Below are 144,179 nucleotides of genomic sequence, written 5' to 3'. Positions count from 1 at the left end.
TTCTATATCAGGAAGGTCACCATTTCTTATCTTTGACAATGATAGAGCTGTTCTGCACACCAGAGCCGCTGTCTAGTGCAAGGTAGTGTCAAAATTACATATCAACCAGGATATTATTATCCTGGCATTAGGCCAGGACTTGGCATCTAAAGGGGAAGAATCACATTAGGGCCTTGAGGATCTGTGTGGACCAACAGATAACAGATAGTCTGCTTGCCCGTTAAGATGCACACAAGAAAGGATGGTCGGCCATGAACAGACCATTGTGAGGTGGGTCAAGGCTACAAACCGTCAGGCTTATATCTTAAAGGGAACATTATACTCTTCCAGAACTGGGAGCCTTGGTTGAACAATTGTGATGTGCAGTAACCTGGTCCTCTGTACACTCTTTCTCTAGATTCTACAGTTTTGTTTCAAAGAACGCCAGTTTTGGCTGAAAGATTTTGCGTGCAGCAGTGTCTGAGTACACCCATCCTTAGGGGCAGCTTTGGAACATCCCCAAAGTGAGCAGTGTTCCCCAAATGGAATGAATGAGAAAAGAATATTTTTTTGTATTCACCATAAAGTCCATTTCTCTGAATCCATTTGTGGGACACTGGGCTCCCACTCTTATGTTCTTTTTTTTGGTTGCATGGTTCTTGTTTGAGTGTTGCTTTAGTCCTATCCTACTGGCTTTGTTAGTTAAAAACTGAAGGAGGCATAGAGGACAGGGAGCAGGCCAGACAAGTTGTTATTTTTCTGGTGTCTTACTCCCAGCACAGCGCCCTCTTTATCCCAAGGTGAGCAGTGTCTCCCAAATGATTTTAGAGAAGTGGATTTTACGGTGAGTACAAAAAAACCTTCTTTTTAACTTCCTCCTGGTACAGCTAAATGTCTTCTGAGAAAATATTGGACAGCTGCTCTGACAGCATAAATGAAGCCTCTCAAACAGTTGCTCATTTCCACAATGATGGCTGCCATCAGGGGGATACAGAAGTATGGGGTTCAACAGCAGTATGGGGCCCCTCTAGCCCTGGGTTTAAAAAATGTATTACGGGTGGGTGTTTTTGCAGTGAATTAAGGGACGTAGCAGGTTCAATTTCTAGGCAGCAGTTGCTCCTGAGAAGTGAGGGGTGGGGAGAGATCTCTGTACTGAATTAATTGATGTGGCAGGGGGAACCCTTGTAGGCAGCACATCTACCTCCACCCCCAAAATGTGTGGACTCCACGGCTGCCGCCAATTGCTCTTTGGTCAGACCCTTAGTTACCTGTGCCCAGGAGGTCCAGTGGTGACCAGGGGGTCGCGCAGAGTGGTTTGCAGTGACTGCTGGAGGGGTTTGCAGAGCAGCTTCCTGGATTCAAATGAATCCAGGTGATGCAGCTCCTCCTGGGAGAGGACCCAGCAGGTTGAGCTGCATAATGCGGCCCAGAGAGAGAGCATGAGACTGCTGCCCTGGGATCTGGCTGACTTCCCCCTGGTACTATTTTCGGTCAGGAGGGAGATTCCGATGCAGAGTCACTGGAAGTATTTTGTTATCTTTTTACTCTCCTGCTGTAGACTCTCTGTCACCAGGGGAGGAGAGAAGGCTGAGCTCTCCCTGGCAGCTCTTGACGGAGGAAAGTACACACCCCCCCTGCAACTAGCAACAATGTAAAAAGGTGTTAACCTCTCCAGGCTGATTCATGTGCAGGCTGCATGAATCAGCCTGGATTGGTTAAAGGGCAGGAGGTAATCCAGCCTCCTGCCCCTTTAACCAATCCATACTGGTTCATACAGCCTGCATGTAAATCAGCCAGGTTAGGGCTGTAAAATCGTATAAAAAGTGCCCTGTTGCCCATGTAAAATGCATTATTATCATCATCATTTATTTATATATATACTAATTCCGTACAGAGAACTCATTCACATCATTCACATCAGTCCCTGCCCCATTGGAGCTTACAATCTAGATTCCCTAAAATACACACACACACACACACAGAGGTGAGGGTCAATTTAGATAGCAGCAAATTAACCTACCAGTATGTATTTGGAGTGTGGGAGGAAACCGAAGCACCCAGAGTAAAGCCACACAAACACGGGGAGAACATACAAAACTCCACACAGGCCATGGTCGGGAATTGAACTCATGACCCCAGTGCTGTGAGGCAGAAGTGCCAACCACTAGGCCACTGTGCTGCCCTATTATACCATCTGTACTTCTGGATGATCACTTGTAGCTCGAATTAATGTGTAATGGTCCTTGCAAGGACCCCTTAAGCAAATAAACATCACTGCTTGAAGATTCTGCCTGATGCCTATTGCCTGCTGTATCCTGTGACCAACAGATAAGAACTTACACTCTAATCTTTTCCCCGACTGTCCTGCGTTGAACCCATTGTCTCTGTGTCAATTCTCTTTCCGCTACCCAGCAATCCGGAACCATAGTAAACGGTCAGGAGGTATCAGCCAACCCACAGCAAAGAGGCGTAGTAACAGCTATACCAGCTACCCCAGAAGTAAGCGGTTCTAGGTGCTGCGAAGGAGCCTACTGGTGGCAGCGAGATTCTCCTACAACTATTACGCAGTGGGCGTCTAAGGATGGCGAGTGTCTAGTGACACCAGTAGGAGTGGTCAGTAACAGTCGGTTACTGACGTTGAAAAAGAATCCCAGATAAACTAGAAGTAAACCCATCTGGTCACATATATTAAAGATATTTATTACTACTCTTAAATTCTCCTGCAGACTAGTTTTCTTTCAAAATGACTCCCACATTGTACATTTTAAAAATTGATCACCGAATATTAACACACATATTCCTTTCGGGATTTGCACTAACTCCTTCTACTTATACACCTGCCAAACATGCCCACATAACACACTTAAAAACAATGGGGCCATTATGGGCACAATCAAAATGGTCCCAACTCTGCCCCTAGAGTTTTAAGGCTAATTCTAATATTTATCAACTTTTACTTTAGCACTCCCCCAAACTAACAATTATTCTAACATAACCCCATCCCATACCTTTAACTCTTATAGGTATCCATCATTTTTGGAACTCCCTACCCCATCTCACTCGACTGTCCCCCAACCTTCAGTCCTTTATATGCTCACTCAAAACTCACCTTTTCAAGCACGCCTATCCTACCGCCTACTAATCATTCTATCCATCACCTCCTCTTCCTCATCTGCCATCTAAATTTTTATCCCAGTTGGTCCTACTGTCTCCTACAACCCCTCCCTTTAAAATGTAAGTCCTTGCTGGTGGGGTCCTCTCTACCTATTGTCCCACGTCTGTCTCCTGTCTTTCATACTATTATAAATTTGAGTTATTCTTTAATATTTACCTATTACTTATTGACTTTTATGGCGTTATGATCATGATCATGGAATTGTTCATATAATATGAATCATCATAAGTATTTAGATTTAATGTTAACATCTCTACATTATCATTGATATCTAATATTATCATCTTAGTGTAGTCTATTTATCACCATCATCAGCTATTTATAGAGCGCCACTAATTCTGCAGTGCTGTACAGTTATTTATTTATTAACTATGAACACTGTGAAGTAATATCGGTGGTAGTTATTTTTTCGGCTCAGACAAACTCAACACAGTAGAGGGCGACGAAAATATACTGGTTTTAAAGCGGCAATGGCTGGACCCACAGCCTGGATTACATTATACACGCTGTGGGTCCAGCCATTGCCGCTTTTAAATCGCAGTTTGCATTCGGAACATTACAAATTACATGATTTGTTAGCGTCCAGCTTTTGTAAATTCGTTTTTTACAGTGGGAGGGAATTCAAGCTGCCGCAAACACCACTTGTCATTAACTTGGTAAGTCGCAATTTGTACATGTCCAGTGTTGTTGTCATCAGTATATTTTCGTCGCTCTCTACTGTGTTGGGTTTGTCTGAGCCGGAAAACCCTACCACACCCAGTAATATATCATATGGCAATTTACTGTTGTCATTACAATTCTGTTGTGCTCCTTTCTGTCTTCTCTTATATTTGACTATACATCCGCATTTTTACTTATAGTTTAAACTGTCCTTGTGATTCATGTGTTTACTCTCTTTAATGTTCCCTTTGTAAATTAATATTTATTTTAAATCATTTGTAAAGGTTGTGCTCTTTTTTTGTAGTTTTCCTTGTAGATGTAGGGCCTGAGTCATTAAGGCAAGCAAAGGAGTAAATGTTCTCTGGGACAAACCATGTTACAATGCAAGGGGTGCAAATCAGTTTATTATTTTGTACATAAGTTAAATACCGGCTGTTTTTTCATCTAGCACACAAATACTTGCTAACTTTATTATTACATTGAAATATAAAGATGATCTAGGACATGCCCTATCCAACTATAAATCTGCCTCACATTTTAAATTTACCTCCCCCTCCAATACAACATGGTTTAGCCCAGGTGCAAATGTTACTCCTTTTTTATGCTTTACTCTCCTTAATGACTCAGGCCCGTAATATTTACTTACCACTATGCGCCCCCTAGTGACATTTATGCTACATTTTGTTATTTACAATAGGTATACACAACCATTCTACAGGTAACTGTGTAAATAAGGTGAAACTGTCCCATAGCAATCAATCAGACATTTGCTTTCGTTTTCTAAACTGTAATAAAAAAATTAAGAGTTCTGATTGGTTGTTACAGGCAACACTTTTTACTACACAGTTACCAGAAAACAGTTTTCATAAATGTCCTTTATTATGTTTTACACTGCCAAAGGTAAAGTATGTGACAGGTTACTGAATTTAAAACTATTAACTGACGTTTAATATCAGGAGACGTGTTTTCTTCTTACTAACAGAGAATACTTCCCAGCATAACACATTTCACCTTGTACACACATTTCCTAACTTAGTTAACCATTTCACAACTGTCAGGCAACTAGCTACGTCTAGCCAGGCTGCGGTGTAGCTTAAATAGATAAATATCTAAACAAAATGCAAGTCAGATGCTTAGAACACAAGGACATGCAAATGAAAGTCGAGGGAAGTAGGTTCAGAGGAAATTTGAGGAAAAATTACTTTATAGAAAGGATACTGGATTAATGGAATAGCTACCAATCAGAAGTGGTAGAGGCTAATACAGTAGAGCAATTTAAACATGCTTCAGATAGACATAAGGATATCCTTACAAAGGATCAAAGGTTAAAATATGGGCAGACTAGATGGGCCAAATGGTTCTTATCTGCCATTATATTCTATGTTTCACCATTTTGCAAAACAGGTGTGAGTGGTAAGTAATCAGCCAATGTTTGAATAGGGATAATTATAAAAGATGAATTTACTCTCAAGGACGTCTGGAATAAAGGATCTGTTTGACTTTGAATTCATTCCCTTGCTGAGTGCTGATTACAGATGGAGGAGAGGATGAAGAAGACAAATGATTGATAATGTGTGACTTCAATAAAGAGATATGAAGGGTATTGGAAATGCGAAGTGAAGGTTGTAATTTCAACTTGAATGCCACTGGGTTAATTACCCTGAGAATTTTAAGGGGTCCAATGTACTTTGGTGCAAATTTCATACATTTAAACATATGTGGGTCCATGGTCTCACAAGAATGGGCAGAGGAAGAAGAGGACCTAAGGGAGCTTAACGAGGGATCTTGTGTAGAGCACAAAGAAGAAGCCCACCCTGGCTGGTGAAGATGAAGGCCTAATGAATCCCTGCTGCAAGTTTTCTTTGATATACTCAGCCATGCTTGTGTCTCCGTTACGGAGAGCGGACAAACACGTCCTTGATGCGATCCGACAACCCCTGCCAAAAGGCTGCCTCAAAACGTCATTATTCCACTGTAATGCAGATTAAAATTATGGAATTGGATCACGTATTGACCCACAGAACATGATCCCTGGTGAAGCTGTAATATTCTGGAGGTAGCAGAGGAGGTATGACCGGGTTCATCAAATATTCTGTGAAAGGAAGCAATGAAGGAGGCACAGTCTTGGAGCAATGGGTCGTTTTGTTCCAACAGAGGGGGGGGGGCCAGGCTAGAGCTTGGCCTGGGAACAGAGAAGACAATATATGTGACCTTCACTCTTTCAGTAGGAAAATTATGAGGACCAGTTCAAATTGATTAAAGCATTGATTTAAAAAACTTAGCAGGGTTTAGGGTCTCCGTCGTACTTAGCGGGGGCAGGAAGCCGCAAGGTGGTGGTAGGTGTGGGAGCAATCGCAGGAGCAGTAGGTTTAGCTACAGCTGGAGGAGGAGAAGAATTACCCAAAAATATTTTGAAGTGCATCTAATCGGTCTGACAGGCCTTGAAAGCATTGCACCGGTTGAACTTGAATAGCATCTTGTTGGTCCACTCTACCCAAGAGATATTGGAGCATTTCCTTGGGCAATGGGTCTCCTGTAGTATACATGTTGGCCAGATCTTACTGTCACAGAGTTCACATGAGATACCAGGACTAGCTGAGAAGCAAGTAGTGCTGGATACCAGGATCTGTAGAATAGGTCCGGATACAAGATATCGGGATTATCTGAGAAGCATATGGCGCTGGACACCAGGACCTGATGAATAGACACAGGTACAGGATACAGAGGAGACAAATAATTCAGCAGTTTAGCAGGCTACAGGACTTGAAGGTCTGGCACCATATTGCCAAAACAGGTGCCTTAAATAGTTAATAGGGGAAGTGCCAAGTAATCAGCCAACAGCTGCACAGACCCGAATCCAAGACGGCAGCTGCCATTAGACGCTGGCAGACCCGTCAGTGGTTGGAGGAGGCCCGATGGTGGAGACAAGGTCTACGCACCGGACCCACGGTAAGTGAGCCAGAGGGTTCAGTGCATGACAACACCACAACATTTTCATTTTGTTTAAGGGCAACTGATCACTACACAGTGTCTATCATAATAGTACCTGAGAGGAGGGCCTCTTCTTGTTTCATGAGAGACTGGTCTGTAAGGTACGAAAATGACAGACTGCAGGAAAAGTGAGACACACACGAAAACCTAACATGGCTTGTAGACTGTACAGAAGGATAGCTAGCATATACATTACCCTGTAATAAACACACCTTTCAAGTGACCACATGAGACTATAACATTGCCACATGGGTGTAATTAGTTTGTTAATTTCTTAACTGATTTATTAGTGCTTGCAGGAGAATAAAAGACTGTTTGTATGTTGTGGTAGGGGGCGACCAAAGCCAGTTAATTGGTCGGTGACCAGACAGAAGATGTATGTCTACACAGAGCACTGTTACAGGTGTCATTATATGTTGAACAAACTCCTATCCTTACCATCCTGACAATAAAATTGAACATTTGATTCAGCTATACTGGAGTGAAGTGCCGTGAATCTCCCTCCTGTGCTCGCACTGAATGTTGGGCGTGACGACAATTTCAGTCAGCAGCGCACTGAGAGGAGCCATGACGTGACAGACAAGCGAGGAAGAAAGAAAACAAAAAAGAAGAAAAAGGAAGAGAAAAAGGTGATATAATGGTAAGTAAAGGGGGGCACATAGGAGAATAATGGGGGGCACAGTGTCTGATACAGGGGGAGACCAGAACCAGGATGAAGGGGGGCAAACAGAAAAAAATGTTTATGTGGATTTATCTCTGTAGTATGGCATGTTTTTTTAATGTTTAAACACTGACCTTTTAAGCAGGTAACAATAAATATAAACTTAATTTACATTTTTATCACTGTGAGTGGTTGTGTTGGTAGGGGCCCCAGTGCACTGCTTTGCCCGGGGGCCCATAATGTTGTTAAGATGGCCCTGGCAGGAGGGCACCCCCATGATGAGCTTAAGTGCAGTGACTGTGTGTTAAGTGTGACTCTGCAGAGCTGGTGTGTGTATGGGATGTAATCATGTAATGTGGGTGTGGGCATTGATATGGGAAGTCTGCTCATGTTACATGGGCTGGTGTACTGATGTAATGTTGGGTTTGTGGGGATTAATAATGCAGTGTGGAGACACTGTATTAAATGTGGGTTTATTAATTAGATGTGAATGCTATTAATTTAAAGTTGGGGTGGATCTAGATATTCACTCATTAGTCAGATATCCAGGATGAGCTTAATACACCAGCAGCAGCACTATGAAGTCGGCAGAATGCGGGAGAATTGCCTGCTCTCCTGGGAGTCCAGGAGGCCTACTCAGGATTTGGGAGTCTCCCACACATCCTGGGAGAGTTGGCAAGTACGGATATTGGTCAATAGATGCACTTCCGCAAATTGACAGGCACAGAAGAACTAAAGCGGATTTTACACTATGCATGAGACATTTTGTGCGAGATCCTGGAGGGATGGTCATGTGACAAGTGCAGAAGGGGAGCACATCACTATGGCCTTGCACCCTGCTTTGAAATCCGAAATTTCACAGCATTGCATAGCTGGGGGGAGGAGCTTAATGGTGCGATAGTGTCATTAAGCCCCACCTCCACAAGATTCCGGGAGGTTGCCTACTCTTCCAGGAGGACTCCTGAAATTCGTGAGCCTCTGGGAGAGTAGAGAAGTATGATATAAATTATAACTCTAACGTGTGGGTTTGTCAAACTTTCTAAAAAGGAAAAGTGGAGGTTGCCCATATCATCATCACCATTTATTTATATAGCGCCACTTATTCTGCAGTGCTGTACAGAGAACTCATTCACATCAGTCCCTGCCCAATTGGAGCTTACAGTCTAAATTCCCTAATATACACACAGAGAGAAACAGAGCGAGACTAGAGTCAATTTTTGATAGCAGCCAATTAACCTACCAGTATGTTTTTGGAGTGTGGGAGGAAACTGGAGCACCTGGAGGAAACCCACACAAACACAGGGAGAACATACAAACTCCACACAGATAAGGCCATGGTCGGGAATTGAACTCATGACCCCAGCGCTGTGAGGCAGAAGTGCTATCCACTTAGCCACCGTTCTGCCCATAGCATCCAAACAGATTATAGCTATCATTTATATAGTACTAATAAGTAATCTCCCTCCTGCTTTCTACACATTTAGGGTGGTCCAGGATGGAGCTCTCTTTTGTCATTTCTGCAATACTGACAGTATTCAAACTTTCACTTTCTATTTAACATCTCCAGTAAATTACATTATCAGCCCACACTACATTGCAACATTTCCCCTAATCATATCCCAGGCAGAACAATCATTAACTCTTAGTTGTAAATTACAGGTCAAATCTCATTAAACATGTATATTGCACTCCTGTGCAAATATCACATATGTCAATCAAATCAAAGCTTTTTGACCTGTATCAGATCCCATCAAGACACTGGTCTAAATATGTGGCAGCGGATAGAATACATACCTCCCAATTTGACACATTTCAAAAATGCTTCTACTTTGTTTCCCCACTTAATCAAAAATGAATCAAAATGGGCTGATTTCAGTCACTTATGGCAAAGTTATCAACTATTCCTAATTTCTAGGCACCGTCCCAGGTATTAGAGGCATGTTCCTGTTTTTCAATATTGACCACCTGCACAGTACAATTCCTTGCATTGTGTATATTTAATGCATCTTTAAATAGTTATTCTTATTCTATTAGAATTATAAATGAATGTTTATTGAAGAGTATATAAAATCACAAAAGCTACAATCCCAACAAGGTTCAGTAACCATACTACGATTGGAATTGTAGTACACTAATATCTATTGAGACTTCTTTATGCTTTACATTCCTGAGCAACTATGTTATGGTAACAGTGTTTTCATGACAAATGTTAAATTAGTAACAAATAGGGGAACAGAGCTATGTGGCTGAGGGGAAATAGGTCATGTTGGGGTATGCAAACATGTTAGATGAGGCAATAAAACAAGTTATAAAATGTGATAACATGAATAGTGCACTTATCTTTATTGCTTTTACAGTAAGACTCTGCTGTTAATTATACTTGATGGTAAATGTGAACCTTCAGTTAAATAATAATATGTGAGGCTGATGTAACATACCCAGCTGTCAATTAGAATGTGTCATAATAGCAATTTCATACTTTCCATCATACACTATTTCACTGAGACAATGGTTTGCTCCTATTTTCACTTATCTCCTAAACAGAGATGAATGAAATAGAAACATGTAAAAAAATACCATATGGTTAGTGTCTAAGGTTGCTAGATCTTCCATGGTATACTATGGAATACAATATATTTGTGCTCATTACATACACTTTTCATTGGTGTTGGCACTTATTATATTTAAACTCATAACAAAGTTTTAGCAGAGGGAGAAAATGAGACTATAGATACCAACTGAAGTTACAAAATCTGCACTTTTTTCATAAAATAAAAAAATAATATATAGGCTGTTTCTCTAGGCAATTATCTGTTTTTAAAAGCGTTTGCATACACCTATACAATTCCTTTTGTCTTAACTCCTTTCAACACCTAGGTACCCAAAATTTAGCAGAGGGTGACAATGGAGCGTGAACAGAGATCAGTAGCAGACATGACATGTACTTTCCCAGCAGCAGTGGGTCCCTAGATATTGCTAGTTAGGGGGGCCTATTTACCATGCATTATAACCATGCAGAAAAGGATATTCCCGCATGGTTTAGGCATATTTTAGTATCGGGCTATTTAACAAAAGCCTAACGCAGGAGATATATCTTAAAGTAGACTAACTTTGCAGAGTACCTCAATTCCCATAATTCTCAAGGGGAAGGAGGTCAAGACTAATTTATCGAGCTTGACTCCAATAGTAACACCATCTTATAGCTTATGGGAAGAAGAGCACCGTAGGGGAGGGAACTTATGATCCCTCCCCTGAAGGCTTTATGCTCCACTCCTCACTCCTATCACTGTTTTCTGATGGCCACACATGCACAGTGCATAAGCCAGGTCAGAATCTGGTGATCGAGATTGTTCATTATCACTGCAATAAGAAATTATGCTTAACGCAGACAAAATGCAAAGGGTCATAATGGACCCCAATGTCTTTTAGTAAATTAGACCCTGTATTGGTATAAATTGGACATACCTTCCAATATGACCTTTTTCATCCAGTACATAACTCTCTCCTCTCACTTCTTTTAAAACGGCGTAGGCACACATATGTGCTATCTTTTGCATTTTTATTGGCTACTCTTTATTTTATTTATTTTGGGGGACTGTGTGCTGCACCTTTCTTAACTTATTAACATGCACAGCACTTATGAGCCCTAGAGCAAAGGAAAAAGATATTTGACATTAGACCATAGCAGCCTGTAAGATTAAAACAATCACGTCTCTAGTGCAATTTAGAACACTAATACATGTGACTGGTTGCTAGGGGCTACACTACCTTTTCGGATTTCACAAATCTCTCCATTCTGATTTTTTTTCCTGAGCTACAACCCCATCCCCCTACACACCAAAAAAAACTAAACAATTGAAATCTGATCAAAAAAGTGCTTGTGTATCCAGAGCCAGGCTTTTTTTGCACTGAAATGATGTAAACAGTCGTCGAAGTGGAAATTTAGTGACGTCATGGAAAATGTAATGAGAATATAAGTGAATGACATTTTACTGTTTTACAATGAAGGCAGGAGGAGAAGTGGCAGTATGGCATACCACCGTATACACCCCACTTCCACCACTGGATGTAAATAAATACACCTTTCACATATATTAATTTCAGTCATGGTAACTGTAATTGGGGAAACAAGATGGAAAATAAGCATATTGTGGTACATTTATGAAAACTGGTGGATGCTGTTATACATACCAACCAATCCAATTAAAAATTTTGTTTTTTCCAGCAGTGTTTAGAAAATGAATTCAAATGTCTTGTTAGTCAGTATGAGCAACAACTAATTTTAACCAGATTTCAAAAACACCCTCATGTGCATCTTATGAATGGCTCCTGGCTTTTTTTATACATTAAAAAAAAACACCATCACATCGTTTTGCAATTTGTTGCAGAAACAGACTTTCATGCACCATCAGAACGAGGGAACAGCAAACTGTATGACTAATTATTTCCCGTTTGCAGAGATCCAATTAATTTATGTTTTATCTGTAGTAAATAATGCTTTCAAAAATAGGAAAAAACGGTCTTAGGTGACGTTGATTCCTGTAGCGTGTTACTGACCCACCGACCTCAATGAAACATACCCTCTATGGGCACTGACTCATTAGTTAATGACCGTCAGATTGATACTTTAGTAGTGGACTTTGCTCCTGTGTGGGGGTGACCCTTTAATCCCATTCATTAAAACTGCCACTAGCTATAGATGTGCGTGATCTTATCTGTACAAACATACACGCATTCCCGCATACATACATTCCCGGTAACAATTGTCTTGATGTTGCTTCATATGTCAGCAATACATTTTTCCTTCTCTTTGCATTCCATACCTGTAATCAGCCAATCAGAAGGCAGGGAGCTTCTGTGGGGGCGTGAGAACACACTGGCCCATGTGACTTCCTACTGGAGATATTTAGAGTAAAGCGAAACTACCTGGAGAGAAACAGCAATTGGAGCTGGTCTGTCATCACTATATCAGCACATGATATAAACCGACAGGATCTCTTTATTAGAAGGACATAGGAAACAGTTGACAGCTACTTCCCGAAAGACATACCTAAATTAAAGCCTTATGAAAATGAACACTCACTACTGAACTGGCTTTTTAGATGATCTGCTCCATATATTGATTGTGATATTGACCACATGCAAAATCATAATATTGTTTATTCAATGTGGGGATGTTTTGCAACATGTACTGAACATATTTTTAATTCATAAGGCTGCAATTCTACATATTTTACAATAGACTGAGTTTATAGCAATGTTAATTTTATATATACTATATTTATTGTAGCAAATCACATAGCTGTGTTCAATGGGCTCTAGTTTAAGAAATAATTTTAGAAAAAAGAAAATATTAATTTATTTTTAAAGAACTTAAATATATTTTTATAGCTCAAGTGTAACACTATTTTTATTGGAAATATGAAAATCAAGTTGGACGATTTCTGTGAAGCGAAGGAAATGACAGCATGTGAGACACTGGATAATGTAAGTATTAGTCTATGCTATATTACATATTGATTGTACTGTCTAGTCCTTTGTGCACATTTTTAGACTAAATCTTAAGTCATTGCAAACAACTGAGGCTCATAATGGATGCTAAATATATCCATTCAATAAATATTTTTGTTCATATAACCCCAAAAATTGTTTACAGCCACTAGCTTCCATTTGCAACATAGTACTCCTCTAGATTCTCTTAATGTTGATTACGGAGTGAATGTCGGTCAGAACAATGAAGTGGATGGATCACAAACTTCCAACGCGTTTCGACCTGCTGGTGGTCTTAATCAAGGCATACATCTAACATAGTTCTCGTCCATCTTTTATAGTGTTATCAAGTACTATGTATGTTAAATTTAACATGTATTCTTCCAGCAGGATTACAAAAGTGAAATTGGTTCACTGAAAAAAAAAGAGAAAAATCGAGCTGCAGCTTACAAGATCCGACAAAGGCACACACAGCGTGCAGACTGCCTACACCAGGTACAAGTCATAGGCCACAGCATTTACAAGCTAATATGTGTAATGGGCATATCAATCTGTTTAATGTACAGTGTACAATATCATGTGTTTTATAACGTGAAAAATGTGTTCAGTGACATCTTAATGCTACTATCTGTAACACATCACTTGTGAAAAGTATGATTTTAAGCCATCTAGTGGCCTCCAGAGAATATGGGTTGCAGTGCAAAAACAGTAGTGAAAATTAATACTCTGCTAAACTAATATGGGTAAGAAAATAGTCCATAGACATGCACATTCCATTAGGGTGTGCGTCCATATGTTTTTTCTTTAAAGGCGAACATTCACCATGAACCCCTTAGCAGTCATTAACACCCTCTCATCATCATTCTCCATTAATATTTAATCCTCCGTTGTTAACCCCATTTCATCATCATCATTCTTCATTATCCCCCTTCATTATTATCATAATTTTCCATAAACCACCTCATTGACACGTGTTTTCTTGTGTGTCAGACACGCAGTTCTGTACTGCACATGTGCAAAAAAACGCATACGATGCATCTATGTGCAGATTTTATTAAGCATCTTACACTTATGACTCCTTACATTTGGCCAGGCGGAGTGGGAGAGGGAAGGTGCGGGAAAATCTAGCCCGACTACCAGGGGCGGGCTGGGCCGGGGGGCAGGGGGGCATCGCCCCTCCCCCGGGCCGCTCACAATCACGGCTGTTAGGGCCGGCCGCCACCCCCAGAAGTAATATAAATGTGATGCGGCCGCGTGTGCCCCCCGGGCTGACGTCCGTCAGCCCGCGCCTGCCGACTACAGTAAACACATGTTCATGTAATTGTGACTCAAGTAGGCCTGGGCGCAGATTCACGTGTCAGGTAGCGTATCTCTATGGGTGCTGGAGGACTGGTGCAACAAGGTTCGATGATGACTATCAACAACACCTAGCTAGCTTCCGATTGGCTGATTTCGGATTGACCCCTCTAGCTGGATGTATCTCGAAGCGCATGAGACTGAACATGTGCACATAAATGCACTTTTTCATCCGTGCCTCTTTTCCTGTTTCCTGCAGATGTGTCCCAACTCTGAATGAGCTACAATATCATCCTTCCGACCACCCTCCCCTCTACCCTCATTCACGTGGGCCACCTCGCTACTGCAGAAGGGAACTGATCATACTTCTGTACTATTTGCTTAAAGAGGAACTGATCAATTAAATTCAAGTGTAAATGAGAAGCTCTGGAATTCTGTGCAACATGCGCAACATTCTGGGTCGTCCGATGCCAATGTCGACATACTGAGCAGAGAGCTTATTACAGAGCTCTTTGCTCTGCCTCTCTGCTTAATTTTGTGGAAAAATGTTAGGGTGTTCCTGGTCACACACTGCGCACTCCTATGAATTAACCATACTAAGCTAATAGCCAGATTTTTTGAGAATATAGAACTTATACAGCCTTTGTGAAATAAAGGAAAGTATTTTCATACAGTGAACCAGCTCAGAGGATTAAGTTTTCAACTATAAATGAAAACTATGGTGTTTGCCATGCAGCACAATCTCCAAGGCACAAAAAATGATATTTATGTTTCTCTGGGCCTGATTCACTAAGGATCTTAAATGAAGAGGATCCTTATTTCAGTCTCCTGGACAAAACCATGTTACAATGGAAGGGGTGCAAATGTGTGTTCAGTTTTGCACAAGGGTTAAACACTAACTGTGTTTTCATGTAACACAAAAACTTGATAGCTTATTTGTACACTGAAATTGAAAGTTGATATGTGTGTGTCTTACATGAAAAAACAGTCAGTATTTAACTTATGTGCAAAACAGAACACACATTTCCACCCCTTCCATGGTAACATGGTTTTGTCCAGGAGACTGAAATAAGGATCCTCTTCATTTAAGATCCTTAATAAATCAGGCCCTCTATTATCATAGGCAAACCAAGGGTGTGGGGGGGGTTTCCTAGTACCTGGTACCCCCCCCCCCCCTCCAAGCCTGGGGCACTGTACAATTGAGGTGTCTGGACCCTGCACCCACTTCACACGGCTCTGCTTGAAAAGAGAGAGCTGCATGCACCTAACAGTAGTGCACGCAGCATTGCCCATGTATATTATGGGGATAGGAAGAGTTGGAGAGCAGCCAAGCACTCTCTAAAATTATGGACATGCCCCCATGCATACTGGTCAGGTCCACTGGCGGCGTGGTGTGGAATCCCCTCTCTACAAATCCTGCGTTTGCCCCTAATTATGTCTGTATAATGTCCACTTAACATTAGCAGGAAATACATTTATTTACCCTTGGAACTAATATTGTTTTTAATATGCTTTGTAACACCTGCATTCCCAGGTAGGGTGGAGCCTGCTCCATGTAGACCTTTTTCCTGTTGATCGTATCACAGCCCAGGCTAAAAGACTCTTATTGGTCCACCTGCCCACAATCCCCACGGCATCCTTTTTAATGTGGGGGTCAAAAATGATTTGCAGGTGCTATAGTACCTTAAATGGAGGCGCTCCAAGAAAAACTGTTTCGGCATGCAGTCAGTGGCGGATCCAGGGAGGGGGGCGATCGGGGCGATCGCCCCCCCTAGCAGGGGCTTGCTGCCGACAGCTGCACACTGTGCAGGTCCGTTCAGCAGTGACAGTGTGCTTACTCCACAGGAATCTATAGATTCCTCTGAAGATAATTCCTATATACAGTATTTTCCCATTCTAAGCCCATGTGGGATCTTGTCCCTTTAACCCCTTGAGTTGCCTGAAGGTCTTCTTTAGATATCTTCAGCTGGTCTTAAGGTTTTACCATACTTTTTTCCTTAATGATTTATTCTACACATCCACCATATTATGTGGACTCCATCTAATCTTTGGATCTCAGCAAACACAATTATGTAATTTTCCGGGTTTATTTCTTCACAGGCTCTGTAAGACTACAGATAAGAAAATGGATAATGATCTAAAGTAGCTAAAAACCTAAACAAACTTCCAACACCCCTTACCACGGCTTACCTAGAACGAGTGTTGTTCTGCTTTTTGGGGGCAGATTCTGGCTCCATACAGCAGGCTATATCTAGGACTCGGACATGCAGAAGAGTGCAGACTCCTTCTTCCTTGAGCGTTGGCCTGATTATGATGTCAGCCGCTCGGTCCACAATTGAAAATGTGCACTACTCTCCTTATTCAACAGGCAGCCTAAGCAATTAACAATTGTTTTACATTTATTAAAAAAGAAAAAAAAAATCACTGTAACTTGCTTTGTTGGTGTTCTGTGTGAGGTGTTTATTCATTTTTTTTTATTGTTTGTTTTTTAATTATACTGTCCATGAGTGGCTGGTGCAGGGTTGTGTATCCTTAATACTTATCAAACAAAGTACATTTGCTGAATTTCTGTGCCAACTGGCTATCTGATCTTTATTTGAATGCAATCAATAAATTAATATACAATATAAATTTTCAAGGGACAGTTCAAATTTTCATAATCTAAAATGTATAACCTACCTGAAAGCACTGTCTTGCACAAAATGGGCATATGTAGGCATGGTTTGGGTGTTTGGGGGTTTGATCGAATTTGTTCCAATTTTCCAGGTCTGGATTGAAGTGACCTAGAGTAATTTACAGTGCATATATATTTTGTAAGTAGTTCTAAGAAAAATCATCAAGGATGCATATTTCTGGGGTGAACAATCTAACACATCCCCTGCTTTATGACCTATACTTGTTCAAAAATGTACAACTGTTCAAAGCATTTAGGAGTAGCTTTACATAAGGATGAGAACATGGTGTATTTGGTCTTAAACATCAAAGTGAGTGGCATTTTCCTGTTATCGCTTCACCTTAACCTATTGTTAGCACAAAAATGAGGACCATATCGACATACAGGTGGAGCAGAGCTCAGTGCAGCATGAATAATGATTTACTGGACAGGCCATGCTACTTTGTGACAACTCTATGAGTTTAGCTGTACATAGCTGATGATGTTTTATGGGGCTGTACTATTTCTCATCACTGTGAGAGGATTTGAAAACTAAATTTCAAATTAAATGTTAAGAGGGCAAATAGACAACATCGAATGTAAGACGGAGAGAGGGGGACTGTCCTTCCTCCACTCTCATTCTCTGTCTCATGTTATTCCATGGTTTGTACTTTCTTCACATGATCCTGCATCTACTTTGGTCTGAGTCAAATTGGAATTTTGGATTTTAGGATTTGATTTGTAAGAATCAACTTGATTTAAATGATGTTTTATTGCTGATTTCCTGACTTCGGTACCCTCCTTCCCTTCCCTCTTCTTCTCCTCTTCCTTCCCCACACACCTCTATTTCTTTGTAAAGGTTGAAAAGTCTTATTTGGACAATTGATGGTCATGTTTTAAATGTATGTTATCTTGCAAATTCTTTTCATTTGTACAATAATAAGTATTATATAAAAAAAAAGGTTAAGAGGGCAGAAATCAGAAAGGGTACAATACTCGGGAATGGAATCTTAACCAGGCTCTGCCATTAACCAATATACAGTATTAAGATATAGAGACAAGGGAGTGTTGGGGCATTGAACAAAAACTGTCAGTCATATTCAGGGCCGCCATCAGAATTCTGACACTTCTCTGGTGACTATTCTAAAAACAGTGACCATTCAAGTGCAGCTATACAAACTTGAGTCCATCTTGTTGGCTGGTATTATAATTCTATATTTCTATAGTGCAAACATTTTGGCCTGCACAATCAGATAATGCACCTATTCATACCAGGCCCTGCCACAGAGGAGATTCAATACATGTAGCTATAATTATCACTCAAACATTCCTACATCAGGTCTAATTTAATTAGAAGCCAGTTAACATATCAGTATGTTTTTGGACGGTGGGAGAAACCAAATAATCTAGAGGAAACCCAAGGGAACTCTGGGAGAATATACAAACTGCATACATATAGCACAAATTCAACCCTAAGAATTAGCATTGTGAGGATCAGTGCTAACCACTGTACCACTAGTATACAAAGCAGAACCCATTTAGTTTGCAGTTGTGCAACACTGAGCCCATTCTGGTGGCTAGTCTATAAAGTAGACACCTAATCTCGTGTTTAGGATATGAAGAAGACCTCTAATCTGATGGCTAATGTATGAAGCAAATAGCCAATATAAAGCCATGTATGTAAAGCAGTCTAGAGATTAGTGCAGGGCAGACGTCCCAATCTGTTTTGTTAGTGTAGCATGTATTTTCCTATTGGAGACTAGACCTGGTCCCATTGCTCAACCTCAATAATGTAATCCGTTTACTGCAGCTTCCGATAACTCTTTCCCCTAACAATGAGGGCCTGCACTATAAACCTTGAGAGCATAGGGCTCCCTCTTACTGATGATCTCCTGGAGACCCTGTGCTACTCCTCCCTGTACTAACCTGGTGGCAGCTCTGGTCATGTTAGGTTGGCTTACTTGGATTTAGGATCCAGCACTAGATCCTCATCTAAGTTATACTGCCAGTCCCAGCATTTTGGTCATACAGCTAGTACTACAAATAACATATATGTGCTACTGTACGTCTTTCATTGACTGCGATAAGTCATTACTTACCCGTAGGGCTGGTTGTGGGCGATTATTCTGTAGCTTATGCCATGGCTGTATATTTAAATTTATATGGCAACAAAACAACACCATTTATTTGAATGAGAAAAAACATTGTGAGATGGATTAGCGGTACTCTTTTAAAATATACCATTACTTAGCAACATGGAGAAACACTGTGGGTGGATATAGCTTGAGCAATGTTTGCTGTCCCATCTTGTTCTGATTTTACAGCTATATAACCATCCACTCCCATGGAAACACTAGAACTATTGATGTCATGGAAACTTTCTCAGGTTTATGATCTGACAGCTCCCAGTGCCATAGTCTGCAAAGGATGGTCCCATTCTGCCATAGATTAAGTCATATCATGTCAGGAAAGAACATGCTCCATCGAAGCTCCATAGAACTTATATCTCCTACTTACAACCAGCCTGAAGTTTTTATTCTTAGAGGTGTCTCACCGAAACATATTTTCCAGACCCCTATACAGATTCGCAAGTCAAACAATAAGATACTTTATAAAAAAAAAACATTAATTGTTGCACATGTTCCTGATATAAAAAATTGAAAAAATGCAAACAATGAAAAGCACTGGTCCGAAAAGACTATTTTGGGTTACTTAGCTTAACTAAATTCTTATTTTTCCTCTGCAGGAATTCGAGAAACTAGAGAAGGATAATGCTGCGCTGCGCAAAGAGATTCAGAAACTACAACAAGAACAAGTGTACTGGGCACAAGTCTTACAGCAACATGAAGAGACCTGCTTACTGCTCTCTCCTGATATCATTATGGAACTCCTACATCCAGAACCATTATTGTGCCCAAAGGAGAGAGCCCAAATGATTGACATTTAAATATAATTTCCTGTTTTCTAAACCCATCTATAGAAATGTATAGAATTCACAATGGGTAAAACTGATATTTTTATTCTCTATAAAAGCCTAAAGTTACACTATGAAGCTGAAAAAAAGTTGTATGACCTAAGTTTCATATAGAAGTGTGTATGACATCACAATCTTACTGTATCCGTTTTATAGGAGCCTCACATCACTACTCTGTGCTCTTTAACTTTTTAATTCTCAATGTGTGGGTTACATCTTGTCACTTATCCCTTCAGTATAACAACGCCCTTGTCACATGCTGCCATCACTAACTCCCATAAGATTAGCATATATTAGCCCACTTCAAAACAGGATATATAAGGATCAACGAGAAACGAAGAATGATAATAAAAAGGATCTCTGACCCTAGTCCTATGCTCCCTAACAAGACACAAACACATTGAATTCCGAATTTTCTGAAAACTATCAGACAGATGTTAAGCTGTCATCTTAACCACTAAGTGGCAATCTAATGTAGCACCTGGTTTAATTAGCTCAATTAGGTATAGCTAGATCTTTGCAAGAAAGGCATCCTATTCAATTGTAAACCAAATTAGTAAATCAGCCATTGCCATCAAACTTAGTCCTGACTACCCATTAGTTACACTAAGGGGTAAATGTATCATAGTTCGTTTTTTTCATCTCGCGCGAGATCGGCGAGTTGACAGCTAAAATTTAAAGCGGCGCTGGCTTGTAAAGACAAACTTGCCTTTACAAGCCAGCGCCTCTTTAAATTTTAGCTGTCAACTCGCCGATCTCGCGCGAGATGAAAAAAACAGACTATGATACATTTACCCCTAAATGTCAATTTAAAACTTTTACAGTCCTGGGTATAAAATGTTTGTTAGACAATAGATATATGAATGTATGTGTGTGTGTGTATATATGTATATAATATAATTTGTTTATTTTTTAAAGTGTAAAGTGCTTTAATCATGCACATACAATACCAATGTAATTGTCCCAAGTGTTCTCCCACAAGGGAATCCTAAAAACATGACTTGTTGGGGGTGCTGTTATGTTTTTATAATGGGGAAAGCTAAAGCTATACAAATACCTGTCTTCCTCAGCAAGAATGAGCATGATTTAAAGACCCAATAGGCAAAAAAATAAAATAAAGGTGGGATAATAAACTTATCCATGTAGCAAATTAGTCTTTGTAAATAAGTCTTCACCTGGATCTTGGACAAACATGTTGCCAGTGACCTATCTAAAGATTTGATTCTAAATGAATAAAATATGTGAATAAACTACATCTCACCCAAAAGAAATGGGCAGTAATTTTAGAAACATGGAGTAAACGTTGCTGACATTTCTGAACATGAAAGTACTGGACTGGACCAAGTTGCTAAAACTGCAACTATGACTTCAAATCCAATTGTGATGGATTTTATGGCTAAACAATTGGGATGTGTATATTACATGTTTTTCTCTGTAGTAGATAGACATTTTCCCTTTAAGTATCTTAAGGAGGTTGATGCTTATTTCTAGAGATGAGCGGGCTCGGATATCTGAAATCCGAGCCCACCCGAACGTTGCCGATCCAGGACAGATCCGGGTATTCCCGCCAATTGCAAAACTGAAACCGAGGCTCTGAGTCATAATCCCGCTGTCGGATCTCGCGATACTCGTATTCTATAAATTCCCCGCTAGCCGCCGCCATCTTCACTCGGGCATTGATCAGGGTAGAGGGAGGTTGTGTTAGGTGGTCCTCTGTCCTGCTATATCTCGTGCTGTGCTGTGCTGTTCAGTTCTGTGCTGTGCTGTGCTGTGTTCTGCTCAGTCCAGTGGTGCTGTGTCCTGTGCTCTGTCCTTCTGAGTTCAGTGGTGCTGCTGTGTCCTGTGCTGTGTCCTGTTCAGTCCAGTGGTGCTGTGTCCTGTGCTCTGTCCTTCTAAGGGCATTGTTATTTCCCCATTATTCCCAAGTTATAAAATTTTTTAAAAAAAGTTATAAAAAAAATAAAAAAAAAATAATTATAAAAAAAATAAATTAAAAAAAATTATCCAAGAACAATCCTGCAGTATAAGTCCATTGGTACTGCAATATTACAAAGTTCACAGATTCTGCAGTATAAGTCCATTGGTACTGCTATATTACAAAGTTCACTGATTCTGCAGTATAAGTCCATTGGTACTGCTATATTACAAAGTTCACTGATTCAGCAGTATAAGTCCATTGGTACTGCTATATTACAAAGTTCACTGATTCAGCAGTATAAGTCCAGTGGTACTGCAATATTACAAAGTTCACTGATTCAGCAGTATAAGTCCAGTGGTACTGCTATATTACAAAGTTCACTGATTCAGCAGTATAAGTCCAGTGGTACTGCTATATTACAAAGTTCACTGATTCTGCAGTATAAGTCCATTGGTACTGCTATATTACAAAGTTCACTGATTCAGCAGTATAATTCCAGTGGTACTGCTATATTACAAAGTTCAATGATTCAGCAGTATAAGTACAGTGGAACTCTCCTGTGCCGCATATCATTTTTAAAGGCTTTGCCGAGTGTGTGTGGCTTAGGGGTACGCTCTCTTGTGCTACATATAATGGAAAACAAAAATTTGGAGGATAAAGTAGGGAAAAATCAAGACCCACTTCCTCCTAATGCTGAAGCTGCTGCCACTAGTCATGACATAGACGATGAAATGCCATCAACGTTGCCTGGCAAGCCCGATGCCCAATCTCCTAGTACAGGGCATGTAAAATCCAAAAAGCCCAAGTTCTCAAAAAGTAGCAAAAAGAGAAACTTAAAATCATCTTAGGAGAAATGTAAAGTTGGCAATATGCCATTTACGACACGTAGTGGCAAGGAACGGCTTAGGCCCTGGCCCGTGTTCATGACCAGTGGTCCAGCTTCACCCAAGGATCTAAGCCCTCCTCCCCCCCCCCTACAAAAAATTTAAGAGAGTTATGCTGTCAGCAACAACAACAAAACAGCAAAGAACTCTGCCTTCTAAACAGATGACATAACAAATCCCCAAGGCGAGTCCAAGGGTGTTGGTGGTTGTGAAGCCTGACCTTCCCATCACTGTGCGGGAAGAGGTGACTCCATCCAGCATTTGCAGCACACCCTCTGCATATGTTGGGAGGATCACCCACAGTGTAAATCTAGATTTGGATAATCAAGGTGTCAATGTTGTACACCGGGAGGAGGCTATTGATGTAGCTGGCGCTGTGGAGGAACTTGATGATGAGGATGGTGATGTGGTTATTGTAAATGAGGCACCAGGGGGGGAAACAGCTGTGTATTACATTGAAACAGCTGTGTATTACATTCTTTAATAAGAGGCACAACGCTGACAACCTATTAGAGAAAATGAGGGAAATTATTTCGCAGTGGCTTACCCTACTTAGACTGTCCTGGGGATTTGTGGTGTCAGACAACGCCAGTAACATTGTGCGGGCATTGCATATGGGCAATTTCCAGCACGTCCCATGTTTTGCCCACACCGTTAATTTGGTGGTGCAGCATTACCTCAAGAGTGACAGGGGTGTGCAGGAGATGCTTGCGGTGGCCCGCAAAATTGCTGGACACTTTCGGCATTCTGCCAGTGCCTACCGCAGGCTCGAGGCACATCAAAAAAGCCTGAACCTGCCCTGCCATCACCTCAAACAAGAGGTTGTGACGCGTTGGAACTCCACCCTCTATATGCTGCAGAGGATGGAGGAGCAGCAAAAGGCCATTCAGGCCTACACCGCCACCTACGACATAGGCAAAGGAGTGGGGATGCGCCTCAGTCAAGCGCAGTGGAGACTGATTTCCGTGTTGTGCAAGGTTCTCCAGCCGTTTGAACTTGCCACAGGAGAAGTCAGTTCCGACACTGCCAGCTTGAGTCAGGTGATTCCCCTGATCAGGCTGTTGCAGAAGCAGCTGGAAAAAGTGAGGGAGGAGCTGGTAAACCATTGCGATTCCACCAAGCATGTAGCTCTTGTGGATGAAGCCCTTCGTACGCTTTGCCAGGATCTGAGGGTGGTCACTATTTTAAAGTCAGAGGAATACATTCTGGCCACCGTTCTCGATCCTCTGTTTAAACCATATGTTTTGTCTCTGTTTCCGGCGGACACAAGTCTGCGGCGGTGCAAAGACCTGCTGGTCAGGAGATTGTCCTCTGAAGAGGACCGTAACATGCCAACAGCTCCACCCTCATTTTCTTCCACATCTGTGGCTGCGAGGAAAAAGCTTAGTTTTCCTAAAAGAGCCGCTGGCGGGGATGCTGATAACATCTGGTCCGGACTGAAGGACCTGCCAACCATTGCAGACATGTCTACTGTTGCTGCATTGGATGCTGTCACAATAGAAAAAATGGTGGAGGATTATTTTGCTGACACCATCCAAATAGACATGTCAGACAGTCCATATTGTTACTGGCAGGAAAAAAAGGCAGTTTGGAAGCCCCTGTACAAACTGGCTCTATTTTACCTGAGTTGTCCCCCCTCCAGTGTGTACTCGGAAAGAGTTTTTAGTGCAGCGGGGAACCTGGTCAGTGAGCGGCGAGGGAGGTTGCTTCCTCAGAACGTTGAAAAAATGATGTTCATAAAAATGAATTATCAATTCCTCAATCAAGTACAGCACTGCCCTCCAGATAGTACAGAGGGACCTATGGTAGTGGAGTCCAGCGGGGACGAATTGATAATGTGTGAGGAGGTGGAAGTACACACTGTAGGGGGAGAGGAATCAGAGGTTGAGGATGAGGACGACATCTTGCCTCAGTAGAGCCTGTTTAGTTTGTACAGGGAGAGATGAATAGCTTTTTTGGTGTGGGGGCCCAAACAAACCAATCATTTCAGCCACAGTTGTTTGGTAGGCCCTGTCGCTGAAATGATTGGTTTGTTAAAGTGTGCATGTCCTATTTCAACAACATAAGGGTGGGTGGGAGGGCCCAAGGACAATTCCATCTTGCAACTCTTTTTTTGCCATTATGTGACCATTCAACAGTTGTTTGCCATGAGCACAAAGTAAAACAAAATTAAAACAAATTAAACCAAAAGTAAAATGCCCTGTCATAATCAAAAACAAGAGGTATTGATGTGCTAGAACTATTGTAGTGTTTATAAGTTATAAACACTACACTTGAAAGCTTGAGCCTTTAAATGAAAAAGTCACTCTTCATTGCACGAATATTTGCAACAGCGACAATTTTTTGGTTAACAAAGTCAACAAATAACACTTCGACGCTGGCTGTCTTTCACATACTTGATGGGATCTCAATGATGAATGCTCTGTACCATGGTCGTCTAAAACAAGAGTTATTGACGTGCTATAACTACTGTAGTTTTTATAAATTATAAACACTACACTTGAAAGTTGGAGGAGGTATTGTGGCCCCGGTACCAAATTGGGTACCGGGGCCACTCCACTATGCAGTCCAGATAGAGGCGTATCAGATATTAAACAACGTTGACTGTTGCTGCCAAATCATAAATTAATGAAAATGACCTGTCATCGTCAAAAACAAGAGGTATTGACACACTCGAACTACACCATGTATATGCTGCAGAGGATGTAGGAGCAGGCAGCTGTGCAGTGGAATTCAGACCATTTGAAGGCGGAGGTATTGTGGCCCCGGTACCAAATTGTGTACCGGGACCACTGCACTATGCAGTCCAGAAAGCTACCTCGGTGAAACGTTTTGGACTAAAAACAATATTGTGAGGTGTGAGGTGTTCAGAATAGACTGGGAATTAGTGGAAATGATTGTTATTGAATGTTATTGAGGTTAATAATAGCGTAGGAGTGAAAATAAACCCAAAAACTTGTTTTTAACACTTTTTATGTTTTTTTCAAAATAAATCCGAATCCAAAACCTTAAATCCGAACCAAAACCTTTCGTCAGGTGTTTTGTGAAACAAATCCGAACCCAAAACCTCAAGCAAATCCGAATCCAAAACACAAAACACGAGACACCAAAAGTGGCCGGTGCACATCCCTACTTATTTCTGATATTAAGTATAATGACCACGTCCTCCCAAAGCAGTACAACACTGTATTAATTAGTGAATGTCCCAGGACTTCAGCTACACCTTAACCAAAGTTATTTTCCAATTACAGTAGCCTAGGCTGAATTATTGATGTTAACTTTGTTATTTTAACATCACTTAATGTGTTATGGCCCACTGCAGTTCACTTGTACAGTAAGTATACGTGTAGACTTCTTAGGGGGTTATTATATATTGCCCCTCTATTGATTATGGCAAATAGTGATTTAGGAATTTCAGTGGTCACTGAAATTAGGGGCCTATTTATCAAGCCTTAAACCATGTGGAAATGGCTGTTTCTACATGGTTTAGGCATATTCTAATATCCTTACAATGGATTCACATCTATAGGCAATACAATATATAAACACCGAAAACAACAGCAAAATATATGTCCAGATAACAAGGCACCCAATGGGTGCTAAAGTCCCAAAAGCCAATAATTCCTCAAATAAATATAAATGTGAATTTACAATATAAACAGAACAAAACATATATAGTGTAATATGTTTAAAACATTTTCTTTCTGTATTCTGAAATGACAACACTAATTATGTTATTTAAATATTTGTGCAAAAGTGTTTTGAAAATTCTAAATAATTTATTCTGCTATTCCAAAATATTTAGAGTTTGATACATTTTGCATCCAAATTTACACTTAAAACTACTTTTGCAAGATCTGCAATCTTAACTGTGCATTTCGCAGCTTGCGTATAATCATGTAGCATAGAGGTGCGTCTTGATAGTGCTAGTTATAAATGTGAAAGTTGCATTACCCTATACATACACAATATCATGTAATGAAATGTCATATACACAAGAGAGAATTGTGTCTTCACAGTGTTATTAATAAAAGTAAAAGTCACATTTTCCATATAAAATGTAATGAAATACAAACACCCCAACATCTGTATTGTACTGCCTTATAAATCTATTGTGAATCTTCTTTGCTGCCGTAGTCTAAATGGAAATGGCAAATAAGAAATCCGAATAGATGGCTGCAATTTGTCATAATACAGTTGTGATGCTAATGAATGAAGTACTATCAGCTGGAAGTGTCGGTGCACAAATGGCCTTTTAGAAGTGACTATATAGGGCTGTTGGTGTCATTATCACGACGTTTGTTTACACCAGGCCTCTAGTGCACTCTAAAGATACACCTAATAAGTGTATCTGGGGATGTGTCCAGGGGCTCAATTTACTAAACTGCGGTTTGAAAAAGTGGGGATGTTGCTTATAGAAACCAATCAAATTCTAGCTGTCATTTTGTAGAATGTACTAAATAAATGATAGCTAAAAGCTGATTGGTTGCTATAGGCAACATCTCCACTTTTTCAAACCCGCAGTTTAGTAAATCTAGCCCCAAGTCTCATTAGGTCGTATCTCCAGGGTACGTGTTACACTTACATGTACCAGTCATTACTGTGCTCAACTGACGTGCTCCCTTTGCTAGGTCTACAATAAACTAAATGTTGGTATGCATGCGCAGTATGGCAATGGATATATTTACACTACAAAAATGGACTTAAGTCCAACTCTATAGGGCATATTCAATTAGGATGGCAGATCGCATCTGCGCAGTTAAAATGCCAATACGATACCGCAACATTGTGTATTTCCCTTCACATCCCTATGGGGTGCAAAGGGAAATCCGCGATGTTGCGTTAACGGGAAGTGTGCAGTCGTGCGTAACTGTGATCTGCCATCTTTTTTTTAATATACCCCTAAGGGTGTAATAGCATTATATAACAAAATATAGCATTTTATGTTGGTGTGTAGTATTGAATGTGTGGTGCACAGAAGAGGTAAAAAGTGCCAAATATTGTACATTTTGGAACATGTAGGGTATGTCCTTGTATTATTAACCCTACCAGAGCCTTACCAGCATGTGAAGTATTCAATAGAAAACCTGTCTGTAACTCATCAGGAACAAAAGCAGCAATACTTTTACACATGAAGTGCAAAAAGTAGAAGACCTGCATCGGGCCACTTAAACTAAATGTTTATAGTCTAAAAAGAAAAGAAAACCCCCGCTCTAGAAATTAATAATCTGTTAATTACCTTCAAGAGAAAATTATTTGTATACCCTTAAATTGATGTCATTTATCTATCTCTGGGTGAATGAACTTAGACACTCTAGAAAAAGAAGAGAAAAAACTACTTTTCTAGGAGGCACTCCTAGGGTTTAAACTGTGTTACCTACTACCGCTTTCATACTGCCGCCCCGGCAATATCCCGGGTTTTTCAAGCCGGGTTTTTGCCGGGGCTCGGAGCGTCCCAGCTCAGAAACACCATTCATACTGCACCTCGGACCCGGGAATTTCCTGGGTTGACCCCATTCATACTGCACAAGTCTGTGCCCTGGCAATTTGTGGGAGTCATCACCAGAGCAGTTTTCATTGGCTGAAAAATGGTGATGTCATTGAAAGGTGACTGTTTTTTTTCTCTTCCACGGGCTCCCACCGATGGCATCATACTCCAGAGACAGGCAGACAGCCAATCAGCTTGTTTTCTGTGCAACCCGGGTTGAAAAACCCGGGTTGCACCATTCATAGTGCAGGCAACCTGGGTCCGACCCCGGGAATTACCCCTCGATAAATCCCGGGTTGAAGACCCGGGTTTTTAGACCCGGGATTTTTGACTTGTACCATTCATACTGCACCAAGACCCGGGTCGTTTGAGCTCGCCCCGGCAAAAACCTGGAATTTTGGTGCAGTATGAATGGGGTATTAGAAGGATTTGTAGCTTAATCCACTATCGATCAATCATTGCACATTTATAAAAAATAACTTATTTAAAAATATTTTTTTCAAAAGATTAAAATGTGAAATATGAAATTAACAGAGCTTTTAAGGGTATATTTAGTTATCAATATTTTGTAAACTGATAATGCACTGGGCTAAAGTATTATATGATGTATACATCCTACACCATGGGGTAAATGTATCAAGCTGAGAGTTTTCCGGCGGGTTTGAAAAGTGGAGATGTTGCCTATAGCAACCAATCAGATTCTAGCTGTCATTTTGTAGAATGTACTAAATAAATGATAGCTAGAATCTGATTGGTTTTTCAAATTAGCCAAAAAACTCTCAGCCTGATACATTTACCCCCATATGTTATTTAGACAGTTCTCCTATCTTCAGTTGCTAATATTGGAATGCCATAAGCAGTCAATAACTTAATTATTGAAAAACATGTTTGGCTGAGGCGTCATACACTTTATTAGGGTGTGCAACTAATGTTGCTATAACAATGCTCTTACCGCCAATTACCAGTATTCAAGCAGCGGAATTAGTGGTGCTATATAAATAAATGATGATGATGATTGACTTTAGATTTTTTTTTTTTTCAATATTTTGAAATAAAAGTAATTTTTTCTATAAATGTGCAGTGATTGATCTCTAGTGTGTTAAGCTACAAATCCTTCTTAGTAGGTAACAGTTAAAGCCTAAGGAGTGTGTCATGAACATAGAGAACTTAGGTATTTATAAGGGTTAACCAATCACATAGTTGTGGGGAATAAGGCCTAAATCATAACTGCAGTGTAATGATGGTATTTCAAATTAATCCATTGATATATTGAGCGTAAAATGTGAAGTCAGAGAGTCTATTGTGTGTGTGTTTGGTGGCTCTGCACATCCCAGTGTTAGAAGATAGCAGTATCACCTGTGGCAGCTTCAAAGGCCCCTGCGGTGAATTATATCCTGGCCTAGGATGGAGTTTTGACACCTGAATAGACTTTTAGGAACTGCTCAGCATGGTGTCTGACTCAAGGAGACCATGTGCTGACTTGGCTATATTTTATATAGACAAAAGTAATTCAGTTTTAAAATATGCCACTTAAACTCAATAAAAGTAGTGATCAACCACATATTCCTCAATAGCGTGTTGAAGGGCAGCTCATATGTCAAATTACAAATTCTGCCACACAGAGAAGTTGAGGAGTATAAGCTCAGCTGATACTGTGTACCTAGGCCTGTTTGGGTCTGTGTGACACTGCACAGAAAAGTTAGGTCACATAGTAGAATTGGGTAGTAAATCAGGCAACAGGCAAAGGGTGATTGTAAAAAGTTTCACAGACCACAACCCCCTTGGAGGTGGGGAAAGGTGTAAAGGTGTCTTTAAAAGTTGAGACCAGTTACAACAAATTGTCAGATTCTTGGGGATCAATCTAATTGAAGGACTGTCCATCTTTTCTGCCTACCCCCAGGCATATAGATTATTATACGTAATTTATGCTCTGTACTTTCATCCCATTTGTTTTTATAACTGTTTGCAACTTTTTATTTGTATGTCAAATCTTTATCTGATTGTTTTTTATTATCTGTAAACATTGTACCTCTTGTATATTAAAGCTAACAATTTAATAGTTCTGTCCTTATTGCTCTAAACCAATCCATTGCCTGTTTGCAAGAGAGAGATTGCTTGGCTGGGGTTAACTCTTTAGAAACCAGAATGTGAAGGGTTAACTGCTTAGCTACCAGAGCACTGAGTGTGCGAAAATGGATAATTAAGCCCTAGGTTTGCTACGGGCCTTATACGTAGCTGGTGGCAGTTGGCGGAGAGGTGTGGAAGCGGGTGTCTGTGTAGGGAAAGGGACCAGTAAATCTGTAGCCTTAGAGAATGATGTGAGTGTGAGATTTGGGCTGGAATCCTGTGTGTTCCCTTACAGTAAGCTTCCAAGTCACGATTGCGCAGATGGCGGTTTGTGACAGATAAAGGGGTTCAGGAGCAGTTTCCTGACAAAATAGAGGTGATATATTGTATGACTGCTGGAATATATGATAAGATATTAAATCAGGGAGTAGTCAGAGGGGGCTTATCTCTGACAGAGTGCCTTCTAGAAAAGTCGTTTTTTTCCTCAGTTTTCTATAGCCAATTAAAGTCATCTCTGGTCAGAACTAAGAGACTCCTGGAGCTACTATATTAGTGTATTTGTGAAGTGAGGGTATGTAGGGAGATGGAAGGTGCAGGACATTGGAGAGATTGAGGATGTTGTTACAGTCGGTCATAATCATAAGGAGATAGGGAGGTATTGCATTACTGTAGAGCAGGCTTGGGCAACATGTGGATCCCAGTGGTTATCTAAATGCAAGTTCCAGCAAGTCTCAACATGCCTTGACAATATAGGAAAGATATGAATGGAAACCTTGTTTAGCACTAAGGGCTATTCAAACTTTAAACCTGTACCTACATTTATTTATTTTTATAACATCCAGTTACAGAAAGACACAGAAACATAAAGCATAGTCTCCTAATTTATATTTATACATGTATATATTTAGGATTTATTGTATATTTTTTCCCTTAGAAATATGCTTTAGAAAAGACTGATAAAACACAGCATTCACACTTGTCCCACAACTATTTGGTTTTTTTGCAAAGTGAAGAATTTTGAAGAAGTATAAGTGTTTTGCTCTATTTTGCATATTTTACAAAGCTTATTACTTTTCTTTGTGGATACTGTATGCATCTTTTATGTGCTGTGGTTTAAATATGAGTGCTGGGTTGTTAATCTTCACATTTCAATGATTTGAACCTGAATTAAAGGATATAAGATCTGTCGTGAATAAAGATTTACAGGTGTTAAAGGAGTATTATCCTCATCTCGTGGATCATCTAAATTTTTATCTGCTATTAAATGTGTTATTCTGCATGAAGGTGGTGTGCAATCCTATAAAATATTCCTTACTTTTCAAAAACATCTAGTTAAAAATAAACAATATATATTGGGCAAGATTTTACATGACAGTTGTTTTATTTGTTTTCATTTTTACTGTATTTTATTTTGCACATCCTCCTTTAGAATACAATCTCTATTTGAAATACCTGAGAATCTTTTCCCAAGGTCTCCATCTTCATAGCTTTCTTACTTAACTACTCCTGTTTCTTTGTTGCCTGCATTTAACAAACATCTCTCTTCCCCTCCCTTACTTCCCATGAAAGATTTTTGGAACATTCTTAATCTTTTTGGAACTTTCATAATCTTAATAATCCTCTCTCCAGCTTTCCATTAGCACATACTTTCCAAGGACTTTAGCACGAAGCCTTCTTCAAAACCATAGCATGTCGCAAACGTCATCCATCTGCCACCATACACACCCCACATCATGAGCAGGAATTTCCAAACAACCCCAGCTGCTACAGAAAATTGTTGGGGAAAGAAATAGGTTTATGAAACATGGATTAGAAGTTTATTTCTGCATGTAATTTGGGCAAATAAGGAGACAGATTGAACAAGATGGTTGTATGAGGATATCCTTGGATCTAAGAGTATTTTGCTTTCTGTGACTTGGGCATTCCATCTTGAGTCACTATGACAATAAGGCATGTGAAACTATAAAAATACGAATATATAGGAGTATCCGCAATATTATTGAGTATGAACATTGATTACAGTATGGCTATAATCATCCTTACACACATCACTAAACCTCACACATTCAAGGATATCCTATACTGGCAACATTTACCCTCATAATTAAACCATTCACATTTTGCAATGTCCTCCTGCTGTTTACAATAATACAACTCCACTCCACTAAAACACACATATGATAATTTCCTGCTCCCTTCACAGAAAACCTCTACACAAACTAATACGTTAGACTGTAACTCACTGCATGTGATAACATTGCTCATATCATCATCATCATTTATTTATATAGCACCTCCCTTTTATAACACCCCCAAAACGGTATTTTATTTACAAACCTACATATCTAATTAATGTCTGCACCACCTCAAACATTAAACAGAAACCCTTTCACGGTCAGTGAAAACTATTTAAATAGCCTAGTTTGTCACTGACCTAATCTAAGCTACTTACCAGCTGCGCAATATGCAAAGTAACATCCACTTAAAACTACCCTCAACTACTTATTCTACAGGCAATAACAGTACATTGACTTGTTCTATTTGCAGTCCATTAATTGATAAAATACATTGCTACTCCTAACAGTTAAGAATGTCGAAACTGTCCACAAGAGCAGGTCTACAATGTTTGCAAGTATGAATATCCTAATAGTAGAAACATTGGTTTCTAGTGCTAGACATGTTTACATGGGTTTAAAATATATGTAAAACACATTTAAAAATCAACAGTGTCTATATAATTATACAATACATGAGCTTATATATACAGTGCCTATTAAAAGTATTCACATTTTATTCTCTTACATCATTGAATCAAAATGCAGTTATTTTGGAACTCTTATCAATTGCCAACACGAAATACTCTATAATCATCATCATCATTTATTTATATAGCGCCAACATATTGGCGCCAACATATTCCGTAGCGCTTTACAGTTGGGGACAAATAATGTCAAATAAAAAACAACTCTAAAGCTTTCTCTTAATTCTAAATAAAAAAAACAGAAAATGATTAATTACATAAGTATTCGCCTCCCTTGTTTTAACACCTTAAGCTGCAAAAACAGACTGCAACTCTGTCAGAGTTGTCATAAGACTCTTAGCATTCTGCCTAAGAAGTGGCTTTTTCATACAAATACTATGGGGGTAGCTTGTTGTAGACAAATTCACAGTGATGTTACATTTTCTCCATCTCTTTATGATGGATTTGTGACACAATCACACTGGGGAACATGGACGTATAACTGCTAGTAGATGATGCTATTGAGGAAAGAGGTGTGGAGTCTAACATACCCTGGTGATCACCAGGGACCCCCACAAGGAAGGTAACTCTTTGCTGGGTGGGATGCTCAGGTCATGGCCCTCAGTGCCAGTGGCTAGCCAGGTAGCAGGAATCACAGTTAGAGCATAGTGGACAAGCCAGGTCAGAACCAGGAGATCCAAATGAGACAAATACATGAAGCAGAAGGGTAGTCAGGGTGGCCAAGGTCAAACCAGGAGATCCAAACGGAACCAGACCGTGGAGCAAAAGAATTATCAGGGTAACCAAGGTCAAACAAAGAGATCCGAATGGAACCAGAACATGAGGCAAAAGATTGGTCAGGAACAAGGAAGTCAGCAAAATAAAGTCCAATACAGAAAGTTTTCTTTGGAATGCCAGGATTTATTTAGGTATATCTTAGAAACATTTTTAAAACTATTATTAATCTAATAAATGACTCTGTTTTTTTTTCAAAAAGTAATTAATAAGAAGATTTAGGGAGTATATTTACTAAACTGAGGGTTTGAAAAAGTGGATATGTTGCCTTTAGCAACCATTCAGATTCTATCTGTCATTTTGTAGAATGTACTAAATAAATAACTAGAAGCTGACTGGTTGCTATAGGCTGCATGGGAGAGAGAGAGAGAAAGATTGTACCTACACACAGATTGTCATCTATGTTGAATTAATATAGGTACTGTGTTTATGTTGTTGAAATTATATTATCACATGATTGTGCACGTAGAGATTGTATTTCATATCTATATATATATATATATATATATATATATATATATATATATATATATATATATATATCTATCTATATATCTGCGTTGTATTATGAATTTTATACTGTCGATACAGGAGATATTTTGTATAGAACTCCGTGAGATACATTAAATTTAGTTTAAAGGACTGAAGTAGGCATGTCATAAGAGGGAAAATGTAAAAGTGTGCAGTTATGTCAAGAGCTTATCCAGGAACAGAATATGAAGATAGCGGGCCTGAGTCATTAAGGAGAGCAAAGCATAAAAAAAGGAGTATCATTTGCACCTGGGCAAAACCATGTTGCATTGGAGGGGGAGGTAAATTTAAAATGTGGGGACAGATTTATAGTTGGGGTATGGCATTTCCTAGATCAACATTAAATTTCAGTGTAATAATAAAGTTATTAAGTACTTGTATGGTAGATGAAAAAACAGCCAGTATTTAACTTATGTGCAAAATAATAAACAAATTTGCACCCCTTGCATTGAAACATGGTTTGTCCCAGAGAACATTTACTCCTTTTTTGCCCTAATGACTCAGGCCCAGCATGCGCACGTAAGACGTAACTGCAGGATCTTTAACAACTCTGCATCATACTATTTCTCCCTCTCATATTATTATTTCCCCTTCACTACTTCCCTCCGCGCTACTCTGCACACATGAACTGTTTTGTCCCCTGCACCCACCACACTTATCAACCTACATGAACATAAATAAACCTCACATCTCTCCCTCACTACTGCCCTGGACGCTGTCGCCCCGGCCTCTACCGTCAGCAGACGCCACATCCTTCCCCAGCCCTGGCACTCAAAACTCACCCGCTTCCTTCAAAAGTGCTCTCGCACTGCTGAACGCCTCTGGAGGAAATCTCGTTCCCTGGCCGACTTCCTTCACTTTAAATTCATCCTCTCTTCTTTCTGTTCCGCCCTCTCCCTTGCCAAACAATCCTTCTTTAAGTCCCTCATTTCTTCTCAGTCCTCCAATCCCCGCCGCCTCTTTGCCATCTTCAGCTCCCTACTCTCCCCCCCACCCCCTTCTGTCCCGTCTTCCCTCTCCGCTTCTGACTTTGCCACCTTTTTCTCTTCCAAAATTGAGGCCATCAGACTGAATATCTGCTCTTCCCCTTCTCCCGCCTCCCTCTTTGCTTCACCTCCCATTAACACCCAACTCTGGTGCTCCTTCTGCCCTACAACAGGTGAAGAAGTTCACTCTCTCATTCAGTCCTCTCCACCCTCTACCTGCCCTCTCGATCCCATCCCCTCTCACCTCCTTCGCTCTCTTTCTCCCACTGCCTGCTCCTACCTCGCACACCTTTTCAACCTATCACTCTCCTCTGGGGTAGTACCCTTCTCATTTAAACATGCTCTCATCTCTCCTATCCCCAAGAAACCCAATCTCGACCCCACATCTCTTGCCAATTATCGCCCTATCTCTCTTCTCCCCTATGCCTCTAAATTACTTGAGCGGATTGTCTGTAGCCGCCTAACCAGGCACCTCTCGGACAATTCCCTCCTTGACCCTCTCCAATCCGGCTACCGCCCCCTCCACTCTACCGAAACGGCCCTGGCCAAGGTTACTAATGATCTCCTATTGGCCAAATCCAAGGGTCACTTTTCCCTACTCATCCTCCTTGACCTCTCCGCAGCCTTCGACACCGTGGACCACCCCCTCCTGCTGCAAACTCTTCTTTCTCTCGGCCTCTCTGGTTCTGTCCACGCCTGGTTCACCTCTTACCTCGCTAACCGCTCCTTCTCTGTATCCACGTCTGGTTCTTCCTCCTCCCCCTACCCTCTCGCAGTAGGAGTCCCGCAGGGCTCCGTTCTTGGCCCTCTACTCTTTTCCCTCTATACTTCCTCCCTTGGTGCTCTCATCTCCTCCTTTGGCCTTCAGTATCACCTTTATGCTGACGACATTCAACTCTACATCTCTTCACCTGATCTTTCCCCCACCCTCCTCGCTCAGGTATCTAACTGCCTCTCCGCCATCTCCTCCTGGATGTCGGAGCGCTTTCTCAAAATCAACATTTCCAAAACTGAACTCATTGTCTTTCCTCCTCCCAACCACCCATCCCACCATGACCTCTCCATTGTCGTTAACAACACTACCATCTCCTCTGTCACCCAACTCTGCTGCTTGGGTGTCACCCTTGACTCCTCTCTCTCTTTTGCCCCCCACATTCATTCCCTTGCCCAAGCCTGTCGCTTCCAACTACGCAACATCGCCCGCATCCTTCCCTTTCTCTCTCAGGAGGCCACCAAAACTATCATACACGCACTCATAATCTCCCGCCTGAATTACTGCAACCTCCTCCTCACCGGCCTCCCCCACTCTCGTCTCTCCCCCCTCCGCTCTATACTCAACGCGGCCGCAAGACTCATCTACCTCTCACGCTGCTCCTCCTCTGCCTCCCCTCTCTGCCTTGCCCTTCACTGGCTCCCCTTCCCTTACAGAATTCTTTTCAAACTCCTCACCACCACTTACAAGGCTCTCTCCCACTCTACTGCCCCTTATATCTCCAACCTCCTCTCCATTCACACTCCCGCCCGCTCCCTGCGCTCGGCCAATGACCGTCGCCTCTCCTCCACTCTGATCACCTCTTCCCATTCCAGAATCCAGGACTTTTCCCGTGCAGCCCCCCTTCACTGGAATGACCTCCTCGCTCCATCCGCCTCTCTCCAACTCTGTGCTCCTTCAATTGTGCACTCAAAACTCACCTCTTTCTCAAAGCCTACCACCCGTCCACTTAACCCCTATCTCCTCCGCTCATTCTCCCCTCTCTCCCATTGCCTCAACCGGCTCCTCTTGTGCCTGGTCTGTCAACCCTCCCTTAGGATGTAAGCTCGAATGAGCAGGGCCCTCTTCCCTCCTGTCTCCTTACCCGTTCTTCTGCTCCGTGTCTATTGCATCTGCCTGCCTGGAGTTTCTGAAGTATTGGTACTTTTTGTTTATTGTTCTGTACTGTTATACACTGTATAGTCTACTGTTTGTACTATGTGCGGCGCTGCGGAAACCTTGTGGCGCCTAACAAATAAATGATAATAATAATAATAATAATTGATTCCAGTGAGTGCTTCTTTTGCATCACCTTAACAGGGCTACCATTTTTGGGCAACTGATATCATTATAACCTGTCACCGCCTTGCAGGAAATAGGGGGATGACAGATCCCCCTCATTATCTATATGGAAAAGGATGTCCAAAAGGCCAAGGATGTCCAAAATGTCATTTTAAGTCTACTCCAACTGTATATTTAAACTACTGTACAGTGACAGCCCACTTCTGCTCTTATGTATGCTGACTGTAAGTCTCAGCATCTCTTCTTATTGTGGGTCTGCCACATCTCTTTGTAAGTATGTAACTCTTCTGTATGAGTTAATGATGTAACAAGTATTTTAAAATAAAAAAACAAACAGTATAATTGTGTACGTAAGTCTATTCATGTGTTTGTCATGAGCAAGGCTGGACAACTCACATGAGTCAGGTAGTCAGCGCACGTAAAACAAATATTGCTGGCACACAATTTGTCTTGCAAGTGTCTCTAGTTCAGTGGGCTTTCTTTTTTGGGGAGGGTACTTTTTTAAGATTTGCCCTGAGGGCTAGCTTGTCTAGGAACTACCATGTTAAGAACAGGGGCTAGTCCCATAGATTTACTACAGGCAAGCGTTAACAGGTTAATATCTGCTTCTTATGATTCATTTTTATATAGATCTTTAGAAAAGATGTCTACAGCATGATGTACTATAATTCCAACACCTGTATGTTTGATTGAAGCCTACTCTGTCACAAAGAAATAAGAAGAATGATTTGGTTTCATCTCTTGTTTTGCCTGGAAACTGGGCTAGTAAGATAACCTGCTGTTACTAAGGGACCCATATTTTATTATGCCTCCAAGGCATGAACAGAATATTCTTTTGTTTTAAATCTTAAAGTGGCGATGCACTGTAATTATACATGTATAATATTGTGAACCGTTGTAGTTGAAACAAAAGTGTCCCTAGCCATATACTGGTAGGCAAACAAAAGCTTGTGGTGGCCTCAAGCAGACAACTGTGGAACGATATAAAAAGGACCTATGCATGATATACCACATTTTGGACTAAAGACAAATAATGCTGTATGGGCAGCACGATGGCTTAGTGGTTAGCACTTCTGCCTCTCAGCACTGGGGTCATGAGTTTGATTCCTGACCATGGCCTTATCTGTATGGAATTTGTATATTCTCCCTGTGTTTGTGTTGGTTTCCTCTGGGTGCTTTGGTTTCGTCCCACACTACAAAGACATACTAGTAGGTTAATTGGCTGCTATTAAATTGACCCTAGTCTGTGTGTGTGTGTGTTAGGGAATTAAGACTGTAAGCTCCAATGGGGCAGGGACTGATGTGAGTGAGTTCTCTGTACAGCACTGCAGTATTAGCGGTGCAATATAAATAAATGATGATGCCGTCTTTGTTTTGAAGAAAATTGGGTTGTTCGCTGTTTGGTAAAAGAGTCTACTTAACGTGTGTGTACTTTTAGGCACAGTGACAAGAGTTATCAGTGTCATTTCAATTTAATAAGCAGTAAGGGGCCTATTTCTTAAGTCACAAACCATGTGGAAACTGCTTTTTCTGCATGGTTTAATCATCAATATCTAATAAAAGCCTAATGCAGGATACATCATACATATTTCCTGCATTAGGCTAAGTTTTGCATTAAACCACAGTCTGCATAATTTTCAATGGGGACTAAGGTATGGGCCAATTTAACAAGCTCCAAAAAGCCTAGCTTTTCAGAGCCTGACTCTGATCTTCAGATGGCGTTGGCCATTCTACCCTATGGGGAGAGCATCACAATAGAGGGATCATGGATCCCTCTTGGCAGTCTTCCTTCTCTCCCCTCCGGTAGCTACCGCAAAATGGCTTTGCGCGACCCACAGATTCGCATGTGCAGCAAAGACTCCTGGTAAGTCTTTAGGTAAGGAGAGTAAGGATGTCTTTTTTATAAATGCCCACAAAATATCATTCCTTATTGCGATAACGGATGATATTCAATGGAGGGAGGCATATGCGGACATTAAAAATAGGCCTCTACGACTCTTGTCTTTAACAGTGCCTAGATATATTATATCTATTATATGGATGCTGGTTCTCAAGAGATGCCCATTAATGTGTTTTCTGAATAAACAGACTAACATTGAAAGACACAGAGCCAGTTATACAGATGTATGTTGTGAAATGCCTTTGTATTCCAACTGATTTGTGATGTCACATATGAATGTTCTATGTTCTTTCTCCACCAGGGGCCATGTAAACTACAGAGTGGTTTAGATATACCAGTCTGTATGCCCTCATTCTGCACTTTGTGTTTCCTACTCTGTCTGGTTTTGAGTAGTGCTTGCCTCATCAGAACTAACAGGGCTCGCAAATCTGTGACCTGCCAAGCATGCTTAGCCCAAGGAGACAAATCATGCCAAAGTTGTCCATATATTCGAAAAAGAGAAGGAGATGTGAAAACATGGAAGAAGGAAGAGCTCTTACATTTGATCATGGCAATGGGATTGTTCATCTGTGTCTTCGAAACTATAAAGGAGTGGAATGAGGTAAGAACATGTAAACAGGCGTTTGTACAGAATTAGTTCAAATATATTAGTAGGAGCAGCATAGATTGATGGCCCTTGTCAGATTCAGGAGTCTGAGACAAACTGAACATATCGTAAAAGAAGAGAAACGATCGTACCAGGTTAATTTTCACAAATGATCCCCAGATCGTTCCTAATCAATAAGGATTAATAGGACATATATACAGTCTGAATGGGTGATCGTAGCAGGTTAATTTTCACAAATGATCCCCAGATCGTTCCTAATCAATAAGGATTAATAGGACATGTATACAGTCTGAATGGGTGTAATCAGATCCAGATATATAGTATTAAAAAAAAAAATAAGAAAAAAAGAAGAGTACACTGGGGCACTCCAGGACATGTTTGTAATTAAAACATAAAATTGTATTAGGTATACATTAAATTCAAAGAATGGTTCAATTCCCAGAAAGCAGCAAAATATAACTTAAAATCAGGATGTGATTATAGGGAATTCACGTGCTTAAGGTGAATTAAAATTGCAGAAAAAACTGCACGCGCTTTGCCAGCTCTTTATACATAAATTATATGCACTTTTATTTGTGTGTTGTTGCTCTGCTAGCTAAATTGGATGACTACATCACAATGGTGAAGCCATGAGTATCAGTTGTAGGATCTGCAGTGAGTAACTCTATGTATTGTCAGAGCTCAGTTGTAGGATCTGCACTGAGTAGCACTATGTATTATTATTATTATTATTATTATCATTTATTTGTAAGGCGCCACAAGGTTTCCGCAGCGCCGTACATGGTACAGTACTTCAGAAAATTCAGGCAGGCAAATACAGTAGAGCCGGAGCGGAAGAGCAGGTATGGAGACAAGAGGGAAGATGAGCCCTGCTCATACGAGCTTACATCCTAAAGGAGGGTAAACAAAATCAGGCACAGAAGGGAGCCAGTGAAGCAACGGGGAGAGAGAAAGGGGCCAGGGGAGAAACAGAAGAGGTGAGAGGTTAAGTGGATGGTTGGTAGGCCTTAAGGAACAGGTGAGTTTTAAGTGCCCGCTTGAAGGAGCACAGATTGGGTGAGAGACGGATGGAGCGAGGGAGGACGTTCCAGTGAAGGGGGGCAGCGTGGGAGAAGTCTTGGATTCTAGAGTGGGAAGAGGTGATCAGTACAGTCAGAGCTCAGTTGTAGGATCTGCACTGAGTAACTTTATGTACTTTGTATGTCTAATTTACTTACATAAGTAGATAGATAGATAGATAGATAGATAGATAGATAGATAGATAGATAGATAGATACGTAGAAAGCTGATTGAATATATTAAAGGTAAGTTCCTGCTACATATCTGGGGTATCTAGTACAGGTACCATGGAAGATTCTGTTTGTTTATATACAGGGTATCACATGCAGATACCACAAAGGTTCCAATAGTATAATACAATAGTATTGCTAAATTCCAATACCTCTATCCCCTTAACCGCAGGTATATGTGATAGTTCTCTACCTATAACTAAACTGGGGATGGTCAGGGGATATGCCTATTAAGCAGGAAAGTGGTGGCCGAGCAAAAACACTAACGCGCATTTCGCTTCTATAGCTTTCTCAGTGCAAAAGTGAAATGAGGTAAGAACATGTAACCAGGCGTTTGTATAGAATAAGTACAAATATATTAGTAGGAGCAGCATAGATTGATTAAATGCATTTTATGGAAGAGTTGGGATTTTCAAAATAGCCTTCGTCAGATTCAGGGGTCTGAGACAAACGGAACATACCATGAAAACAACACCTTGATTACGATATATAAGGGAAGATGTGAAATGAAACACTAGGTAAAAGTACTGGTTCTGTTTTTTTCTATAAATGCACATTATTCTATAAAATAGTCTCCTGTGGAAGATTAATTGGCAGTTCAAATAGTGGAAAAAGGATAATAAAGCACAACATGGAAAATCAAGTGAATAAAAGCTCTTTAATAGGGAGTTACATTATTCTGATTTTCCTTTCCCTGCTATTATGTTTACCTTTAATCTGAGTCTGAATGGCAGGCCATGGAGGTTAGGGGGCCTGTCAATGTCGGACCACCCTCACCAAAAGAGCAGAGAGAGGGGACGCAGGAGGCTAGAGTGGCATCTCCATCAACAGCGACGCACTGTTCCATCCCTGGTCCAGGAGGTGCATATTAGTGCCCTTTAGCTAGGTCTGCTGCTAACTGTAAATGAAGCCCTTTCTGATGTGTTCTCTGTTTATCTGATAAACTGTGAGAAATAAGTAATATGTTAAAGCGTAAATCATTACTGTACTACAGTCTCATCCTTTTCTGATAGGGAGCTGTTACACTAATCTCTCTCAATGCGCGTGATTCTATAAAGTATGTATGCTGAGGAGAAAGTGATATAATAGTATAAATATAATGCTCTCAATGTTTATTTTTCTGATATATAATGATAAATAGAGATGTGAAAAACGTGCGCCACAACATACATTGCAGATAACCAGTCAATCGGTTTATTGTTTACCCCATTCATGAGCAGCTCATTTTCAAATGATTTATTTTAAAGGGGGGGGGGGGGGGGGTCTTATGGAAGCCTATTGAAATACATTTTATTTTATAGGTACTAGTTACAAACAGACAAAAATTACCACAAAAATACTCTTTCCCTTAATACCATATGTGAATGTGCATGGGTTTAGGATCACAGGTCACAGGAAGAAAAGAGAAGTGCAGATACTGGAAGGGGTGTGATAATATCTCATAACAGCTAACTTTGTCCTTGACCCCTTTATGACCACATTGAGGGATAGATTTACTAACAATCATTTCTGATGGTGGTTTTAAACTGCCTCACATCTCCAGTGGATTAACGTTCTAAACCGTCGCTTTTACTATAGGGCAGTTTGAGACTGGGATGTTAAATGACTGGCAATGTGTGGCAGATTGAAAACAGGTAAACTGCCGATGGTTTGGCCAAAACCAACATTAAAAATAACAGAAAAAAGTCAGTTTTTTTTTAAAACTGCTTCTGATTGGCTTGATAGCTGAAACATCATTGGTTTATAAATTTTGGGGGCAATCATTATTTATTAAGGGGCAAAATAATATAATTAATCTACTATATGGGCATTATGTAGTGCCACTTGAGTGCATCATAAATAATTATTGCCCCGATTAGCGATCAAATAGTATTACCCACTTAATATAATTATATATTAATATTTTCCCCATAAATAATACAATAATATTGCCCTTGTAATATAATAAAAAATAAAATTTGTTCTCATAAGTTAATTATAAATTACTTTTGCCCCTTAATCAATAAATAATGATTGCCTCCATATATTGCCACTTTCTTTTTGTTTCTTACATGTGAAGTGTACAGGCAGTCTGACAAAGAGGCAAGAGAGTGGTTACACTTTAACAGTGATAAATTTAACCAGGTGAAATAACGTGGAGTTTGAAATAACCTCTTGAGGGTCACATTTCTTGCAGTTTATAAAATACTTGCCAACTCTCCCGGAATGTCCGGGAGACTCCTGAATTTCGGGTTGGTCTCACGGACTCCCGGGAGAGCAGGGAAGTCTCCCACATCCTGCAATTGCGTAGCCTAAATGACGCAATTTGCGGGGAATCGCGTCATTTTGGCCCCGCCGGAATCGCGTCATTTTGGCCCCGCCCCCGCAACAAAACTTTTCGTTGTGGGGGGGGGGGGGTGTCAAAATGACACGTTTGGCTGCGCCCCGCACCCTCCCGCCCTCTAGTCACACCCCTCTCCTGGACTACACTTGCCGAAAGTAGGAAAGTATGGTTTATGATCATATGGAACCAACACAATTGTTGTGTACACCCAGTTATTCTCCCATATGGGGTGTGTTGTGCCCACGTTACATTGACCACAAGATCACTTGAAGAACCAAAAACAGATCAGGCTGTATTCCAGGTCCATCAGATGTTTCATAGAAGTGTTATATGTATGTTTATCTCGCGCTAAGTTCTAGTTCTTGGGTACGTATTAACGATATGTCGGAATTGTCATTATCGTTAATACGGTTACCACCGCTAAATAGTCTTATAGAGCATAAATGAAGATATAGCAATGTCACTGGAATTTAATTACGTGTCTCATAATATCAATTTATTTCTTACTTTTGCCCACAGTCACCATCTCTGCACAGTTTTTATGCCGACATCTGTATAGTAAGTGAGAAAAGTCTGCATGAAGACACCGTGACACCTGGGCCTAGTCCAAGAAGGAATCAATCCAATACACGCAGAGGAATGCCTGACAGACTTAGTCTCTGGGATACATTACATGAAGAAACATAATTATCTGTATTTTATATGTGAAAGGTTTTGTTCTTTCACTCATGCAGATTGCATGTAATAAAGAAGCAAACTGTCACTGTTGTTGTGTGGTGTGAAGCAGAACTAGAAATACAAATGTGTAAAGTATGTGAGGAGGTGTAATGTAGTTATTGTAGGCATACTTGCATTACTGTGGTGTAGATGGTGCATTAATGACCTTCGTCCATTATCACTTATTTTGCATATTTAATAACCTGTTAAATATTTGTAACATTAGTTATTTGGTTCAGTGATTTTCCATTTGTAAAATGTAATGCTAAATACAGGTGCTTCAAATGACTACTGAAGATGTTATAGGGTTAAGCATGCACCCAGGATGTACTGTATTAAGTAGAGATGGGCGGGCTCGGTTCCCCAAGAACCGAACCCACCCAAACTTTGGGTATCCGAGTAACGATAAACACCCCGCTTAGGGGCTGGAAAGAAAAGTGCATTTACTAATGAGAATATGGGTATCACTTGACACTGGTGTCATCTTTCATGTGTCACTGAATAAATCTATTTGTGTCATTTGTCCTCACTGCTCATTGTCACTCACAAGCTGAACTGCATTGATTACATCTGTGGCACAAAGCTAGTTACTAGTGTGTCTCCCAACACCCAGGGCTTGTAGCGCCACAGAAGTTGTAGTACACAGACTGGCTATAGTACCTGTTGTAGGGTCATCCTACTGCACAGAGAAAAATGCTTTCAGGACATTTAAAACCAGAGCTGTAACTAGGCAGGTGCGGACGGTGCCATCGCCCAGGGCGCAAAGCCAAGGGGGCACAACTGCCCGATACCTGCCTCTGTGCCCAGGCTCAATCACTCCACACAGTTCCCTACATGAACCACAAATCTAATCTCACCAGCTATATTGCCAGCTTCCCCCACAAGCAAAAACTCATTCCTGGCATCAGAAGCAGTGGAACGTATGTGCGTTTCACTGAAAGCAGGAAGTTCGGCATTTTGCGTTCCAAATGCCGAACTTCCTGCTTTCGGTGAAATGCACATGCGTTCCACTGCTTCTGATGCCGGGAATGAGTTGTAACCTCCCGGAATCAACTTTCTGACCCCGATCACTTAGTAAAGAGCATTACTCTAAGCTAACTCACTGATGTGATCGCATTCAGCTGTGTGATAGGCGTGCTCTGATTGGTCAGCGCTGTAGCCTTTCACATCTCTCCATTTAAGTTTGCGGTTACATCCTCTTAGTCCGGGCACAGAGGGGCCAGGGCTGTCTGTGCGCCAAAGACCTGTCCTCCATGTTCCCCGTCTTGCACTTTTGTTCAACGCCCAGCATTTGTTGGAAAGCAGGCCACGTCTCGTTTCAAATAAGCAAATTGAGGATTTTGATAGGTAAATTATGATGTATGTATCAATAAATCTGAGAGGGAGATGTGTTTTACAAGGGAGAATAGTTTAGTTAGCCCTCTTACAGTCCACAAGCCTATTGTAGGTATACTATTACAACCTATCTAAAAAAATAGTGAGTTAGGCATTTAATACAAGTGTATTTAATAAAAGGTAAGTACAAATACAGACAGCATTTGATCTATATATTATTATCTATACTATATAGATTTATATATATATATATATATATATAGATATATATATCTATATATATATATATATATATATATACAGAGAGAGAGAGAGAGAGATACACACACACACACATATATATATATATATATATATAGATAGATATACACATATATATATATAATATATTTAAATATAAATAAATATATATATATATATATATATATATATATATATATATATATATATATATATATATATAATTATGCATTTGGCTTATCATGCATTTGCAAATATGTGTAACAGAATTCTTTCAGTAAGGTGCCAACCACACCCCACATTAGGTTGGTCACACCCTCTCGACAAATGTCACTCCCACTTGTCTGGTTACGACACTGTTTAAAACTAAAAAGATAAAAGAGAAATGTGATTTTTATGAATTATGTTACTGTAATATTGCAACTGAGCTGATATCAGGCAATTAGGCCATAACAGTGTGGAGTGAAAATCCGTGCAAAGCCTTATAATCAATGAATGAATCAGTTTTTAGGCATGTTGGTAAATGTCGTTGCTAAATGACCTGTATTAGTCAGTCTGTTTCCGCCATATTCTGGATGTACAAACAGGCCCCAGTCACATACCTCCAAACTCCCCATTTACACCTCTGCCTCACAGCGCTGGGGTCATGATTCCCGACCATGGCCTTATCTGTGTGGAGTTTGTATGTTCTCCCCGTGTTTGCTGGGGTTGCGTCGGTTTTAGCAGAGAGCGCCGCCATCCCCATGCCCCCCACCATATCTAGGAAGGTACCAAGTTCCCCAGTAATGAGAGGGAGGCTTGGACCACACACTGTCACGGATGGGCTAAAGGGCGCTGCTGGCTTATACTGTATGTAGAAGCCAGCACATTCTCCAGAGCCAGAGAGACAAGCGGGGCTGATGGGATGCTTGATAACAAGACAAACATGCCATAACGGATATTGGAGGAACAAGGAGCAGAATAAAGAGAGGACACCCCTACAGAAAGAGGCAACTTGATGTGTCCCTGAAAAGAGCGGGAAGACGGCAGCTGCAATGTTATCAGCTGCTGAGAGGAGCTGTACACAGACCTCTGCTGCTCAGAGGCCATCCAGGGTGCTAAGTACCTTTCTCATCCTAAAAGTTTGTTTGTTTTATTTTTTTGACAGCCATGTATATAAGTTTTTAGAGATGTACGTGCTGCTAGATTACATGGGTTTATAAACACTATATACAAATCGCGCACATACTGTATCCTAAGGTTACTTACTGAGAGCTTACATTGGGACTTTCCATATATATGTGTGTATATATATATATATATATATATATATGTATGTGTGCAGTGTCGGACTGGGGCATGAAGGGCCCACCGGGGGACTGGAACGCTAGGGGCCCACCAGAGGGGGTGGGGCCAGCCATCATAGAGGCGAGACTAGACGCAAGAGGGGGAGGGGTCAGCCCACGAAGGACAGCTAGCACCATAGTGTAGTATATAAAGAATGCAGTGTGTATATAAAGATAACACAGTCTTGACCTGCCCGTTAGATTGGGCAGAACAGTCACCAAAAATCGGGATTGTCCCACTAGACCAGGCTTGGCTAACCTGTGGCACTCCAGGTGTTGTGAAACTACAAGCCCCAGCATGCTTTGCCAATATATAGCAGCTTATTGCTGGAAGGGTATGCTGGGACTTGTAGTTTAACAATATCTGGAGTACCACAGGTTAGCCAAGCCTGCACTAGACTCAGAACATTTGACAGACTGTCCTACCTGTTCTTGTCACTTTTAACACCTGTGGCTGCTGATTGTTGAGGGCCCTATTTGGAAAAAATAATGGGTACATTTAGAAAATTCCAACTAGCCCCAGCATTAAATCAGTAGGGCACACAATCAATACTTAGGCCTTCCTCCAGCTCCAACATTAAAGTAATAGAATTCCCATTTAATAATCCTATTTCCCTCCCTCCAGACAGTCCCTGCAATAAATTAATCGCATTTACATATAATAAATATACCTATTTCCCGCAACCGTCACTGCCATTAAATAATTCATATTCACATTTAATAGACATCATGCTCCTCAAACTCAGCCCCACATTCAATTAATAGCCCCCAAACCACCCTATCTTAAATTAATAGTCCCCACTATAAAATGAAATTGCCCCACCATCACCCCACAAACAAAATAGCACCCATTATTTAGCCACCACCTACCACACACACATTACATTGCCACAAGCCCGCTGTGCCATCACACACACATTACTGTGCCCCTTCATCACCATGCTGTGCCTCCTTATGATCACATTGCGCCCTCCATGCTGCTTTTGTCCCCCCCTTCTCCTGGCCCCCCTTCATCACTCTCTGCAATGCTGCTTTGGCTCCCCTTCACCCTGTGCCATGCTGCTTTGGCTCCCCTTCACCCTGTGCCATGCTGCTTTGGCTCCCCTTCACCCTGTGCCATGCTGCTTTGGCTCCCCTTCACCCTGTGCCATGCTGCTTTGGCTCCCCTTCACCCTGTGCCATGCTGCTTTGGCTCCCCTTCACCCTGTGCCATGCTGCTTTGGCTCCCCTTCACCCTGTGCCATGCTGCTTTGGCTCCCCTTCACACTCTGCGTCATGCCCGTCATTCAGAGTGAACGGAGCAGAGAGGAGTCGGGGAGTGCCGCAGTCACGTTATTATTCCTATTTTAAAATTTTACGCTCCACCTACCAACGAAGAGGGGAGTGATCAGGGTCGGGGCCTACCAGGGGATTAGACTGTAGTATGTCAGTTGAGGACAATAGTATGCCATAAAACAGCATTAGGACATACATGTACTTATTTTTGGCTTTTGTTTTATTATATTTCTTCTCAGTTAAGGGAAGTGTACTATTCTGGTGGCTAGAATGTTTATAAACATTTATTTTGAAGAGATAGAAATGTAATATACCTACACATACAGTAGAATGTAAATATTTGCCAATGAAGAATAATATATGTTTTTTTTATCTACAGGAACTTTTTGTGTATTTAAGAAATACAATGCCCATAAAGCCTTTCTCATTCCCTATCCCTGAAACACGATTCTTGCATACCACAAAGTATGTGTATAAGTTCAAAATCCGATATGGAGTCCTTATTAAGTAAGTTTGTGCTGCATGTAAATTATGACTCAATGAGTTCAAATAAAAAGGTCATTTATTTGTAAGGTGCAGCTGACAAGAGTCAAAGTACCCTTTGAGCACATTTTTGTTATAATTTTTCATCTGCTTGGTTGTGTGCCTCCAGTTTTGAAGTGGCCACAGATAAAACAGTTTGTTGCAAATCAGTGTTCACTGCAGTACAAATAATTTCAGGCTACGAGTGTGCTGAACTAGGGAAAGGCTGTGACTTGTCATCTGTCATCTGATTACCAACCCTCTACACAGTTGAAACAAAGATTACTTTTATTCTCTCTCTATATTTAAATAACCTACTGACCAAAACCAGCATTGATGTGTGGTTATATCATATAGTACTTTTTCCAGTTGCAATCTGGCTGGACTAATATTCAACATGTGACATTTAACCAATTGCACTAAGCTCCCATTTTCTTATTGATGGTAAGCTTGCCAGCAAGACATTCTAACCTCATTGTCTGCTAATTGAAAAGTACTACAGAATATGCTGGTGCTATTTAAATACATGTTAACAAATAATAATAAAATAATTGGAAAAACACAGAGTTAAACTTAGCTATACACGTGCTGGATAATGTCAGTGATATTGGATTAGTCCAATATCACAGCACAAACTGAATACAATCAAAACCCATCACATCATTACTGACCATGTTGAAAAGTACACTCGGAAAAATAACCAATATTCACCTGTATGTACGGTCAGGGCTGCCAAGAGGAATTCAGGGCCCTGGTACAGCAAATCCATGGGGCCCCCCTTATAGTTGAGTATGCTAAAAAAAATTGTGCTGCCTCATGGCGGCGCAAATTTTTTCTGAGGTGTGGTCCTGCATTTGGGAGCGTGGCAAATGCACCATTGGGGCGTGGCTAACACATCAAAATCACTAGGCTCTCAATTCGCCCGAGCGTCACATATGTCCAAGCACTCCTGACTTTCAGGACATCTAGCACCACAGTGTAGTATAGAAAAAATGCAGTGTGTACACAAAGAGTTCAGTCTTGGCCTGCACCTTACATTGGGCACAACACTCACCAAAAATTGACATTGTCCCTACTAGAATCACAACATTTCACATACTGTCCTGCTCTCTGCTACCTGTTCTTCTCACTTTCACCACCTGTGGCTGCATGTTTCTTTAGTTGCAGCTTGTCTGGATCCTGGAATGCTGGGGGCCCTATTTGGAAAAAAATAGTTACATTTAGATAATTCCAAACAACCCTGGCGTTAAATCAATACCATCCACGATTAATAATTAGGCCTTCCTCCAGCTCCAATATTACAATAATGTGCCCCTTCATCATCGCCATGCCTTATGATCACACTGCGCCCTCCATGCTGCTTTTGTCCCCTTCACCTGGCCCCCCTTCATCACACTATACTATGCTGCTCCCCCCGCTTTTTCAATCCCACTGTGCCATGCCTGCCCCCCTTTTTAACTCCACTGTGCCATGCTGCCCCTCGTTTTTAACCCCACTGTGCCATGCCCCCCCGTTTTTTAACCCCACTGTGTCATGCCGCCCCCCCGTTTTTTAACCCAACTGTGCCATGCTGCCCCGTTTTTTAACCCCATTGTGCCATGCCTCCCCCCTTTTTAACCCCACTGTGCCATGCTGCCCACCATTTTTTAACCCCACTGTGCCATGCTGACCCCTGTTTTTTAACCCCACTGTGCCATGCTGCCCCATTTTTAACCCCTCTGTGCCTCCCCACTTCTTTTTTTACCCCTCTGTCATTCTGCCCCCCTGTTTTTTAACCCCTCTATGTCCCCCTCGTTTTTTAACCCCTCTGTCATGCTGCCCCCCCCCCCCCCGTTTTTAACCCCTCTGTCATGCTGCCCCCCGTTTTTTAACCCCTCTGTGCCCCCCCACATTTTTTTTAACCCCTGTCATGCTGCCCCCTCATTTTTAACCCCTCTGTGCCCCCCTCATTTTTTAACCCCTGTCATGCTGCCCCCCCACGTTTTCCTCCCTTCACTTACCCTTTCTTCTCTCTTCTTTATGGTCTTCTCTGCTGCTCTGTGCTCCATTGCTCCAGACTGACTGAATGCTGGGCATGACATGATGACATCACACCCGGCATTCAGACAGTCTGAATGGAGCACAGAGCAGCAGAGAGGAGGGACGCCGGCACCGCGATCACATGAGTATGTTTTGTTTTGTTTTTTTAACTACCCTGCTCCCCCCACCAAAGACCGTTTATAAAAAAAAATAAAAAAAAAATTGGCAGAGCAAGGGCCCGGGCCGGGCCCCCTGACATGCCCGGGCCCGGGTAATTAGTACCCGCCCCCCCCTCTCGGCGGCCTTGTATACAGTCATCTTCAAGATGTTGTCCAATTCCTTAGCATCTGGAAGTGGACAAATTTGGTCACTGATATGTGCCGCTAACTAGCCTCCCTAAACAAAATATTTTTTTATGTTTATTAATAGTTATTAATATAGCGTCTACATATTATGCAGTGCTTTACAGCGAATATTTAATCATTTATATTAGTCCTGCCCAGTGGGGCTTTACAGTCTATATTCCCTACCACATGGACACACACACTAGGCTTAATTTTTTTCAGAAGCCAATTAACCTGCCACTATGTTTTTGGAGTGTGGGAGGAGGCCAGCGCACCCAGAGAAAACCCCTGCAATCAATGGAAGAACATACAAGCTTCCCGCAATTTAAGGCCCTGTTTGGAATTGAACATAATGAGCAGTTTTGTGAGGCAACAATGCTAACCACTGTGTAATAATGCTGCATTGGTTAATTAATTAGATTAGTAATAAAAATATACATTAGAAAACCCAGCCAGCTATGTCATTTAGAACTGTCACTCAGAGCTTTTGACTCATTTTATATAAATCATATCCATAATGTTACCGTCAGCCAATTAGTTTGACCCTTAGGTTCTGGTATTTGTTACATCAAAAAAAGTGTTCATTACCATTAATGAGGGTTTTCTGGTGACATTGAAGTCATTAGACAAAACTAGATTAAGGGATCTTATTGGAGGGCACATAGGCTACTTTATCGAGCTAAGTTTTGTCACATGCTGGATCAGGACAATTTCCCAATTAACACTTTTGTGCAGATCTCATTACTGCAAGGATTACTATTATTGAATAACCTGTATAAAATGAGAGTGGCTGTGATTGGTGCCCTAGTAACAGTTCTGAAGTCCCTGGGGGTGCAAAACTAAGCTATATTTACGAGTGGAAGTCCATCTTAGCAGACTGTTAATGCTGTTGTGTAAAGGTTAAAAGCTATTAATAATGTATGTTTTTGATAGCTATATGTTTGTTCATTAGTAGCTCAGAAGATACAGAAAATAAGGAACATATTGTAAAAGAATTATTGGTGAGTATAACAAAAATATGGGCACTGTTTGGAAAAAAAAGGAAAACCCAATAAGTTAACTTGCATGATATTGAAATAAGGCAGTAAAGCTACCTTTAAATTGATCATGCTATTCCAATTACGTAAAGTTTGCATGATTTACTCGTAGTGGTTATTTTTAATCTAACTGTGATTAAATCAAGTTGCTTCTATATTAAACTTTTGTTTCATAGGATTCCATCCGAGCCATACTTGCCAATCACGATAATTTACATCCTTTTTCTACAAAGCATTTCATAATTTTTCCTTGTATCCTTTCAATGATAATAGGAAAAATGGGGCAATTATTATGCAGTCTTCTCTATGTAGATTATTTTAAAAGCTGTTCTGACCATCTCTGTGCTCCAGGTACAGGCTGATATCATTGCTAACTTATTTGTTAAGTGCCTGAAACCCATATTTCCAAATTAAATCCATAACAACCAGATGGGATTTTTACTGGGCTGGGTGACAATACAATAAGAATGATTGACCTTACCTACCTGAATCTTAGATGCATGTCCTCTTGCAATCTACTGTAAGGTTACATGGCAATTCTTCACAGGGGTACTGGAATATATGGGTTTGAGACCTTCCCGCCTACATAGGATGATATCATTTTATAAACATCCAGCTAAGGATACATAGCAACCTGTTGAATCTGGTACTAATTACTAATGGAACACAACAGTTCCAGTTGATGTTTGTGCAATGCTAGGTTTTAGCCATGGTGATCAGACTCAATCCAAGCATAAGTGGTCAGAAAATGAGCACGAGTAATTATAAATTTGCTCTTTTTTGCAGATGGCATCTTTGGTATCATAACCAACCCAATAATGATTCTACCTAATCTAACGGTAGAGTTTAAAAAGTTTGAGCAATTGTCTAATTTTAAAAAGAAATACTCAATCTCAGTGGCCTTGAATAATTCCATTCCAGAGTATGTGGTCAGCTGATTGCAGTCAACATTCCTATTCACATGACACTCATTTCAGATTCACTACCTTGGAATTGCCCTGGCCAAAACAACACACATGTGTTTAACTTGAACTTTGCATCATTACTGACCAAGGATGGTGGAAAGCTGAGGTGGTGGACATCACCCTGGCTAGGGAGAATTAATATAATAAAAATACCAAATATCCTATATGTCCTTCAATCTGTCCTGATCAAGGTGCCCATGAGTTTCTTTTGTGAACTTCAAAGGGAGTTTGGGTACTTTGGGGGGCAGGAGAACATCATTCAAACATGAAATACCATGTAGGTGCAAACCTCATGGAGTTCTGCAGTTGCCCCTGTTCATGAGCTACTACCATGCAGAATAGTGGATTGCAATAGATTGAATAGTGCAAAGCAATGGACATAAGTGGATAACCATTTTGTGGTCACACCAGTGAACATTATGCCATTGTTATAAAAAATGTCTAAGGTTGTGCATCCTATGATTGGACCCACTGCTGTAGGAGACTTTGGTCTCTCGGTGGTATCTCCTCACCCATATCTCATTTTACTCCATTAACATATAATCCTAACTTTCCACCTGGGCTGCAGCCTGGAACTGCAAGTGCTTAGACTCAGGCTGGAATAAGGCATCTGGTCCACCTGGTGGGCAGCAACACCATACATACTTTATTGGAGATTCAAAACAATTTTTCTGTCAATTCCTGCGAATACTGGTTGTACTTACAGATTAGTCACCTACTATCAGGATTTAAATGCATGGGTGCTTTGGGGCATGAGGCATTCTCCTTTAAACACTCTGTTCACTCTCTTCTAAGCCAAAAACTTGCTATATGCTATTTTATATATATATATATATATATATATATATATATATATATATATATATATATATACACACACACACACACACACACACACACACACACACAAAGTACAAAATATTTCTAGTGGGTAGTGGGAGTGTTTAACTTCAGGTGATGAATGGGGCTATGTGGGAAACTTCCTGTCCAGAAATCTTTAAAGTCACACACACATGATCCACAAGTGTTTCAGTAATACCCAATATACTGAGTTATTCAGTAATAACCCAATATAAGCTTATGGCCAGATGGTATGGGTGGCCTAACACAATACGCAAATTTGCTTTATGTGTCCCAATAACATGCTGGAGATGTTGTTCGACAAAGGGTACCTTAATCTACTAGTAGTGCCAATAAAGATGTCCCGTTCGGAGCTGGTGCAGTCCTTAACTTGCCCTGCTGTTTGAATTTCATATACCCTGAAGTCCTCATGGTTAGGATACAGGGGTCACCTTTTGAGATAAAGCATCTTCTCTGTCATGGCACTTCAAAAGTTCTCATGCCAATTCTCAGTTAGAATTTAGTGCTCAAACTCTGGGTTTCTGCAGTGCAGCCTCTACACAGTGAGCCATAGTCTCAGATAACAACCTGCTGCATCCTTTTAATTTAATCTGTGTAGACCAGCATCTGAGAATGACCTAATTAACTGCTGTTGGTAATGAGTTTCCAGCACCTGAGGCTTATTACCACTGATTCAGGACTATTTAAGCAGCTTCCTGTGAACAGCACTTTTTCAGTTTATTGAGGCTTGTCTCTGTCAACAAGCATTTGGAATAGTAAATTCCTGGATTTTGTAAGAATTGAGGACCTGGGGGTAAATGTATCAATCTGCGGGTTCTTCAACACCCGCGTGTTCAGCCTCTTCCGCGATTAAATTTCAAGCGGCGCTGCATTGTAAAGGGTTAACTTCCCTTTACAATGCAGCGCCGCTTGAAATTTAATCGCGGAAGAGGCTGAACACGCGGGTTTTGAAGAACCCGCAGATTGATACATTTACCCCCTGATGTCTGATATCCTAGTGCACTGTGCTCCCTTACACTAGGATAGCTGCAGCTGTCTTGACCTGCTTTCCAAAAATGTAGCAGATAAGTATTTTCCTAGGGTAGCTAATTGCCCCTCTTGTAGCATGCCTATTTATATCTGCAGATCCTAGTTCTCATTGTGGGTTATTAATGTTCTCTAGCCTAGTTCTGTAATGATACCTTCTGATTTCTGTTTTGCTTCAAGCTAAATACCTGGACTTTGTTGGTGTTTACATTCAAGTATTATTTCCAGCTGTCAGTACATTCTGTTTCTGAAGTCACACTGGGTAAATGTAACAGCTTTACTGTACACTGACACCTGGCTTTTGGATGTTTACCTTCTCTACCACTTAATTGCTGGCTCACAGATAACTACCTCTCTAACTCTGGCCCCCTGGCTATTCCACGACTTTTCTATGCTTGGGTCCCCAGGCTCACCCTCTGTACTTTAAGGGTCAGTACACCTTTTTCACTATAAACTGTTCCTGACATTGGAATCCACCAAACCAGTAACCATTATACCAATCTTATAAACCCTGACAGGAGGATATAATACTCATGGCGAAGGACAGATATTAAGATCCATTTGGTTCAGGTGGCTAGAAATCAAGCAGTCAACTAGATAAAGATCATACCCTCTAAATAGCTGGGGCCGACTTGCCATATCATTTGATGGTCTTTTGTAGGTGACCTCCCTTGGCAACGTCCTCAAATTAAGGTCTTTCGGGATTGTGGTGTACTCCACAGAAACCCCTTTTCCAGCCTACCCTCCATCTTCTTTTATTTCTTCCTTTTCCCCTATAAGTTACAATGTTTAGCTTGTAGATGGTTTTTTTTGTGTTTTGATTTTTTTTTCAAATGTTTTCTTTTTTTTCATTCTGTACCTCAAAATGTTGAATAATGGCTATAATATGTAAACTTTCACAAACTATTCTACCCAGTGTTAATAAATAAAAAATATATATAAAAAGCATCTGTTCTGACAATCTTGACTGATATCTCTCAGATAAGAGCAAATGGGACAGTGCTTCTCGTTTAAGGTTTAAACATGGACATAGGTTCCTCCTTCCATTTCCATATGTCTTCACGATATATATAGAGCCGTACCCTTTTGTCTACGGTAAGTGATATTAACACTTTGTTTATTAGACAGGTTATAATATTACACTGTAGAATGCATACTGGTACATTGGTACAAATTGGTACATTCTATACAGATCCAATATATAATGCAATATTTTTTATTGCTGTTTTGTTTTAGATAATTACTAGATTTAATATTGTTTTGATGTGGAACACATTACAAGAAAACTATTTCAATATGCACATAGAAATACGAAATGCATATGTAAAGTTTTCATGCTTTATGAGAACTTGGAATAGTGATATTCCTGTCCAGTTTTCTACACAATTAAAAATTATGTTCCAAAGAATATTGAATAATACATTAAGAAGTCATATAGCGATGATAAATGCTATGGTACACTTGTGAATTATCTTTAAACCAAACAGCAGTAGATACAGAATAGCTATATCAATGCGGATCTCCAAATTGAGGAGGATTACATCACCTCTCCTAACCCACTTGTAACATACTGACCTGTTTCTCTTTGGTCCAGGCGCAACAGACCCCGCTGTCATTATTTCAGCATGTGCCTATGTACAAGCTGGCTTTCCTTTTCACATGCATGTGATTTTGCCTATTTTATGAATGCACCAGTCTAGGCACATCTAATGACATGGCACATGTTTGGACATTAGCTGGTTTATTTATGTGCCAAGTATGCTTCATTTAAATGCTGTTTTGATGTTTGGAGCCTGAGCAAAAGTTTTCACAGTGTTGTATTTTAGTACTACACAGTTGCCATGTTTTCTGATTACTGATTATTGATCAGACTTTTAACCACATTAATGCTTTCAGTGACCCTGACCTAAGCTTGATTCTCTGACTCCAATATTATGCTTCATGTCTGTCTGTAGGATTGTTCTATTTCTGACAAGTACAGCCAGGGGCGGATCTAGAAAATGCTGTACCCGGGGCGATTTAGGGGGGGGGGGGGGGGGGGGGGGGATTTAGGCCCCGCCCCTTTCTAGCATCTTAGGCTGCTGACAGCTGCACACTATGTGCAGGTCCGTCCAGCCGTGACATGCAGGGACAGTGTGCTGCCGGCTGCTCTGATTGTGTTTTAAACACAATCAGAGCAGCCGGGCAGCACACTATCCCTGCCTGTCACGGCTGGACGGACCTGCACATACTGTGCAGCCGTCGGCAGCAAGTGTCTGCTAGGGGGGGCGATCGCCCCGATCGCCCCCCCTGGATCCGCCACTGAGTACAGCTAGTCTGGGGGTCGTAATCTGTGGGCATTCTGCAGCAAAGACCATGGTTTCTTGTGGGAGTTCCTGGGTAAAAGTGTGGTGCTCATTAGCCTGTGCACCCTTTGTGAGCCAAAGAGAAGTTCACATCAGATTCAGCCATTAATTTACCATGTTTTTTTCATATGACTAGATTTTGGGAATAACATTAGTTAGATGTCGCTTAATGCTACACTACCACTTTACCACATAGTAAAAGGTGGCAGTGACAGCCCCGCATCCCATAGTTGAAGCTAAATACAGACGATTTTCCCGGGGCTCCTCCACTTCTCTTAAAGCCCAGCCAAAAACTGGTAAGGGGAGATAGTGGGGTTCAATCATAAGCCTCCATCAAGAGATATGATTGGTCCTCATCCCCCTCCACCACTATTTAAAGTTGTTTGACAAAATTAATTTGCCATTTCTGCATTACAGAACGGCAGAGCCCTGGGAAAAATGGCCCTCAGTAGGGACTGAGAGACCAGCCACTGCAACTTTAATGTGGCTAGATTTTCGGAACAGCATCAGTCTCTGAGGAATTCACAAATATTTGTGTTTGTGTGTACTTGTATTCCTATATGTGTGTGGGAACATTGACTTGTTTACACACTAAATCTGTGGGGAATCTAGCCATAGTGGGAACATAAAATGAAGTCCCCACAAAACTGAATAAGCTAGTCAATACAGGAGACCTTGCTAAGATACCCAGCATCAAAATTTGCCATGTCACAACAAGTCACTTTTGTAAAAAAAAGTGTGTGTGCTTATGCCGTGGAGGGGTACGTGTGTGCACTCCAAAACTGGCTGTCAGTAGGACTGCTTGCTAATCAACACATTAGATTGTGTCCATCTTTGAACCGCCAGGGTCCTCAGTGCGCTGGAAGAAACTGGAAGAAAAGGGGATCGCAGCCTTCGTTCCTTTTTATACATAACAGGAGACAGAGACTGTCACAGCCTTCTCCTGATGAAAAGAAGGTAGGAACAGTGGCATAGTCATGAGGTCTAAATTTGAATATGCTCAATAGCGTTGGTGGAGGCTCCGATTATATCCTGGAGACCAGTGGAGACGAGTATGTCCCTGGCTCTTCCGAGGAAAGGGATTCAGACAACAACAACTGCAGTGGTAATGTACCGTTGCGGGGAAGCAGAACAAAAAGAACAAATACTTGTTCTATATACAATGATTCACTCTACCTAATGGCAGCGGTGTTTTGAACACAGAAGGCCAAACATCTGATGCAGTGTCTGTCCAAACACATTGTTATGTGCGTATTGTCGCTAACCAATAACGATTGTCGAACCTCGATTTGTGTTTCCAAAGCACAAAGATTTATTCGCAATAAGTAGAATAATATGCTCAAGCGAAGTAATATTAAATACAGCCGTTACTTATCGCAGGCGCTCTGGATCCAGTGCAGTCATTCAATCCTGAAGTCTGGGGACAAGATGTCTGCACTCTGGATCACAAGCTGCTGCTTATATACACAATCAAATACAGTAATACAATGAAGATGGTATAGCTTGCATCTATTGGTCCGGGTCTAAGGAATGTCCAAGGGGTTGTCAATCATTGGCTGGTTCATCCTAAGGAATCCAAAGGAGGGGGTCATCTCTGCAGGGGGTATGCTCTGCTCTTCCCGCCAGGATTCCTTAGTCTTAAGTAGTTCATAATTCCCTACCATTCATAACTTGCGTATGCACTCTGCGATTCCCTCGCAGAGTGAACCAAACAGTAGGATATGTAACAAGGTTCATTATGATACCACTCATGATGTTATTCCTTCAACCCGTTCCGTGTATTTCACTAATATGCATGTAACTCTGATATAACATATAAATACTACTATATTTCGACATAACTGACTATGTGTTGCAACTACCATTAATGTGTACTATTTTATAAGTATAAGTGTTTGTGCGAATGTATGGTAAAAGACCAATTACTGTTGCTGCCACGTGTAGTGGATGCGTACGCCCTTTCACGCCGTAGCGTGCGCTTGTACGTAGATGCGTACCATACGCATCTTTTCAGACAGCGACAACCAAGTTTGCTAGACTTTAATTGAAATGACTTTATCCAATTTGCTGACTTCGACAACATTCCAAGCAGTGATGGATCCAGAGCATTTAACAAAAAGCAATTCTGACGGTACTGTTTCAAAAATAGACTGGCATATCAAGCATTTTCACTGTAGAGAAACTAAAGCTACCTGGGCACTTACATTTCCCAAGCACACCCTAAGGAAAGATTCATTAAATTTAAACATCTTTGGAATAGAGACAAATTTGCACACAACTCCTATGTAATGACAGTTCTGATTGCAAACAACCAGAAAAAGATATGGTTCCCGAAGGTTTCATGCACTGTAGTATTTGCCAAGGTTTGTTTGCAAGTAAATACCTGTGGCAACACATGAAGATGTAAGCTAAACCAAAAAGTTGACAAACCAAAACCTGGCAAAAACTGAGTCCACCTGACATCGATGGTGGCTTTTGGAAGCTTTTGAGCAATTCACAATTAAAAATGACAGATGCATCATGCAGATGGGGCAGCATCTCTACAACCGGGTTGGATCACATGTTGGCAAACATGAATTCATCCATCTGAAACTTTGAGAAATGGGAAGGCTATTCTTTTTTTTTTCTTTTCCTAAAGATGTGTTTATTGAAGGTCCAACAAACAGTGAACAAAGTAGAACAATAAAATCTTACAAAAGATTGCAAAGGTATCTTAGTCAACAGAAAAAAACTAATTGAAGAGACCAGAGGATTTTCTGGTTTTGAAGAATCAAGTGGGAGAAGAGAAGATACTAGAAATGAAGAAAAGGAAAATATATGAGAGGAAAAGCAGTGGTATGAAAAGAGAGTAAGGGAAAAGAGCGAGGGAGAAGGAGAGTGCGGCATGGCTAGAACTGCAGAGGTAGGCAAGGGAGGGAAGGAGGGGTTAGGAGTGATTAAAGCAAATTAGCACTAGGTATGTTAAAGAAAGGGAGAGTGGTATTGAAAGAAGGACAACCATGGGTCCCATACTTTATTAAAGAATTTAGAAGAGTTATCGTTAATGCTGGTCATAAGTTCCATGTGCTGGACATGCCAAGCTCGGCTAATATGTCTTGAGGAAGGGGGGCATAATTTGCTTCCAGTCTGCAGCAATTTGGCAATAATTTTATGTGGTGGCCCAGCTTGTTTTGATGTCGGTTCGCAGCGGGGAACCCAAGGGGAAGTAGGAAGAATTTAGGATTCAAAGGAATGTCAGTTTGGAATTGAATCAGGTTCTTAATAGACTTTCTAGCTGGCACTGAAGGTCAGCCATGGCTTGCAAAAGATTTTATGGGATACCAATGTCACACGCCGGGGGCCCGCTAGCTGGGACCCGGCTCGCTTACCCCTCCGGCGCTCTGACGGACTGCCGGTGGAGGCTGCCATCTTGGACGGGCTGATTGCTGTTTTAAAGGCTTTCTCAGCTTCCTATTGGTTACAGAATCTCCCTCCAGTATTTAAACCTGCCTCTTCCTCTTCTCTGAGCCTGTTCTTAGGTTCAGTTTGGATGTTCCTAGCGAATTCCTCCTGTAATCTGCAGCGGTCATCCAGCAATCCGCAGTATTCCACACAGCTTCCCGCTATCCCAGCGGTCATCCTACAATCTGCAGCGGTTCCATACAGCTTCCTGCTATGCCAGCAGTTATCCTGCAATCTGCAGCAACTCCATACAGCTCCCGCTATCCCAGCGGTTATCCTGCAATCCGCAGCAACTCCATACAGCTCCCGCTATCCCAGCGGCCATCCTGTAATCTGCAGCAACTCCGTACAGCTCCCGCTATCCCAGCGGTCATCCTGCAATCCGCAGCAACTCCGTACAGCTCCCGCTAACTCAGCGGTCATCCTGCAATCCGCAGTACTCCATACAGCTATCCGCTATCCCAGCGGTCATCCTCCAATCCGCAGCTACTCCATACAGCTTCCCGCTATCCCAGCGGTCATCCTGCAATCCGCAGCTACTCCATACAGCTTCCCGCTATCCCAGCGGTCATCCTGCAATCCACAGCTACTCCATACAGCTTCCCGCTATCCCAGCGGTCATTCTGCAATCCGCAGCAACTCCGTACAGCTTCCGCTATCCCAGCGGTCATCCTGCAATCCGCAGCTACTCCATACAGCTTCGCTATCCCAGCGGTCATTTCTGCTTCCCCCAAGCTCTGACTCTCCGAACTCCGTGGAACCTGCCCCACTACCAGAGGACCGCAACCTGCGTGGCGGTTGCCGCAAAGTGCATACCAACTTGTGGCGGTTCTTGGTGAAGGCCAGACGCTACGTTAGACTCCGCGCCTCTGGTGAGTGTTAGTCTTGGCAGGTCAGGGGTCTGTATCCCAGTAAACCGTGACAGCCAAGCAATGATGAAGGATTGCACTGCTATAGTGAAAAATGCACACATCCTTAAGAAGATCTATGAGGCAAGATGGAATGAGCTGATTTCATCAGTTGCATTAAAACCTCTGATTAAGTCAAAATGGAACATGCCTAAGCTGTTACCTTTCACTGAGATGTGAAAAAGATGCACTTGTACCTTGGTGAGAAACAGCAGTTGTACCACAGCAAATTATCCACGAGCCTTTGCTTGAAAATTGGACATGCTTGAAAAGGCCACCCTGGCCCAGGTGATCTCCTTCAGTCAAAGAAGGGAAGGGGAAGTTTACAACATGCTGTTCACTACCTTTTCTTCTAGAAAATGCTACCACCAGCAATGCAAAATGCAATGGAACTTCTGGCAGAAAATCACAAAGAATGTGAAGTGGCCACTTAAAATGTCTACAAGTTTGCAAGAACAGCTGCTTTGTACCTTTTTTGTGCTTTATTCAGGTTCTGATTGCATACAACTCTGCTCAGAAATATGGAGCAAAAATCCCCAAACAAAGCTTCCACAAAGCTTCCATGTTGCTAATCTTTCAAAAGTTCTCAACCTAAATAACACAGAATTGGATCAATTTGCAGACTTCCTTGGGCACGACATCAGGGTGCACCAGTAGTATTATCGCCTCCCAGAAGGTACCCTCCAACTCGCTAAGATCAGCAAACTGTAAATGGCTCTTGAGAGGGGAAGACTAGCTGAATTCAAATGCAAGAATTTGGATGAACATTGATCCAGATGGTAGGATCAAAATCTCATATCCGATATATGGATTCAATTTTTTTACTTTTTAAACTGGATCTTTATATATCTCTTCTTCTTTAAAACCCTCCAGCCACAGTGACCAGTCAGAGGATGAGCAATCCTCTGAACCAGAGAGACAAGTGGGCCACATTCAGCCAACACTTTCCTTTCAGAAGGGAGACAATGTAAGGATCCGACAATACGGGACCAAAGCACAGCCAAGGATTTCAAAGGTTGGAATAGCACTTTTCTGTGTTTTGCAGATTCATCTGTAATGGACAATTCTGCTATATTTCAGGTCATAAGGAAGTGCAGAAAAAAACCAGGCACAGAGAGAAGGTCAAACCTGTGGAGAAGCACAAGATGAAGTTTATTCAGACAGGGTGCCTGGAATGCATGATTGCGTCACGTGTATCAGGGCTGAGCCATCCGTACTGAGAGATCGAAACTGATCACCATGACTATAAACTGTCTGGCTAACCAAAGCTAGGTGTCAGTGTATGTGTGTGTATGTATATCCTCAGAACGCCAGGATTACATTAAACTGCCTCCACAAGGCATTGGAATTTCAATCTTTTTGTTTAGGTCAGACTGAAAATCTCAAGTGATAGCCCCGTGGTGTCAAACAGCTCCTAAACCTACTTATTTCATTGTTCTGTTGATAGGGTATTAGGAAAGGGGTGTGTTCCACAAATGTGTCCTCGGAATGCAATAAAAACAAGTATGTGTGTTTGTAGTAAGCAAGCCATTTTCATCTGTTATTAGCCGTTTTCTAGAAACGTTTACAAAAAAGGTTGCACAGTTAGTACATATGGTAATGTACGATCAAACTGTATTTAAACTTTACATTTCCAATAATAATTATTATAATATCTTTTGCCATGTTATTACTATTAATCTAAATTATATTTTAAAAATAAAGTTGCTTTAAATATAACCTGTTTTGTTTTTAATCATATACACAATTTATAGTACATTAGATGATATAAATTTCAAAATTCCCATTTATTCCAACAGAGAGTTGCCCTTGGAAGAGCAGTGAAGAAAATAATCAGGTATGTCTGTAGATTCTTATGCATCAAGCCTTTCTATATCAAAACATTTTTTTAGGGTTTTTTTTAACTGTTAAACTGAAAGGCACAGTTTGCAAAGTAACATTATGTAATCCTCATCAAGTGAGTATTTGATGAATGTTTCACTCAGAGCAGGTTAGTTATTATTATTATTATTAATTTTTATTTATAGGGCGCCACAAAGTATCCGTAGCGCCGTACAGGGACAAACAATGGCACAGTACAAGGTGAAACAGCACAGTACAAGTAACAGTAAGCACTATAACTCTGGGGGCTCAGGCACAGCATGAAAGAGAGGGAGGGAGGGGAAAAGCAAGTATAGGCAGGTAACTATGGCCCAAGAGGGAGGGCACAGATGACAGGTTGAGAGTCACTGAGGGGAGCGGAGAGAAGCGAGAGGAGACAGAGGACAGAGGGACCGAGAGGCGGTGAGCAGAGTAGCTGGAGAGCGCAGTTAAAAGTGATGGAAACAGGAGGTAGGAGAGCCCTGCTCAGAGGAGCGAACAATCTAAAGGGAGGGGAAGACAGACAGACACATGGATGAGACGGAGAGACGGGAGAAACGGAGACGGAGTCGAGGAAGGGGGAGAAGGGAAGAAGGGATGAGAAAGAGAAGTAGCCGACCGGTGGGAGTTTAGGCATGAGACTGGAAGGCTTTAAGGAAAAGGTGGGTTTTTAATGTTCGTTTGAAAGAGGACAGATTAGGGGAAGTTCTGATGGAGTGGGGGAGTGTCACTCACCGGACTGTGAGTGCTACTTCTCGTGTGTTTAGGAACCGTGGCCGTCCGCCATCCTGAGGGTCTGCGCATGTGCAGCCCTTTCAAGCCTTCAGTATCTGTTGCTTTTCATTAATTGGTTGATCAGGCAACACTCCCTATTTAAAGCACCTGTGGTCAATACCTCGTTGCCTGATCTTGGAGTCTCATTCCCATGAGCCTCTGAAGGTGTTCCTGTGTTTCCTCGTGTATTCAGCTCCTAGTGATTACTGTTATTTCTATTGTGGTTTCCAGACCACTTCAACTCTCCTGTGTTCATCGTGTCTGCACCAGCTGATTCCTATCCGCTGCCTTCGTTGTTTCTACAGAGTTCCTACTCACTTCAACTCTCCTGTGTTCATCGTGTCTGCACCAGCTGATTCCTATCCGCTGCCTCCGTTGTTTCTACAGAGTCCCTACTCACTGCAACTCTCCTGTGTTCATCGTGTCTGCACCAGCTGATTCCTATCCGCTGCCTCCGTTGCTTCTACTGAGTTCCTGCTCACCTCAACTCCCCGGTGTTCATCGTGTCTGCAGCCAGCTGATTCCTATCCGCTGCCTCCGTTGCTTCTACAGAGTTCCAGCTCATCTCAACTCTCCTGTGTTCATCGGGTCAGCGCTCCGCTGCTTCCATCTCTGCTACTGGAGTTCAGACCGCCTCAACTCTCCCGTGTTCTTCATGTTCCAGTTCCATTTACTACTGCTTCCAGAGTATTGCCTCGTTCATGCTGGTTTACCTGCCGTGCGCTGCACCAACTTGATTATCGCTTCCACCTTCCAGTGATCTCTCCTCCTGCCGGCCTTCAGCCGTTCAGGTATCCCTACACGTCTCTCTGACAGCCTGCTCTCCTGAACCGCGGTATGCATACTTCTCATTGACTTTGCCTGTGTATTGCATATCTAGCTGGACTGAGTTGTGTTCTCCTCCGGAGTCCTCTATCCACTGAGACTATCGCTACCATTGACTTTGTCTCTTATTTGCCTGGATTGTTATTGTGACTTTGTATACTTTAGCAGTGCTGCTCTGTTATCATTATATTGTGATATCATCGTGGGATCAAGTTCTGTGTACCCCTGTATACTCTGCATAGCATTCATCTCCTCGTGCCCTCCTCACATATATATTGCAGTGGTACAACTTGCTATATGCAGACCACTGATTCCAGTTCCCTGTGACACCAGTTTCAAGTATCCTCTCACTATAGCAGTGGTACAACTTGCTATACGCAGACCACTGACTTCCCTGTTATCTACCTTCACCTGGATTCCATTCCTTCACCTAGACAGCGGTACAACTTGCTATACGCAGACCGCTGACTCTCATCACCTCCTCGTTACCTCTGGACATTCCTCCTCACTATAGCAGTGGTACAACTTGCTATACGCAGACCACTGACTACCCTCACGTTTCCTTGTCCATCCAGTTCCTCGTGTACAGTTATATACTCATTACCAGTGCTGCTAGTCATAGACTTTCCTTGAGCATTCTCTCACCATCTGCTGTTCCTCCTGTTCCGTTGTCACCCTGCTACCAGAGTACCTATTACCATCTATATTACTCTGGTAAGCCATCATCTGGTGATTTCCTGGGCAAAGACTCCTAGTGCCCGTGACAGGGAGCTTGTTCCAATGGAGGGGAGCGGCGCGGGAGAAGTCTTGGATACGTGCGTGAGAGGAAGTAATCAGAGGGGAAGAGAGGCGATGATCATTGGACGATCGCAGAGGGCGGGAGGGAGTGTGAATAGAGATAAGGTTAGAGATGTAGGGAGCAGTGGAGTTGGCGAGGGCCTTGTAAGTCAGAGTGAGGAGCTTGAAAAGGATTCTGTAGGGGAAGGGGAGCCAGTGAAGGGCTTGGTAGAGTTGGGAGACAGAGGTGGAACGGCGAGAGAGGAAAATAAGCCTAGCAGCGGCGTTAAGTACAGATCTAAGGGGAGCGAGATTAGAGAGGGGGAGGCCGATAAGGAGAAGGTTGCAGTAGTCCAAGCGGGAGATGATCAGAGAGTGGACGAGAGATTTCAAGATAGGCATAGAACCACATTACATAATAGACAGATGAAAAGAATCACATATTTTTAATATGTATATATTAATATGTATAATCTTTTTTTAGATATTTATTGTCTCAATAACAATCTCTGGTTATTTCTGTCACAAAGGAAAAAATATATCTTACATCTGTCTGTATGTATTACCCAATATTGTTTTATTACTGTTTGTCCCCAATTATAAAGTGCTACGGAATTTGCTGGCGCTATATAAATAAATGTTGATGATGATGATGATATATTCAATCTTGTACAGTTGCATTTAAATATGACTTAGTCACACAATGGGTTTCCCTCTGGAAAAACTAGCTTTTCTCCACCTCCAGACCAATTAGTACAAATGACTTTGAGTGAATAATAATAATAATAATAATAATAATAATAATAACAATAATAATATAATATAATAATTTTACTTATATAGCTCTTTTCTGTCCATTGAACTCAACTCACTTTACATTTGCAGAATAAAAGCATATGAAACACAAATTATATAATATAAACATATTAAAAACGAACAGAATAGAGACCGAGAGGATCATAGAGTACTCAGTTGGGACTGTAGCTTCCAAATGGGTTGTGAAGTTGTCCAGCTAGTTCTCCGTAATACATGCTAGATCTGGGGGTAAATGTATGAATCTCCGGATTCTTCATCTCCGGCGTGTTCAGCCTCTTCATCGCTTAAATTTAAAGCGGCGCTGCCTTGTAAAGGGAAACAAGGCAGCGCCGCTTTAAACTTAAGCGCTGAAGAGGCTGAACACGCCGGAGATGAAGAATCCGGAGATTCATACATTTACCCCCTGAAGAGTTAATAAGGACAGCAAGTGCAGTTCTGTTTCTTATAGATATAGATGAGAGTGCACAGCCCTATGTAAAGTGCAAGTGCTAATATACATGTCCACAGTGGCAAAGCAATAGTTAGCATAACAGGTAAAGTAATTGGCACACGCTGAGCACAGTGCAGTTAGTCACAGGCACTCATGGTGTGCTGAACAAATATATATCTAAGTTTAGGGCTATGGGTAATTTACATTGTATCTGATCTGAACTTAAGGCTACATCTCATCAATCAGGTTGGATAAACTGTTAACAAATGTACCCGAGGGCAGTAGTGCTCAACTTTTCTTTAGCTGGGTCCACACATTTTTATCGCACCATAGTTCTAGTAATCCAGAATAAGGGGTTAACTATAGAATGCAATATCTGACTCCAAAAAACAGATTATTCGACTCTGATTAGCGGTCTGACCCACAGGTTGCCTGTTGCTGTATTATGTGCAACGCGTGTCTGTCATATGACAATCGGACATAATGACAGTTTGAAATGTCATGTGTAGCTCTATCCTAAAACATGTCATTTTTCCTGTTACAATTTTACAGATTAGCTATATTACATTTGCGGCTGTTTATTGAGTAAGAGCTGATTTGAAGATCTGTAGTTGTTAACAATCAGGTTATTAATAACAAAATAGCCACAAGGTTTTTAACATGCACGGAATCACACACATCAACTGCAGCACGTACGCAATTTAAATAGGTCACAATTGTGATTTGTTTTAAAAAAAAAAAAAACACCTTGAAGAAGAAACATAAATAGTATACTTTGTGCAGAACCATTCTACCGCACACTATTAAAGAGAATGCAACTATGCAGACAATAAGTATCCTTTGTTAAGAAGAGAGACACGTTCAATTCTTTCACTTAGGGGTATATTTACTAAGCTGCGGGTTTGAAAAAGTGGGGATGTTGCCTATAGCAACCAATCAGATTCTAGCTTTCATTTATTTAGTACTTTCTACAAAATGACAGCTAGAATCTGATTGGTTGCTATAGGCAACATCCCCACTTTTTCAAACCCGCAGCTTAGTAAATCTAGCCCTTAGTGTTGTAAATACATGTAGACATTTTACATATTTACCTAAAATGTTGTCCAGGGTTGTTTATCAGTGCATATTGTTGACAAATTTTGTTTTTCTTTTCCATTACAAAGCCTGGGGTTGAAGACATGCAAGCCAGTGCAAACTCCAGTAATGTTGGTGAGGAATTACATTATTTCTTTTTCACAAAAACGTTGTATGAAGGAGTGGACTTAAGTTATTATATTGAAAGTAACTAAGTGACTCGAACAGGCAGAAAATAGGTAGTGAGTCTGATTATCTCGGTGGTATCTCCTGCTCAGTGGCATAGAACAGGAGATTCCACTTATGGCAATGAAAGTTTCATAATGTACTCTGAAGTATATTGTATTACGTAGACTAACAATCATCTGAGTGTTGAAGAGAAAACTCAATAAAGTAACTGTAATAAAAAGTGAAATAAGTAATAATGTCTTAGAGGTGACTTAATAAAACTGTAGGTTTCCCACTTGCATAGACTTTAACAATAAAGAATATGTATGATAGTGCACACACATTTTCAGTAAGAGAATGTCTGCGTAAATATAAGCCGCATTGACAGACTTAGCCAATTTAAGTACAAATAAATAAGTTTACATTTTTTTTACATGATGCTACACTATTTCCATAATAAATACATTTCTACAAACATAGATTAAAATACATTAAAATGATTAATAATATTTATTAATTAAAGAAAACTTGCCTTAATACTACCTATAATTATATATATCTTTTTCAGTGTTTGTATTCTTATATATCTAACTTTCTCTGTACATGTATATATACACCTTACTCATGCTATGTTATGTGTAATCAACAACTTTGCTTATGTTGCTGCTTGCTTGTGTGAGAAAACAGCTGTTCACATGTTCACTGCAAAAAAGGGGACGTGAACAATAGCGGGTTATTCTCACATGTGAGTGGGTAAGTACATGTGCACACGCAGAACACCCATAGCTGGCTTGTAAGAAGCCGTGTCCATGCTCACAATGCTTGTAGTGATGAGTCTACACATGTCTAGTATCATTCAATACATTTTCATTTGTTTGTTTAGTAAAAAAACTAAAATAACTAGTAGTAATTAAAAACACAGAAACATACATAACTTCCACAAAACTGAATATGAAAAAATAATCGTTTCTTTGTTATGTTGTTAAACTTTATTAACACAAAAAAATAAGGTAATGTGTTTTAATACTGTATGATGTTTGCAATACAAGATCCATCAGATAACAGCAGTAAAACACTATTAAAGTTGAAAAACAGACTTTGCACTGTTACAAGATATGCCCGCAGATTTATCATTTCCATAGCCAAGCACTGCATTGGAAGATTTATGAAGATATGCACATACTAGTACACAAACAGCTATAAAAAATCTGTCATGATGATCAAACTTATGCCTTTAGTAATTTACCAATTTAATATCAGCTCTACATCGCATTTTTTTAAACTGAGCTATTCTGAATACGAGGCCAAAGAGAGTACAGAATATTTTATTCTCATTGACAGTGCTGCGGAATTAGTTTCCTTAAAAAAAATGTGATTTGTAAATAATTAAATGATGTAAAAAATGTCTGCAATAGAACACAGTTGAGAATTTTTATCAGTCATTTGGATTGTTATTAAATCAAATTCTTTGTGTCCTGTTGTAGAATGTAGATAAAAATATATACAAATTTAGTTTAAGCATTTGTATTCCTGCATTAATTTAAAGACTTCATTATATTTGTTTCATATTTGTACTGCACACCGCTTCTAACCTGGCAGTGTGTAAATTGCTCAAAATAAGTTGAGGGATGGACAATAAGTTGAGTTGAGGGACGGACAACTGGAGAGATGACGATGAGCTATTACTTAATAAATATTCAGAACCTTTTTTTCACATTGATCTTATATTGTTATTTTTATTCCAGTTTTACTTCTCACGTGCTGATGAATGCTTGTTTTAATGCATAGCTTACTTTATTCTATAATATCTTGTAAATGATACCTACTATATTTTGCAATCTTTACAAAATACCTTCAAGTACCAAAAAAATAGCTGTTGTGATGTTAAGGTTGGTCAATACACTTCATCCTTTTAAACAACATAATTTTTAGCTCCTAATTCCACTTTAAAGCAACTAATAAATGTAATTACATAAAATAAAGTTTTAAAAAAAGCACACTCACTTGAGCTTAAACATTATCATCAATATAGATGCATCCCAGTTTCAAACATCTGCTTAAAGTAATAAATGGAGTAAATGAAAGAAATAACAACAAAGTGTATATATCATACAGTTATAGAAAATGTAGAATCCCAGTAGCTAAGTAAAAATATAAGTTCAAAATGTATCGTAATTATTGTCATATCCTGAAATTTGTCTTGTCTTGTATTAGACTTTGTATAACTGATAAGCAAAAACAAACACGTCATGCCCATGACTGACAGTTCAATGCCTTGAATATTTGTAATGATTTTCTCTCCTTGTTTATCCATAATGGGTATTATTAATTACTATTCATTTGAAGCTGCTGTCTTAAAAATTGCACCCTATGACGGTCCTTTATGATACATAGTTGGTTAGTGGCGAGTCGCTGTCATTTTGCCAAAATGCAGTGCGTTACCACAGGTAGAAAAGTGTTGTCCCAACCTTAAAAAAATCATCATCAGCTATTTATATAGCACCACTGTACAAAGAACTTACTCACATCAGTCCCTGCCCCATTGGAGCTTACAGTCTAAATTCCCCAACACACACACACACTAGGGTCAATTTGATAGCAGCCAATTAACCTACCAGTATGTTTTTGGAGTGTAGGAGGAAACCGGAGCACCTGGAGGAAACCCACACAAACACAGGGAGAACATTCAAACTCCACGGGGATAAAGCCATGGTTGGGAATTGAACTCATGACCCCAGTGGTGTGAGGCAGAAGTGCTAACCACCAAGCCACTGTGCTGCCCAAATATTTTGATTGTACACAGCTCGCTCAGTGTATTTAGTGTATTCATAAACGTTGCACTATAACAAATTGCACTCTGATTCCATTTATTCTTTCCATGGGAAGCTTATCCAATTTTCTTTTTGTTTGTATTTATTTGGTGCTGTTGTTTACAAAAAAAGTGTTATCCCATGAAGAAGAGATCCAGCATTTTTTTTATTCTAAATAATTTATTTTAGACAGTGGTGTGAGCCAGATATCCAGCAACTCAGAGAAAGTATGCAAGAGTCCATGCTTGCCTATGGATCATGATACTGAAAATGGTGGTGGCCTTTGGCAATTCCTACTGAGGTATCTAGCTTTTGTAGTATCCATACATATGAAATTGTAACATCTGATCTACTGCGCCCTGCTTACACTGTGTTTGCATTTGTATGTAATGTCTGTGTGCCTGGTAATCTAGGTACAGAACAGCAAAATGTTACTACTTTACAGATTTGTATAAAAATAAATTCCCCAAATTACACGTATAATCCGCTACAGCCAGTGCCGTAACTAGACATTTTGGTGCCCTGGGCGAGACAGGGCACCGGCGCCCCCCATATAAGTGGGAGTGGCATTTAACAAGTGGGTGTGTCCAACCTAATGTGGGTGTGGCTAGCACTTTACTGAAAGAATTCGTGTATATATGTAATATATATATATATATATATATACCTACACAGTGCACTGTGATAAGCTAAACATATTAGAAGGTATGCATACCATATTAACACTACTAATAAGTATGTACCAGCTGGATACAATGTAGCTGAATGATTGCAAACAGAAACAATAAAATAAAGATTAATAAAAATAGCTCCACATAGATCGTCTTAGTTTTGCCTCAAAAAAATCAAAAAGGCTCCATGTATTGCATAATAAGGCAAGCCGATAAAATAACAGTCAATATTATGGAAGCAATTATCGGAACTCCTAATGCGGTTTCCGTATATACCATATATCAATTTGAAGTAATGCAGTTATGACAGTAAGTGAAATGTTACTGTATTGCAATGGTACAGATACTGCACTTTTGGTAAAAGATGAGGAAGACTGTCCCACTCGTGTAAGAGCTGTACGTGGGGAAGTGGGGTCACTCTCTCACCTGCAGGGTGCATGGTGACTTTGGGCAGCAGGAGGGCAGCTTTATGTGTGCAGAGATCCAGCGTCCAGATGCGAGGTCTCCCCAGCGCTCGAGATACTATTTCCTTTAGTCTAGTCTAGTCTAGTCTAAACCAATTGCACTATCTAATCGACAGCCAGATCCTTGCTCTCCCCTCACAATGACGTATCCGGAAGCTGAGCACCTGCCCTCTCTGGTGCGGGTTACGGTGACAGATGCAGCATATGACACAGCTAGTGGACATGGTACGGAGGTGACAAGTCATGTGATGCGCTCACCAGTTGTTCTGTGCTATGCTATAGAGCACAGAGCGACTCTGCAATATAGCGCGAGCCGGCACTAATTCTGTATCAACCCAAAATTTGTACTTGGGGCTGTGATTTGTTTAATAATCAGGGGCCATGGCGCCCCCTCAGCATTGCGCCCGGGGCGACCGCACCGGCCGCACAGCCCTCGCTACGGCTCTGGCTACAGCTTATATGTATGAGTGTAAGCTCTTATCTGTTAGTCACAACATACAGCAGACTATAGGCGTCAGGCAAAATAGTCAAGCAGTGATATATTATTGCTCAAGAGTTCTTATAAGGACCATTACACACTAGTTGGAGGTACTAGTGATCATCCAGACGTACAGATGGTACAGTTAAAATACAAAATACAGCACTTTATATACTGTTTATGATACACATGTTTGCTGGGGGTAACACAGCCCCCAGATCCTACTTGGCAGCACAAAGTCTGAGATATTACATCCGATGTTTAACGCCAGGATGTAATATATTCTCTTGGATTTAACACAATTACACTTAACACAATTTACTTCAGTCTGTGATTTTCCCAAATTACTTGCTGTTACATTATTGAAATAGTCCCCTATCTTTTTAACATGACAGAATACACAGGATAAAAAGGTAAGGACCCCCTGCGGTGTATTTAGGCCAAAAAGAAGTGTTGACATAGGATTTCCTTTCTTCCTTTCTTACAAAAACGCATTTCCTCCAACATGGCATATTACCTCATAAATTAATATATGAACAATAGGACAATAAATATATTTACTCACCTAGTAGCCGGTTATTTACCGGCGCCACAGCAGCCATACGTTACATACACTCATTACATTTAAAAATACATTCTTCACTCCCGGCGCCATATGCCAGGGAATAACCCACTGAATGCTGCAGCACCACAACACTCAATGCTCCGGCTTCGCTGTACTGAATGCTCTGGTGCTGCAGCGCAGATTTAAAATGCATTTACTTTTATTACATACATTTTTAAATAGGTGTTTTTACACACGATGCATCTAGTGTGGGTGAGTTAACCCTTCCAGCACCAGATATTAACCCTCCCATAGCCGCCACACATGTATGCCGGACAGAACATTGGACCCTGGCACACTCCAGCTCCTCTAGTCCATACAGCAACCGGCGGATGATGTCCCCATGATTTGGCTCTTGATCCCGCAGTTTCTTGGGGTTGCCGGAGGTGACTTGGAGGATCCGGCTTTTCCTGCCAAAACAGTCCCTCTGCATTGCTGTGGGCCTTATGAAAGTCATAAATTTGAAGTGCAAGACTCCACCACAACAGTCTAACATTTTCCCTGAGGTATGCTGAAGCCACTTTAAAGGGTTGTGTTCAGTCACCACTGTTAAGGGTTTTTCACCACCCAAATAATGGACAAACATTCTATTCCAATTGTGCCATACCCCCCCTCCCAGGTTGGCAGTTTCCTGCTTAAATAGGCTACAGGGTGCTCCTGCCCATCTGGCCGCACCTGGCTGAGAACTGCTCCAAGTACTAACCGTGATGCATCAGTTTGCACAATAAAATCCTTGCCATAACTGGGAGCCAGCAGTACTGATGCACAAACCAGGGCTTCCTTTAATAACTGAAATGCCAGCTCACAAGCGGGTGTCCAGTCCACTACTTTGGGGAGTTTCGTCTTAATGAGATCTGTCAGGGGCTTTGCTACAGTACTAAAGTCTGGGACAAAACATCTATAGTACCCTGTGGTCCCTAAGAAGGCCAGTATTTGTCTTTGGGTTGTGGGCCCGGGGCCAGTCGCGGATTGCCTCTACCTTAGTTGGTTCTGGCGTAAGCCTACCTCCCCCCCAATCAATGCCCTCTGTACTTTTGACATCCCATTTTGACACTTGTCTGCTCGGATGGTCAGACCTGCCCACTGAATTTTCTCCAACACCTGCCCTGCATGTTTCAGATGGTCCTTCCAGGACTACCTGAAAATGGCAAAGTTGCCCAAGTAAGCCTGAGCAAAGCTTTTACACCCTTCCAGCATAAAGCATCTCCTGCACCAACTTGTATATACACTCCTTGACTTCTGGTGAGGCCTGATAAGCGGGCTGCCTATCTGACCTATGCTCACCAGTGTCCACATTTAAAAAGCAGTTTTAGCAAAGAAAATACATTTTGTTAATTTCAGCTGTAAGTAAAGAACATTTGAACAAACTATTAAGAAAAACATTAGTCAAATATGATAGTAGTTTGACCACATTACACTTTTAAGGGATGACACTTGAAAAGTAACTTTCAAGTAAAAAATACATGTCAGTAAAGATAAGTTTTAAACACATTTAAGATCTTAAAAATCTGTTTGTTAATTTCACTGAAAAGTGGAAATCTGCAGTACAAATGGTATTTGAAGGGATTGTTTTAATAAGATACAGGGATGGAAAGGGTGTGTATACCCGTTACTTTGCAGTAAGGCGCACATCCCTTTTCTGTACACAATAGGACTTATGTTTTCTGGCACATCTGAGGTACCTGAAATCGGGTCTCTGTCCTATACTTAGAATAGGATACATTTTGTACATTCCATTTCCTCTTCAGCAGGAATCTCTTTATTTGTAGGTGCACTTTAGTTAATGTAATAAAATGCTTTGAGCACACAAACGTCCACATGTAATAAAGGCAGCCCGTTCACTCAATCATGATTAATTCAATGCACACATGAGGCTAAACTGAGATATAATTTGGGGGAAAAATGTGAACATTGGAATTAATAAAGCGAATGGTCCTAAGGTGTAAGTAGGTTGGTCTCGAAGACCTTGATAAACAGAAGTAAACATAAAAATAATTATTTTTTGAACATCCGCACAGAACATGTCTTCTCTAATGTAAAATGTGAAATAAATCTCTCCCACTCATTTATCAAGGAAATGATAATCATCCCTCTTTTTAGTGATCATATATATCGAATGAGTTTATAGACAGTGCACCCCAAGAGCATATCATATTGGGACATAAATGTTCTGATGGGGGCTCTCTAGAATTCACAATAATAGTGTCAATTAAAAATATTACTTATTTTATTGAGAATTAAAAATAGATTATGTAGTATTCCACATTGGAGTGGAGTGCCCCCATCATAAGAGTTCTTTCTTTGTTCTTTTATTTGTGAGACAAGTAAACATACTTTCCGGTTTGTTAATGATCCCTAGCGTTTTTTCGAGGAAAGTATCCAGAAAATTTTGGAGGGGGGCAGGAATGTGACAGGTCGCATTATTTGAGTTTGTGCTTTATTATATGAAGTAACCAGATTTGCAGTTATCTTGTTATTAATTTGGGAATTTGTAGATCTCTGATAATATTTGAATAAATAATAGTAAACAATCTTGGTGATTCTCCCACATCTGAGAGTGATGTAGTTCTAGACAACTTTTGGAATAATTTTTTTGGGCAACCGACCACCCGAAACAGAATTCAAGAGAATCTACTCTGGAATTGGACAATATTGACACCTAGACTGCCATAATTTGCTCGACTTTAATGTACCTGTAACAATGTTTGTTGTTGTGTTCTTGACTTGAGAAAAGTTACATCTTTTTTAATGAACTATGTAATTGCTATAATAACTTTTTGTTTCCTATTAGCTTTCCTCCACTCAGTTTCCTGTTTGGCAGAAGACATTCTGAATAGTACCCCACCATATTGCCCCTGTGTGGTACATTAGACGTTGAGTATTTCATTTCAGTTCATGTTATCTATTAAATTCTTACTAGAACAAATTGTATTATTCACTTCTCCAGACTCCAGAGTGTCAAGTTAAAACCTATGTGTAAGTTCCAGTTGATCAGGTGACAGACTGTTTCTTCTCTTTATCTCAAGAATGGATTTTCCCTTTGAGTGAACATAGGTAATTGCTGCTGCAGTTTGGGTCAAATCACACTTTTATTTATATTATTTCCTTGCCTAAATGAAGAGATTCTGACGATGTGCATTCTTAAAAGCCAGAATATGATTACATGTGCATAATTTATTAAAGAATTGCCAGTGGCTCAAGTAGACATTGTGAAAATTTTAAAAAAAATGCTATTCAGTCCCCTTTTCCTGTCCTCCCCTTTCCATCTTTTTGGATGTTAAACTTTTATATTTGTTATTATTGTTTTTCAAAATGTTTTGCAAAAAAATTCAAAAGAGTTTATTAAGGTAAAAAAAACTAATATTCAGCACACTGTAATATACCCCCCAACTGTCCTGATTCCTGGACCTAGGAAGGAGCAGAACTTACAAAAAGTGGGCAGAGTTTTGCCCAAAAGTGGGTGGATCGGATCGGGCAGGACTAATTTTGTCCCAATTTTGTATGTGTAAATGTTGGAAGGTATGCATTAATGTTTGTGTACTCATCATCATCATTTGTTTATATAGCGCCACCAATTCAACAGCGCTGTACAGAGAACTCACATCAGTCCCTGCCCCATTGAAGCTTACAGTCTAAGTTCCCTAACATACAGACATAGCAGCCAATTAACCTACCAGTATGTTTTTTGGAGTGTGGGAGGAAACCGGAGCACCCGGAGGAAACCCATGCAAATACAGAGAGAACATACAAACTCCCCACAGATAAGGCCCTGGTCGGGAATCGAACATGACCCCAGTGCTGTGAGGCACCAATGAGCCACTGTGCTGCCCCAAGCTTTTTATTTGTGCATCTCACAAAAGGTATTATGAAAAGGGATCTGTAAGCATAGCCAAGCACTGTACCTGTTTACAGTAAGCAAAATGTTTTAAGTACTTCACATGGCACTACATAATATCTGTTTTAAAGCATATATGATGAGGTTTGTAGAAGACACTATTATAGGTGCAGGTACCACTGTAAACAGGAACACCACATAATCAGGGAAGAAAAAAACCCTTTTGCCTAATGTATATGTAGCTTCCGCAATGGATATTACTCCACTCGGACTCTTTACACACATCAGGGACACTTAATTATCCAACGTGGAACTGTAGAAAGAGAAGAGAATAAAAGAGAGATCTTATGTTTATTACATAGAATATTTTATAATCCATGTAAATACGCTCACATTTAGCATATATTTACATTGTATGTACATGATACCATTTAATGACCTACTACTTCCATAAATAATGCAGGCATTCTGGACACAAACACTACTTATCTTTTGCTATTGACTTTATGTTAAATCTCAGAAACCATGATAACTGGAGACTGCAGGCTTTATTGTAACGGGCAGAGATCGTTACTGTATTTCTACACAGAGCTGCAGTGAAAAGTCAGGAAAAAAAAATGAAACACTGCATCTTCCATAAATGCTTCATTTATTAATATTTCATTTTAGGGCGATGCCTTGGTATTTTAGAAATCACCTCTGTATTCTGTTACCTATATTAGTCCAGACTAGAACTTTGTCAGAAAGTACATTACATTACAAATGGAAATATATTGTATTGACATAAGCATGACCAATATTAAATGACCCCTAGCCAACAATATTTCACAGGGGTTTGTAAACTGAGATAAAGCCCTTATAGACACGTCCTTTAGGTATGGTAGTCCTTTTGGGGTTTGCAAAGAATGTTATATCATCTCTCTGTAACTATGTATCTTCACTTTGTGATAAGTCATGAACTACAGTTGTATTATGGATCACACTTGGGTGATGTATATTGTAGAGCAGGACTACACAAATGGACAGATACAGTGCCCACATTTTTCTGTGGTCCAGACATTTCTGACAACTTTAACAGACTTTACTTTGTCACATTTTTATAATAGTATTTAGGCTGTGAGCACATAACTGTGTATGTTGCGCTCTCCATATAAGTACTTGGACAATATTGCTATAGATAGAAAGTGACACTTTTAAATGAATCAAAGACACAGAGAACAATGCCTATCATTACCTATTCCCCTGCATTTGGTAAGATGGGGACGCAGATGGGCATTATGCCCCCGGAGTACACTATGGAGACAGTGATGCAGGTAATCAGCTTTTGTTGCTCATATGACATTATCCCAGAACAAGTACAGTCCTCTCCCTGGATGCGGGAGAACGTTTATTTTTACCCAACAGAAGAATTTTTCTGCAGTGATAACATTTTTCCTTAAATAAGTCATCAGGAAGTGGAAAATGTGATACTTTACGTAATACAGCTGGATTAATAGATTACTGACCTTGCCTCTTGTTCCCTCTAGCTGCGTTCTCTTCCGCTGCTTCTCATCTTGTCTTTTGTGCATCATCACATACTAAATCCTTTTTGCAGTGCGGAGGTGGTCACCATTGTTGTATATTATGATTTATTTTTCAGTGTACACTTTATATTTTGGTATACCTGATATATCACAGGGCATGCATATTTCTCTATGATTTGCTTGTAATGGGGCACACACAGAGATTTCAGCTGAAAGAAAAATATCTAGTAATCTTTTAAAGGAACTTTGGCGATCATGTTTCAAAGGAGAGTACTTCTACAGCATGGAGCCATGTACAAATATTACCAATTGTATAATAATGTAATGAATAACTATCTCGGATAATATTTTAGCTCAAGAGTCAGAACAAAAAAACAAACAAATAACATTTGCTTTACATGTGTCCTCTTTTCATAGTCCAACTCCTAACCCAGAAATAGTTTCTTAAATGTGGGTAACATTTTATGTAAGCTATGTTATTGTTACAAGAGCAATGAAATTACGTTGATACATTTGTTTTTATAATACATGTAATAATGTACCCTGTGGGGTAATTATATGTGGAGTATTCTAATACTGAGGAGTTCCATGGCCATTTACTTAGGTCACATGATGCAGAGGTGACTTTTAATATCCTAAGGCCTCGTACTCTTTTAAAAATGCAAGTGGAAATGCATTGCTGTTTGTTACTGGTGTTTTGAGGTCATTGGATATCATTTGCACTAAACGCATTGAATGGGAAAACACACACATATTGACATCATTTAAGTTTAACAATTTCTAAAAATACTGTTCATAAGATATAAAAATAAACAGACACACTGACCCCCTCTCTTCCCCATAACCTTCCTTTATTTATGTCTCCTTATGTGACACTCGCAGGTTCCTATATTCCCTCCAACTTACTTGACGACATATTAATATTTAACTTTACTTTAGCGGTTAGAAAATATTTGGGGGCGTTGGGACCAGTTATATGCAAAGCGGCAAGGCCAATGTTAGATAAAAAAGTTGCAAAGTTCAAATAACAAGGAGGAAAAAAAATAATATTAAAAGTAAATAAAATTAGCATGAAATCCTGACGGTGCAGCACTTGAAATGTGCTTAGTTCATCTAGATATGGTAAATGCAACCCTGCATTTAAGGGGACTTCAAATAATCTTATAATCTACAGTCAGTTATATGGTTTTCCTTATGACACCCAGGTGTTTAAAGAATGCAAAAATGAAGACATTGGTAATACATGTTAAATCACTTAAATCATCATTGATGTGGACATTATTTACATGAATTTATACATATATTATCATCAATTGAGTATTAATAAAGAATAACACTGGCTTCTTATATAGATCACTTATTTCTTTATAGAACACTATTATACAGTGTGCAATAAAACAATATGCAAGGCTTTTCCGGTACACTGGTGATGAATGAAACACCTCTCCTTGTTCTGGATCAATTTGAAAGCCCCGAGGGAGGCATGGGTATGGCAGGCAGGGGGTGTTAGGGTGAATCAGGTGTGGATGGGTGTGTCTGAATACAATACATATAGGTGTATATATACACCCTAGTTTAACAGAAAGAAAGGTTTTCCTGTATAACTGATGCACATTCATTACTCAGGTAAGAGACTGAAGAGATGAAGAATTTGACATAGTAATATCATCTCTGAGGCTGTTATAGGCAAATGCAACGTTTCTCTACAAAATGCAGGTACTCATGCTCAGATGTTAATATGTGTAAAGTTTCTATAAGACGAGCCTGAAATCTTATCCTGACATACATTTTTAGGTTTTAATAAATTCCGACATTTTAGGTGAACAGGTAGATCTAGTTCAGGGATGATTAAGTTTAATTTTGCACTTTGATATTCAGTGTCTACAATTTTTCAGACCTAACAAAAATGTTCTTTTTTCCTCCTTAGATACTCACACCATGTCCATTACATCTGTCTCCATCTTTGTCATGCTTGCTGTGTTGTTCCTAGAGACTCAGAGCTTCGATTCCACAACACCAGGATGCCACCTTCATCGTAAGTCAGCTTTGTAGTATGATAAGTTGCTGGAATGTTATACAAACCCATATATACCCAAATGTAAATCTATGGCATTAACTTGCAAGGTTACCAAATCCAAAAGATAACTACATTACAAGTGTAATTTCCATGGCAATTGAAGAAATTTAAAGAAATGTATAGTGTTATTAATTTTATCTGTAAAAAATATATAAATTACATTAATCTCATTAAACACCTGTGTTGTCTAGTTCTTTAAAAATGTGCCTTACAAAAATAGTTAAATAATGCAAAAATGTCATAAATGAAACCTTTTCAAAGGCCATCATTAATGATAATAAGTGTTTGAGTAGAATGTATTTAGCTAATATGTAATAATAATTAAGCATGACCTCTCAAGAATGACATCGCATTCTTCATTAAATGATTGTATTACAATGTGTAACATGATTAATTCATTTACATTGGGTTTTATTACATGATTCTATTTTAATCTCTCTTTAAATTGTATTGCCAACCAATTGTACATTATATAATACAAAAACATTGTAATGCAGCACCTGATGTATTTATATTAAAAAAAGCTCCACATGAAAATAAACTACTTTTTTTAATTTCTATCACACTACAGCATTTAATGTTACTGTAAGAAGTGATCGTAGAGGGACTTGCAGAGGGACCCAAGTCATCAATGCATGTGTGGGACATTGTGAATCCAGTGCATTCCCTTCCAAATACTCGGTGTTAGTGGCCAGTGGGTTCAAGCACAACATAACATCCGTATCACAGTGCTGTACTATCAGTAAGCTGCAGAAGGTAAGAGACATTACCAGAAAGATGCTGCAGGACATAGCTATAGAGGGGGAATCACAGGACTTTTATTGGGGGGATGATACTATTCCCTGCATATTCTCTACAGATTTTATATATATATATATATATGTACATACACACGCACAGTGGTCGAAATGGAAATTTAGTAGTGGCGGTATGGAAAATGTAAGTGGGTGGAATTTTATAGTTTTACAAAACAGTAGAAGAATTGGCGGTATGGCTTACCACCGTATACAGGGCACCTCGACATTCGAAGAGGGCATTCTTTGCAGGTGCGGGCTGGGAGAGGCGTGGCCGGGGGGCACACAGGCGGCCGCATCCCATGAAAAGGGATGCGGCCGCGTCATTGATGACGCGGCCGCATCCCCTGTCATGTGATGCGGCCGCCTGTGCGCTGACACGCCCGCATCTGATGTCATCAGATGCGGCCGCGGGGGAAAGCATAGTATTTTGCAGCCGGGGGCGGCCGGCCGGCCTACCCTCTGGCCCTAATAGTGGCCTGACCGAGCGGCCCGGGGAGCCGATGCCCCCCTGCCCCCCGGGGGATCATCTAGGGGCACTGTTGCATAACCAAGTGCGTTTTATAAATGGTAACGTCTACAGAGTACAGTGCCTGGCACTGAGGAGCTTCTGAAAGAAGTGGTAATGCAACAACTTGTTTTCATTTTTAATTCTCCGTATACTATGCGAGCAGTTTTTTGATCTGTATAATAAACTGGGACATATTCATCATTGAGGCAGTATTGTTCTATAAAGGTTTATGTTTCAGGGTTCAGGAACCTTTTGTATTTCCCATAATGTGCAGTCATCCAGCACATATGTAGTAAAGAAACGGTTGGATTTGCTAAGGGTTTCTAGTTCTAGTGTAAATTATTCACAGAGATACATTATTAATTGCACCACCCTAGAGTGACACAGATAGGGACACTGAAAGTAGCGATACATAAAGAAATAAAGGAAATATTCCATATTCCATTCACTTGCAGGAGGTTGCAAAGTTACATGTCACATTAGTGCATACATTGGATCGTTCCAATTTCATATTTAAGAAAGTATTCATTATTGGATGTATCTTTGAAAATGGTCAGGATTTTGTGCATTGATACGTTACATTTTAGCATAAAAATAAAGAAATGTTGACCTATAGAAGTTCAGTCATGTCAAACGGATTAAGTGAATTATTTATAGAAATAAAATGTTGTGCTTTCCCTAGTCTCGACTAGCAGACTTTTTTCTTTCTAAGTTGGAGATCTTTCTGTCCAGTCAATAAAACTTTCACGTTCTTACTTAAACTGCAGAGTCTTGTTTTCATGTTAAGGGGAATTTTACACTTTATTAAATAGATTCTATGGGATAACAAGGCAACAGCAGGATGTTGTCTCTGAAGGCAGCAGTAGATGGATTGTTTAGATATCTATTTAGCAAAATGTATTATACAATGATATTGAAATATGTTAATGCTTTCTTATAGTCCAGAAAAGTCTCCCATCATTTGATTCAATATTTTTTTATGTTGACTTTATAAGGATAAACAGAATGGAGAGTAATGTGAACGTTTGAACTTGGTGGACATAAAGCAGATGTCCATTCAATTTTTTTAATTCATAATAAGCAAATTATTTTATCAATTATTGTCAAGTTGTACTTAAAAGTATTGGGGACTTCTGCTGGACAGTTTCTGCAATTGTCTGAGATCCATAGAAACTGACGCAGGACTAGAAATGATATAGCTGGTTACTGATTTAATGTCTATCAGGAGCCTGCTGTCATTTCTAGTCCTGAGTTGGATACTGCTCCTTCAGAAACAATTACAGAGACTGGCCAGCAGAGGTCTCCAGTATTTGTCTGTCCTGTGACCTTGCTGAATGTGACAGATAGCAGGAGTCCCTGAGGAAAGACCTCTAATGCAGTAGTGAGGGGAAATGTGGTTTACAAATTGAAGTTGCAAAACTCCTTTAAATCATAACTCCTTGTATTCTATCCATAACCACTGAAATAGCAATGCATTATTTAAGATACAGCTGACATGAGTAACAACGTGACAAGCAGGTCTTGTCCAATGTAGACATTAAAAGAAATGTCTTAAATTTAGCAATTACTTAGAATAGGAGTAATACTATTTTAAGAAGCCTGGTCTGTGTACCAAAACAAATCATATTTAAAAATAATCATTCTGTTTTACAGGTAAAGGTTCGATTGTTCTGTGGGGCTTCTCGCTGGGAGGAAATAGAAATTGGTTCTGCTCAAGCATGCCAATGTGACATGTGTCGTCTGTCCCGTTATTAACTTGCTGACCTATGCTGCTAGCAGAGCCGAGCCTCCGTTAATCAGTACCGAAGAGCATACATAGTGATAATAACAGTCCTAGCATTTCTTTCACAGTGCTACTTTTATATTTATACCATATAATGTGCCCAAGGCACAGCCACCATTGGTCTCCTACTCTTCATACTGCTATAGTACAGATACAGTGTAAACGTGCTCCGTCTTCCATGCACTATGGGGGACATTTATTGTATGCAAACTGGTGCACTAGAAAAGGTATTAAAGCCCATATTAACTAATCAGATTCTAGCTGTTGTTTTACTAGTACAGTTTTAAAATTAAAGCAAGTTTTTGATTTGTTGCAGTTGGTAATATCACCATTTATTTGAGCACCGGTTTTCATAAATATCCCTGTCTGTATCCCCCCAGTGTTTTAACAATTTATTTATATCTAAAAGTTGTAACTATATTTATATAAAATATTATATGTGAATTTGTCAGAAAGGCAGGTTTGAAATAAAAGTCCTGCCCTTAGATTATTTGTTATTTTATTTAAGTATTTATAATAATTATGGTTGAATGTTCTCTTTACAATAAAGTTATGTTGATATTTAAGGAATCTGATGTCATTATATGTCTCAATGCTTTCTAAACTATTTTCAAGTGAACCAATCCTGCCTTCCCATTCCTTCATAAACCTTTCTGATCTGTGTTGAATCTGGTGACAGACGTGCATTGCCAAATTGAACATATCTGCTAAATGGGAAGTCCTTCTAAACAACCAGAAAATATAGCTTCCCGATCGGGCATATATACATATATATACACACACACATATAGATTACAGTTATTGGCTGAATGTATCGTCCAACATAGTCCATCAAATGATTCCATCAGATTTTTATCGAGACCGCTGGTCGTTTTTGGCTTGTATACAGAATGATGTCTGAGTAACACTACACTGGCCAAATGGTAAAACAATTAGCATTATAATTACATTACTTTTAAATAAGGTATCACTCAGACTCACCCTTATTTTACTTACTAAGAAGATTCATTCAAAACATATTGTGGACATTTGTGAACACTATTTCACGGGTGACAGTAGACCCATAGCACCCAATCACACGTTTGCTTTGGTTTTCATAACCTGTAGAAAAATGACAGGTAGAATCCCAAAGGTTGTAATGGGTGACAGTACCTTATTTACACCAGCTGTCAGAATCCCAACAACCAGTATAACGACTAAATAATGCCGATGCTAGTAATGACAACAGATATAAAATGTAGACTTACCATTATGAAGGCAAAGCATATCTCCGATACAACTTTTTGACCGCTGCTATAGGTTTCCGACCGAAGGAAATGACGGCAGTTACAATCGAGACGCTACTTATTAAAGTGGCAATGCCAGAACCCGCTTCAAACATAAAGTAAGCAAAGCGTTAGAGCAGTGCATCCCAAACTTTTTCAGTTCCAGGCACTCTTAGGGTCTCCATAATTTTTCCAAGGCACCCCTATGCCAAAATAATTAACAAGTAGTCCCCCGCCTTGCTTACCACTGGCCTTGGCCGAGGCACCCCTGTGAGATCGCTGAGGCACCCCAGGCAGCCTAGGCGCACAGTTTGGGAACCACTGCGTTAGGGTTAGGGCTAGGGATAATATTACACACTTTTAAACGAATGCGGCATTGCCACTTTAAAAACTAAAATCTGTGTGTGTCCATTGTAACTGTCGTCAATTTAAACCGATCGTTCTGTCGGAACCTATAGCAGCCATCAAAAACTCATATCGGACATCTGCTTTGCCTTCATAATGGTAAGTCTACATTTTCTGTCTGTCGCCATTACTAGCATCAGCATTATTGGGTGGTTATACTGGTTGTCAGAAGTCCAACCACTGGTATAACGTGCGTAACCCTTTTACACAGTTACCTGTAGAACAGTTTTTATAAGTGTTACCCATTGTTCTTAAAAAATAAGACATATTTCAGTGTTTAACAAAACACTTAGGGCCTGATTCATTAAAGAAAGTAAAGCAAAAAAAAAAAAAGGAGTAACTTTGCACCTTGGCAAAACCATATTGCATTGGAGGGGGATGTAAATTTAAAATGTGATGGCAGATTTATAGTTGGGGTAGGGCATGTCCTAGAACAACTTAAATAAATACATTTCAGTGAAAAAATAAAGCTAACGAGTATTTGTGTGCTACATGAAAAACAGCCAGTATTTAATTTATGTGCAAAATAATAAACTAATTTGCACATTTGCATTGTACCATGGTTTGTCCAGGAGAAAACGTACTCCTTTTTTTGCCTTACTTTCCTTAATGAATCAGACCCTTAGTCATCACCTTATTATCTATGAACCTAAGCATCGTGATAGCCATGTTTTCTCCATCATCAAGAGAAAACAGAAAATGAACTGTTGCACTTGATGAACCCAAGTCATTTTGAAAACCTTATGACTACGTGAGTTTGTAAGTATAGGTTGATCGAAAGTGTAGACATAAAAACAGAACATATTTCTGAGACCCAGCATTTAATTCAGCAGTGAACAGGTTAAATATCGTATTCACCCCACTCCTCCCCCTTCCCTCAGTGAACTAAACAAATCAAACGCTGACCATATTAAATACAAATAAATAATACCATAAATAATCATTTAAAAAAATAAAATGAAAATGAAAACATTGCACGCAATATATTTATATATACTCTTTGAGAATAGGCTATTTCATACCATTAATAAGAGGAATGTGTCCCCCCTCCCCCACACACACACATATATATGAAAAGACTGGCAGAAATATTAAATGTTCCGCCAATATTTTAATGGGGCTAATGGTTTTTTTCTCTCTTACAGCAGAGCAGCTTCATAATAAAAGGGGTGTATGGATTGTGGACACAAAGAAGCTTCTCTTATATTTAGAGCATTGTTTGGCGGATTTTTTTTTTAGGATTTGCTGCAAGGTGTTAGTCAGAATTGAATTTAACCTTATTTTGAGAAAATATCAAAGTCTGATTCATGCTTACAATTGTCACGTGTTTGTCAAGTATTTCTTTTCCAGTATCCTTTGGTAGAAAATGAAACCCTGTCTTAAGATAGTTGTCTATTCTTATCACTGAAATGTGTCATTTGTCTAAAATAATGAATGTTTTGTATTTATCATCATTTAAACATATGCCATTCTCTGAATAACACTTAAAACTGCATTGGAGCTTTGCTAAATGATGGGGCGATGTTTCCGTTCTAAATACAGATAAATAAGAAAAAAATTGATTTTTAAAAGGGGTTTAAAAGGTGCACACATTATATGACCACATGTTGGATTCTGGGTTGATGTGCCGTTCACCAAAATCAGGGTATGTTTTAAATATTTTTTTGTTAACTTTCTGTAGTTAGGCTTAGAGACATAGTCTTATCAAGTACAAGAAAGTGTGCAGCAAATTTACCGTATTTAAAACTGAATTCTGGAATTGCCTTATCAGACACCAGGTTAACAGCTTATTGCAATGATATCTAACAAAACAGATCTCGACTGAAAAAAGGTTCAATCTTCAACTTTCCCTAAGAATGCCACTGTTCATTATCTCCTGGTTTTCTAGTATAGCGTCTTCCCAGCCAGTCCAGCTGACCACAGCACCTTTCAATTGTCTGCTGTGATACCCAGAATCCTTTGCTCTCATCGATGGCAACCAGGGACAAACCACTGAAAACTAAATGCTGAAGGCAATAGCAAGTTGTTGCAGTTTCTTTCACAAGGTTACATGACCCAACATTTTGAATGCCTATTTGTTCCAAAGATCTTCCATGAATGGTTTGGTGTTAAAGACATTCAAAGCCATTTGTTAGGTATAATTTTTGGGAAAAAGATTGACTGAAGACACATTAATTACCTTCTGTATAGGGAAAGTCAGCTAAACATAAATCTTTTGCTTTTGTGAAAAAATAGGCCCCATAATGTATTATTCCATGAAGAATACAGATGTACTATTGTAATGCAGCCTACCGCCCATTCATTTTTACTTATTTAACAGCATGAAACCATTTAAAATCCTTGTTTCTAGAGAAGGGACTGATTGGATTTCAATTATTATGCAAGTCTTCATCACAAGTTATTAGACTTGAAATCCCCTTCCATTTATGTATTTTCCATGATTCCATTATTCCTACAAAATTGAGTTCCTATAATTTCCTTTTATTCATCTTCTACTCAACAGCTAGTTAACTTGCCTGGTATGTACATAGGACTGAAAGCCTGCTGCTGGTTAGTAGACGGACAGGTCAGGCTACCTAGAAGCCAATGCTCCCATGAATCCAGCATGGTGTTGATTCTTCAGCCTGACATGAACTTGAGTTCATTCTTTTTCTGAATCTTTTGCTTAACAGAACAAATTAGGTGTGTGTGTGGGTTGAGGGCAGAGGTGGTCATGATCAGAAGAGTGGTTCAGAACTGGCTTCCCAGAAGCCCTGACTCTTATTGACGGGTTAAAGATGATTACTGGAGAGACTTTCCCAGAAGTCTCTGCTCTCACAAACAGAAAGTGACAGACAGGAGACACAGGCCTTTCCAGAAGCCTCTGTTTTCACAAACAGAAATTGAGAATTGCTGACCATTAAGAAGGCTTTCCCAGAAGCCTCAACTCTCAATGTCAGAATATGATTGAAGTAGATCAGTGACAGGCTTGCCCGGAAGCCTTTTTCTTTCACAAAGAGTGACAGGTCCAGGGAACTTCCCAGAAGCCCCTGCTTCCACTGGACAGGAAGAGATAGAACTTTTCAGTGTTTCTTTTCCAAGAAGCCTTTAATGTTGTATTGATCATTCCCGATAACTATCTTCACAGGACTTCACAATGTCATTGGATAAGAAGTGACAGAGATGCACAATGGCTTTTCCCAGAAGTCTTTAATCTTGCTAACATGTGTTGGCAAATGGTGATTTGTAGACAAGCTTTTAACATGTTTTGCTCCTCCAGGAACAATAAATACACCTACTACAACATGAAAAGGAGACCTCCCTGGAATGTTCTTATCCCAAGTGTTATTGATGGTTGCAGGATCACAGCACTGGCAGCTGCTATTCCCTCTCAGGGAAGACGTGAGGAATTCTAAACAAAGAGAAGGTGTAATATGGGGAGGAGGGGGTGCGGATTTGCTGCAGTGGTCTTCTGTAAATAGTGGAAGGTGGTGGTGGTCTCCTAACTCTTACTCCCTCGGCTGTGCTGTAAATTAAGCTGGTTCATTTGCGCTTCTTCTAGGCCATTCATCTTCTTAAGACGGAGGTCGTCCAGCTTCCTCCAAAGCTCCTGACGTTCTTTTTCTCGCTTCAGCTCCCTGTAGTAGAAATGAACACGAATGTAATTTATTGCTAAGCATGCCATAATTAGCTGTTCTGTGTCTGTTTGAACTGGTGCACAGAGACATTGGACATGACTTTACACACTATGTACCAGCTTTATGAGCTATTACAAACTAGCCTTAAAGTGTATCCATGGCCTACATACAGTGAAAATATAGCCTTTTCATGAGAATATAGCCTATGAAATCACTATAAACCAGTGATGGTAAAAAGCAGCATGTGTGGCTCTCCAACCTTCAAAAGGGGCACACATTACCCTTAATTTCAAAATAACTACCCCCACCTGTATTCCAAATTCTTCCACATGCCACTAAGACCTCCCTCCATTGCCCCGAGTGCACTCACATCTCCTGACAGACACCTTCACATCTCCCAACAGGCCTCTTTATGTCTCCCACAAACCACTGCACGTCTCCCGTCACACCTATGCACGTCTTCCGTCACACCTCATCGTGTCTCCCCTTACACCTTTTTGCTTCTCCCCTTACACCTCTTCTCATCTCCTCTCACACCTCTTCGCGACTCCCCTCAAACCTCTTCGCGTCTCCACTCACACCTCTTTACATCTCCACTCACACCTCTTCTCGTTTCCCCTCACAACTCTTTACGTCTCCACTCACACCTCTTCTCGTCTCTCCTCACACCACTTCTCGTTTCCCCTCACACCACTTCGCGTCTCCCCTCACACTTCTTCGCGTCTCCCCTCACACCACTTCGCGTCTCCCCTCACACTTCTTCGCGTCTCCCCTCACACCACTTCGCGTCTCCCCTCACACTTCGTGTCTCCCCTCACACTTCTTTACGTTTCCCCTCACACCTCTTTTTTTAATTTAGAAGAAATTACTTTTACTTTATATCGTTCAGATCAATGAGGGGTAGATTTACTAAGGCTTCTAAAAAGGAAAAATGGAGGTTTTGCCAATAGCAACCATTCAGGCTATCATTTTCTAGAATGTACTAGATAAATACTTTTTAGAAGCTTTAGTAAATCTGCTTTGGATCTTATTTCTTGCCATATTTTTATTTATTATCAGGTGAGGTAAATACTAAGCTTGTTGATTTGCAGAGGTAAATTATACAAACCATCACACCAACAGGAAAGTGAATCAATGAAATTAATAGAATACTTGTTTTACTTTATCAAGAACACATTTTCAACAAAGTATCATGTACATTTGATGTATCCTTATTCTAAGTAGGGTTCAAAATGGTTTAAAATGACTTACTGCTGCCTGTCAAGCTTATAGGATGCTGTGAGTTCATCAAAGAGTTTCCCATTCATCTCCATGAAAGTTTTAAGGACGTTATAAATCAAAGAGACAATTGTCCTGGAGCAAACACAGAAAAAATCAGTGATACTAGAGATGGAATGGTAAAAAATACAGAAAATTATATCATCATTAGCTACTTATATAGCGCTACTAATTCTGCAGCGCTGTACAGAAAACTCACATCAGTCCCTATTGTAGCTTACAGTCTAAATTCCCTAACATACATACACAAACACACATACAGAGACTTCAATTTGATAGCAGCTAATTAACCTACTAGTATGTTTTTGTAGTGTGGGAGGAAACCGGAGCACCCAGAGGAAACCCATGCAAACACGGGGAGAACTCATGACCTCAGTGCTGAGAGTCAGAAGTGCTAGCCACTAAGCCACTGTGCTGCCCCTGAATATGTTTTGATGAACACTGAGTAGGAGATAGAAAATAGATACGGGGGTTTCCCTTTTGACCATGTTCTTTTGTGTTGCACTCCATTTACAGCACTGAGGGGCAAATAGAGATTTGATAGGGATCATTGATCTCTGTTTTAAAATATAATATGCATAACCACTGGCCTTTTACATAACATATCATGGAAAATCACCGGAAAATACAATAAGAAGCATTTGCTATGTTCCATAATCCATTATGTAAAAAGTCTGTATATAAGCATATTCTCTATAATAAAGGGATCAATGAGCCTTAAACCATATCCTAACAAGCTGTACTAGATTTTTCTGACTACATTCACAACCCCCTCCTACTAAGCACTCACCAAGGGAGCTTTTATCGCCTAGAGTCAGATCCAGCTTTCATTATATCACACTTGGGAACCAAAATACCAACTGCATTCTGATACTCATCTTTCATCTGCTTCCTCCATAGCACAAAGCAAGCCCAAGAGGAATCCATCAAGAAAAGAATGAAAACAGGGAATAACACGAAGAGGATCATATCTGACAACCACCTATTTTACAGCAAACACCACGTAAGTATCCTCTACCTACCACAATACCACTCAGTGACACCAGCTTACAGCTCGGTACCTCACTCACTTCCATATTAAGACTGGGACCCTATCTTCTCTGGAGGCAGCAACCGGACACTAAATCAATACAGTACTACCACAGCATAGACAGTCCACACCCAATATCTCTGAATTCAAAGGTAGGCCTGTCAGTAGGTTCATATACGCCACACAGAATCCAGGCTATGAGCAGCGTTGGTGCTCGGAACACATATGGGGAGGGGGTGGAGTTGGTGTCATGCTATGCATGTTTTTAAAAAGAATTTTCTGACCCTTTCAATTATACATTAAAACATCAATCATCATCATCATCATCAAGTTGATGATGATGATGCCTGGTGTCTCTAGAATGCAGCTGCATCCAACTTTACACGAGGCCCTTAGTATCTAACAAAGAAATACCTAGCATGTTCCTTATAATGTCCATTCATTGTTTTCTCACATTCTATGGCTCCTCTGCTTCATTAGACATTGAATAAGACAGATCTAGAATGAGCTTGTGCTAGTGTACTCTGCTAATATCTGTCTTTATGCTCTAACACAGTGGATTCCAAACTTTTTCGGCTCAAGGCACCCTTAGGGTCTCCATAATTTTTTCAAGGCACCCCTAAGCCAAAATAATTACCAAGTATTCCTCCGCCTTACTTACCACTGGCCCTGGCCGAGGCACCCCTGTGAGATCACAGAGGCACCCCAAGGAGCCTAGGCGCACAGTGTGGGAACCACTGCTCTAACATATTGTGCCCACTTTTGAACAATTTTATATATGCTGGCACAGAACCATTAATGGTAAAACTCATGTTGAGAGCCACTTTCTACACTTAATAAATGAATGTTAGTCTGGCAGTGATATCCTCCCTGGCGCAACACTTACTGGTTCCAGTGTTCTTTGGAGACCTGGTAGAGGGTGGTGAATATCAGGGGCAGGATGGTGTGACAGTTCTCCTCTATCAGGCTAAGGATGTACTCGTTGTTCCAGAAATAAAGTGCCCGCTCTGCAACCTGGAGAAGAAATTAAGGGAATTAAGAAAATTGAGGGAATAAAATGTGTTAAAGTGTTGAGGAAACAAACGAAATAAGAGGGCAATGAAACAATGTCAGTTAATGAACAAAAAATAAATGGACCTGGCTGTTCTCATAAAGGAAAAAAAGAGGCAAATTTCCTGGATCAAGAACAGAGGACCCAACATTAAACGTTCTAGTAGTGTAGTCTGGATTGGTCTCGCAGCTCCCTGGTGTCCACAGAAGATAAGACAACCCTTGTTTTTAAGAGGAAAGTCTCCACTTTCAGGTGAAATATATACCGACACAGTACCCTAGAAGTGTCCCAAGTCCTAAATCTGAACCTACATCAAGTTTAAATCAATGATGGACAAACTGATATACAGCAAGAGTCTCATGTGCGGCCCTCCAACCTTCAAAAGAGCTGCAATTTACCCTTAATTTTAAGAATGAAATAACAACACTAAAACGACCTCTGCACACCCTTGTGTCTCATTTCAAAATTCGCTCACTTGTACCACTATTCTACCACATCCACTCAGACCACACACTGAGAGCACTCTGCAGTCCCTCCACCTCAGTTGTGCTGCATGACATCCCTGTGTTTTCTTATAGCAAAGCAGAGAATAAGTTAGATCGAGAGCAGCCGTCTGGAGGTCACAGGTCAAGGCTTGCTTTGGTGGCCTTTTGGCTACCTGTTGCCCACAATTGTTCTAAAACTAGCCCTTTCCTTATCAAATTGTCACAGAGACTAATCTGTACAAGTGGAAACATATTTTCTCTCCAGAAAGTAGATGCATCCTACTTTCTGGATAGAAATGCAAGTTTCCCCTCGTGTTCTGCAAAGAGTATTGGAGGCCGCCTAGTATGATCTTTGACCTGGTTCCACTTATGCCTTTATCTGTCCCTTGCTACCTCTTATTCACAGGGCCACTTTAACACATACTGTATGGCTAAAGTTCAATCTCGTAGCACATTTTCTTCTTTTACAAGAACAATCTGAAGGATGAATACCTGGAAGTGAGGGCTGGAGACACAGCGGGCAATCTGTTTGAAGAGTGGCTCTTGAATCTTTACAAACTGAGAGGGTTCGATAACATCTAGAATCTCTTCCAGCTCTCCAAGGAACATCACCTGTAAGTAAATACATATCAGCCGTCACATTGCCAGCCATACGGAATATCAATTGGTCAAAACAATGTGGTCACAAATTACAACAGGTAGTGAAATGTTGCAAAACTAGCTTGTACAAATGTAAACATTGTAAACAAAAACTGTGTATGTTTAAACCACTATATTATATATATCAAAATGCCACCAAGCCTCACTCATCTATGTGGGATTTCGCACACTATACAACCCAAACAATACAAAGTATCATATCATATAAATTAGTAAGGTTGAAAGTACAGCTCTTTCCCCATATAAAAATGCAACTGTTATATCTGACAACAGAAATGCAAATATTAAAATGATAACTATACAAATGAAGGCTTCCTGACCGTTACCCTGTATGCATTTAGCTTGTAAGATTCTGATTCAAAATGATCTTACCTTTTCTTATCTTGCAAATGAAACTCTCCTACTAACAGTTCTCACCACTTTCATTATTTTTTTTCCCGCAAATACTGCTTGATTTAGCCTCAGTTGTATTTTACACAAATCATAAGAATAAAGGGACATTTGGGTCACGTTTGCGAGTTTAAATGTTTTAAACTAAATTTGCCTTCAAACGTGCTTAACCGTATAAACATCAAGGCGCCCCATTTAAAGTATGAGACAAGGCCTAGTTTTTGCAGTCTCAAGATCACGTAAAAAAACATGTTAGATTTTGCACGAAGAAGTTGACAGGATCAACCGAGAAGACGCCGGATACAAGTAGCAAGTGGTATATTGTGCTAATAAAGTAGTTCACTCACTGATTCTCCTACACATGGTGAGGAACACCCCTAAAAATGCACCCTCTCCACCCTTTATCTCCTTATAATAATCTTGTGCTGCAAAATAAAATATGTTCTGCACTGCTCCGTTAAACAAGACATACTGTGCAAACATCTGCTCCTCTGTAGGTGTGACCATTTCGCTCCACAAAGTATGCACCAAAGTGAATATCTGGATGCATTTGAACAAACACACACAACAAACACACACAATTGAGTCTCACTTCACAGATCTGTGGGGTAAGAAAAAGGTCTGGAAGAAAACGTTTTGGTTTTCCTCTGGGAGTTGACATACAGTATATGTTTCGTCCTTTCAACATTAGGCTGTTGGGAAGGATAAGTTCCTCACTGATAAGTGAAGTTATCATTTGTGGAGATCTTAACCAAGTGGTTGTCAGCAGCCATCCTATGTGTGTGGTTCCAGGCGGCAGTGGAGCTGGAAGTCATTCATGTGTGTGGCAAACTTGACTTATAATCTTGTAGCTCATCCCCTAGTATGAGCTGGAGGGTCAGTCCATGTGTAAACACCAGGGCCACCAAGAGGAAATTTGGGGCCCCAACACAGCAACTTCTGGGGGTCCTTAAATACCCACCGAAAAGGACATAGTCACACCAGGTTGGTGGCTCCTCCCACTACACAGGCAGGCTAAAGTCCCCCCTCTAGGCACACCTGGTGGCCACTGCTTAATCCTGCAAATAGCATTTTCAATTATTTAATGTTGCTCAGGATTTTCACACACCATGCATATAAGCATATAAGCTCTTGTGACATTTACAGTAACAATTACATTTTTTTACCTCTTTCTGGGTGCATGTCTTTGGCCAAAACTTTAACAAACCTCGAATTACCTGCAAAGAAAATTGGCATTAATTGTATTATTATTGCAAGTCCCATCAACAATAGCAAGTAGTGTAATGTTCTAGCTGATTGACAGTTATTATAGCAAATCAGACTGCAGATGAGTATATGACCAGTTTGGGCATGACATGCATGACAATGGCAGACAAGGGCATGTTGCTGAATGTGGGCACTGAATAAGTTAGTAGAATAGAGCGGATTGTGGAATTTCTGTAAGTATAAATAAACCAAAGTCCATTGTGTCTAATATACAACACGAAGCCCTATCTGATAACTACTATACAATACAAGGCCCCCATCTAATGACCAGTATACAATACAGAGTCCCATCTGATGACCAGGATAAAATGCAGAGTCCCATATGATAACCAGTATACAGTGCAAGGCCCTCCCTGATGACTAGTATACCACGCATAGTCCCATTTGCTAAACAGTAAATAATATAGAGCCTATGCTGATTTAAGCAAACAATGAAGAATTCATTTTACTAACAAATATACAAAACAGAGACCACTGAGTAGTATATAATATAGTGAATATTCTTATGATCAGTATTATATAATTGTCACAAGCCGCCTCGCTAGCTCGTGTGCTACCTGAGACCGTCTCGTTTGTTTTCCAGCTGTTGCTTTGGCAACTGGGACGTTACTGCTATTTCCACTCCGGCTTTGTGACAGGCAGCCGGGATGCGCGATTGAGACTGCAATCACATGATAGCAGTCTCCTATGTGTTCACAGGGGTGTGCTGCTTGCTCCCCCTTCAAAATAAGCACTCCCTGCCTTTTAAACATAGAAGACACAGCCTCCAAGCCGGTTATAGCGTCCTGCTCTGAATCTGTACTCTGCTGTTTGATCACCTGTTACCTGACCATTTGGCTTGTTACCAAGACCACTCTTATTTGCTGTCTGCCCCTCACCCTCCGGCCCAAACTGAGACTCTCGCTGTCTGCGTCTGACCTTTTCAACGCTGATCTGGCTCAGGTTGCTTCTCGCGCTCACCCCTTGAGCAGCGCTCCAGCCTGCTACTTCTCACTACCCGTTCCTCAATATAATCTTTTGCTATTCAGAGTGTAAGTCCTGGGGGCATCTGAGTACCTACGAGAATATCCATTGCTACGGGAAAAGCGGCTGCTATAGGTGAAGGACTCTGCTACAGTATCTGTTCTAAAAGTTAATACGGGATTCAGGAAAGCCATAACAATAATATCATATGCAGCAAGAGTAATAAAGCAAATAATATGGTTAACAGGACTCTGTCAAACAGTACTGTTATGTCCATTACTGGTAATGCCCAGTAATATTCCCTGCAGTATTAATGTACAGTAGTATTATTGACATCAATATGCCCAGAAATAATTCCATCAACAGTAATACCCAGTAATATGTCCTAAAGCAATAATGTTCATTTATTGTCCAATTAATGTACTAGCAGCAGTAATTCCCAGTAGTATGCCAAATAATATTCTCAGAAGAAATACCTGATAATTTGCCCAAATATATCTTGCAAGGTCTACTAACGTATGCAATAATATTCTCAAAAGCACTCAATGTGCCCAATAGTATCCTCAGCAGCAGTAATATCTAGTAGTTGCCAAGTAGTATCCTCAGCAGCAGTAATATCTAGTAGTTGCCAAGTAGTATCCTCAGCAGCAGTAATATCTAGTAGTTGCCAAGTAGTATTCTCAGCAGCAGCAATATCTAGTAGTTGCCAAGTAGTATCCTCAGCAGCAGTAATATCTAGTTGTTGCCAAGTAGTATTCTCAGCAGCAGTAATATCTAGTTGTTGCCAAGTAGTATCCTCAGCAGCAGTAATATCTAGTAGCTGCCAAGTAGTATCCTCAGCAGCAGTAATATCTAGTAGTTGCCAAGTAGTATCCTCAGCAGCAGTAATATCTAGTTGTTGCCAAGTAGTATTCTCAGCAGCAGTAATATCTAGTTGTTGCCAAGTAGTATCCTCAGCAGCAGTAATATCTAGTTGTTGCCAAGTAGTATCCTCAGCAGCAGTAATATCTAGTAGCTGCCAAGTAGTATCCTCAGCAGCAGTAATATCTAGTAGCTGCCAAGTAGTATCCTCAGCAGCAGTAATATCTAGTAGTTGCCAAGTAGTATCCTCAGCAGCAGTAATATCTAGTAGCTGCCAAGTAGTATCCTCAGCAGCAGTAATATCTAGTAGTTGCCAAGTAGTATCCTCAGCAGCAGTAATATCTAGTAGCTGCCAAGTAGTATCCTCAGCAGCAGTAATATCTAGTAGTTGCCAAGTAGTATCCTCAGCAGCAGTAATATCTAGTAGCTGCCAAGTAGTATTCTCAGTAGCAGTAATATCTAGTAGTTGCCAAGTAGTATCCTCAGCAGCAGTAATATCTAGTAGCTGCCAAGTAGTATCCTCAGCAGCAGTAATATCTAGTAGCTGCCAAGTAGTATCCTCAGCAGCAGTAATATCTAGTAGTTGCCAAGTAGTATCCTCAGCAGCAGTAATATCTAGTAGCTGCCAAGTAGTACCCTCAGCAGCAGTAATATCTAGTAGTTGCCAAGTAGTATCCTCAGCAGCAGTAATATCTAGTAGCTGCCAAGTAGTATTCTCAGTAGCAGTAATATCTAGTAGTTGCCAAGTAGTATCCTCAGCAGCAGTAATATCTAGTAGCTGCCAAGTAGTATCCTCAGCAGCAGTAATATCTAGTAGTTGCCAAGTAGTATCCTCAGCAGCAGTAATATCTAGTAGTTGCCAAGTAGTATCCTCAGCAGCAGTAATATCTAGTAGCTGCCAAGTAGTATCCTCAGCAGCAGTAATATCTAGTAGTTGCCAAGTAGTATCCTCAGCAGCAGTAATATCTAGTAGTTGCCAAGTAGTATTCTCAGTAGCAGTAATATCTAGTAGTTGCCAAGTAGTATCCTCAGCAGCAGTAATATCTAGTAGCTGCCAAGTAGTATCCTCAGCAGCAGTAATATCTAGTAGTTGCCAAGTAGTATCCTCAGCAGCAGTAATATCTAGTAGCTGCCAAGTAGTATCCTCAGCAGCAGTAATATCTAGTAGTTGCCAAGTAGTATCCTCAGCAGCAGTAATATCTAGTAGCTGCCAAGTAGTATTCTCAGTAGCAGTAATATCTAGTAGTTGCCAAGTAGTATCCTCAGCAGCAGTAATATCTAGTAGCTGCCAAGTAGTATCCTCAGCAGCAGTAATATCTAGTAGCTGCCAAGTAGTATCCTCAGCAGCAGTAATATCTAGTAGTTGCCAAGTAGTATCCTCAGCAGCAGTAATATCTAGTAGCTGCCAAGTAGTACCCTCAGCAGCAGTAATATCTAGTAGTTGCCAAGTAGTATCCTCAGCAGCAGTAATATCTAGTAGCTGCCAAGTAGTATTCTCAGTAGCAGTAATATCTAGTAGTTGCCAAGTAGTATCCTCAGCAGCAGTAATATCTAGTAGCTGCCAAGTAGTATCCTCAGCAGCAGTAATATCTAGTAGTTGCCAAGTAGTATCCTCAGCAGCAGTAATATCTAGTAGCTGCCAAGTAGTATTCTCAGTAGCAGTAATATCTAGTAGTTGCCAAGTAGTATCCTCAGCAGCAGTAATATCTAGTAGCTGCCAAGTAGTATCCTCAGCAGCAGTAATATCTAGTAGTTGCCAAGTAGTATCCTCAGCAGCAGTAATATCTAGTAGCTGCCAAGTAGTACCCTCAGCAGCAGTAATATCTAGTAGTTGCCAAGTAGTATCCTCAGCAGCAGTAATATCTAGTAGCTGCCAAGTAGTATTCTCAGTAGCAGTAATATCTAGTAGTTGCCAAGGAGTATCCTCAGCAGCAGTAATATCTAGTAGCTGCCAAGTAGTATCCTCAGCAGCAGTAATATCTAGTAGTTGCCAAGTAGTATCCTCAGCAGCAGTAATATCTAGTAGTTGCCAAGTAGTATCCTCAGCAGCAGTAATATCTAGTAGCTGCCAAGTAGTATCCTCAGCAGCAGTAATATCTAGTAGTTGCCAAGTAGTATTCTCAGCAGCAGCAATATCTAGTAGTTGCCAAGTAGTATCCTCAGCAGCAGTAATATCTAGTTGTTGCCAAGTAGTATTCTCAGCAGCAGTAATATCTAGTTGTTGCCAAGTAGTATCCTCAGCAGCAGTAATATCTAGTTGTTGCCAAGTAGTATCCTCAGCAGCAGTAATATCTAGTAGCTGCCAAGTAGTATCCTCAGCAGCAGTAATATCTAGTAGCTGCCAAGTAGTATCCTCAGCAGCAGTAATATCTAGTAGTTGCCAAGTAGTATCCTCAGCAGCAGTAATATCTAGTAGCTGCCAAGTAGTATCCTCAGCAGCAGTAATATCTAGTAGTTGCCAAGTAGTATCCTCAGCAGCAGTAATATCTAGTAGCTGCCAAGTAGTATTCTCAGTAGCAGTAATATCTAGTAGTTGCCAAGTAGTATCCTCAGCAGCAGTAATATCTAGTAGCTGCCAAGTAGTATCCTCAGCAGCAGTAATAACTAGTAGTTGCCAAGTAGTATCCTCAGCAGCAGTAATATCTAGTAGCTGCCAAGTAGTATCCTCAGCAGCAGTAATATCTAGTAGTTGCCAAGTAGTATCCTCAGCAGCAGTAATATCTAGTAGCTGCCAAGTAGTATTCTCAGTAGCAGTAATATCTAGTAGTTGCCAAGTAGTATCCTCAGCAGCAGTAATATCTAGTTGTTGTCAAGTAGTATTCTCAGCAGCAGTAATATCTAGTAGTTGCCAAGTAGTATTCTCAGCAGCAGTAATATCTAGTAGTTGCCAAGTAGTATCCTCATCAGCAGTAATATCTAGTTGTTGTCAAGTAGTATTCTCAGCAGCAGTAATATCTAGTAGTTGCCAAGTAGTATTCTCAGCAGCAGTAATATCTAGTAGCTGCCAAGTAGTATTCTCAGCAGCAGTAATATCTAGTAGTTGCCAAGTAGTATTCTCAGCAGCAGTAATATCTAGTAGCTGCCAAGTAGTATCCTCAGCAGCAGTAATATCTAGTAGTTGCTAAGTAGTATCCTCAGCAGCAGTAATATCTAGTTGTTGCCAAGTAGTATCCTCAGCAGCAGTAATATCTAGTTGTTGCCAAGTAGTATTCTCAGTAGCAGTAATATCTAGTAGTTGCCAAGTAGTATTCTCAGCAGCAGTAATATCTAGTTGTTGCCAAGTAGTATTCTCAGCAGCAGTAATATCTAGTAGTTGCCAAGTAGTATTCTCAGCAGCAGTAATATCTGGTAGTTGCCAAGTAGTATCATCAGCAGCAGTAATATCTAGTAGCTGTCAAGTAGTATTCTCAGCAGCAGTAATATCTAGTAGTTGCCAAGTAGTATTCTCAGCAGCAGTAATATCTAGTAGTTGCCAAGTAGTATTCTCAGCAGCAGTAATATCTAGTAGTTGCCAAGTAGTATTCTCAGCAGCAGTAATATCTAGTAGTTGCCAAGTAGTATCCTCAGCAGCAGTAATATCTAGTAGCTGCCAAGTAGTATTCTCAGCAGCAGTAATATCTAGTAGTTGCCAAGTAGTATCCTCAGCAGCAGTAATATCTAGTAGCTGCCAAGTAGTATCCTCAGCAGCAGTAATATCTAGTAGTTGCCAAGTAGTATTCTCAGCAGCAGTAATATCTAGTAGTTGCCAAGTAGTATTCTCAGCAGCAGTAATATCTAGTAGCTGCCAAGTAGTATTCTCAGCAGCAGTAATATCTAGTAGTTGCCAAGTAGTATTCTCAGCAGCAGTAATATCTAGTAGCTGCCAAGTAGTATTCTCAGCAGCAGTAATATCTAGTAGCTGCCAAGTAGTATCCTCAGCAGCAGTAATATCTAGTAGTTGCCAAGTAGTATCCTCAGCAGCAGTAATATCTAGTAGTTGCCAAGTAGTATTCTCAGCAGCAGTAATATCTAGTAGCTGCCAAGTAGTATCCTCAGCAGCAGTAATATCTAGTAGCTGCCAAGTAGTATTCTCTGTAGCTGCACCACTCACATTGTACAGGGTGTGAGGAGTGTAGAGTCTGAATGACAATGTCATAGGGTGCAAACTCTAGGGGCTAAAATTGTTTCATTAATGTTAATGGTTACTAATTAATTAAGCAATCTCATTTATATTGGTTCCGCCCACAATATGCCTGCTTCCACTGTTTGTAGGTGATAAATGTACTTTATTCAAAAACAAATACCCTTAATTGCCACTAGATGTCCCTATAAAAATAAATTAAAGACATGACATACAGGGTCTGATTCATGTTCGGACGTAAGTCCCTTTGCGTGCCATATGGTGCGTGATATAGCTCTGCGCATGCTTAGAGACGGTGCTTACAATGAATGCAATTGCTTGTCTACGACTTAAAGGGAGGAACAGGGGAGGGAAGGGGCGGATGAATGTAGGCAATGTATAGAAAGGGCGTGCTAACGCAGACGCGGTGATCATGTGCACCAGCTACAGTGCAGGTGTAAGTTCTGACTGATAGTGATGACTGTCACTTCATTGTCTTTGTAGCAAAACCTACATGTATGTATATATGCCACTAGATAGCAAATAACATTTTTATGCACGTAAGAGAGAATATAAAAATGCATTGTATGTACAGTACACATGAAGAACATCCTGATTTAGGTATTTACTGTTAAAATAAAAATAAAAAAAAAATAAAAACATATTTAACAATCATTCTTATTACTGATTATACTATTAGGAGTTCATTTATTTTCTAATTTATTTTTTTGCCTCCGTTCTGATTGGACTTTTTATTGCACATGTACATGTGTGTATCCTGCACTCTGCTCTGTCTGTCTACATATGGCAAGTAACGTTTAGGCAGAGCGTGTGTTTTTTCAACACAAGTTGCATCCAAACATGACTCAGGCCTACAATGTATCATGGAATATCACACCTCCCACCTGCCCTACAGGGCAGTCTTGAGTCTTAGGGACTGTCCTACCACCCTGACAGCCAAGCCATTTGTCCCAATGGAATATACATATAGATCATGTATATGAATAGATGTATGTACAGACAGAAAACACTTTAAATACTTATTCATTTGGTAAATATAGCAGACTAGTCTCCTCCCAGGTGCTTCTACTGTCTGGACGGGGACCTACCGTGATGACGCATATTGTGTCATTACTTCACTGAACACTGAGGACATGATTTAGGGATAGGAGCAAATCCTGCTAAATTGTACCTGGACAAATCATATTGCAATGCAAGGGTTACAAATGGGGAAATACAGGGGAAATATTGTCTTTTTGTGCACGTAGCACACAAATACTGGACAGCTTTCTTTAAACACTACAAGTTTAACACTGCAAATTAAAGTTGGCATTAGCATTGACACTGCCCACCTGTCCCAACTTGAAATCTGTCTGCACGTTTTAAATCTGCTCTCCCTGCAGTGACATATGTTTTTTCAAGACTGAAAATTGCATTTTATTGCTGAATTTACACCTAAAACTAAATAACTGTAAATGAGGCCCTAATGGGGAATGCTGACTATATTAGGATCATCATACACCTTTCTCTGTCTATCTGAAGGCAAGAATAGCATCACCTAGCTGCGCCCAGCTATCCTTCTCCTACTAAACCTCCACATCTTCCAGAAGTGAGCTAGTTATAAAAAGTAAATATAAACAGTAGTTGCCAACTGTCCCTAATTTCTAGTGACAATTCCAGGTTTTAAAGATTTGTCCCTGGAAAGGTCTTTATTTTTCAAAACTGACCAACTGCACAGTACAATTCCTCTTAATCTGCATATAAAATGAAGTTCTCACAGACTGTTATTTCTGGGCTTTGTAAATTAGGATTTTTTAGAGAATAACCTATGAAATGTAAAAGTATAAGACTATGGGGTATAATTTCTAAACTGCATGTTTGAAAAAGTGGAGATGTTGCCTATAGCAACCACTCAGATTTTAGCTGTCATTTTGTAGAATGTTCTAAATGAATGATAACTAAAATCTGATTGGTTGCTATAGGCAACATCTCCACTTTTTCAAACTCGCAGTTTAGTAAATATACCCCTATGTCTGTTAAGTGAACATGTAATGATGGTGATTGTAGTACATGGCCGCTTAGATTGCACCATATATAACATGCTTCCACGCAGCTTCCCAACAGAAAGGTGTCTCTGGAAATTATATTTAACTGTTGGCAACTATGAAAATGGAATATGTAGACATGTTACATTACATACAATTACAGACTAACAAAGTGGAATTAAAAAAAACAGAGACAGCTGAACTTACATGTTCTGTTAATGATGAATCTTTTTCCAAGAACTGAACTGCACAGTAAGCGAGCTGTGGAGAGGAAACATCAGGTCAAAATACTATAACATGATAAGACGTATAAGTCTGTCCCACAAAGACTACTTTAAATGCTGCGTCAAATGAAATATACATGAACTGTGCACTTTATTTAATTGAGGAAAACATTTTTATTCTTATTAAGTAAAGTACATTTTTTCAATATCTATAAAATATAAGTGATAGTACTCGCTTTATAAATAACAGAATACAGGATACTAAGTAGAAAGAAAATAAGATTTTTACTGTCGCAACCAATCAGCAAATAGTTTTCATCAATTTATTTCAAGGCAGACAATGAATGTAAAAGTCTCTTTAGTTACTCTCTACATTTGTACTTTTGTTCATTTTAAACCCCCTGTGTGGTTAAATGCTTTGTAGTCTATGTAACGGTGTATAGCAAGCTGTGTAATAATAATTTGTGTATGTAATTGTACCAAGTACATGTGCGTGTCTTATGAACACAAGAAAACAAGTGCACAATTAACAATATTCATTTTTTTCACTATTCAACATTGACTAGGGCAGCATTAACTCTTAGTACCACCCAACAATGATATCTTTCTGTTATCTGCTGTTGCTCATAATTAGGGATGTGCACTGGCCACTTTTGGTGTCTCGTGTTTTGTGTTTTGGATTCGGATTTGCTTGAGGTTTTGGGTTCGGATTTGTTTCGCAAAACACCTGACGAAAGGTTTTGGTTCGGATTTAAGGTTTTGGATTCGGATTTATTTTGAAAAAAAACATAAAAAGTGTTAAAATCAAGTTTTTTGGTTTATTTTCACTCCTACGCTATTATTAACCTCAATAACATTCAATAACAATCATTTCCACTAATTCCCAGTCTATTCTGCAGAATCAGTGAACTTTGTAATATTGCAGTACCAATGGACTTATACTGCAGGATTGTTTTTGGATATTTTTTTTTATAATTATTTTTTTTCTAAAAAATTTTGTGCTGTGCTGTGCTGTGCTGTGCTGTGCTCATTGTTATTTCCCCAGCACAGCACGAGATATAGCAGGACAGAGGACCACCTAACACAACCTCCCTCTACCCTGATCAATGCCCGAGTGAAGATGGCGGCGGCAAGCGGGGAATTTATAGGATCCGAGTATTGCGAGATCCGACAGCGGGATTATGACTCAGAGCCTCGGTTTCAGTTTTGCAATTGGCGGGTATACCCGGATCTGTCTCGGATCCGGCTCAGATCGGCAACGTTCGGGTGGGCTCGGATTTCAGATATCGGAGCCCGCTGATCTCTACTCATAATATCACCAGGAACTGTTTTCTGCAATACAGATGGCAGTATCTACCCTTCCCATGTGTATGGTTAAATGGCCATTGAAGTCTCTTACCTGTGCATGGAATATAGAGAGTGATTTTGCAGAGTGCAGAGGTATCAATACTCGGACAAGAAACTGCTTGTGTTCAGATTTCAGAGGTAAAGCAAAACCATTGATGATACTGCAAAAGGAAAAGAAACAAAGTAACAGTTTGTATGTATGAAGTAGGAGTCTAAATGGTGAGTTGTACTTACTATGACATATATCAGTGTAGTGACATTGTGCTACAAATATACAAAAGAAAGTGACAGCTGGAGAGAGAATCAAACGTTGCGATTTCCCTAAATATTTTTCCAATTGAAATTTTCAAAAATGCCTGACCTGAATAACCAAAAATATATATGTCTTCTTGCTCTAACCAAAATGACTGCGGCCAACTGCAGATCTGCTGCAAAGTGCGCTGAATGAAGAAATGTCAGGAAAGAAATGTGATGTTTCGCTAACTCTAAAATGTAGTGACAGATTCAGCGCTTACCCCTTTCTGATTTGTTTTGCAGCTACGCTGACAGAATTAGGTTAGGTATAAACGGTAAGTGTATAATCTAATCTGCTGTAGTGCCTTTGCAGAGTGACAAGAATACCAATGACAATAAACAGGAGTGATGCTCAGAAGGGAATTTCTGTAGCTAAACCTCTATTTTAATAAACTTAGGAAAAACCTCACCTCCTTACTATAAATGTTACTGATATCTTTGCTCAGTTGTGAAAAACACAGTACCGGATTCAGAGTGAGACGGACGCGTACCGTATCTTTGTGTTGTTTCACACTGTGGATGCTCAGAAAGTGGTACACACCTGCAGCTATTCAGACAAACTGCTACATTTTGGTTCAAGGCCTTGCACCAGCAGGAGTGTTGAGGGGTGTTCTAACATAGCCAATGTACAGTAAGTGTGTGTTTGAGCAACTATGTACAGATTCAGACAGATACAGTTGAAAAAGCAATTTTATTTGCCTGGGGACAGAGTCAAGTGTAAGTAGCAGATGAATACCTGAACGAATACCTGGACTAGCGAAATGTTTGTAACTACAGCTTTACTAATGATTCGCAGAGGCTTATGGAGACTTTAGTAGTCTCTAGGCCATAGATTAGTATTTGTGATATGGCACAGATAAGAAGTTTTTGTTTTTATCTGTATGTATGATGGAAACTTGTTCATACTGTATTAGCTAGGATATTCAGGTTTAAATGATTCTTCATAGCAATTGTGTTCTTAACATATAAAATAAAAGGTTTTTGTACATGTTCACCAGTTGGACATAACTGTCTGTGGAGTGTGTCTGTTATCAAGGGGACCCATCTGCTACTCATTCAGACCCGGATGCATCTTCAACTCTGAATAATAATACACTTGCATGTAATGTTTTTCAATCGCAAATTATGCTTTCGCTTATGTTCTACTCTGAATCTGGCCCTACAGTGTTTACACTTCCAAATTCCAGATTTCCAGGTCTTGACCTGTTTTTTCCTGGAAAACGGGGGTGGGGAGGGGGGGGGATTGGATTGGATTGGAAAACCAGGGAAGAAAACAGGATAAACTAGGGGAATATATGAAAAAAACATGGGCAAATGGGAAACATTGTGGAAAACCAGTGAAAAAACTGTAAAAGTGAACACTGGAGAGACATGTAGCGTTAGATGTATGTCTATTTATTTACATAAAATATGCGTTTCTTTACTGTCCACCAAAAGCTGCTTCTGATTGGCTAATTACGGATTGACACCTCTAGCCAATGGATCTTATATTATATGATGCTCTAACTAATTCTCTCTGGGGATTTGACTCTCAACTATTCATAACATGTCAGCCAAATGACATCAACAGAAATGTCTAAGGGCTAGATTTACTAAGCTGCGGGATTGAAAAAGTGGGGATGTTGCCTATAGTAACCAATCAGATTCTAGCTGTCATTTTGTAGAAAGTACTAAATAAATGAAAGCTAGAATCTGATTGGTTGCTATAGGCAACATCCTCACTTTTTCAAACCCGCAGCTTAGTAAATTTAGCCCTAAGTCTTCAAGTATTGATTTAGCACCAGCAGTTGCTCTACTTGACATGGAGGATCATCATTTTCATTTATTTGCAATGCACCACAAAAGTCTGCAGCACCAGGCAGTCAGTATAACAAATAATACAAAAAAACAAATCATACATAAAAACAGAACAAGATATATGAGCAAAGGTACAGACATGGGAAAGAGAGAAGAAGCTTACTGAGCTCCTCTGCTGTAGCTCTAGTATTGTACCCCGCACCCTCCTCTGCTGTAGCTCTAGTATGTACCCCGCACCCTCCTCTGCTGTAGCTCTAGTATTGTACCCCGCACCCTCCTCTGCTGTAGCTCTAGTATTGTACCCCGCATCCTCCTCTGCTGTAACTCTAGTATTGCACCCCGCACCCTCCTCTGCTGTAGCTCTAGTATTTCACCCGCACCCTCCACTGCTGTAGCTCTAGTATTGTACCCCGCACCCTCCTCTGCTGTAGCTCTAGTATTGTACCCCGCACCCTCCTCTGCTGTAGCTCTAGTATTGCGCCCTGCACTCTCCACTGCTGTAGCTCTAGTATTGCACCCGCACTCTCCTCTGCTGTAGCTCTAGTATTGTACCCCGCACCCTCCTCTGCTGTAGCTCTAGTATTGCACCCGCACCCTCCTCTGCTGTAGCTCTACTATTGTACCCCGCACTCTCCTCTGCTGTAGCTCTAATATTGTACCCCGCACCCTCCTCTGCTGTAGCTCTAGTATTGCACCCCGCACCCTCCTCTGCTGTAGCTCTAGTATTGTACCCCGCACCCTCCTCTGCTGTAGCTCTAGTATTGTACCCCGCACCCTCCTCTGCTGTAGCTTAAGTATTGTACCCCGCATCCTCCTCTGCTGTAGCTCTAGTATTGTACCCCGCACCCTCCTCTGCTGTAACTCTAGTATTGTACCCCACACCCTCCTCTGCTGTAGCTCTTGTATTGTACCCCGCACCCTCCTCTGCTGTAGCTCTAGTATTGCACCCCGCACCCTCCTCTACCCACCCACTGGGAACCTGCACAACAGGGCTTTTGGAGAACAAGGGGCAGAAATAGTAAGAAGCCCCAAGTGCTCTGCTCAGTCAAGATAACCAAAACCCTGGAATGACAGGTGGAGTTACCCTTTAACTTTGATCAAGGCTGGATTTAGTCATTGTGTTTTATGAAAACAGAAATGGTGTTCTTCTAATCCCTTACACAAATTTAAAAAGTAATTTGTACTCATGTAATATACAGTATAAAAACAAATATTGTCACTGATTGTTAAATTGTAACAAAGTAGGCACCACAAAAATACAATAATGTAGCAAAATATTTACATTTTTAATTAATTCCATAAATTTTATGCAGCCAAATTCTGTTGTCTGTAACAGCTTCCTCAGCTTTGTTGTTTATTGATGTTGGTTTCATATCCAGTACTGCTATAATGTTGTCTAATACTGCTGTAATGTTTATATACACCGATCAGCTACAATATTAAAACCACTTACAAGTGAAGTGAATAACATTGATGATCTCATTACAATGGCATGAGGTGGGATATATTAGGCAGCAAGTGAACAATCAGTTCTTGAAGTTGATGTGTTGGAAGCAGGAAAAAGGGCAAGCGTAATGATCTGAGCGACTTTGACAAGGGGAAAATTGTGATTGCTAGACCATTGGGTCAGAGCACCTCCAAAACGGCAGGTCTTGTGGGGTATTACAGGTATGCTGTGGTTAGTGGTCCAAGGAAGCACAATCGGTGAACCTGCCACAGAGTCATAGGCGCCCAAGGCTCACTCATGTGCGTGGGAAACAAAGTCTAGTCTGTCTAGTCGAAGCCCCCAGAAAAGCTGCTGTAGCATAAACTGCTGAGAAAGTTAATGATGCCTGTGATAGAAAGGTGTCAGAACACACCGTACATTGCAGCTTACTGCGTATGAGGCTGTGTAGCTACAAACCAGTCATAGTGCCCATGCTGACCCCTGTCCACTGATGAATGCACCTTTAATAGGCACCAGAACTGGACAATGGAGCAATGGAAGAAGGTGGCCTGGTCTGATGAATCACGTTTTCATTTAAATCATGTGGATGGCTGGGTGCTTGTGTGCATTTACTTGAGGTAGAAATGGCACCAGGATGCACTATGGGAAGAAGGCAGCCAGCAGATGCTGTGCGATGCTCTGGACAATGTTCTGCTGGGAAACCTTGGGTCCTGGGTGTAGATATTACTTTGACATGCACCCCACCTACCTAAACATTGTTGCAGACCAACTACACCCCTTCATGGCAACAATATTCTCTGATGACAGTGGTCTCTTTTAGAAGGATATTACACCAAACACACTGCAAAAATTGTTTAGGAATGGTTTGAGGAAAATGACAAACTGTTCAAGGTGTTGACTTGGCCTCCAAAATCCCCAGATCTCAGTCCAATCGAGCATCTGTGGGATGTGCTGGAAAAACAAGTCCAAGCCATGGAGGCCTCCACCTCGCACCTTATATATGAACAAACCAATACTTTGTGTTTGCGGAGCTTAAGGGACAAATATTTGTTGCTGTTTGTGATGCTAATTATTATTGTTGTTACTAATTATTGTATACCTAATACTTGTTTGTTTGCTTTTCCTTAAAATACAGCACAGATATTTCAACTACGGTTAAGAAAACTGCAGAGAACGGATCTTCTGCGTACAGAGCCTCTTAATAATTAAAGGGAACATTGTTGCCAGCTGTTCCTGGCAGTGATCAAGGAGGATGTTCAACAACAGAGATTAGTCAGGGAAATGTAATTATAAAAAGTATCTAATAAAAGTCAAATTAAATAAGTAGTTTGATAATGCTAAGTTACAAAATAATTGGGTCAAATGCTGTAATTTATGTAAGTTGAATGCATAATGCAGTATATTAATATAGCACCAAGTTTGATTTGAGGAAATATACACAAGGCAAGTGTAAACATAATTAACTGTATGTAGAATGTGTATTCTGCATACTGCCGACAAGAGTGGTGGGATTTGTGCAGGCTGAGAGGTCCGACGTGTAAACAGGACGCGTGAATCCATACTCCATTGGATAGTGTGAGATAGGTTACTATCTTTCTTAGAGGAGTGACATGATTAGATTACCGAGATCAGTTTAGGACTACGTTTGGCTATATTGATGATTGATTTACTATTAAAGGCCTCCCATAGAATTTTGGGAAGATTGACCTGTGTGCCTATCATACACATGAGCCCGGAGCCTACAGATTTTGGGACAGGAACATCAAATATGATACATGGATCCCTCCTGACTGCAATTTCTTATGCATAGAGGAGAGACTTGGCTTCCAGCTGTGATAATTTGATGGGCACTTGGCATTATGTCTCAGGCAGCAGTTTATCTAGGTCCCAGACTGCCCACAATGAGCAACTTTATTATTCATATTCAGATTATGATTATTGAGCCCCCTTCTCTTACATATATGACTGCCCCAGCCCTTGTAATTGTATCCTGTTTACCAGAATCACCTGCACTACAACTATGGATGAATAAACATTACAATTGCTTTGGGTATAGGACAGCCACAGGCCAAAATGGACATTTTCAAACATAAAACACAACAATAAAATGCAATAATAAATCTTGCCCTGACATTTCCCTCCAGATTAGTTAAAACATGTAGAGTAAATAAAATACAGGCATTGGGTTGTTGCTGATGCAGCGGACTAGGCACCTACAGTAGTCATCATGTCAGCTTCAACCACAACTAAACACTGCCCTCAGTTTACTTCCAAACTTTTGTAAGTAACTTCTTCTATAGTTTCTTCATGTGTGTGCAAAAACTTGTGAATTTCTTACTGAGCCCATTGTAAGGCCCTTGTCCAGGAGGCACATCCTTAATATTAAGCAATGTTTTGCTAATCTTGCCAATTTTGATTTACTCATGATAAAAAGATGCATGAAGTAAAAAAACAGGATAGAACAACTTCACCTCTGCAGACTCGCATCTTCCCACTCCATTAATTACCAATTCAGGGCTGCCATCAGAAATTGCAGGGCCCAGTACAAATGAAACAGGCAGGGCCTCCCTCCCCCACTGAGAATGACTTTGGCACACCCACATTACTCATCCCAAAATCCTTCCACCTTCCCCTTTTGTACTGGGGAAATAGATTGTTACATGGGACCTGATTCGAGTCATTCTTGTCCATCCTCTCTAAAACGTCCAGTACTCCATAGAGTAACTCTTCGTGATGTAACCATGTCTTTTCACAGCAACTCCAATGCAGAAGCAATACAGTACAGTTTAAATGGGCATTGTTATAGTTATCACATTTCTAAAGCAAAGTTCATGGTCAACAGGGGAAATGCAGGATTTCTGAAGGGGGGTTTCCATATCCTGGGGCCTGATTCATCAAGGTACGCAAACTCATGTTTCATACTTTGAGTGACGCAAACCCTTATATTTGCGTTGGAGTTTGAGATTGAGTTGACTTTGAGTGCCGTATCTGCTCTGTTTGCGCTGCGTATGTGGTGTTTTACATAGCTCAAGTCCCATTTAGCAGATGCGTATGAGTTTGCGTACCTTGATGAATCAGGCCCCTGGATATCATTTCAATGATTAATATCATCATCATCATCTATTTATTTATATAGCGCCACTAATTCTGGAGCGCTGTACAGAGAACTCACTCACATCAGTCCATGCCCAATTGGAGCTTATAGTCTAAATTCCCTAACATACACACACACACAGACAGAGAGAGAGAGAGAGAGAGACTAGGGTCAATTTGAAAGCAGCTAATTAACCTGCTAGTATGTTTTTGGAGTGTGGGAGGAAACCAGAGCACCCGGAGGAAACCCACACAAACACGAGGAGAACATACAAACTCCACATAGATGAGGCCATGGTCGGGAATCGAACTCATAACCCCAGTGCTGTGAGACAGAAGTGCTAACCACTGCGCCACTGTGCCGCTTTCAACCCCCCTCCCATCTACTTCAAATACACGATAATGTTGAGTGCACTACTGTTAGGTGCACACAGCTCTCTTTCCTGAGCAGTGTAGTGTGAAGCAGGACATGCCTCACAACTATCCTTGCAGTCAGAACAGAGTCCTGACTGAGCAGGACAGTCACCTAAAAGTGGGACTGCCCCACCAGAATTAGGACAGTTAGAAGACTGTGCTGCTCTCTCCTACCTGTTCTTGCAGCTTTCACTACCTGCGGCTGCTGGTGTCTTGAGCTCAGTTGCTGCTTGTCTGGATCCTGGACTGTTACAAGCGGATTATTGTTGTACAGAATCTACAATCCACAAAAATGCCCACACTCTGACTCCATCTGGGAACATACATATTTTACGGTGACATTTTTTGTAAAGCAGCTCTCACCTTAGCACACTCACCCCAGCCACAATAGTCCTGAGCGCAGATCACCTTTAGTTCAAATAATTAGTATTTACATTTAATAAATAGACCCCCCCAAATGACCCAACTTTTAATTAATGTAATTTACAGTTAATAATTACACATATTTCTTCCCTAAAGTGACCCAAATTAATAGCATTCATGTTTTATAATTAAACCTATTTCCCCCCATACTGCCCTGGTATTAAATAATAAGAATTCACTTTTGATAAATAGCTCTTCTCCCCAAAACTCAGCTCCATGTTCATTTAATAGCCCCAATACTACTCCAACATTTAATAGTCCCATCATCCCACATTAAATAAATAGGCACTACCATGACCCTACTATTACATTGAATAGCCCCCACCATCATATTAATTTGTTCCTAATAATAAATGAATATCCCCCAACTCTCAGTTACGTTACTAGCCCAGCCTCCCCCCCCCCCCCATTACAAGTCATACTCAGATTTGTTTTTCTCCCTCCATGTCCCTGGTTTTCTACCTTCTGTATTAATCCTCTTTCTATGCTTCCCTTTCCCTGACTTCGGTTTGTTTATTTGTTTAACTTTTACTTAGTTCTCCCCTCCCTGCTCCTACTTCTTAAGAAATGTTGAAATAATAGTGTACTTAGCAGTGGGGGGTTAAGGATGATGTTATTGGCAAGGAGACCCCATCCATTGGCCTAAATGCCACTCATTCATTTAAAATTGACACTATCTATCTAGATAGCATGGACCCCTCCCCTCCCCTCCACAAATCTTCTTCAAGTGCCGATGTAGTGTTGGTGGGACAGGATCTTCTGTCTACAATCTCTTGTTTCCTGGGAGTGTGAGGTGGCGCAGGTCATGTGACGGGACGTCAGCGGTTGAGGAGCGGGAACATGTTGTGGAGAAGGAAGCAGAGGAACAGGTCTCCAGATCCATTCCTCTGCAGATCCTGCTGCATCCAATATAGATGCCGATGGTGAGCTCCCACCCTATTAGTGACTTGGAGCCGCATCATCACAGGGGAGAAAAAAATGAGTGGCGCCAGACATGTCACCCCCCCCCCCCCCCCCGTATACCTCTGATGGTGACCCTGCCAACATTTATAGACACCCATCAACCAATGTAATGAATAAATTCAAACACGCAACACAAGTGACACATATGATAAACACAGTCCTGAAGTCCTCACCCTCTAATGATTAATTTGAGACATAAATGAGCATATACAAATGTTATTTTATAATAATAACAGATACATTTAAAATAATAAAAGGATGTGGTCCTACAGTGGACATTGATGTAACGCTTTTGTCATGCACATTTTTGGATCATTTGCCAACTCACAAAATTATTCACAGATTGATTTTACATCTGGGTTTCCAACCATGGTGAAGTGGGCGGGCATCATAAAATGCGTTAGTCGGATGACCCTTATTGTCTCATTTGTCACATTTCAGAGTGAATTCCAGATGATCCTGACTAATATGTACAACCAACAACACGTGTCGCACATATTAGTCCAAATGTCGGGTCTGTCGGGTTGGTGTGACAAGGACACATTTAAACAGTGTGCAATTGGACCTAATTACAGGGACATGTCATTTTTTAAAGGTTCAATGATACTGTGTATCTATCACCCACCTGCCCAGGATTTCCAGCAGCTCAGCTACACCATTAAACCGTTCTGTCTCATAGATAAATCTATAATATGAATAAAATAAGAAAGAAACAAAAACAATTAGTAATACTGAAATTAGTGACACTAAAATCATTACCTATGAAACATGTACAATGATATGCAGCATAGACCTCCTTACTATATTTCTGTAAATGTACAGCGAGATCTTTAGGGCAGGCCCAGTAGGGTTGCTTTATTCCAGATGCTCAAATTTGTTCCAAACTGGTTCATCAAATCTGCTCTAAAATTGCAAAAATCTGTGACAAATTCTTGAGCATTCTTGAAAACTTGGAGCTAAACGCAAGCAAGGTGAACAGGTCCAACTGGCTTGAGCTTAAATGACTATATTGTAAAGTTATTTAAGTAGTTTTCTATGCAAACAGTGAACTCAAACACAATAATGCTTGCTGTTTAAATAAAAAACTGGTATTCTGCATCTTTGGTTACGGATCGAAAACTGTTCATCCTTATCTATGCTCTATTTATTTTACCTTCTCCATGTGTTTGTCAAGATATCTAATTTGCACTGTGTGTGCATAACAATTTGACATTTCAGTTTTCACCATGACAAAGAGACCTAAGCAGTCTTGAAAGCCTGCGATAATATCTGTTCAGTTGGTCAAAAGCTTTTCCCAGCCATTAGGAAGGGAAATGTATCATTTGTAGTCAGAGTCAACCATCAAAACCTGGGTGATTTGTGAAGAGTGAGAGATTTCAAAAACAAAACATAACCATCAACATCTTCACCTCTAATCCTACCAACCTCTAATGTACATAGTTTAAATCTCTGTGACTTACCCTGTGCAAAATGAATTGGTCTATAGCAGTGTTGGCTAACCTGTGACACTCCAGGTGTTGTGAAAGTACAAGTCCCAGCATGCTTTGCCAATATATCGCAGCTTATTGCTGGAAGGGTATGCTGGGACTTGTAGTTTCACAACACCTGGAGTGTCACAGGTTAGCCAACACTGGTCTATAGTATGGACTATACACAACATAGTAGTGTACCAGTCCTTTGTTCTATGAAATAGCTTATGCATTTTCTTATTAATATTGGTCCAAGTACCAAAGCCTTATTCCATATCTGCATGTGGTATTTCTACTGTATAACTCAGTGGTTCCCAAACTGTGTGCCTAGGCTCCCTGGGGTGCCGCGGTGATCTCACGAGGGTGCTTTGGCCAGGGCCAGTGGTAAGCAAGGTGGGGGACTACTTGGTAATTATTTTGGCTAAGAGGTGCCTTGAAAAAATTACGGAGGCCCTAAGGGTGCCTTGAATTGAAAAAATTTGGGATCCACTGGTATAACTATCTGTGCGTTGTTGTGCAGTCAGGACTGCATATCAGGTAAGTCTCTGCTATGGAACACAAAGCAATACAAAGGGAGTTCTGCAACCAAGCAGCGCTGTGAGCGGCATTTCTGTGGAGTGTAGAGGGGGAGGGAACTGAAGAGCTGCCTAACTCTTTAGAAGCCTCCTACAGGTTAGTTATGCTTTCTCCGTGGCCTGACATCACTGAGGTGGAGTACACGATCTTAAACCATGTTACCACCCCCAGCCCCCCCCCCCCCCCTCAAAAAAAACCAGTTCCTGTGGACACCCATGTACTACCATGAATGCACAGAGAAAATTCAAAGCATTTTGTTATAAACTGTACCTGAGGAATATATTGTTGCACTGCTTTCTGATATATGCTCTGAGTCCCAGGAATTTTCCATAGACGCGGTGCAGAATGGTCTTCAAATATTCCCGCTCACGGGGATCCTCGCTGTCAAACAGATCCAGGAGCTTCAAAAGCAAATGATATGGATGAAACACAAGAGAATCCTAAGAATGTTTCCATGAGACAAGGAAAAAACATCTGTGCAAGGAGCAAAGTTAGGAACTCATGGAATAATGGTTATAAAATAGCAACTTCAATTACATAAAAAAACAAAATTCTCTAGACATTGACATCTACAGAACACATTATTCGATAATCATAATCGCGTACAATTACCAGATCTTGCATATAATTTTTTCACGCATTAGAAATTATAAAAATAAGTCGACAGGAGGGGGTAAGAGAAATCATATAGTCATGCATTGGAGAATAAAAGTCAGTATTATTATTATTAACCAAAATGCACAGTAAAAACTATTTGTATTTTTCGAGCTCTCAAACCAATACAGTAGGAGAGATGTACTGATATATTAGTTAAACATAAATTTGCACCCACCATGAGGACAAACTTCTGGTCCACATATCTCTTAGCCAGTGAAGGCTGGAAGTCCTGACTCTCCAGGAAGCGGAGAAAGAATTCATATACCAACTAGGGAGAAGTAAATAGAGAATGAGAGATTCAAGTAACAAGCAGTAAATAAGTAATAACAGCAGATAAGAGAAAGGTAAAAGAACAAGTCAAAGTAAATAAGTGTGTGGATGGGATCAAATAAGGACTGATTGAACTATTTTAGATAAAGTGTCTTTGTGACGATTATGTGCTATTGTTATTTTCCCTTAATATTCAGGTATGACAATGTATATTGTATGTAACCTAATGTAATCTCAACATGTGCTTTGCTAATTTTTAATTTAGTCTGAACCTATGCAAGTGTCAATAATCTTTTGAAATTAGCCAAATCCAGGGATAGATTAGCATCTCTGAGCAGCAGAGGATGTGGACCTGACCAGCCAAGCAGAACGAGCAGAAGTGAGAACTCAGGTCCTGTGAACATTCCAGATCTCAGGACATTCATAACTCACTAACTCACTTCGGAATGCTTGGTGTCATTTTGAGAATCAATCTGACCTAATTGAAAAAGTAATTACTAAGGTGGGATGTGAAGAGCCTGTAAGAAGGGTTTAAAATCTTCTGCTTTAGACATTACAGAGTGCATTTTCATGAGTGGGTCTATCAAGACTGAAATGTCCTATGTTTCTCAGTTGTCTTCCCTCACAAATGCCAAGTCTTAACTAGTAAGTAGTGACTCTGGTTTTATGTCCTATTTTATTTTCATTTGGTGAGGTGTGAGCTACTTCTCTGTTGGCAGAATACTCGGAGAGCCTTCCAGCCATGCTTCTCTACCCTCCCCAGTACCTTATACTACTGCACTCCTTATAAAGTTGCTTCAGTAGGCTAATCACTGTGTGTTTTCTCCTTTAGTGACTGTATGAGGAGCAGGCAGTGGGGGAAAACATGTTTTAGGCACTGGAAGATGGATGGGATGGCAGGCCAGGTGGCAGCTCAGGCGATATGACTGGCAGGAACACCACTGAATGCCTGTGAACAATAATGCTCATGTATATGAACACACTGCAGGCTGGTAATATGTGTGTGTGTTGCTAAGTTAATATATTTCAGACCAGTGGTGGAAGTGGGGGTGTATATGGTGGTATGCCATAACGCCAGGTCTCATTCTGCTTTGATTGTAAATTGATCAAATTCCAATCACTTACATTCCCATTAAATATTTTATACCACCGCTTCTAAATTTCCACGTAGAAAACTGCTTGAGAACTTATACCCGTAAGACCAGTAATAATACAAAAATAATCTCTACTTATGAACTATTCAGACCTTACTTCTGACAATGATACAAATAAGGCTCATGATGTTCTTTCTCATAGATGGAAAGTTAACTTATTTTTGTAAAATGGAGGTAATAAATTGTAAACATTCACCTTAGTGTATAAGTATATCTGGGGTTATATATTGAAGGACAGCTATATCACCAACTTTTACCTGAAGATGTGGCCAGGAGGGCTCAAAATTTGGCTCGTCCTCCTCAGGGTCAAACTCTGGGTTGTCAGTGGGAGGCAGCGTCCGAAATATATTCACTGAGATCTGTGGAAAAGAAATGGGGAGTATCAAATGAAAGACATAATGACAAAAGTCCACTTACTCCCTGAAATATTGTAGCTATTCCTAAACCTCCATGGGAATTTGGCCTAGCAGCCAAACAAAACAGATGTGCTTCATCAAAGCTAAGTATCACATCTGGGGGTATATTTACTAAACTACAGGTTTGAAAAAGTGGAGATGTTGCCTATAGCAACTAATCAGATTCTAGCTATCATTTTGTAGAATGTACTAATTTGATTGGTTGCTATAGACAACATCTCCACTTTTTCAAACCTGCAGTTTAGTAAATATACCTCGTGGCATAATTTGATGACATCAGAATTTACCCCCTACTGTAAAAGCTAATAACAAGCATAGTGCACAGTTCTCTGCAAAGACCTTTACTTATGCCTTTGGGAGTCATTTTGGTAGGCCGTATCACTCATACGTGCTGAGATCTATCTCCTACCTAAAAGTCAGAAGGCCAAGTGCCACCTGTGGCCCCAAAGAAGCCTATCTGAAAACTGAAGTGAAAAACAGGCTTTCTCAAACTTCACAACCTTAACCAGCTTTGTTTATAGCAGTCCTCTCCATAGTTCCATATCAAGTGACCTTGGCCCAGACGGCCCAGTCATCGACAGTTCCTGCGGCTTGAGGACCGTCTTTTTAACTAAAGCAGCAAGTTCTTCTAGCAACACCAATATTTTACTGAGTTATTACCAATAACTGACAGAAATCAAAGTATGATAAGCACCAAATATATTGTTCCAAATATAAACCTACTTAACACTGACAGGACAGTCCCATACGCTGAGGCACCCTTACATCACCCCTCAGTAGCTAGGTCAATTTAGAAACAGACCCAATGTTTTACTTGTACATTTTCACCACAGTGTGCCCTTAGCAGTGTCTGACATTGTCACTTGCAGCAACCTGTACACATTCAACTAGGTCTCAATGGTCTCTGTAGGCTGTACTTAGTTCTATGCCCCATCTCATCAGTGCTGGCCTAGATCAGACTTGGACCATTTAAGTATGGAGCACATCCAGCTCCACGGTGTGACTTCTTAGAGACTAAAGACTGTACATGAGACTCAGAGAGAGCACGGTTCACACCTGATCACCTGGGGAGCTTCCCTCAAGATTTGGTCTCACAATAGACCTAACACAAGAGTTGTCACTAACCTTCTCTAATATACAGTGTGAATCAGCCCTCCAATATATAGGGACGCCTTTTTTTTTTATCCCTGAGACCTGCCTCAGAAGTGTGTGTGTCCCCAGCAGCTTATACTAAATGCGGGCCCAACAGTTTGTGGTGTACCAAAATCCTAACCATCATCAACCTCCTTTTCCTGAATGAGCACAGTCAACTAATCCAGAGGAACCAGAAGTTTAACTTCAACAAAAAAGTTCAACTTCCCATTTGATCGCCCGATCGGCCCACCAATCAGCCTCCAGCTATAATAGGAACCCTCAGACAATTTCCACAAGTGTGGATTGCTGGTGGGGAAGTTGCTCCAGGTGACCCCCTTCAACTTCAGGTGGATGATCTCATTCCACCACCACCAACCACTCGCTGACTGACACATATTTCTTTTAATATCCTGACTGATGCAGGGTCAAGGCGTCATATATACGGCCTACAATGACCAGCTTCTCATTACCTTTTGACTTCCGGAGACTATACCATCGGTGTCCAGCAGAGACTTAACCATAGGGGCTGATGCTGCGTTTACAAAAAAATCCCACAGTTACGTATATATGAGTCACACACATCTTAAGCTCTAAAAAACTCTAGAGGCCAAGTTTCCCTCCCTGATTTCCTTGCTCTGCGGCCTTTGCCACATCCCTTACCATAGAAGATGTTATTATGTATTACCATACCCATGGTCCATGCCATGTTTGGGCAGGTATCCCTCACCATGGGTCACCTTAACTCCAGCTAAAACAGTCTCTAGCCCTGAGGGAAGATATGTTATATTGGTAGACATGTACCACCTCCTCACCTTGGTTTTCTATGTGACTAGTTTTAGCAGATTGTAGTGCAGAATGTGATCTGTGGAGGGGACTTCACTGTAATTTTGGAGCCACAATTAGACAAATCTACAAAATCCACCCACCTGGTCCCCCCTCGAGAGGCCAGGAAACCAGTCCCACCGCCTAAGCTTCATGGTATTTATGGAATATAAAATATAAATCAGCCAAGGACTATACTCACTTATCAGGTTAAAGGTTATATTCTTGCATTGGCCTACTATGATAATACTCATATCTCTCAAAAATTAGTTAGGGTCGAGATTACTCCCATCTTGGGGTCCAACCACAATGTAAAATATCAAAATATATGTATTTTGAACATCTTACAGTACCTCTTATTTTTATTTCAAGCACTGCCATTAAAAGTCTCAAATGACAATTTTAAAATTCTACAAAATATTAAAGACTATTTTGTTTAGTTTTATTTTTTTTTAAAAAATGCCCAAAATTAGATTGACTATACTATATAAACATTCCTAATTAAATGGTAAATGTGTTAAGTTCTAGCAAATCGCCGATATTCGGCGACTTTGCCTGCATATTTTAAAATGCCAATGGGTTTAAAGGCAAAATTTGCCTTTAAACTCATTGCTATTTAGATTTAGAGATTGGTATTACAGCCTAATGATATTGAAACTTATGTTCTCTGTTTGTTCAGACTTCTGCTGGAAGGGGTATTCACAAAAGAGCACGCTTATTCATATCTGGTGGCAGCGCCACAAAATCAAGCTGTATTGAAAATATGTTTTGATGGTTATTAAAGACCATGGGCCTTATTCATTAAGGGACATAAAAAGAGATTTTGTACATATCTGAAGCACCGTTGAATTAATCTTTGGATGGAACAGGGCAGAGAAGAGGCGTATGTGCGTAGTCCATGTACAGTAAGGGTGTGCTGAGCTGGAGCACACGCATCAGTCAGATACTTGTTTTTCAGCAATATCTCTTGTTATGGCTACAGGTCTAGTCTACGTGCTAATTACTAGGTATGACGGCTGATCATTTTTGTAATCAGAAACAACTGTAAAAATGTATTTTATGTACAGTAGACACTCATGACATCCTAATTAATGTATTTCATTGGGAAAAAAAATAAAAACCAAAAACACAGTGCACCGCAGCTTGCTGCGTATGGGGCTGCGTAGCCGGAGACCGGCCAGAGGACCCATGCTGACCCCTGTCCACTGCTGAAAGCGCCTACAATGAGCATGTAAGCGCCAGAATTGGACCATGAAGAAATGGAAGAAGAAGGTGGCCTGGTCTGATGAATCACCTTTACTTTTACATCGCGTGGACGGCCGGGTGCTTGTGCTTCGTTTACCTGGGGAAGAGATGGCGCCAGGATGTACTATGGGAATAAGGCAAGCTGGCGGAGGCAGTGTGATGCTCTGGGCAATGTACTGCTGGGAAACCTACGGCCCTGGCATTAATGTGGATGATACTTTGACACATTCCACATACCTAAAACAGTGATGCAGACCAAGTGCTCCTCTTCATGGAAACGGAATACACTGATGGCAGTGGCCTCTTTCAGCAGGATAATGCACCCTGCTGCACTGCACAAATTGTTCAGGAATGGTTTGAGGAACATGACAAAGAGTTCAAGGTGTTATTTAGCCTCCAATTCCCCAGTTCTCAATCCTAGCATCTGTGGGGTGTGATGGAAAACAAGTCCGAGCCATGGAGGCTTCACCTCGCAATTAAAGGACTTGGATCTTCTGCTAACGTCTTGATACCACAGAACACCTTCAGAGGTTTTGTCGCGTCCATGAATCGACGTGTCAGAGCTGTTTTGGCTGCACAATATTAGGCAGGTGGTTTTAATGTTGTGCTGATCGGTGTATATCCTAGATCCATTTATTACTGGGAGCTAGTATCTAGTATTCTAGGGATTTTTTTTAGGTTATTAATCCCAATAATGGTGTCAAAAATTGTACCCTGCAACTAGAATTTCACACTTCGGCTGTACTGTTAATGATGCATTTTCAAAACTGCATAACTGGTCCACTTTAATACAGTGTTTAAGGCAAGATTAGGGTCATTTAGAATATGCAAGCACAGTGCAAAGATGTCTTCTTTTCTGCTCTTGCACTTGTCTTATAAACGTGTGTGTGTACTTGCTCATTATGCACATAAATTATACTGCAGAAAGTCACTTGAATGGATAATAAAGAATACATGCAGGGTGAAAAACATTTGTCGAGCTGAAAGCTACTTCTCAAGTATCAAAAATTTGACAAGGATTTCAAGCTATCGGAGATAGAATTGCAACCAAATTGTACATGCTCCCTGTCTGCAACCCATATATTAAGGTTCAGAATCATGACTTTGCACGGCCTACTTGCATTCTTCTGACCCACAGCGCCCAACAAAACAGCTTTCCCATTGTAAGTGTGCTCTTTTCACTCTCATATTGTGATTTAAGTGCAGCAAAATATGAAAGAAAATTAATCTTCCACGTTTTTCAAAAGTTTCTATTCTTTCTTAAATCTTCATATTGAGTAAATTCATTTTCAGTGAGTAATACCACTTTCATACTGCCGCCCCGGCTATATCCCGGGTTGTTAACCCGGGATATTGCCGGGGCACAGCGCAGTATAGATTAGAAGATTCCCGGCTCGGGCGGGTTCATACTGCACCTGCCCGACCCGGGTTTTAGAAAAAAAAAAGTGTAAAAAAATGTTTTAATTAAAAAAAAATACATAACAAATGTTTACTTAACTTATTTTCAGCCAGCGGTGTCTCCGGTGCGTTGCCGGCTGTCAGGGGGACCTCTGGGTACTAAAATGACGTCATTTCTAGTCCATTAGAAATGACGTCATTTTAGTACCCAGAGGTCCCCCTGACAGCCGGCAACGCACCGGAGACACCGCTGGCTGAAAATAAGTTAAGTAAACATTTGTTATGTATTTTTTATTAATTAAAATATTTATTTTTTTTTCACTTCCCCATTTTTTTTTTTTTACAGTATGAATGGTGAGACCCGGGAATTACACGGGTTACACCATTCATACTGCAGGCGAGCGGAGTCAAACCCGGGAATTACCCCTCGCAAAATCCCGGGTCTAGACCCGGGATTTTGTGGTTGGACTATTCATACTGCACCAAGACCTGGGTTTTTCAGCGTGCCTCTGCAAAAACCCGGGTTTTCGGTGCAGTATGAATGGGGTATTACTTGCAAAGTAAGAGGCCGATATATCAAAGGGTGAAAAGACTATTTGGCAGTTTTGATGGTGATAGTGCAGTACAGTACACAGAGCAGACACAGCTCAGAGGCTTACTACATCATGTACCATGTGAGTGTGGTTGCTGTGGTCCTTGACACTGCGCAGAATTATAAATCATTAATAGCAGCCTGAAGAGACAAACCAAGGAAAAATGGTAAATAGCAACATTCTTCTTATATTCTGTCTGTGTGATTCAGTGGCATCACCGAGGCATGAGGCACTTATGGCACTTTGTGCCTCATGGTTTAGTTATGGTCCTTGTTTCTATTGAATTCATCGGCTGGATATTGTAAATGCAGCATCATTTTATTGTAGTTTCTGTAGACCTATTTTTCTGTGCTCCATTTAAATGTTAAAAATAACTTCTAGATCATTCTGTAATAATTTGTCACAGTGAAGTGGGAGGGGTATGGTTTTACTTCTGTTCTGCCTGCCTGGCTTATGCAGTAGAGAGGGACAGAATTATTACAGAAAGTTGCCAAGAGGAATATGCATCAGTGATGAATTTAGAACATCCCACTCTGCTGACTCCAATAAGGATTGTTGTAAAAGGGGTCTGACTTCAGAGTGTGGGGGACTGTTTGTCACCAGAGGTTGAGTAATGATTGTTCCTACCATCCTGAGGCTGCATTGGGTGATGGGTTTTAGATTGAAATGTGCCATAAAATAATCTTGAACGGCTTCTTATTCCTCAAGCCAATGCATTAAATAGGGCTTGTCATAAATGAAGATTCAATAAACATGTCTACCTGTATTCTGTGGCTGAGTAGGTTTAGCTCCCAAACAGTGATGTCAACCATTTAAAATAGTTGCGATGAGACCGAAATCTTTCATTTAATCTCTCAGGTCTCCAAAAATAATATCTCTCCTTCCCCAGATATGGCATTACTTCATCTGTATCCTAAACATCTCCAGCGACACAATCACTAAGTCACTGGACATATTCTTATTGCAGCAAGAGCTGCAATAGCCCAGAACTGGAAATCACCTCTAATTCCAGCACTCCCTAAAATTATTAACAAGATCCAACATAGCTACAAAATGGAAACCATAGGTTTTAATCTGTCTACAGGGGCTTCCTCCCCGCTTGTTAAGTGGTTTATATGGTATGAGTACTTTATGAATCACAGCTCAATCTTTGATCCGTGAGTACTGTGGAATGGTTTTTGAGTTAAGTTGGGTACTTGGGCTAGACCCACTGGTACACTTTCTATAACCGGATAGTCTCTTGTCTTGTCCCCCCTCCCACCCTTTATCCGTCTCTTTTTCTTGTCTGTTCTCTTTGCCGTCTTCGGCTTATGTACACTGGGTCATAAGATGTGTTGTTGTCTGTACCAATATTTTTTCTCATTTCTGTTTACTTGTTTGATTGTTTATCTAAGCAGTGTGGATTGTTCAATATAACTGATCTGCTGTATGTACTCTGCAACCACTGCTATGTTTGTAATATGCTTTTCTAAAAAATTCAATAAAAACCTTTTGAGTTAAAAAAAATAAAAATAGTTGCGATGACAATTTTATAAAAACTGACTGACGTCTTGGAGTTTTACTCACATTATTATGCCATATCTAAACTTGTCTATAACTGACAGTAAATTGACTAAAGGATTGTAAGTTCTGTACCCTACACAATCTAATAATAATTGGTGTGGCACTTCTCTGAGTATTATGTAATGTTTCTACTTAATGACAGGTGAATTTTTTTACTGACTGACATTACATTCGCTGACGGTTGGCAACAATGTCCCAAGAACCATACTGATTGACACTGCTGGTGCTTGTATGATCTGCTGTTCTCACATAATGACAGTGCAGTGGAAGGTACACACACAGGGCTGTTCTAGACCAGATGGAGCCCAGGGCAAAAAGTGCCTTTGGTTTATCCCCTTCACCCCATAACCCCCTCACCCCTCTGCAACTATCCATACTAACTGCACCACATGATGGTATTGAGGAGGAACTACAATTGGAACCATTTCCCCCTCTGGCTGTAATGCTTAACAATGTTTGGACCTTTTTAAGAGATTATTTGCTAAAAGCAGCAGTACCTAAGAAGGAGTTATATGACTGAACACCCCCCCCCCCCCATCTAATGCAAGTAATTCATTGATTCAGTAGACCATCACATTTTAATAAATCATCCATAGAAGGAAAGCTGTAGTAATTTTAAGTAATTTTTCTATTTTTGGTCCAATGCACGCCAGCCACGCCTTAACTCCCCAAAGAAGCTCTGCTCGTGTCTACCAGTACTGCAGGAGTCAGGATTTAGCTCGATACATGCATGATGCATTGCTCTGAGGAATCGCAAGCACAGCAATGGCGCCAAAGAGGGATAAGGGAGGATGGTCGCTAGGCGGTCCGAGGCAAGTGTCATGAAGAAAGGGGGGCAGGAAGTTTATTATACATAGTTTTTCAGTCTACAGTACATGCAGGTATTTATTTAAAAATAAATAAAAATAAAACATAAAATTTAACAATATATATTATATATTAAGCACTTTATATGTGTAATCTTTGTAAATGGTTGACCAGTAATGTCATTGTCATTGTATGCTTTGTGAATGTAATTTATTGCTCAAATTGCTTTGTCACAGTTGGAAGGGAAGCGGCGAGCAAGGCATAGAAAGGTGGAGCCAGCAGGGGCGTGCAGTATCACCCCGGGAAGATGGACACACGCCTGGTTCCAGCTTCAACGGTTGGGCCAATATGGGTGGTGTGTCCGGTTTAAGCAATTGGAGGGTGATTGATGCCAAGGGGCTGGTGTCAAAAGGACGCAGTGCCTACATGGTAGGCAAAACACGCACTATTTTGCTAGATGGACCTGGAAAAATGTGGTAAATTGTATTAGCCTTGCATGCCGATTGTCTGCCAAATACAAGTTTGGAAGTGTTTAATAAAACCATGAGCAATATAATTTTGCCAAATACTTGTCTCAGAGTCTTTCTTCATTAGCTCACTGCGTGGGACGCTGGTTGGTCGGCCTATATCCCTTATCTCCTTTTTCCTTTGCAAAGCACCATGAGTACATTGTAGAGCTAACCCTTGACTCCCGTCCCCAGTGCCTAAAACTCCGGTTCATAGCATAAAGCCACCTGACTTTGGCGTCAACCAGGTATGTTAATTTATAATTTATATTAAAAAACAACAAGGTGTTTCCTCTATATCATCTGTTATATTTCAGTGTTCTAAATCCACAATGTTTCTATGTTTTTCATATGTTGACCTTCCAATAAACAACAAAAGGAGGTGAACACTATGCTGGCACCCCCGGAATGCTGCACCCCCAGGTGGCCATTGCGTACAGCTTTGCATTCAACCAACTTTGCATATGTGCAAGATTATCAAGGTTATCAAGGTTACTGAAACTGGGCAGATATCTATTTCTTTACAAGATATCCAACAGCACATTTGTCAGCAGTGAAGGAGCGAGCGCTGCTACGTATATGCCCTGCAATGACATCATTGTGTGGGACTGAATTTGGGTGAATCGGTGTTGCACTGGGCAGTATATATATGCCAGTTCATACCTTATGGGGGGACGACGACGACACGTACAGCGGGTGAAATAAGTATTGAACACATCAACATTTTTCTCAGTAAATATATACTGAATGTGGCTATTGTAATGAAATTTAAACCAAATGTCAGCAACAACCCTTGCAATCCACACATGCAAAGAAATCAATCCATATATGTCCATAATTTAAGTTTTGTGTAATAATGTGAAGTGACAAAGGGAAAAATTATTGAACGCATGAAGAAAGGAAGGTGCAAAAAGGCATGAAAAGCCAAGATACCAGCTGAAATCTATCAGTAATTAGAAAGCAATCAGTCCAGCTGGTTCAGCCAAAACTGATGGCCAATAAAAAGGTGTCTCATTACGAAGGTGTCACACAAGAAACATCTCATAATGGGTAAAAGCAAAGAGCTCTCTCTAGACCTTCACTACCTTATTGTTGCAAAACATACTCATGGCATTGGCTACAGAAGGATCTCTAAACTGCTGAATGTTTCACCATAAACCGGCCACAACCAGGTGCACCTCGCAAGATTTCTGACAGAGGAGTGAAAAAAATTATCAGAAGAGTTATCCAAGAACCAAGGACCACTTGTGGAGAGCTTCAGAAAGACCTGGAATTACCAGGTACAATTGATGCACAGAAAACAATAAGTAATGCACTCAACCGCCATGACCTGTATGCACTCTCACCACGCAAGACTCCTTTGCTGAAAATAAAACATGTTGAAGCTCCTTTTTAAAATTTGCTGCACAACATTTGGACAAGCCTGTGAAATACTGAGAGAATATAGTGGTGTGGGGCTGTTTTTCTGCACACGGTACTGGCATACTGCTTATCATTGAAGGAAGGATGAATGAAAAAATGTACCAAGACATTCTTGATAAAAATCTGCTGCCGTCTACAAGGATTCTGCAATATTTATTGTTTAACCCTACAATACTTAATCCTACAATAGCTGCTCTGCTATTTAATATCCCCCCAACATGCAAATCCCCGGAAGCGGGATAGGGGGCGTGGTCACGTGTGGCCACATCTCCAGAGGGCTGCCTAAATTCGGAACTGTCTGCTGAAATCCGTACAATTGGGAGGTATGTATTATAACACTACCCTGTCTGCAATATACTGTTTATGTTTGCTCTATCTGAAATAACCCTATACCTACAAAACCTGCATTCTATGTTCCTTAATGTTACTTATTCTGTAATGGAGGCTGTTCCTGGAATCATCTATCTTTGTATGCTCTTTCTCTTCCACACACATTATCACTTTCTCTGACACATGCTCTCTTTCTCGCATACGCCTTTTTGCCTCACACATACTCTCCCTCTTCACACATATGCATTTACATGCGCAGAGACCACTATTTTCATCACATCAAATACCTACGAAACCTCCTCACACGTGCTCTCTGCTCACACGCGGGCTCTCTCTCTCTCTCCTCACGGGCGCTCTCTCTCTCTCCTCACGTGCGCGCTCTCTCTCTCTCCTCACGCGTGCGCTCACTCCTCAAACACGCGCGCTCTCTCCTCACACACGTGCTCTCTGCTCACACGCGCACTCTCTCTCTCTCTCTCTCTCTCTCCTCACGGGCGCTCTCTCTCTCTCTCCTCACGCGTGCGCTCACTCCTCAAACACGCGCGCTCTCTCCTCACACACGTGCTATCTGCTCACACGCGCACTCTCTCTCTCTCTCTCTCTCCTCACGGGCGCTCTCTCTCTCTCTCCTCACGCGTGCGCTCACTCCTCAAACACGCGCGCTCTCTCCTCACACACGTGGCTCATATGAACGCTCTCTCTCGTAACACATACATTGAGACACATGTACACAAAGATGAGAACTGATATCACACTTGTATACACTATTTCTAATTGGGACTCCTTGTCTATGGTATGCAAAATGTATGTTTAAAAAGGGATATATGAATAGAAAAATGTCTCTTAAGACCATCTGAGATGTCATGGGTTTCGTAGGTATTTGATGTGATGAAAATAGTGGTGAACTACAATTGTATTATAATCCAATACTTAATTAGATAAATTATTAATCAGATCCATGGCATTTGTCTTTTTCGTCTTCTCTTAATATTATTATTCTTATTATTATTAATAATAACACCCACATTTTCCTACTCCCTCATTAAACATGGTGACAGCCAAACACCAGGCTGTGGGGGGAGGACAAGTTAAGTAAGAATACATAAAACTATGTTCTCTGTTCAGTATACATATTTACTATGTTATAAACATAATGTTAGTTTGACATTGATTTTGTTTGAATATAGTTTATTTTGAATTCAAATAACAGTGTGTCGGGCCACTCAAACTCTTGGGTCTATCAAAGGGTGAAATGCTCTGTTGTGGCGTCAGGGCTTTTCCTTATCTGGCGACTGCCAGCGAAAGCGCTGTTATCGCTGGATCTAACCCTCACTGGCGAGAAGATTCTCTGGGTTTCGCCTAAAATAGTTTTGAAAGCATGAGAAAGCCTATTAACAAGGATCGAGGCGGTATATCTCTGGATGGCGATAACAGAATGCATGAAACAGTGATTTATATTTAAATAAAACATTTTTCCAGTATTACAATATATTTGTATCTATATTATTATTATTATTATTATTATTAGTGGAACTGAAAGCAAAAGCCCAAGTCCGGGCCGTTTAATTTCACTGCACATGTGCAAAACAGCCGGGTCAACCATGAGTATATTACCTGAGACTGGCCCGACGGCTTCGTTACTTAAGCCTTATCGCTTCACTGCCCCAGGGATATTTCTTTGATAAACGGTGACTGTAACAGATTTTCTATTGCTGCGATAAGCATAATTTGCTGATAATAACTTGTTTGACAGATTAAACTAGTGTACTACATCCAGACACCTGGTATAAGCTAACTGTACAGTCTGGACACATAGACCAAGTGATCTTCAGGGTAGTGCTAGCAGCAAGCCCAGTTAGCTGGCCTCTTGGCTTGTCATATTCAGACAGAATAAGCCCATCACTATCATAGAAATCATCCATTTGGGAAACGCAATTACTGGGCTAGCTAAGCTAGACGCATGAACTAAAGGTTTACCCAGCCTCCAGACCCAGAAAGAGTATTTCCCTCCACAGCTATTGTAGCAACACAAATGATCTCCTTCCCAACACACGGCCTATGTAGCTGGACATAATCTTATGTTACTAAAATGTTCTATACATTTACCTTCTTTTCCCCTAGACAAACAATACAAATGGATTCATGATTAATTATTGAGTCACTGATATTAACGTAGCAATGACGACTTGGTGAACCCAAGTTAAAGCTTTTCTTCAAGGCTAGAAAATACAGCTTTATCTTTTTGAGAACTTCTACCCTTCACAGTATAATTACCCGGTTCATAATTACACATGAGCACATGCTTCTACCTAGCACAGAAATGGACGCACTGCATAGAGTTTATCAGAAAGTGCCATTATTATTTGTAAAACTTCCCACAGGTTACCCATATGCATCACTCACCATCTTAATGATCTCAGGATAAACGGGTTCTATGAGGACTCCCCTGTTTGTGGCAATACACTCAACAAGTTCGTTTAGGGCAGCCCTCTTAATCTCTTTCCCTTTGAGGTCAGCCACGCAGTCCATAAAGTGGAAGATAACTGAGCATTGTTGTAGCTTCTTACAGAACAAGTCATGGAGCTCAGAAACAGGAGCATCTGGAAACAGGAAAGCAAAGACAATCAATGGAAGAGGTATTTACTACACATGAACGAGAATACAGTCTTTGTCATTGTTACTACGTTTCTTTGATTAGCTTAATCATATGTAAAGAAACAAACACCTATGAAGATTTACCATATTGAAGGGTGCCATGAACGGTTCAGAGACCAATATGATGGGGGCACGGGTGAAAAGACTACCTAGGGCAGGTGTCAAGTTCCCAAAGATAAGGTTGTGCCTGATGGTCAATAAACAGGAAGCAACGAGACTTGTGATTGGCTGCTAGCACTGCTGTTGCTTTAAGTGAGCACCACAGTCAGTCATATCTCATTGTATTAGAAGCAATTATTAGAAGAAATATTGATGTAACACATCACTGTTTTTCACACATTCCGGTGACTGAATGTGTGGTCCGGCATTAGGACTCAGAAAAGAGACTTGAATTACCTTTGTGAGGCAGAGAGTGGGGAGAGGTGACAGAGATGGGTTTTTGGGGGTAAAAAGCAGTATATGCTACAAAGCATCGAAACTGTAGAGGAACTGCAGTAGAGGGATGTAAAAGAAACAGTGGTCAAAGTGGGGGTGTATATGGTGGGATATCACCACTTCTCCTACTGCCTTCACTGTAAAACTAACTGCCTCTTCTAAATTTCCACTTCAACCACTGAGAGGAACCCAATACAAAGAGGAGACCCCAAGCCAGAGAAAGGGGTCACTGCTAGATTTCAAGTCTGACCTAAAGGAAGCCTACACAGTTACAGGCTAGGCGATTAAAAACTGTTGCAGAGATAGGGAGTACAGTCTGCAAGCAAGTAAGTGAACTTGTGCCTGAGACAGAGGCTGAGAGTACATTGAAGAATATCAGAGTCCAACCAAGAGTTATCACCCCGCAGTGGGAGGATGAGCTGCAGCTGGGAGCTACACTGTCACAGAAAGTGTTAAAGCTGCATATGCTTGTGGAGTAGATGTGGAAATGTGGGAGATGTCTCGTCTGTCAGCATCCATGTGAGTACCCTAGGGAGTGAGAGGGTGAGACTGGCTGAGTTAACGTGTGTTGCAATCTGCATTATGTGGATGTAAGAGAGAAATAGAGAAACGGCCCACAATGTGTCTACAGATATTGGAGCAGGGAGAGGCTAAAATGAGAGTGAAAGTAATGTGCAGGAGAAGTAAGGAGTTTAACTGCTGTAGTAATGGTCACCCCACCACCAAAGTGCTTACTTACAATGAAGATATAAACATTAAACATGGGTATGGCGCTAATGATCAAGGGGCAGCTTGAGATCCAGATTCGAGCTGTTGCTTATCATCTCTTATTTTATTTTATTTATGCTTACTTACTATAACTGTTTAGATCTGTGCAGGAGGAGATATGGAGCTGTATATATTTAATTTATTATTTCAACTGTTCAATAAAGTGCTGGAGTGAAGAAGGCGTGTAAATAAAGTTATTATCTAGAGATGGTTTGGCGCCGACTGCCTGTGCTATTACACTGCATTGCTATCCTACAACACTTGTGTCTATGCTTCAAAGACATAGATGTAAACCCTGCAGGAGTGCGGGCCCTCGGGTTATTTATGGCCACACCCAAGAGTTAGCCAAGTCTAGAGAAAGAGGTGCGCTACCTGGCCCATGCACCTCAATATAACATACAGGGACAGGAGATTAAGTTGATATTAACCAATCACTGAACAGGTGGCATCGTATAAGTTACTGTTTATGACAGTAGCTGCGGCACTGATTTGGCCCTGGGAACATGAGAAACAGTCAGAATAGGTTGAGTAATTTGAGATATTGAGACTACTATGGTTGACACTGGAAATATTATGCTTTACACTATTTTAATCAGAAGTCTTGACACCCGTTTTGGTTACACCCATTTTGGTAACATTACGCTAACTCTTCTTCCACTCTACGCCCATTTTGTTGGCGTCCTTCTTAATTTCTCCTATTCACACTGTACAGTTATGGCCAAAACTATTGGTACCCTGACACTTTTTTCAAATAACTCACAATTTCCTCTAAACATAAGTTGAAATTAATAACAGTATTTGGTCTCCACCGTAATACTACACATTACATACATACATACATAATATTAAATAACCTTTTTTGGTTTCTGAATTTAAAATTGTATATCATTTTACTGTATATGCTTTTAAATCAGAATGACAAGAAATGATTAGCATTGATATTGATTAGCCCAGACTTAATATTTGGTAGCACAGCCTTTGGTCAAAACAACCACAATCAACTGCTATTTTTCTCTTCACAAGTGATTTATGCGGTTTAGATCTGGGCTCATTATTGGAAACTGCAGAACAGTCCAATGTCTGGTCTTGAATTCCTGAATACTTTTTGAAGTGTGTTTGTCCTGCTGGAAAGATAACAGAGGGCGGGGATTCGACCGAGGTAACATAAACGCTGAGGGGGCAGGTAAAAGAAAAGTAAAAGTATAGCAAGAGTTAACTCCACTGGGGGGCAGGGGTCAGCCAATCAGTGGGGAGGTAGGGGGCAGGATTATAGTGGGGGAAAGCAGGATAAGGCCAGGTACTGGCAGTCAGCTTCCCCTTTCACTGCTGGAGAGTTTACCCACCCACCTAGTCCCTAAATTTGGGTTTCTCGAGCTGGTTTGGTATAGGAATTTTTTCTTTTTTTTATGGTTCTTGGTGTTAGGTCAGTTCGAGTGTTAATTTCACAAACTGAGTTCGTGTACGGTAAGCAGCCCAGTCAGCAGACAATTGGGTCACATTCATGACGCAGTATGCACTCTCCCCTAAAGGGAGTGAGCACTTGGGGAGAATACCCCTTTGGAGCTATGGGGCTCCGCTTAGGCTGGCGCGCCCCAGCCGTACCCAATCTAGTGGGGCGGATTTGATAGCGCATGGGTGTGGCCTAGGTGCTGATTGGTCTGCTTATATTGGCCACCTCTTCTCAATATATTGAACATTTCAATAAATTACTGACCTTTCATTTAACCAAAACAAATTCTCTGTGTCTTTATTTCATAGTGGTATATTAACTCTGCAGTAACACTGTAAAAGGTAAAATGTCACCCGTTAAGCGGATTATGACCTTAGACAGAGACCCAGCTCTCTGACACTGTGTTCAGCATTGTGCTTAAACTGGCCTGGTAATCTCCAGGTTTCATGATACCATGCATATGTTCAAGACACCCAGTGCCAGATGTAGCACAGCAACCCCAAAATATTACTGAACCTCCTCCATGTTTTGCTGTAGGGAAGGTGTTATTTTCTTTAAAAGCTCCATTTTGCTTTCTGTAAATATAGGGATATGTTTACAGATATGGGCAGCACGGTGGCTAAGTGGTTAGCACTTCTGCCTAACAGCACTGGGGTCATGAGTTCAATTCCCGACCATGGCCTTATCTGTGTGGAGTTTGTATGTTCTCCCCATGTTTGTGTGGGTTTCCTCCGGGTGCTCCGGTTTCCTCCCACACTCCAAAAACATACTAGTAGGTTAATTGGCTGCTATTAACTTAACCTCCGTCTGTGTGTGTTTGTTACGGAATTTAGACTGTAAGCTCCAATGGGGCAGGGACTGATGTGAGTGAGTTCTCTGTACAGCGCTGTGGAATTAGTGGCGCTATATAAATAGATGCAGCTATTTTATATAGCGCCACTAATACAGAGATGATGATAGGGATGACGGGCTTTACCAAAAAATCTAGTTTGGTCTCATCTGTCTACAGGACATTCTTCTAGGAGGAACTTTTCTTCTTTAGGTGTGTTTTGGTAAACTCCAGTCATTCTTTCTTATGTCTATCTCTCAGCCGTGGGGCTCTCCGGAGCCGCTTACCATATAAATCCCTTTAATTAAGATAGCTTGTCTGAAGATCAGCTTTAATCTGTTTGATAGTCAATAAAGTTGCTATTTCCACCATTTGAGCCAAACTGTTCTGCAATCTCCAATCAAGTTTTCTCTCATATGCCCCATCCAAGGAGGTTGGCTACAGTGCCATGGACCGTAAATGTCCTAATAATATTACGTGTGGTGGAAATGTGGACATCAAGGTCTTTGGAAATTGATTTGTAACCTTGAGATTGAGGGACTTTTATATTGTAGGCACCTGCCGCCCACCACAGTTGAGTTCAGTTCCAACGTGAAGGAGAATCACCTACTTGCAATCTAAATATTTCTATCTACTTGTAAAAGGTGTCAATCATTTTGGCCCATTTAAGGATTTCTGTGTGGAATAAACTACAACTTGGCAATTTTTTCTGCTTTTTGTGTTTTATTCCACCACAAGTTAAATATTTTTTAATTTTAACAATTTTATGGAAGACATGGTACATTATTAGAAAAAAACTGCAATGGTGCCAATATTTTTGACCACGAATGTAGTTGAGACTGGGAGCTTGACAGTTCTACATTGGGACTTTTATATCAAACACGGAGGCAACTATGCTGGAATCTGGTGCTAACATGTTTAGACACTTGGCTATTATACTGAGCACTGGGGCCATTATGCGGGATAATGGAATAATTATACAAGACATTATACTGAATTTATTATGCTAAATTTCAAGACCCCGACCCTGGACATATTATGCTGTACTTTAGGGTTATTGTGCTGTGCATTGGGCTATGATGATGGACACTGGGGCTATTATACTGGACATAAGAATTATATGGAACATTGGTTTTATAATGCTGGATACCGGGACTATTATGATGGAAACAGAGGTGTATTGAAGGGCATTAGTGCTTAGACACTGCAGTTATTGTAACGTACATCCAGACTATAACACTGGACCTCAGGGTGGTCTTGTTGAGCACTGGAGCTATTATGTCGGTCATTGGAGCTATATAATATTCAAGCTATTGAAGCATAGAGGTCTATATATATCAGTGTTGCAGAGACCAATGATTTGTATGTGTTGTGTGCTGGACAGGTGGAATGCAGGAGAATGGTTTCATATCAGACAAAAAAAGAGTTTTTTTCAACGTTTGAGTCAGACACTGCAACATGATGGACAGAATGAGGTTGTAATATAACAACCTCATAAACATATTATAAACACACAAAAGTGACACATAATAAAGACAATATCGATGCCCCCTTCAGTCTCGTGGTCATAATTTAGGAGGCTAAACCAAACTGTATTTTAGGAGAAAAAGTTGATATAAGTAAAGGAGATCACCTTAAAGGGGCAGCAGGATTTTATTCTTTCCACCATGCAATGCAATCACCTGCTAAAGGTCGTTCAGGGATTTTTTTAAGGAGATATTAAAAAAAACCTGGATTGTGGACATGTTTAGCATAAAAACACTGTTCGGCTTTAATAATTATACAGTCTAAGTATAATTCTGATACATATAGTGCACCTGTAATCATTATTTACAATGAAAGGAACATACCGTCTATGATACTAGTTGGTTTATACACTCAGAAATATGCAAAAGTTTTATGAGCATTTCATAACTGAACATTTTTTTTTAGATAAAGTTGTTAATGTGTCCGGGTGGGTTGTTATTTAGGCATGTTCTTATTTTAAATGTTATTGGATTCTATGGTGAATCATTTTAGGTACGGTTACTAGCTCTTTTTAATCAAAAGAAAAATAAAGGCCAAGCTCTTCCACTTGACACTGGTTTAAACATCACCTGAAAATACCTACATAAATCATTATATCCGATATCAGAGCCGGACTATAGGCGAGGCAAACCTCACATAACAGGGGACCCCCCAAACTAAAAGTAGCTTGGCTCCCCTGTCGCAAAACATGGGTCTAAGCGTGGTTGAGGCGACATGTGACCTTGCAGACCAATCAGAGTGTTTACATTATTCCATAGTATCTATAACCACTAATGGCCACCTATATCATATCTATCTAACATCGGTCTTCTTTTTATCTATGTAATATCTACCTATATATCACACATATATCAGTCTCTCTTGCTCTCCTTTCTCTCCATCTCTCTACAGATGTACACAGCCGTCTAGCTATTTGAAGAAAATCTAATATAGCATAGACTGTATGACGTGGTTTGTGTTTTATTTCATTTCCTGAGTGGCTGGATAATGATTTGCTGACAGCAGAAAGAGAGAGTGAGATGAGCCTAGAATAATACACAGGGGAAAAGGTGAATGGAAACAAGAGAAGGGGATAAGGAAATTTGGAGTCAGAGAAAGAGCAGAGAGGAGGGGCGGATATGACAGGGGTGGTAATGCATCCTAGACAGATATTTTAGAGAGAGAAGAAAGAGAATCTTATTTACAAAGCACACTGGATACACACCACAGATCGCACCATTGTGTTCCAGATGGTCCCCCCAGATCACTTTCAAGGTGTACACCTACTTTCCAGTCGGTTTTTGGACAGAGGAAAATTGTCAGGAGGTGCACTGTCAAATCACAGTCCAAACCCCATCCACTTTACAATAAGCATTTTCTTTGACTTAAACTTTTTTGTCTTTCTTCTAAATTATTACGTGGTTTAGACTCATGTTTGGCTTAAATTATTCATGACACCGAAGAGACAATGGGACTGTCTTCATTACATCTGGCACTAATTGTGTTTAAAGTTTCTTGTTACATTGCCGGAAATGGACCTAGAAATGTATTTTTGCACTGAAGTGCAACTTTAAGAAACCTAGTCCCAGCCAGCTCACTGCTGGTGCAAATTGCAAGTGAAAATGGCCGTGCGCCCTTCTGCAGAATAAGCAGCGCTTCTAAAAATGCAGCCATACTTAGCCACTAATTCCGCAGCGCTGTACAGAGAACTCACTCACATCAGTCCCTGCCCCATTGGGGCTTACAGTCTAAATTCCCTAATATAGACACACAGACACACACACACACACACACACACAGACTAGGGTCAATTTGTTAGCAGCCAATTAACCTACCAGTATGTTTTTGGAGAGTGGGAGGAAACCGGAGCACCCAGAGGAAACCCACGCAAACACAGGGAGAACATACAAACTCCACACAGATAAGGCCATGGTCAGGAATGGAACTCATGACCCCAGTGCTGTGAGGCAGAAGTGCTAACCACTAAGCCACCGTGCAGCACAGCTCCTCCTATCAGCCAGTACAAACTTATGTTCCCTGCACAAGCTGCCATCTTGTTCCACAAACTGGCGGAAACCTAGCAGCACCAGAGTAAAGCAATGCTCGTCCCAATGTGGATGTTGCTCTGCATCTCATCCATTTTGTCCTTTATAAATGATGCCCATAGAAGAAAATGAGAGACGGGACATGTTACAGGCAGGAATGGAGAGACATACGGCGGAGACAGATACACATGGGAGAATGCCTTCAGAGACTGTAACCAAGGACACCCACAGAGCGCCTCTGTCACCATATGCCTCACTCGCAAAACTCAGCTGTGTCATGGTGCCAAGTACATGTTAAAAAATAGCATAATGCAATGAATAATGACTATGTCTGCCCAATAACAAGCTAATCTATAATGATATAGACTATCTATACTCTAATAATATATACAGAATATCTACAGTATTCACTGATAATAAACATAAATCAATATGATATTAATAAAGTAATGCTAAGATAAATAATATGCTACATTGTATAAGTATACTGAGTATCTATGCACTAATAAAACACATAATACACTGTATACTGCATACTATTCTATGCATAGTTAGAAACAGCCATTACATTAAAGAAGACAGTAAGTCAGCCCCCTAAAGTGCAACTATTTACTGCCTGCTAGAACCTGTTCCATTTATTTATAATCTGTATGATGAAAAACCTCATCAAAGTTACACATAGCCAATCAGGGGAGGGCTGGCAAACTTTAGCCGGGTGGAAGGGGGGATGGGGGGGGGGACAAGACTTGACTCAGCAGTCTATTAGGAACATTTTAAAGATAAAAAACTGCAGGTGACCCAGCCCAAGTAGCCCACTATGTGACTGGCCCCCCGGCCTCAAATGTCTATTGCCTCAATTGCCTCACATGTCTACCTAACATAAGGATGTGTCTGCACTGATACAATGTAGCAGCAGATAATGTGTATCTGTACGGTGCACTGAGAGCATGCTCTGCTATACAAACATAAGCATTTTATATAGTAAAATGTACTGAGCTATAGCGTTTACACTACCAGTTCTGAGCATCCATACTGCACATTAATATTTAACATGCTGCTGAGTATAAGGGTGGGGTATGAAATATCTAGCACAATAATGATTGATCTGCAGTGCATAATATTAATGTCTTGCTAGGCAGTCCATATGCTGCATAATGGAGTGCTCCTCACTGATAATGGGTGTGTTACTCTCTACAATAATGCTGGGTTCAAACCATAGTATTGGGTTTATACATAGAAGGACAACAGACGGCAGTAGTATGAGAAAATGAGAGACATGGAGGGATATAGGTAAGATGAGCATCCAGAATGACATTATAAAAAATGATACTGTTATCTAAACAGTTAGAGGTATTGATCTGAGGATCAACATCCGAGAGAGAGAGAGAGAGAGAGAGAGAGGAGGGGCAGCTGTGATGGGAGAGCTGCAAAGGGGGGAAGCAAAGCAAAAATGATATGGATGAGAACAATAAAAAATGGTGAAGAGGAAGAGGTTGCAGCCTATGCAGACATAGAGACACACGGGGCAGTGAAATCCAATATAGTTTTGCAAAACTGTACATAGCACCACAGGACGGCATATGGTATCAAAGCTCAGTATTCAGTGTGGAAAGATATGAAAGCAATACAAGTTTAATAATTACAACTTGGGCAGGGCTGGGCCTATAAATCCCATGGGCCTACAGCAGTTACATCCTCTGCACCTCTTCTGTACAGGAAAGAAAGAAGCCAAGACACTTTGGGGAGACACAGCTCCATGCATACCTTTCAGAGGGGGTAACGGTGTCAGTTCCTGCTGCTTACTCTGGTATCGGAACTGAGAAGAGCTGTGTGATCTGCGCTGTCGGGAGCGACGGAGAGAACGTCGAGAGAATCCGTCCACCTTATCGGCTGCCAGGACAGGGGAGAGGCCCGGGGAGGACGGACTGGTGGGGGTGACGGGCAGTTTGGTCTCCATTAGTATGTGCAAGATAGCGACAAGTTATTGGTGTTGTTAGTGTTGCAGAAGATGATGGACACACAGTGGCGAATTATTAGTAATTTAGACCCAGATGGGTCTTAGTGGTATCTGGAACAGCCATGGGCAGCAGAAGGAGAGCCTGAAATAACAAGATATAGTTGAAGTCATTTGTATTGGTTTCCACAAAGAATTGACAGTAAAACTTTGCACACTGCATGTGTCTTGTAAAATGTCATCACAAGTCATGACAAAATTCACTGTAAAGATAACGACACTTTTTGATCCACAACGTAACAATATCACAAGGATAAAAAAAAAGTTTGGAAATGTACATAACTCAATAATATTTTAAGGCTACTTTTTAAAAAAAGTTGTACCCCAAAGTGGATGGAAATGTCTGGCCTTAAGGTGTGTAATCTTGAGGATTGTGTGCATCATTTAACATGCTTGTTACCAGGATTTGTGACTGTACTGTAGGAGTAAGGACCGTGAAACTGCTTACTAGGTTCTAAGGCAAAGATTGGAATGTGGTGAAGAAATATAGGTTGTAATGCTGACAAACCTTTGAATTAATCTTGGATGTTGCATGTCTACACAGCTTATATTGTTCATCATATTCCCTAAACACATACTGTATAATACACAAGTGATGTAACATACTTATAAACTTCTGTAGAAAATACGCTGAGCTCTGATGTCACCCCCTGTATTTGGTGAGCTCTGATGTCATAGCTTCAGTGGTCAAAACTTGTGCAAATTAAGGTATAATGCCCACCCCTCCCCGACTGTATATTATTATGGATATTAGAAGTCATCCTGGATTTCTGTGACCTGTACAATACATGAAGCCTACAGCCTTGTGCTGTAATATGGGCACTCAGTTCCTCTGTGTCATCTAATATCTCTATAACACTTGGTGGATTGTATTATCTTATATTTACTACACATTGTATGTAATGTCAGAAAAACCATCTAACACATGGTAAATGGGCCACAAATTTCTGTCTTTTTATATCATGTTTTATCCAGCACAACGGTAGTTCCAGCGTGTATATTCAGAGCAGAAACCATTCTGTCTTGTTTTCTTCAGGCTATTGCCTTCACATTAATAATAAGAGTGATTATAAAGTAAGTGCAAGATGACATAATGGCATCCTGTATTGTTGAGCAATCACAATAGACAACCTAAGTGTAATAATTTCACCCACTCCCAATTTACAGAACTTACAGCTCCAACTTTGCCTACTGGTTCTTGCTCTAATAATCCCCCTTCCTCTGTTGCGCTTTGTATGCAATCTTTTCAATCTTTAAACTAATCGATGCAAATCTAGGCCACAATCCTTCCAACTCATGCAGCTAGAAATTCAAATGTACAAAGTCACACAGATATCCAGGTAGCTCTACACTTCTCCAAAGCAGACACTAGGGATCTGTACCTCTTAAAAGGATTGTTAGAAGTCTTATTCTAGAATGAGAGATTATAGAATGAAACAAGCAGTCAATATCCACAACAAGCACCAACATGCAGCTTGTACGTGACTTCTCCTGTGTTCAATGGAATGTTTATAGCATGGAAAAAATTGCTTTCCTCAAAAATCACCCCTGTGTTCCATAGAGTTAATAATACATCCACAGGCTGTGTACAGCATCCAATATTCCCAGAAGCTGAAATTCTCTCTAGGACATGCGCTTACAGTGGGAGGAACGTATGGGCTCTGTAGAATCCAGCAGAGTAATATATTCAGGAAATTGAAATTGGCAGACGGTGTGCTGTGCTGAACCAGTGCATTCCTAATTTTTATTAGGATGTGAGGCCTGGTAGTCTCTGCATTAACCCTTCGCGCCGTATCTCAACCAGAGGCAACGGTATGAAAGTCCTTTTGCAATGTGGAATTTGTCAGTACTGTCTCTGCTCCTTAACTGATAAAATCACCTTTTCTCTTCTAGCTTCCCCATGGGATCAGGTGGGAGAGCATGAAATAATTCTAGCATTGCATTAAAATTAGCCACAGACCCACTCGTGGGACCTGTAATTGTGAGAAATTCTGCAGGATGGCAATTAAAGAAGGGGCCGGCACAGCTGAGACCGTCTGCGGTGAATGGGATCCTAGTTTTAGGATTTCCTTCTTTATAGGATTTTGATTAGGCCCCCATGACCCTCCTTTCTGTCATCCTGTCCTTGATCTATAGAAACCGTCTTCCTCTGATTTGAAGATCTGCAGTATCCCTGTCTCCGGTTAACAGGCAGATGCAATGCTTATATGGGATTAGCAGAATTTCTCTGTTTTTTTCCCTCAGTAACTGCAGCCCTGGTATATCTGTAGCTGCAGGATCAGTACAATGACAAAACCCAAACCTATTCCTCCCCCTGCACTTCTCCCAAATGTCATGTGACTATGAATGAGCAGGTCTATTGGCCTTTTAATAATAGGGTCTGCGTCACTGCTGGGGGGTGATGTCACTTCTCTATAAAGCCATTGGCTACAGTCATGCTGGATTTAAAGAGACAGCTGCCTGTGTGGCTGTAAGAAGAGAAGAATGAGTGTGTAAATAAAATATATATGTTTACAGTACAAGTACACGTTTGTATCTTTGTCTTGATTTGTTAATGACTAGTTTGTGCTTCCTAAGGCACATTATTAATGGATATTGTTATAGGCCAGTGTATGCAAAATTCTGCAGCTGAAATTAATATCTAGATTAATATGCAGAAATGTAAATGAAAAGATATACAAATATGTATGTATTTATAACTGCTTATACATATATATTTGTGCATTTATATACATACTTGTACATGAAAATCTACACTAGTACATATATGTGTATTTGTAATTAAGAGAGAAAAAAAAATCTTTTTTTTTAACAAAGGAAACCAGATATTTAAATAACTGCCTTATCCACATTCAGATCTTATTTGAGAGTTGTATTTTGCTACAGCAATGGATAACAGGATTACTTTGTTTTACTAACAGCCATACTGTTCTTTTTCTTAAAATAGCTTTTTACACCTTAGTGTGAGGACACAAATAAACTGTACACAGGACTTGCAAAGTTATAAATTCTGATTTATTTTCATTTATGTCGGGGTGAGGGGTCCCCTTTTGCTCAATACAATGAACACTTCTTTAATATAACTATTAGGAGGGAATTCAATTCTGCCGCGAGTAGCACTAAATCTACTCCCATTAATACTGTAATTTATCCCTGATTTCTGCTTGCGGATCCCTGAGCGTTAAATGGTAATAATGCTCACTATTGCCGTAATATCGGTAATAGTGCGTTATTTTTGGCAATAACACAGCCAATTGAATTCCCCCCGTAGACCGTTAAGTTGGTTCATTAAGATTTGAGATTCAGTTGTTTTTATCGTTTTCTTCTTAAGAAAGAGGAACCCTGCACCCACCCAGAAACCCCCCCCTCCGCTAACTAAGTGCCCACCATAATGGCACTGTCCTATACAGCGGCAGCGGCGCTGTCAAATAAGCGCCCGTGGCGGTGCTGTATTGTATACAGCACCGCTGCGGACGCTTCTTTGACAGCGCCACGGCCACTGTATAGGACAGCGCTGCCGAAACGGAGCTGCTGCGTCTCTCGCGGGGTTTGTTTTTTTTTTTTTTTTTGGGGGGGGGGCAGGGAAACCACCCCCCTGACAATCCTGCGTGCGCCCCCTGGCACCCTGAGGCTATGTACACACAGGTCTGGAAACACAATGGTTGTTGAAGTCTAGGTAATTTAACCTCACATCAAGGAAACTTTGAGACACATTTGTTACATCATCTTAAAGCTGAGCTACAGCGTAGTGTATTAAAGTGCATTCAGAGGGGCTGACCATTGCCATAGAATACCCTTATATTTTAACAAGGGTTAATGATTGTGAATTCTGCAAGCAAACAATAACATTTAGGAAAAGCAACTACTAGTGAAAGCCTGTGTGTACAGGTCCATTTGTTTACATCATTTTAGGGGATCTCAGCATCAGGGAATGTTTACTAGGCTTTGTTGATAAGTGTTCAAGGTGTTTTGAGTGCTTGATTTTAATGCCATAAGAGTTCACAATTGACCCAGAGCCATAATCATACAGTGAATTTTTGGCTCCTGATGGGTATGTAGCATACTTGCCAACTCTCCCGGAATGTCCGGGAGACTCCCGCATTTTGTGAGAGTCTCCCGGACTCCCGGGCGAGTGTGGCAATCTCCCGAATTCTGCCCACTTCACTAGGAAGTGCCCCACTTCCTAGTGAAGTGGGCAGAATTAGATCCCAAACGCCGCGATTCCCGGTGAATCGCGGCGTTTGGCCCCGCCCCCGCTGTCAAATGACGCAATTTGCGTCATGACGTCACAGGGGGGCGGGGCCGAAATGACGCGATTTCGGCCACCCCGCCCCTTCACGCCCCCCTCCACTGGCTGGCTCCCGGAAGGGAGCTGAAGAAAGTAGGTAAGTATGGTATGTAGGAGAGGAAATTACCTTAGACACAGTGGGCCTGGTTCATCCAGGCACCTATCTACCGATTTTGAGCGTATTGTACAAAAAAAACTCTGCACATGCCTAGACCCGGACCACACACCATGGAAGGCGGCCTTGTCCATATCTTCTTTGTACACAAAAGGACACTTACGACAGCCTACAATTTCGGGGAGAGAACGGGACGGGGAC

The 144,179-nt window shown here is 40.6% G+C and overlaps 4 protein-coding genes across 11 annotated transcripts; 3 read left to right on the top strand and 1 right to left on the bottom strand.

The window, feature by feature from the left end:
* The first annotated feature begins 12,877 nt into the window (after positions 1–12,877).
* BATF2 (basic leucine zipper ATF-like transcription factor 2) lies at positions 12,878–20,544 on the top strand. 2 transcript variants are annotated; one of them, XM_075187779.1, is made up of 3 exons: positions 12,878–12,953; positions 13,347–13,451; positions 19,652–20,544. In XM_075187779.1, exons 1-3 carry the CDS (start codon positions 12,888–12,890, stop codon positions 19,850–19,852), a joined length of 372 nt encoding a protein of 123 aa, XP_075043880.1. In that variant the 5' UTR covers positions 12,878–12,887; the 3' UTR covers positions 19,853–20,544. The 2 variants fall into 2 exon arrangements, with proteins under 2 accessions (XP_075043880.1, XP_075043879.1); XM_075187778.1 differs by having other exon boundaries at positions 13,344–13,451.
* A 26,231-nt stretch (positions 20,545–46,775) lies between these two features.
* On the top strand, positions 46,776–80,643 carry MAJIN (membrane anchored junction protein). 3 transcript variants are annotated; one of them, XM_075187771.1, is made up of 10 exons: positions 46,776–46,873; positions 48,732–48,859; positions 52,190–52,238; positions 52,451–52,526; positions 56,108–56,221; positions 63,620–63,657; positions 68,466–68,511; positions 71,544–71,655; positions 76,363–76,625; positions 80,556–80,642. In XM_075187771.1, exons 1-9 carry the CDS (start codon positions 46,787–46,789, stop codon positions 76,406–76,408), a joined length of 696 nt encoding a protein of 231 aa, XP_075043872.1. In that variant the 5' UTR covers positions 46,776–46,786; the 3' UTR covers positions 76,409–76,625; positions 80,556–80,642. The 3 variants fall into 3 exon arrangements, with proteins under 3 accessions (XP_075043872.1, XP_075043873.1, XP_075043874.1); XM_075187772.1 differs by having other exon boundaries at positions 52,193–52,238; positions 80,556–80,640; XM_075187773.1 differs by having other exon boundaries at positions 46,800–46,846; positions 80,556–80,643.
* Positions 80,557–84,655, top strand: GPHA2 (glycoprotein hormone subunit alpha 2). Its single transcript, XM_075187774.1, has 4 exons — positions 80,557–80,645; positions 80,857–80,964; positions 81,578–81,762; positions 83,965–84,655. Exons 2-4 carry the CDS (start codon positions 80,868–80,870, stop codon positions 84,064–84,066), a joined length of 384 nt encoding a protein of 127 aa, XP_075043875.1. The 5' UTR covers positions 80,557–80,645; positions 80,857–80,867; the 3' UTR covers positions 84,067–84,655.
* A 4,279-nt stretch (positions 84,656–88,934) lies between these two features.
* On the bottom strand, positions 88,935–141,894 carry PPP2R5B (protein phosphatase 2 regulatory subunit B'beta). 5 transcript variants are annotated; one of them, XM_075187765.1, is made up of 14 exons: positions 140,741–141,894; positions 139,326–139,660; positions 130,277–130,473; positions 117,895–117,996; positions 116,389–116,481; positions 115,827–115,957; positions 114,137–114,196; positions 105,133–105,241; positions 103,717–103,770; positions 95,442–95,492; positions 93,718–93,837; positions 92,576–92,703; positions 90,633–90,734; positions 88,935–89,381 (listed from the first exon to the last, which is right to left on the bottom strand). In XM_075187765.1, exons 2-14 carry the CDS (start codon positions 139,516–139,518, stop codon positions 89,246–89,248), a joined length of 1,476 nt encoding a protein of 491 aa, XP_075043866.1. In that variant the 5' UTR covers positions 139,519–139,660; positions 140,741–141,894; the 3' UTR covers positions 88,935–89,245. The 5 variants fall into 5 exon arrangements, with proteins under 5 accessions (XP_075043866.1, XP_075043868.1, XP_075043869.1 ...); XM_075187767.1 differs by having other exon boundaries at positions 140,750–141,894; XM_075187768.1 differs by having other exon boundaries at positions 140,958–141,894.
* Positions 141,895–144,179: the final 2,285 nt, after the last annotated feature.

Source organism: Mixophyes fleayi, chromosome 10, assembly GCF_038048845.1.
Source record: "Mixophyes fleayi isolate aMixFle1 chromosome 10, aMixFle1.hap1, whole genome shotgun sequence".
Classification (NCBI taxonomy): Eukaryota; Metazoa; Chordata; class Amphibia; order Anura; family Limnodynastidae; genus Mixophyes; species Mixophyes fleayi.
This window is presented reverse-complemented; position numbering and strand designations above follow the sequence as displayed.

Bases quoted from the DNA above. Each gene is read 5' to 3' on its own strand.
- PPP2R5B (XM_075187765.1), bottom strand. From the start codon at position 139,518: ATGGAGACCAAACTGCCCGTCACCCCCACCAGTCCGTCCTCCCCGGGC. The intron at 93,838-95,441 runs GTAAAAAAATGT...ATTTACTTACAG, and splicing joins AGACATGCACCCAGAAAGAG to GTGATGTTCCTTGGAGAGCT. The intron at 92,704-93,717 runs GTATTCATCCTT...TTTCTTCTCCAG, and splicing joins TCTCCAGCCCTCACTTCCAG to GTTGCAGAGCGGGCACTTTA.
- BATF2 (XM_075187778.1), top strand. From the start codon at position 12,888: ATGAAAATCAAGTTGGACGATTTCTGTGAAGCGAAGGAAATGACAGCA. The intron at 12,954-13,343 runs GTAAGTATTAGT...GTATTCTTCCAG, and splicing joins CATGTGAGACACTGGATAAT to CAGGATTACAAAAGTGAAAT. The intron at 13,452-19,651 runs GTACAAGTCATA...TTTCCTCTGCAG, and splicing joins GTGCAGACTGCCTACACCAG to GAATTCGAGAAACTAGAGAA.
- GPHA2 (XM_075187774.1), top strand. From the start codon at position 80,868: ATGTCCATTACATCTGTCTCCATCTTTGTCATGCTTGCTGTGTTGTTC. The intron at 80,965-81,577 runs GTAAGTCAGCTT...ATCACACTACAG, and splicing joins ACCAGGATGCCACCTTCATC to CATTTAATGTTACTGTAAGA. The intron at 81,763-83,964 runs GTAAGAGACATT...TCTGTTTTACAG, and splicing joins CTATCAGTAAGCTGCAGAAG to GTAAAGGTTCGATTGTTCTG.
- MAJIN (XM_075187771.1), top strand. From the start codon at position 46,787: ATGTTATCAGCTGCTGAGAGGAGCTGTACACAGACCTCTGCTGCTCAG. The intron at 52,239-52,450 runs GTGAGTATAACA...TTTGTTTCATAG, and splicing joins ATATTGTAAAAGAATTATTG to GATTCCATCCGAGCCATACT. The intron at 71,656-76,362 runs GTATCTAGCTTT...GTTTCCTATTAG, and splicing joins CTTTGGCAATTCCTACTGAG to CTTTCCTCCACTCAGTTTCC.